The sequence below is a fragment of the Furipterus horrens genome, unplaced genomic scaffold (assembly GCF_987537825.1).
Source record: "Furipterus horrens unplaced genomic scaffold, mFurHor1.1.pri manual_scaffold_6, whole genome shotgun sequence".
Classification (NCBI taxonomy): domain Eukaryota; kingdom Metazoa; phylum Chordata; class Mammalia; order Chiroptera; family Furipteridae; genus Furipterus; species Furipterus horrens.
This window is the reverse complement of record NW_028327176.1, coordinates 155,040,602-155,162,497: the sequence shown is the minus strand read 5'-3', so window position 1 is coordinate 155,162,497 and position 121,896 is coordinate 155,040,602. Positions and strand designations below refer to the sequence as shown.

General features: G+C 35.8%; 1 protein-coding gene across 1 annotated transcript; it reads left to right on the top strand.

Moving 5' to 3' along the window:
* The first annotated feature begins 241 nt into the window (after positions 1 to 241).
* On the top strand, positions 242 to 100,910 carry FRK (fyn related Src family tyrosine kinase). Its single transcript, XM_090279774.1, has 8 exons — positions 242 to 1,069; positions 55,282 to 55,403; positions 82,473 to 82,636; positions 84,587 to 84,755; positions 89,530 to 89,688; positions 98,275 to 98,456; positions 99,523 to 99,688; positions 100,075 to 100,910. Exons 1-8 carry the CDS (start codon positions 723 to 725, stop codon positions 100,278 to 100,280), a joined length of 1,515 nt encoding a protein of 504 aa, XP_090135900.1. The 5' UTR covers positions 242 to 722; the 3' UTR covers positions 100,281 to 100,910.
* Positions 100,911 to 121,896: the final 20,986 nt, after the last annotated feature.

Below are 121,896 nucleotides of genomic sequence, written 5' to 3'. Positions count from 1 at the left end.
TGCCTGTTTGTCCAGGAGTAGGGATTTTGGCAGCTGCTTTGAGTCTGGCTCCCTGATGAGGGCGCTGGTCTCTCTAGGTTGTTGGAGAAGGGAGAGGTAAAGAGGGCGGGAATCTCATTTTAGATCACAGAGAAAAAGAAACCAGGAAGTAAGGAGAAATTATTAGAGTCTCTTCATAGCTCAGGATGTTAAAGGCAGTAGTCCGGCTGGTTGGTTACTCATTAGCAATAAGGAAAGAGCACTGGGGGTCAGGGCTGGTCAAACTACACAGACAGACCTGAAGCAGGAGAGAGCTCCTGGCAAAGGCAGAGGTGGAGATCTTACCTGGAGTTAACATCTGTCTTGTTAACTTTTTCTCTGGACAAAAGGCAAGGTGACTCTTTTCTGTTCGCAGATGTTTGTCTAAATAAAACCCTCTTAATTTTGTTTTCGTTATGGGATTCCTAAGCAAACAAGAAGAAGAGGCATCTCGCCACTGAGCAGCTGCCCAGCTCCCACTCCGCTTTGCTCTGGGACAGCACCCACAGCCACAGGAAGCAAGCCGGTGAGTCTCTCCAAGCAGCCAGTCTGCCCGCTGCTGGAGGACGGGGCTTTGCACACTCTCCGAAGCCTGGCGAATTGGTGCTGATTTCGAAGCTGCCTGGTGGAGGAAGAGAAAGTGAATCTGCAGAAACAAAGGGGAGAGGGAGAAGTCCCTCTCCCTTCCTCTCTACCAGGGCAGCATGGGCAACATCTGCCTGAGGCTCTGGGTGTACTTGAAGTCCTATCTCCCTTGCTTTGTCCAGGAGACAGACAAACAGGTGGTGAATGAGAACGCAGGGGGCCCCTGCTCCCCTGGTGCTCCCTGGTCACAGGGCCGCTACTTTGTGGCCCTGTTTGATTACCAGGCTCGGACTGCAGAGGACCTGAGCTTCCATGCAGGCGATAAGCTCCAAGTCCTGGACACTTCCCAGGAGGGCTGGTGGTTGGCCAGGCACTTGGAGAAAAGGGGAGACGGCTCCGGCCAGCAGCTTCAGGGATATATTCCTTCTAACTATGTGGCTGAGGACAAGAGCCTACAGGCAGAGCCGTGAGTAGTACAAACCCACACTTTATTTCTTGACTGTCTGAGGGTGGGTAATGAGTTTTCCTTCTTACTTATCTGCAGCTCCCTATGTTCCAAAAAGCTGTCTAGAAACTATGAGGAAGTACTGGCAAGAACCTTCTGTTTGAAACACGCCTACCCCTGCTAAGTGAGAGTGAACTGGGCAGGTTATTCTTGTGGATACGACTTCTATTTCACTATGGGTACTCACAGGCTCTGGGTGCATCCTCACCAACATCCACAGATGGTGCATTTCATATTCTGCCTTTTCTTTGGCTATAAGTCATGCCTCATTTTAGCAACAGAACTACATTTCACTTGCAGATATATCATAGATCTTCCTTAAGCCACACTTTCAAATTTAAAGTCTCTCTCTCTCTCTCTTAACATTTAAAGCATCTACTCCAGCCCTAACTTTAATCTTACTCCCTTTCCATTCTGATAGACACAGACAGGTCTAACTGACATAGAAAGTAACATTTAGAAGATGTTAATTTTTCACTATCTTTCCATGACGACATTTTTCTTTGAGTCTTGGATATAAAGTTAGATTACCCAAATTATGATATCTTTTTGGTTAAAAAATTTCCAGCTACACAAAATCTTTTTTAAAGATTGGTTTATTTATTTTTAGGGAGAGGGGAAGTGGGGAGAATGGGAGGGAGAGGAGCCTTACCAGGAATCAACCGGTGTCCTTTTGGTTTGCAGACTGGTACTCAATCCACTGAGCCACACCAACCAGGGCTATTCAATAAGTTTTAACAAGAAAATAATGACAATATTTCCCCAGAGGAGGAGATAAAGACTTTACCCTGATATTTGAATAAAAGTTACGAATTATAGTGTACCCAAAGAGAAAAATTTTATGTATTTATTCATTTATCCATCCTTCAGTCTGTCTGTCCATGCATCCATGCAAGCGCTAGACATAGTAGTGGCAAGGTGAGTGGGGAAAGGAAAAGTTATGGTAGTGGTGATTGAATATAAAGTAGATAAAACATGGTCTTGACAATGGAAACTTGGGGTCTGATGGGTTAAGAAGCAAGAGGGGTCTCTTATTGGCCCTAACCTCGTTTCTGCCTGGTTCCATTGAAACCCAAGACTGGAATGTCTCTCAGAACTCATTTATAGAATAGATCCTTAGTAGAGGAACCATTGGGGATTCATTCATTTTCTCATATTTTTCTTCTTATGTGAACTGTAGTATCCCTTATTGTCCCAGGGAAGAAAATGGTAGGGAAGAGCCATGAAGTGTTGTTGCTGCTTTCTGAACTCAAATCCAAGTACAAAAGGGCTTATGGTGATTTTTGAAATTCTCTGCAACACTAAGAGCCTGTAAATGTTGGGAAGGGTTTTATTTTAGGCCTAAATAGAGCTGAATTAAAATAGAGACTTCTGATGAGTAGAATTGATCAGTTCTCAAATGAGGATATCACCTACATGACCATTTATTTTCTGTGATAATCTATAGGAAATAGTGTTTATTGAGTGCTTACTTATGCATATTTATGTTTTCACTACTATGATATCCATGTAAGGAATGGTATTATGTATATTTTATCCTTAATGTAACATATATCATTAGAATAAACACTATTATATGAATACTAGTGCCTTGAATTCGTAATCTATGACTTTTAAATATATTCAATTCATTTAACTGCTTAGGGCCTCCACTTCCTCATCTGTAAAGTCTCTGGATTATCTGATGTTTCATATGTAGTAATTCAGCTACATTCATACTTGACAAACTTGAAGAAAGCATGTACTGAAACAAGACAAGCGATTCAAAAATGATAATATTCTGAGGTGCAAGTACAGTGTCTTTACTTATTTAGATTCTTCTTCGCAAACAGAAAAAAGCAAAAACATCGTGGCTATTTTTTAATTCTCAGGGGCTGTGTGTAGCCAAGAATACTTCCTCTCTCTACACGTAACTCCTGACGTTTCCTCTTGGAATTAGCTCTCAGCAGTGTTCCCACATGTCATTGCTGTCCTAGATCTCTGTACGGGGCTTCCCTTGGGATCTTCACATCCACTGGAATAAAAGCTTGATCCCCACAAGTTGCTGCTACTCTGTCTCCAGGTCAGAACAGGCCACTTGTTTCTTCTAAGTGTTCACTATGGCCTTTGCCTGTGAACCCAGGTTACTAATGAGGGTTCTTGCCATCAAGTGGCTAAACTGTTTCATTACTTTTAGTGCAGGTAGCTGTAGCCTCTAGAATTCCACTCCATTTCAAGTAGAAGTGATTTTAACTTAATAGTCTTCTGAGTGAGGGTGCCCAAGTAGCCCACAGAGTGCCTTAATACTTGGAAATTATACAAAAACGACTTCCTTTCATATGTCTTTAGTGAGTTTTTACAAACTTTTTCTTCATTTTTTTTCTTATGAATGCTGTAAAAGTTAATGTAGTTTATTTTACAATGAACTCAATATATAGCATTAAGTAATGATTATTGCTTATATTCACATGTATGTGATGAGAGGCAATGGGAAAATGATGAAAGTTGTCATCTAATTCCTAACTAGACTAGTTTAATGCAGTGCATAACAGTATTCATATGTTTGTGTCTTTCTTCTTGACTTGCATGAATAAGAAAACAGTGCAAATATGCCTGGAGTTATTGGAGCCAGGGCCAACAGTTGAAGGTGGTAGTGTTTGATGTGTTTGTTTGTTTTTAATACTAGGAAATAGAGGTGCCAAATAGGGAACTAGACTATTGCTGAAAGGTAAACCTATTTAATACTTGATTATTATTCCACCTATAAATGCTTTACCTTTTCTGAATATCTTGTATTAAGCAATTGAATAAACTTACTCTTCCCCACTTCTTTCTCTAAGCTCTATTCCCCAGGACCAGAAATGTTATCATTTATTTATTTTCCAGTTTTATTGAGAAATAATTGACATACATCTCTATATAAATATAAGGTATACTGCATGATGGTTTGATTTACATAGATTGTGAAATGCATAGCAGAAGAGGTTCAGTTAACATCCAACTTCTCATATAGATACAATATAAAGAAAATAAAGAAAAAAGAAAAAAAGGAAATAAAAACTTCTTCTTGTGATGAGTAGTCATAGTATTTACTCTCTTAATTACCTTCCTATATATCATATAGCAGTGTTAGCTTTAGTCATTATGTTGTACATTACTTTCTTAATACTTATTTATCTTATAATTGGAAGTTTTTACCTTTGACCACATTTCTCTATCTCTGGTTATTTTTTGTCTTTTTGGTGATGGCTGTTCTAGCAGGCATGAAGTGATATCTCATTGTGGATTCACCTTGCATTTCCCTAATTACTAGTCATGTTGAGCATCTTTTCATGAGCCTGGTGGTTTCTAATATATCTTAGGAGTCAGGTCCTTTGCCCACTTTTTAATTGTGTTATTATTATTATTATTTTTACTGAGTTGTATGAGTTCTTTATACAGCTTGGATATTAACCCCTTATCAGATATATGGTTTGCAAATATTTTTCATCATTCTGTGGGTTGTCTTTTCACTTTGTTGAAGATTTTTCTTTCTGTGCGAAAGCTTATTAGTTTGATGTAGTTCCCATTTGTTTATTTCTAATTTTGTTGCTTGTGCTTTAGGTGTCAAATCCAAAAAATCATTACCAAAACCCATGTCAAAAAGCTTTATTCCTATATTTTATTCCAGGAGTTTCATGGTTTCAAGTTTTACATTTAAGTCTTTAATTCATTTTGAATTAATTTTTGTGAGTGGAGTAATATATGGGTCCAGTTTCATTCTTTTTTTTACATGTGAATATCTAATTATTCCAATGTCATTTATTGAAAAGGCTGCCTTTTCTTCAGTGAGTATTCTTGGCTTCTTGTCATCTATTAGTTAACAATGTAGTCTTGGGTTTATTTCTGGGCTCTTGATTCTGTTCCATTGGTCTATTTTTCTGTTTGTATGCCAGTCCCATAGTATTTTGATGATTACAGCTTTATAGAATAGCTTGAAATCAAGACATGTGATGCCTTTTGCTTTGTTCTTCATTCTCAGGAATTCTTTGGCTATTTAATGTCTTTTCTGGTTCCATATACATTTCAGGAATGTTTTTCTACTTTGGTAAAAAACACCTTTGGATACAGAATAACTTTCCATTTATGTCTTTTTCGATTTCTTTCATCAATGTCTTGTGGTTGTCAGAATTGAGATCTTTCACCTTCTTAGTTAAATTTATTCTAGGTATTTTATTGTTTTTGATGCTATTTTACATAAGATCTATTGAGTAGTTATTTCTTTTTGAGAAATACCTTGTTATTGTATACTGATTTTTGTATGTTAATTTTTTTATTTTGCATTTTTATTGAATTCATTCATTTGATCTAACAGGTTTTTGGTTGCATCTTCAAGATTTTCTCTAAATGAGATAGTGTCACCTGCAAATAGATACAATTTTTATTTCTTTCTTTCTAATGCTGATACCTTTTATTTATTTATTTTTTGTAGCTTGATTGCTCTAACTATACTTCTAGTACTACGTTGAATAAGAGTAATGAGCGTGAGCACCCTTGCCTTGCTCTTGATCTTAGAGGAAAAGCTTTCAACCTTGCACCATTGAGAATGACCTCAGTAGTGAGCTTGTCATATATGGTCTTTAAGGTGTTGAGGTATGTTCCCTCTATGCCTAATTTGTTGAATTTTTATAATAAATGGATGTTGAATTTTGTCAAATGCTTTTCTGTATCTACTGAGATGATCATATAATTCTTTTCTTTCATTCTCTTAATGTGATGTGTCACATTGACTGATTTGCATATGTTGAACCATCCTTGCACCCCAAGAATAAATCCCACTTGATCATGTCTGACATATAATTCTTTTAGTGTATTGCTTATTTTGGTTTGCTAGAATTTTATTGAGAATTTTTACATCTGTATTCATCAGGGATATTGGCCTGATATATTAGTGTTTTTTCCCCTAGTAATGTCTTGTTCTGGTTTTGGTATGAGGATAATGCTGGCCTTGTGAAATGAGTTTGGGAGTGTTTCCTCCTCTTTAATTTTTTTGGGGGAGGAGGGTGAGGGAAAATTTTTGCTATGGTGTTATTTTTTCTTTAAATGCTTGGTAAGTAACTAGTGAAGCTATCTAGTCCTAGGCTTTTCTTTGTTGCAAGATTTTTGATACTGATTCAATCTCCTTACTAGTAATTGAATAAACCCATTCTTAATGACTTATTTTGTCTATACAATGCATGATTATATTTATCTTATCTTTAATTTGAATTCCAAGATTCTTTCACAGATGAGCATTCTTCTTCCACATCTTCAACATGGAATCCCTCAAAAATCTTACTCTTATGGTCTGATTACTCAGAACACTCTTTCCTTTAAAAAAAATTTTTTTTTATTCATATTGTTTTTAGAGATAATAGTTAAAGTTCCCCTAGAAAATAATGAGAAATAAATTACACATATCAATCAATGAGCCAAGAGCAATGGCTTTAAATTCCATTGCTTTTATTGTTCAAAGTTCAAGTAATGCAACATATTGATAAAAAGCAAAATAATCAACAATTGTATAATTTACTCCTAGCATCACTGATATACAAAGAGTCTATAAATTTGTTTGCCTAATTGTTTAAAAATGCTGTCCACACATATTTATGCTATGGTGGACTAAGATCAGAAGCATTCATTGGAAAGGTTTTTCTCCTCCTGTTGCCCTGTAAAGGTAGATTATTTCCAATTCCTTTCCTATTCACCATTTTATGGGCTGCCTTGAAAAAGAAAATGAGAATATATGTTTATAATTTGCAATTTTGTTTGGTAATTTACGCCTAAGGGATAAAAGTGTTACATTTTTATAATGTATAAAGTAATGGGATTTCTTTCCATCTTCTTTAGGGTATATTTTCCTAATGTCCTCCTCTTTAATGTGTCAGACCAGAGTTTTTTTTCAAGATTTTATCTGTTTTAACTTTGTTGCCATTGTTTAGCTTGACAAAAGCGGCATGGAGAAATAAAGTTCCACCATTATAAAGTGGAACTGCAGCTTCATTATTTGGTGATTTATATATTGCCGAATTTAATAGTTATTCAATACAAGTTGTATGCAGTGTTCCTGGTTATTTTCAACCTAGATGTCAGTAGATTTCTTTCTCAGCTGGGATATGAAGCCAGCTTTGAATCTTAAATTAAAGGTAGAGGAACAATGGTTTAAAAATGAATCAGAATATTCACAAACTATTCTGACATATCTACTTTGAGTAGTTTAAATCACTAGAAAATTGCCTATGGACAAGCAGTTCCAAAATTGTTCTTTATCCAGATCATTTCTTTCTTTTTCTTTGTGCTAGTTTTCAAGGAAGAGTAAATGTATATATGTGGAAAACAAAAATAATGCATTTTCAGTTTCTTCCCTCTAAAACAAAGTATACATAAACACCATAATTTTAGAAACCAAGTAAAAAATAGGCTTACATATGCAAGTAAAATACATTATATGAATACATATGATTGTTCATCAGATTAAATGTTTTGGATAAATCCATAAGACTTTTAGGACAAATAATTTAGCTCAACAAAAATATTTACTTGCCAAGAGATTAATTAGAAAACTTTATTACCTATAGAATTATGATGGATTCTTCTTGCCTTATCCTTTGATATAAAAATAACAATGATAAATATGTTGCTAAAATAATTAATTTATAATAAATTACATCTCAGGCATAATATTATATGATTTTATGTGTTCTTATAACTATACTATGTTTACATTAATATAATTGTGTTTATCTTACTTTTCTATGTAATGAATTTTTGTATAAATTTTACCATTTTAAAGAAAATGATAATAACTGCTAAATTAAAATAAATTTTATAATGATGATGACCAAGTCAAAGAAATGAGGAAAAAGAAACCAATTGAACTGCATGAAAATCACAGTTAAACTGTTAAGTGTAATTAATAGTAGTTTAAAATAGTTAATTAACAGCAGTAAAACTTGATTACATGGATCTCAAAATACCTTTGAGAAGCAATGAAGTGAAAAAGGTATTGTCAAAGTAGGCAAAAGTTCTAATTTTTATTAAGCAATTATTATGTCCTGTTCAGTAGGTCTTGAGGCTCCTAAAAAACAAACAAACAAACAAACAAACAAAAAAACCCACTTTCCCTCAAATCTGTCTGCTTATCAACTCAGGAAATTCTCTTCCGATTTTCTGACTGCCAATACCACAGTGAGAATCAATATGAGAACTAAAAATCAGAGTAATCTTTGGGTTTTTCTGGTGGATATTTTAACTAGTTTCAAATATTAGTAGCATAGAGTTTTACTTGAAATATAATGCAGGTTGCCCTTTATGAATCTGGCTTTGTCATGATTTAGCTGTGTGACTTTAAGTATATTATTAGACCTTTCTGCCTCAGTTTCTTATCTGTAAAATAGAAATAAAAATAACACCTATTTCATAGGATCATTATGTGACATAAATGAGATTATTGTACAGAGAGAGTACACCGTAGAAAAACTGACACATAGTGAGGGCTTAATAAATTTTATTTATTATTTAGTTGGGCAGCTCCTTATTTATTTCTGTCTACTTGGATCATACACTCCTACTCTAGCCTCCGCTCACACGTTGAGCATCTTTCAGCCTTTCTTCTGTTCTCTCCCTTACTTGTGGTCTTGGGCTTCACATGGGCTGGCATTCTCCTGCCTGCCTTTCTCTTCTTTTCCTGACCAGCTCTCATGCATCCATTAAGTCTCATCTTGTTTGTTCTTCTCTCCCTGCAGCCTTTCCTGACATTCTAGACTTCGTTAGGTGCTTCTGCTTAGGGCCTTTTACCTCCTTTGTCATTATTGCTAATTTATTTTCTGCAAGACTATAAGCTCAGAATGAGGTAGGTAGGAAGGGAAGCCACTCATTGCCTCAAGCCCCAAAGTGTAGTGTACTGCCTACACATAATCAGGACTCATAAATATTGATTGGGTAAATGAATAATTAAATTAATGATTGCTTATCTAAAAATCTCAGGTATTTTAAAGAGCAGCTGACAGAGCCATCTTTTTTCTTCAGCTGTTCCTCTCTGAGTTGCTTTTTTCCCTACCAGGAAGATCTACTGAGTTTCCTCATTAAAGGCGCAGGCTGTTTTGCATTCTTTTCTCAGTGAATTGTTCATGCCTCAATTTTTGGTTAAACTGATAATTATAATAGCATAACCCAGGATCCCAGAAATTAGTGACTCTACTCCACCCCAGAGGAAAAAAGTTAGGGGTCACAGGCAGATTGGAATATTCTTTGTTACATGGAATGAATATTAAGCCAAGAGCAGATTGTGAATCTCATTGCAGTGTTATCTAAAAATCACATTTATACTTATTAAACTATGTTTATATTTAGAGTAAAGAAATTATTGGCCTGAGGTTTTAAATGAACAGAAAACCAAAACCCTACTTACAAAATGATGCTGTGGGCCAGACTTGTAAATTCAGTTTTTGTGCTCAATATACATAATTTCACATTATTATGTATATAATATAATTTTCAGTTTGTGCATGCTGAAAATTTGACTATTTTACTAAATATGAATAGATTTTTTCACCATTACATTCTAAAATATTACCTAACAAAATAATTATTGTTCTTTATCCTACTTTTCTTACTAATTAGCTGCTAATTTTTCTGCAGTATCCTCTGACTCCCATGTTTAATGCGGTTTTATAGTACTTCTTAGCACCGGAATGGTTGGGCTGGTTTTACTGGGGAAAGTAGTTATGCAGATTAATAGCAGCTTGAATGACCTCCTTATGGCTATTTTCCCAAAGCCTGCAACTTTAGAATTAGTTTATGTGGATATTTCTCTGAAGATTGATGTAACAGAAGAATTTTGCTAAAATGCATAGATGCAAATGTAGGTCATGTGATCTGTATTTCCCGCCTTCTTGCCTATTTAGCTCATTTCAAATGCTATAATAGAGTATCTCTTGTGTAAGATTTTTTTTGTCATCATGTCATTGATTTTCTACAAAGGTTTTCAGTTAGATTTTCTCATATTTAAAAATTGAATTAATTTGGTTTTAGATTCTTCGATGTTTTTATTTCTTATTTTTTATTCATACAGCATATTTTATAATGCCTTTAAATTCAGGCTGGATTTTTCAATTAGGGATTTGTTTAATCAATACTGTGCCTTTTTAAAGTTAGAAGAATACAGTTCAAGAAGTATTATTATTAAGAACTTTTGCAATTCAAGAAATGAAATTACTAAGAACTCTTGAACTTTATATTAATGTTTGATTTGAAAGGCATTTAGAATCTTATAGCAAAATAAATATTTCCATTACACAAATGTTGCCTATCACATTGTCAGCATGGTTTGGTTGCTTCAGAAGAATTCCATATGGTTCCCATGAAAGACCAATATTGTTGATAGATTTAAAGTCACTCTAATGCTATTCTGAGCTCACTGTATCTTTTTGCCATTCTGAATATTACTAAGTATAACACAACAGGATCCCTATTACAGGAGGGACATAAATAATCCTGTAAACCCAAGAATTGTTTCACTTGCAAAGTCACTGCCAGGAACTCATCTCTGGAGGATGCCTGTGCCATTTCTGTGAAGTAAGACTCAGCCCATTTTCTCAAAATCTTTTCAGCATTTCTAGTCATTGAAGAAGATAGAATTTATATGATTTGCATATTCATTCAATAAACTTTTTGCATATATTTACTTTATTAAAAGCACTGGTTTTTGTATTGTGAGAGATACCAAAATGAATAAAACAATGCTTCTTCACTAGAGAATTTTACAACCTCTGGAGGTAAGACTAATACAAAGAATGTATGTCAATGACCTTCAGCCAAAGACCACCAGGAATCCACTGTTGTGGTTTATTATTCACTGCAGGGAAGGAGAACATGCCCCATGGACAACAGTGGACCATCTCAGTAAGACTGGGTTAGAAAGGTGCATTAAAATATTTGAGGTGTATGATTTTGGGGAGTTTAAGAACCAAGGCTTTACTCTAGATGGATTGTTGTGAGAAAGTCATAATAAATAAATGTATGACTTGATGTTTTCATTTCAGATTAAGCTGTAATTGGTAAAGAAACAGCACTTACTTGTATTAACCAAGCTAAGTGAATGTTTGGAAATTTTTGTGGTTGTTATTATGGGTTTTCAGACATGATTAAGAGCGATCTGATCCATCACAGTCACAAGGTGGCCTTGTCTGATGTTGATGTTCTGTGATATTGTTTATCTTCAACAGGAGAACAGCAAGGCCTAGTCATAAGTGGCAGGCCAATTCCTGGATGTCAGGTGCTGCTTTTCTCTTTTTCATCTAACATAAGACAGATGCTGATAAATGTTATAAGAGTGGTGCATGCAGTTGGAAAAAAATTGTTTAATGGGTAAAGGATAAAAAACAAAATATGGATGTATGTATGCAAAGGTAGAAGAGATCAGTCCTGGTTTGGGGAAATCACACCTTATTTTTAGGGTTCAGCTCACATAACCTGTTTTCACAAAGCTTTTCTAAACTTCATAATTTGTCCTTATGATTTTGTATTTCTTGTGAGTAGAGCACTAGTTAATAATAACTGATTTTTTTGAGGGCTCACCATGGTACTACTCACCACACAAATAACTCCACTTGCATTATCTTGTATATTACAACCTTATGAAAAAAATACCTTTATTACTTCCATTTACAGATGAGGAGACTGAAGCTAGAAGAGTTTAACTAAACTGCTCAAGGCTACACAGCTAATAAATGATGAGACTGAGAGTTGCTTGCTTCAAGCCTGCCTCCAGAACCCGTACTTTTATCATATAATGACTAGTTGTAAAATTTCTTTCTTCCATATAGGACTCTAAAGTTTTTGAGGGAAGGATACTTGTGTTTTCCGTATCATGCCTAGAAAACTATTTAAGATGTGTTTCTGCTCCAGAGAATTTATAATTTCAGGAGGTAAGACCATCAATTTCCTCGTGAGATAGTAAATTGCCTATTGTGGAAACAGTGTCTTACTCAGTTTTACTCGGTGCTTATTGACGGAACAATTCAGTACAAGTTGTTGAATATGGAGGAAAGAAAGTAAAAGTATGTTCAAGGACTGGTAAGTTGTATGGTTTAGTTGAAGCATTCATAGAGATAGCAAGGAGAAATAAATCTGAAAAGAGAGGTAGAAAAGACCTTGTGTTCCAGATTAAAGAATTTGGATTTTGTCTGATAGGAAAAAATGGAAATCAAGGCTTTGAAAAGGCTGTGGTAATGTAGGAATGAATTGGGGAAGTGAGAAACTAGGCAGAGATAGGGAGGTTGTTTCAAAGGTCCTTGGCATGAGGTTATAAGGGTTTAATTTCAACTTGTGGCACTGTTTTAAAAAAAGTAAAAAAAAGAAGTGTAGGGGTTGGAACAATGTCATGAATGAAAATCAGGAAGACTTAGGGGAAGGGAAAAATCAACATTTTTAAGTACCTTCAATGTGCTAAGCACATAAAAGTATATACATGACCTAATTTAATTTTTATAATAGCCCTGCAAAAAAAGTTTTCTTATTACTATTTTTAGGATAAAAAATCTAAACTCAAATTTAAATAAATCCAAGAGTATTTTTATCTGGTAAATAATAGAGGCAAAACTACAAATTAGATGTAGAAGAAGAGAAAGAAGAAGGATTAAAAAAATGTGACTTGGCCCTGGCTGCTGTGGCTCAGTGGATTGAACGTTGGCCTGCGAGCCAAATGTTGCTGGTTTGATTCCCAGTCAAGGCACGTGACTAGGTTGCACGTCAGGTCCCCAGTTGGGGGCACGAGTGAGAGGCAACCACACAGTGATGTTTCTCTCCCTCTCTTTCTCCTTTCCCTTCTCTCTAAAAATAAAATAAATAAGCAAACAAACAAACAAATAAATAATCTAAAAAAATGTGACTTGAGACATGTTAAAATATTAAGAGAAATATACGTTTTATAAAGTAACTTTTATTGGGGGCATATGGTTGACTAGAAAGAAAGACAATACATTTGCTTTTTGGCATGTTGAATTTGAAGCACCAGTGATGAAGATGTATGTCTAGGAGAAATTTAGAAATACAAAAAGTGAGGCAAAGAGACAAGTCTATTTTATAAAGATTATTTTTTGAATACATTTACATATAAGTGTTTATAGATGTTCTGGGAATGTAAGAACCACAGAGTAATATAATTTCACAAGGATTATAAGACAATAAAGCAAGAGTCTAAGAAACAGGAGAAGGGGCCAAAGATCAACTCCTTAGAAATGCCCATAGTTTAGATGATGAAGTGCATTGTGTAGATTGTATACAGTAATGGCCCTATTTGTTCACACCTCCCTCCATCCATGCTCTTTGGTAGTTTCCTCCATACAAACTCTCAGTCTGGCCAAATAACTTGCTTTGGCTAATGGGACAATAGCAAACGTGACAAAAACAGAGATTGAAAATCCTTGCATGTTGGGCCTAGCTTTCTTCTTGCTCTTGAAGTTATGCAACTACCATGTGAAAAACCAAGCAAATCTCTTGGAGGATAAAGACTATGTAAAACAGGGGAGGCCCTGTTTGTCCCGGCTGACTCACCAGCTGACCCACCAACTGACCAGAGACTCATAATCAAGCCCAGTTAAGATCAGCAGAGCCCATCCCAAATTGCTCACTTTTAGATTCATGAATTAGCAAAGGAGTTGTTATGAAGCAAAACCTAATTAATACCAGGAAGAAGAAGAGATACTGAAGAAACAGTGAGGAAGTCATAAAAGTAGAAAAAAAACAATATTTTTTTTCAAAATAAGAAGATAGAATGTCAAGAAACAGGTTTTGGGTCAAATGCTAAAGAAGGATCAGAGAATGAGGAAGAGGTAAAGACCATTAGATTTGCTGGAAGATTACTGGTGACACACAGAGAAGGAAAACTCTGATTCCAAAAAAACCTCCGCTGCCTTGCGGCATACCTCTTCAGGGGAAAGGCTAAGGGAGTAAACCCCGACAGAAAATCCGGAGCCGGAGTCCCTAAGGCGGTTTGACATTGTAGTCAACACCGGCAACTCCTGCGGCGCACCTGAAGCCAAGCTGTATTGACTCCGTCTTTCCCTTGGATCCTTCAGCTGCGAAGAGAGGGGGGGTCTGCTGCATGGGCAACAGCAGACCCTCCATATCACCCTGCCCAGGCTCTGTAGCTTCAGCTTCACTGGAGAGGACACTCCAGCGTCATCGCAAGATGTCGATTCAACACGGGAGGAAACAGATACCGTGTCACTCCCGAGTCGGACTGCACAACCATTCTCGGCGGTGCAGATAGACTCTTAAGAAGCTACACCATCGTTTCTCGAGACGGACGGCTGCCGACGACGACGACTGGTGACACAAAAAAACAGTGTCAAAGAGTGACTATGGATGATGGCATGCAGTAAAGAGAGAGAGTTACAATGGGGGACTTTGTATTCTGTTTAGGACTCTGTACTGGGAGTTTTAGGCTGAGGTGAGCCATAGAAAGAGTGTTGTATGATAGGGCTCTACACATGGAGCTTGTTCATCCTGAGAACAGAGCTGAGGGAAAACAAAATCAAAAGAGGCAGCGGAACCCAGCTGTCTCCATCTCCGAGCAGAGCATGAGGTCCAAAGGACTGTTTGTTTGGTTGGGGTTTATAGAAGGTTTCATCCTCTCCAGGGCATCAAGATGGGTAGTTTTTCAACATTCTCAGATGGGTTTGGTTATTTGCTATTTAGAAGTTGGGGCAGAGTGAGAATAGGCTGAAGGGTCATCTTTAGCACAGTCTGGCCTTCCCAAAATTGTTAGGAAAATATTTTTTTCTTGGGTACTATACTCCCAGATTTTGGGGTCATTCATGTGGGAAAATTGAGCTAGGTTCTAGATCTTAAAATAGAGGCAATAAATATATGTAACTTTTAAAGAAGTTTGTCTGTGGAATAGAGACATAGGGTAGTATATTAAGAAGTCACCATGGCCACAACTTACTTGGAAACACTGAATCATTTTAAAAACTCCTAAATATACTCAATGCTTAATTATATACATAGCACTTCCATTTTTAATACTTATTTTCTATGGTATAGTAGTACTATTTTACAAAATAAAAATAATGCATTTAAGTCCACTTATTCTAGTAATGTGTTATGTATATACATGCATTTCCCTAGAGGACAGATGGGGAGTGGGTTAAGTAAGCCCAGATTGCCTTCTATTGTATACTATAATTATAGGATATTTCTCTGTTTAGCTTCAGGCTATTTTAATACAGTGAATACAATGCCGCTGTTTCAGATAAAAACAGTACAAAATCGACTCACTATCTTGTATCTGTGTTATGCAGTAGTTCATAGGAAAACAGGCAGAAACTGGCTTTGATGCTGAATCAACTTGTACTCTCTGCTATCTCTTATCTAAAGCCTAACTTAAGGAAGTTTATAAAAATAGAAAGTCATGTTATTGATTTAGTAGGTCTTAATAAAATGGTAAAAAGCAAAACAGTTACATTATCATTATTGGAGATCAAAAAATCCCAACAGATTATTTTTTGCTTATTGTAATTCTGGTGCTTAATAAACCTCCTGATATCTTTTAAAGCACAATTATTCATTTTCCAAAAATTTTGATATTACAAAATATTCTAGTTTATCAATGGTTTTTTTAAACCTTATTATTTTAAAAATAAATATGTTTGATAAATATAAAAGAATATCTTCAACATTAAGGTAAGTTTTAAAGTATAATGGTTAAGGAATATCCATATAACCATGACCTAAAGTATTACTGATAATGGGCCTATAAATTCCTCCCTTGTCCAATCACCAGAGTAAAACCTTTTATCTAGAAAATGTTGATAGAAACTCAATTTCTAATAGCAAAAGACTGGAATTAATCCAAATGTCCAGCAATATGGGATGCGTAACTTGTGGTTTATTTATCTATAAAATATTATACAATAGTGAAAATGATTGAGATGCATGCACAGCACTGATAAATTTGGAAGCATAGTGTTGAGTGAAAAGAAAATTTTAAGAGATTGCATATAATATGATTCTATTTTATAATGTCTACAAATAAGGAAAACCAAATGGGCATGGATGTTAGTAAAGAATAAAATAAAATATGGGAATGATAAACAGAGCTATTTGATTTACCCATCTGAGTATCGTAGATTCAATATTTCTATAGAATATTTAAAGATATGAATATAAGTCACTTATATTATGAAAAATAAAGGATAGCAATTTTGCTGGCCAAAAGGTCAAACATATGAAGTTTATGACTCTACCTTCCTCACAAAAGTATGTTCACTGAATTATCCTTTAATATTATCCTTAACATAAATAAGAAAGGCATAAAAAGATATAGCCATTGCAATATCTGTTGTCATTATTCACTATGACTTTTAAGTTACCCTTCCCCCACATTCCAATGACAGGGATAGTTAACCTGTAGACCATGATTCATGTAGACCATGATCACCTCGTGATTCCAGAAATAGGCCCAAGACAGTCCATGAACCCTCTGAAATTGTATGTAAAATCTGTGTGATATATGTTTGTGCATTTCTTTAGGATAAGGGGTTAAAGGGTCTTATGACATTCTAAAGGAATAATATTTAAAAAGTGTAAGAACTTGTGTTATAAAATTAGCACAGGCAAAGTTTGTTTGTTCCTCTTGAAAAATTTATTTGCTTCCTTGTAGCAGTTAATAAGCTTTTATTGCTTATCATGTATGTATATTTAATTATTGGTTGCCAGAAATCTCAGAGTTCAGTTAAATGCTTGTTTACAATAAATATATTTGACTTTACCTGGCTTATTTTCTTCTTTCTCTCTCTCTCTCTTTTAATCCTCTTTTTTTATTACTATTCTATAGAACATATGTTAAGTTTTATTGGGGTCTATTATTACACAAACATACATAATAATTAGTATATATATGTTTTATGATTCAGAAATTTAAATTATAAAGAAAAAAGGTTTATATCTTAATCTGTGTACTAATTAAAAATCACTTTTTAAAATAGTCTTTCTGAGCTTGCTTGAGAGACTTAATTTTAAGCCAAACATGAAAGGTTAAATACAATTAATGACTATTGGCCAATAGTGACTATTGGCCAAAAACACCTACCTAGCCACTCCCTTACCTTGTTCCCACTTTGCTTTCCATTCTCTTAACATTGGTTGGAACATTCTTCCTTGCCTCTTACCTTGTTTGTTTTAGGTCTTTTCAATTTCAACCAGGCTTAAATTTTTGTCTGCTGGAGACTTAGATACAACCTCCTCCCCTTTCTCCTTGTTTCTGGGATTTCAGTCAATGTGTGTTTGTTCATTCTGAATATCTCATGATCTGCAGAGTAGGAAGGAAAGTGCCCCTAGTAGGGCCCAACTGTGTGTGAGACCCATGTGCATTAGAGGCGAAACAAATAGGAGATGAGAAAAGAACACACAAGGAAGGAGGGGACACAATGGTTGAAAATGTAGGTAAAAAATACAGATAAATTTTAGCAAACATAAAAATGACGTAAGAGACAAACAGAAGATTCCATAAGGAAAAATAAAGCTAATGTTTAAGGAAAACAAGGTTGGAGTGTCTGAGAAAGTAGAGGGATTAAGAAAGGGAACTGATGAGCAGACAGATAATAATACGGCTTGGTTTCTAGTCGAGGGAAGACTAGATATGGATAGTATGCTAAGAATGGAAATAAGTCAGACAAATTTGGGCACATAGGGAAGATCACGATTCTAGAGCTATATGATTGTAACTGTATTAAAAAAAATGTATCTGGAGCCTTTGGATTCGTGTTACATAAGGATTTATTCTAAAGAGACTATAACCGGATGCAACTTTTCAATTCAAGCTTCATAGTTAAGTCTATAGTGAAGAAAATAAAATGCTAATTTAATCCTTTTCTTTCTTCATTTTACCTTCATTATACCATACAAATGACATATTATGCTTTACAGTTGATTATCATTCATAATGTAAAAAGAAAACAATCTGCCAAAACACACACACCTGTTGTACCTAGGGGTGACTTCAAGGACCTAAAAATGAATTGACCTCCTACAAGGTGGGTAAATTGGGTTAAAGTAACTTAATAGTGATATAAGAAGTCTTTCACATTTGCCAATGGAAATTGGTTGTATAAGCAAGGTGATAAAACAAAGGACTTCTGTAGGGGATTAGAAGAACTTCATAGCCTTGCTTGGCTCCCAGTCATTTAGAAAGTGTCACACAGAAAGTAATGACACATTTGGGTATGCCTGACATTCTTCGCTAAGGCAGACCTGAGGACTTGTTACTCCCTGATTTAATTGTCAAAGAAATACTATGTTAATAATAGTGAAAACAATGTTTATTCTGATAGCATGTTCACATGTAGAATATGGATTGCTTTTGAGGAGTTAAAAGAATTAATAGCTGAATATATATCAAGGAAGGTTTACATAAGATTCTGCAGTTATTTTGTTGACTTTTCCTAGGACAGAGCTCACTTATTTCATTCAGCTTATGTGTATATTTACGTTTGCAGATAAGTAGCCTGATATTTATCTTGTAAAGCTATGCTTCTTATTTAATTGACAAAATACTAGCTTTTTTTCCTTTTCAAAGGAATATTTTTCAGATTATTTGACTTTGAAAGTAACTTCAAATGCAAAAAAAGAACATCTCCCAGGAATCTTTTTTTAACACTTCTGGGGAGATAAAATATTTCAAAAAAACATTTTAACTTTCTAACTGCATTATTGTAAGTCATAGAAATCACTGAACACACTTAGTGAATTAGTTTTGTACTGGGAGTTGTATGATAAAAATTAACCTAGCCTTCTTTTTAAAACCTATGTTTTTTAAAATCCATTTGACATAATTAGCAAGTGTTGGTTGCTATAAATTTGTGCTATTGTAAAGAAATAGGAGTATAAATAATGAATGGTTTAGTTTGATCCAGCGAAAGTCAGCATATTGGCTGAGGGCCATCCAAGTGAATTGGCAAAGTTCACTGCATTCCTGGAACTTACTTTGTGTAATGGATCTCAACACCTGCTGAAAGGGAGGCACAAACTCACCTTATTACTCAAGCATTTGTCTTGGAAAGAGCCTTAGAGCCTTTGTCCAAGCAAAGATGGAAACTTTGTCATTTCTTCTTCAATTGCTAGTCTATTCTCAGAAACAAAGTATTTGGTCAGACAAACTTACGAAAAAAGAACAGACAGATGGACTGAGTATTCCTTTTCTGTCCAGATACTTCATCTAGAATAGATTACTGAAATGAAATCATGTTCAGTGGAATTTAGAAGTAATGGTCTTTGAGACAAAGAGTCTGATGAAAAGAAAGGAAATAGGTGGAATGAGGACAAGACCAGGGAGAATATGACAGGAGTAAGGCAGGAAAGAGCAATACTTAAATTTCTATTACAAAGGAAAGAAACAGTCACTGTGAATGTTCTCTATTGTAAATAGAAACCATAGAAACAGATACTCACCTGCTCACTCTTTATTCCTGAGTAGTTGTTGCAACACAAAAACTTTGTACCTGTTAGCTTAGCCAATGATATTGGAGGGAAAAAATAGTACAGCAGAGAATTAAGGAAAACATTTCATAATAACTCTATTAAGAGGTCAATGATTGGAAAGTCTGATTTTAAGTAGTTAGCTACATGAATTACATGACAATTTTTTTTGCTTCAATTTTTTTTTTTTTTGATTCAGGCATGTTTGTTGATTATAACTTTGAAAGACAATTTTCAATCAATGTTATTAAGTGGAAGGTTTCTGAAAGCATGTTTTTAATAGATGTGGTCCCATTGGAAAATAATTAGCAAGTTTAAAATGGGCCTGATTCTTAAAAATTCTGTATGTTCAATGGAAATTGAGTACATGTGTAGATAGTGATTTCTTATAAAAATTTTGACTTCTCTTAAGTTCACAATCATGATTTAAACTCTAGTTGTAAAGAATTAAATTATTTTTCAGAACTATTTTCTTGGAAAGCTACTCATCAGAAAACAAATGAAATAGACATTCGTAAAAACAATTCTACTCTTCCCCTGGCACACTAATCTTCTCTCCTGTATAGCAAACCTTTATAAAAGTTGCCGGTTCTCAGCATCCTGACTGTTTCTTCTCTATCCCTCATTTATTTATTTTTACTATGGAAAATTTCTAACTTTTACAAAGGTATAGAAAACACTACCCTCATGTACTACTACTCAGCTTTAATAATTACTCACATGGTAATCTCATTTTATCCTTATTCTCCTTCTTCCTACCCCTGCCTTTACTCCACCACTGGGTTATTTTGAAGCAAATCCTAGACATCATATAATTCTATCTGTAAATTCTTCTGTAGGTATCTCTAAAAGACATGAAATATCTTAACAAATAAACAAGTAAAATATAATGATCACTCTTAAAAAAATAAAATAACCCTGATATTATCAAATATCCAGTCAGTGTGAAACTGCCCATAGTCTTATAAACCTTTTTTAATGCTTTGATTGTTTGAATCCAGCGTTTGTTTGTTTTGTGTGTGTGTGTGTGTGTGTGTGTGTGTGTGTGTGGTTTTACTTTGTGGTTTGTGAATCCAAATAAAATCTATATATTTCAATTTGTTGATTTCTCCCATAAGCATCTTTAACATGTTTCTCTGCTCTCTGTTTATTTCCTTTAAACTTATTTCCTTTGCCTGTAGAGTTTTCTGCAATTTGTATTTTGCTGACTGATTCTCTCCTGAACACACTGCAATTAGACTTTTACCACTCCAGGAAGCCACTCTTATCAAAGGTCACCAAGGAAACTCCACAGTACAAAATCCATTGGTCGGTTCTTAGTCCTTATTTTAGTTATCTTATCAATACTATTTAAGACACTTGATAATTCCACCATCCTAAATATACTTCCTTTAATTGATCTCCAAGACAGCTTACTAACCAGTTTTCCTCCTCTAATACCAACCGAGATAGTTTTTCTTGTTCCTTTCCTTCTCCTTGACCACTAAATGTTAAAGTGTCCAGTCCTCAATCTTGCTCCTCTTTTCAATCTGCTCCCACTTTACTGTTCATCTTGTTCAACTTAAGACATGTATATTCATGCATATTCACTGATCTATTTGATGTTGTTATATCCAAAATGAAGTTTCCAAATTCTAGACATTTCCAATACTTTTAAAACTGAGCTCCTGCATTTCTCTCACTCCTGTCCTGCAAAGTCTCCCCCAACTCTGTGAATAGCAACTAGGCCTTCAGTTGCTCACACCAAATATCTTGGAATCACCGTCACTCTCATTTTTCTTTTATACTCTCTTCTAGTTGATTATTTTGCCTCCATCTCCAACATATACGCACAATTCGACCATCTCTCACCAGCCCCTTCCACCATCTGGTCCTACCCATCTTGATCTCTCAATCTGGCTTAGTGTGATAGTTTCCTAACTGGTCTCTCTGATTTGACTGTTGCCATAAATATAGTTTATGCTCAACCCAGCAGGCAGAGTGACTCTCGAAATGCCAAAAAATTAAAATTACTTCTCTCTTCAAAATTCCCCATCAGCTTCTTCTCCCATTCAGCGTTAACTCCCAAGTGTCCTTGCTATGATCCCTGCTCTCCACCATTACCACTCTGACTTCATTCCTTATTTCTCTCTTTGGCTTCTTCTACATATGCCACAAAACTTTTTTGGGGGGTGGGGAGAAGTATAAGTTCAGCTAAAAATGATTTTGTAAAATTGTGCTTAGTGCCTGGAATCTGAATTATTATTGCTTAATGTGTAAGAAACAGGGAGAAAATGACTTGCTCAAATAGGATTAAAAAGCTGAACTTCGCGAGTTGGTATTAACCTTGCTCTACCCTGAACAGTGATCTACAAAGTGTGGCCAAATCAATCCTGAACTGTTTATTTTGATATTAAGGAGAAAATGTCTTTCTTGGCCTTCATGTATATATGTACATTCATTTGTCCTAAGAACATTGGAGAACATAGCCACTCTCAGGTCTACTCGTAGTGTGGGAAAATATTACTTTCACTTAAAATTTGGAACTGAAGAGTGGCCCTCTAATTAGCTTGTGCTGATGTTTCATCTGTGTTTGCCATTTGAAACTGATTCTCATTCCTAAGTGGCAAACCTGTGTTCCAATGTTGAGAACACGGTCTTTCTGGCTCAAGAATACTAAGTACGAGAAGGGAAATTTTGAGAGTAAGCAAAATAGTCTCCTGTATTTCTAATAACACCAACAAAAGGCTGTATTATTAGTAAACAGGTATCTATATTTCAGTCCTAGTTATTTCAAAATCCTTGACATTGAATCTGTTTTTCTCTTATTTATATCTTTAAATAAGAATTTTTCTTAATAAAGTCAATGTAACATGTGCATTTCTAAAAATATCTCTAAACACACAAAAATAATTTGAGTCAATTCGGTGTTGTCATCATATAAAATTACTCACCGTGTCTCAAATATGTTACTTCCTCCCTTAAAAAATTAAAAACAGACATGAAATATAAATTAATATGTGTTTTCTGTAACGCTACTTGACATTTTACTTGTAATGAGCAGCATTTCTAATGTTAACCAACATTAATTAGAAATGTGAAGTGCTTTAAATGTGAAGTGTAATAACAGTGCTGAGTAGATTGGGCACATTCATTAGATCTCATGCTTATTAAAGATTTCTTTTTGAATGATGCATTATTAAGCAAGTTTATAATGCCTACTACATGAGTCTTGAGTTTTCTGTTATATTTGTCCTGTAGATATTACTCCTTCCTTAGATATTGTGGTGTTGCTGATATGTTCCATGGTCTAGGTTGGCAGGGTAGAGAGAGGTACCACCTCAAGGTGAGAGGTGGATTTGGAAGTGTGATTCTAGGAGAAGCAAAGCTAGCTACATTTTTGGTTTTGGTTATGTTAGTATTTTATTTTTTTCAAAATGGTTCCTTTTTTTCTGATTATGAGAACTAATAAATACACACTACAAAATGTTTCAGACAACATTGAAAAATGTGAGAAAAATTTCCCCTCTGAACATGCAGAGGTAGTAACTGTCCATGTTTTTTATGTGTATCTTCTAGAAATTCTTTTCTTGTTCAATGTTCTTTTTCTCTCTCTTCTTCCTCTCTCCCTCTCTATATGAATTGCTTGTATATTATATAGGAATTATGTATATCATGTGATAATTACATATGTATATGTGTGTTTGTATAGATTTTTATTAAAGAAAAATGAAATTTATTATACTGTATGTATTATGTGAACCTTCACCTCTTCACTATATAACAGCGCCAAGATTTAATGTTATTTTTTCTTTCCTCCTTCACATTTCTATTATGTGAAAAATAATATCTTATACTAGTTTGCATTTAAGAACATTAGTAGAATTGAACATACTTATTTTACTAATTGATTTTTTAAAATTTTCATTTGGTAAACTGACATTCAAGATTTGCTTCTTTTTTTCTTGGGTTTTCTCTTTTTCACATATGAGAGGACATTATAAGGAAAACAACCCTTTTTCTCTCACGCATGTTGCCAATAATGTTTTTTAGTTTATAACTTACCTTTTGATGTTGACTATGTGTTTTTTGAGATATGAAGTTTATAATTTTTACATAATTATTATTAAAAGTTTAACTTTATGATTTTTACCTGTGTTGATTTTCTCACAAAGAAATTTATTCCCTGCAATGTGCTCAACATTGTGTGTAAGCCTGAGTAGTGAGACAGATGACAGAATTCAATAAAGGCTTTTTAAAGTTTCTCTCCCCAAATTCTTTTAATTCTCCTTTTCCTAAGGAAGAAATGTATTTTGGAAATTTATCTATTATTTTCCCTCATTTCTCAATTTAATTATAATTTCAGAACTATAGTGAGACTCTATTAGAATGGACCAATGATAAATTATCTGCAAATCTGGAAAGAGTGGAAAGATTGGTAGATTTTAGAGTGTTGAATTTATGAAATACTTTGTTAGACTGACATTGTGTACTAAACAGTCTATTGGAAGCCACAGTGAACATATTTCAGGAGTTTATATCTGGAATAGTGAGACATTTTTCATGTGAATGATCATGAATTTTCTTAAAACAAATTTTATTTCCAATCCATTGTGTCAGAATTTGTACATAATTGATTAAAGATAATCATGATGTACTTTTGTGACAGTTTTATCTTCCAAGGATCAAATTGAAAGAAAACTATACTGAATTTACTACTAGTTGATCTTTATGTCTTTTTGATGATGAAAATGGAGTTCACATGACTTTATGGAGCTCCATGGGCCCTAATTCTAATTGGCTTAGGTATTTATAGATCTACTGAGTAGATTCCTTCCTTTTTCAAATTTGGTTGATGTGGAGAATGGAACAGAAATTAAAAGAATTGTTCTGAATGTGCTTTTCTTGTTTCTCCAAATTCAAATTAAAGGCCAGTTAAAATTCACTTGCTATATTATATCTCCCCTCAACTACTACAGCTAGATGTAATTTTTAGCTTCTCTGAAATTCTCTTAGGTATTTGTGGTACTTTGTCATGTATTGTCTTGTGTTGATACTTTGAAGACTATTTAAAACAATTCCCAAGTGTTACACATACACAAAATATATACAAATATAAAAATGTCTTTTTGTCTTTTTAGTTTTCATAAGCATATTATTCTGCATGAAAATAATTAGTGTACATATTCTGCTTTTTTACTTCTATACATTTTATGATACTACACAGTCTTTACATTAATTTTTCTAATTTCCATAATATTCTTATCAGTAAATGTGTCATAATTTATTTAATCCTTTTCTTAATAGGCTTTTTCCATTTTTTATCTTTAAAGTGTTTTAATAGTGTAACAATGAATATATTTCTACATAAAGATTTTTCTATATTTCATATGATTTTTTTAGGGTACTTTCTCAGAATCTGAATTACTGAGTCAAAGGTAATGAATAGTTTTAAAGCTCTTAGTGCTTATTACCAAATTTCTTTCAAAAGAATTCCACTGATACTGTATAGAATTAGTTTATTCTCTCAAAACCATTGTCACTACTGAGTATCATCATGTTTCTAACCGGAAATTACAATTTTCTAAAACTTTCTATACTAACAAATTTGAACTTATTGCACTTGTTCTTTTACTAATTATATTTTCCTTTGTGTTTGTTAATCCTTTGACATTTAAAATATTGGATCTCATTTTAAAAATCTATGTGTATGGGTTTTATCAGAAGAAAACATTCGCTCAGTGAATTAGTTTGCTAGGGCTGCTATAACAAAGTATCACAAACTGGGTGCCTTCAACAACAGAAGCTTATTGTCTCACATCCTCAAGGCTGTAAGTCTGAGATCAAGATTTTGGTTCTTTCTGAGAGTTATGAGGGAATGTATCTTCTATGTCTCTCTTCTAGGTTTTGGTAGTTCTCTGGCAATCTTTGATTCAGCTTGCAGAAGCATCACCCGAATCTCTGCCATTGTGTCCACATGGCATTCTCCTCATGTGTGTGTGTGTGTGTGTGTGTGTGTGTGTGTGCCTCCAAATTTATGATTTTTTAAAAGACGTTAGTTATATTGGTTGAAGAGCTCATCTTGCTTTCGTATGATCTCTTAACTAATTATATCTGAATGACCCTGTTTGCAAATAAGGTCATGTTCTTGAGATACAGGTAGTTTGGACTTCAACATGAATTTTAGGGGGACATAATTCAACTGATTTAGTCATTCACTTATCAGTGTTTATTGATTATTTATGTAGGCAATGAACATTTATGTAGCGATTTCCACAATGGTAAGCAGGGATGAAAGAGACAGATCCTGCCCTCATGGAGCTAAAAGTTTAGCTGTTAACCTCTCGCTGCATGTTTCATTCATTCTGCTTCAGCTGTACTGGTCTCTTTCATGTTTGGGGGCACAGTAGGCACAATCTTTCCTCAGGTATTTTGTACTTTCTCTTTCCTCTGCCTGGAATATTCTTTCAGGAGATGTCTGTGAGTCCTGCTCCTTCCCTTCCTTCAATTCTCTGCTCAAATGTAGATAAGAAATCTTTGAAGTAGCAAATCTAAGGGTTGGAATGCAAATCCAGATATGTTAGTCACCCCTTTGCTCTCCGGGGGTTCTTTTGTTTGGCATTGTTCTTCTAGAAATAAAAATACTCTATTAGAGTCTAGTGTCCTTTTTAACATGATTTTTCTTAGTAAAAGTTATTTTCCAATTATTTTGTATTTTTTTTTACTTTTTTCTTTTAAATATTTTATTATTTATGCTATTACAGTTGTCCCAGTATTTTCCCTCTTTGCTTCTCCCTACCCAGTGCATCCCCTCATTCCCACAGTTAGTCCCAACACTGTTGCTCCTGTCCATGGGGCATGCATATATGTTCTCTGACTAGGCCCTTCACCTCTTTCAACCCGTCTCTACCTCCCCCTTCCTCTCTTCTAGCTGTTTCTCTGTTCCATGTTTCGATGCCTCCGATTCTATTTTGCTCATTAGTTTTTGTCATTAGATACCACTTGTAAGTGAGATGATATGGTATTTTTTTTCCATTGACTGGTTTATTTCACTTAGCATTATAGTCTCCAGTTCCATCCAGGCTGTCACAAAAGGTAAGAATTCCTTCTTTATTACTGCTGCATAGTGTTCCATTGTGTAAATGTACTGCAGATTTTTTGTCCACTCATCTCCTGATAGGCACTTAGGATGTTTCCAAATATTGGCTATTGTGATAAAGCTGCTGTGAACATAGAGGTGCATGGATTTTTGAATTGGTGTTTTAGAACTCGAAGGATATTCCCAGAAGCAGAATTGCTGGGTTAAAAGGCAGTTCCATTTTTAATTTTTTGAGGAAACTCCATACTGTTTTCCAGAGTGGTTGCATCAACCTGCGTTTCCATTAATAGTGCTCTAAGGTTCCCTTTTCTTCACATCTTTGCCAGCACTTGTTGTTTGTTGACTTATTAATGACAGCCATTTTGGTAGGTGTGAGGTGATATCTCATTGTGGTTTTAATTTGCATCTCTCTGATGGTTAGTGATGTTGAGCATTTTTTCCTGTGTCCATGGGCCATCTGTATGACCTTCTTGGAGAAGTGCCTATTCAGGTTCTTTGCTTACTTTTAAATTGGATTGTTTGTCTTCTTGGTGTTGAGTCATATGAGTTCCTTATATATTTTGAAGATTAAACCCTTGTCCAATTTACTATTGGCAAATTTATTCTCCCGCACAGTGGGTTCCCTTTTCATTTTGATGATAGTATCTTTGGCTGTGTGGAAGCTTTTTAATTTGATGTAGTACCATTTGTTTATTTTTTCCATTGTTTCTCTTGTCCTAGGAGATATATTGGCAAAAATATTGCTATGTGAGGTAGCTGAAATTTTACTGCCTCTGTTTTCCTCTATGATATTTATGGTATTATGACTTACATTTAAATCTTTTATCCATTTTCAGTTTATTCTGGTGTGTGGTGTAAGTTGGTGGTCTAGTTTCACTTTTTTGCAAGTACTAGTTCAGTTCTCCCAACACTGTCTTTTGAAGAGAGTGTCTTTACCCCATTGTATGCTCTTGTCTCCTTTGTCAAATATTAATTGACCATAAAGGTGTAGGTTTATTTCTAGGTTCTCTGTTCTGTTCCATTGATCTATGTGTCTGTTCTTATGTCAATACCTGACTGTTTTGATTACAATGGCCTTGTAGTATTGTTTAATATCAGGTATTATGATTCCTCCAACATTGTTCTTTCTCAAGATTGTTGAGGCTATTCAGGGTTATTATGGTTCCATATACATTTTTGGAATATTTGTTCTAGATCTGTGAAATATGCCATTGATATTTTAATAAAAATTGCATTGAATGTATAGATTGCTTTGGGCAGTATGGCTATTTTAATGATGTTAATTCTTGCAATCCATAAACAAGTTATATGCTTCCACTTATTTGTTTTTTCCTTAATTTCTTTCTTCAATGTCCTATAGTTATCTGAGTACAGGTCTTTTACCTCCTTGGTTAAATTTATTCCTAGGTACTATATATTTTTGTTGTTGTTGCAAAAGTAAATGTGATTGTTTTCTTAGTTTCTCTTTCTGATAGTTCATTATTGGTGTATACAAGTACCATTAATTTCTGAGTATTCATTTTATATCCCACTACTTTTCCAAACTTATTAGGTCTAGTAATTTTTTGGTGGTGCCTATAGGGTTTTCTATGTATAATATCATATAATCTGCAAATAATGATAGTTTTTCTTACTCCTCTCCAATTTGGATGTTTTTTATTTCTTCTTCTTGTCTGATCATTGTGGCTAGGATGTCCTGTGCTATATTGAATAAGTGGTGGAAACAGACATCCCTGTCTTGTTCTTCATCTTAAGGGAAACTCTTTTAGTTTTTGCCCATGATTCTGGCTGTAGGTCTTTTGCATATGGCTTTTATTATCTTGTGGTATGATTCCTCTGTTCCCACTTTGCTGAGAGTCTTTTTTCATAAATGGGTGCTGCATTTTATCAGATGCTTTTTCTGCATCCATTGATATGATCATGTGATTTTTATCTTTGATTTTGTTTATGTGATATATTACATTTATTAATTTGCATCTCTGGGTTAAATCCCACTTGATCGTGGTGTATGATCATTTTAATGTATTTCTGGATCCAGTTTGCTAATATTTTGTTGAAGATTTTAGTATCTATGTTCATCAGGGATATTGGCCTATAATTTTCTTTCTTCGTTGTGTCTTTACCTGGCCTCATAAAAAGAGCTTGGAAATTTTTCCACTTCTTGAATTTTTTGGAATAGTTTGAGAAGGATTGGTGTTAGTTCTTCTTTGAAGGGTAAAATTTGTCTGTGAAGGCATCTGGTCCAGGACTTTTGTTTAATGGTAGTTTTTTGATTACTGCTTCAATTTCATTAGTTGTTTTCAGTGCACTTAGGTTTCTTGCTTCTTTATGGTTCAATTTTGAGAGATTGTATGTTTCTAGAAATTTATCCATTTTTCCCAGGTTGTACAATTTCTTGACATGTAGTTCCTAGTATTTTCTTACAATGTTTTGTATTTCTGTGATATCAGTTGTTACTTCTCTTTCATTTCTGATTTTGTTAATTTGGGTCTCTCTTTTTTTTCTTAATGATTCTGGTTAAGCTAACTTTAGTTAATTCTAGGTCTTATTTTCTGGCCATCTCAAAAAACATTGTGTAAATTCTTACTCATAAATTTATTGAATTTCTTGGTAGCATATCATGATCAGCTTTTATTTATGAGTCACAGACCCCTCTTAAAAAGGTGTAATTTGTATCTGTGTGCTACATAGTTGGTTTCCCCTGCCATATTGTAGTACAGACAGACAGCAAGATGATAAATGAGCCCGCCACTCTACAGTTCAGCCCTAAGAATATCTCTTAAGTCCTAAGTTGGGGCAGTGAGAGGGAGAGAGAATGATCCTTCATGTACCCAAGAAAATGCTATTTCTTTTGGTGTGTTATGCCTGGCCATGCTATGGTATTGCTAACTTACTTACAATGAATCCAAGAACTCAGCCAAAAGCATTCTCTAGGTGGTGCTATTTGGGGAGTCTGTTCATTCATAATATCTGTATCACTAATTTTTATTCAAGCAACTTGTGACTAGAATGACTTTATGCCTTAGCCAACAATCTTCTTATGACATGACGTTGTACAGTCCCTGCCTTGGGTACTTTTTATGAATATCATAATGCTTTTCAGTTTTCCTTTTCTGTGGATATTGGCTGGTAATTCCCCTGAGCCTTGAACCTATCTCTGAACAATTCTTTAGCATTAAAAAACAAAAACAAACAAAAAAACCCTCAAAGTTGCGATTTCATTTTGAAGTTTTCAACCGATGTCTTTTATCTTAATCTTTTAAATCATATTCTTTTTTCTTTTTTAAGCCATTAAAATTTTTTGTTTATTGAATTGATTGTGGACCTATAATATTGAATTAAATATGCCCTGTTTTTCCTTTTAATGTCAAATAGTCCTTTCTGTATGTTATTTTGATTTATCCTATTATATGTATATAAACATATTTAAAATTTTCACTATGACTGCTATTAATTATAATAAACTTCCTTATTTTGATGCTTTAAAGAAAAACTCCAAACTCTACTTTTTCTAAATTAATGTTGTTTTTCTAAATAAAAAACATGAATACATATTCATTTAACATTTTACTTTTATTATTTCTGTTTCTTTTTACCTTTGATGCTCCCCAAATAAACATACAATTAGATTTTTTTTTAACCAATCTTAAATTCTATGACCTGTTGGACCATTTAGGCTGCTTTATAGGCATTATTCATTATATAATATTCATTTGCTTATTTAATATTAATTACTATAAGTATCATCTATCATCCTATTTGTACTTAAAAATTATGTCTCCTTGTCTTTTTTTTCTGCTGAGGGTCTTTATTTGGGACTGTTTTGTTTTGTCCTATTAGTATCTTTAAGAGTAGGAGTATTTAAACAATGTTAGATGATTTAAATATGTTCTTCCGTTAGTCCTTGCAATCACCATGTGAAGTAATAACAATTTACAACACATCTATCAGTTTAAGATGGTCCATGGTCAACTCCTATTCCTCTGGAAGCACATTATTCTGCATAATGCAAACATGATGTTCAGTAACCAATACTTTTTGAGATTTATTATGAACTTATCATCTCTTCTCTATTTTATAGCCTTAATTCTTATCCCATTTTGACATGTCTTACTCTATTTTTCCAGGTCCCAATTAATGACATCATTCATTTGCATGCTGCATTTTCTTTTTTCTGTTAAATCAGTTGTGAGGATTATCTCTTTAATAACTTACCTTTTGACCTCTCAGGATCTTTTCTTTCCTGATTACTCTTGCATGAAGAGCTGCCAGTTCTAACATGAATCCCAGAGAACTTGGCTCCTTGAAGGATGCCTTATCTACATTTCTGATAGTTTTCTATCAATAAAAACAAACCTAATAGTTTATCTATCTCTCTATCTATTATCTAACCATCTATCTATCTATCAATCAATCATCTATCTATCTTCTATTATCTATCATGTATGTATGTATGTATCATTGATGTTGGATCTACTCTGGCCCCTCTATTTGTCCCTATTATGTTTTGGCCATGGATGTGGGGACTATGTTAACAACAACAGCAAGATTGAATTTCTGGTCACTATACCTCTAGAATTACTCTAGGTTCATCTCTTTGTAAGTCACTTAGAATGTCCTTACTAACTAGTATGTCTTGTTCAGCATCTCACTGACTTCTAACATTTTACTGGAAAACTGATGCAGAGATTTGCATTTCCCTAATGGGTAATGATATTGAATATTTTTCATGTGTTTATTTGCCCTTCATATATCCTCTTCTATGACATGCCTCTATGTCTTTTTTCCATTTTCTTAATAAATTTTTTCTGCTGTTGAGTTTTGAGAATTCTTTATATGTTTGAGATAGTAGTCCTTTGTCAGCTATGTGGTTTGAAAATATATCTTTTCTCTTGGTATGCGATGATCTTTTTATCCTCTTAAAGTGGTCTTTCACAAAATAAAAGTTTTTAATTTTCTAGAGGTTCAATTTATTATGTTTTGCCATTATGAATCATTCTTTTGATGAAATGTTTAAGATTTCTTTGCCTAGACCCTGAAGATTTTCTCCTTGTTTTTTGTGCATCAGTGCATTTTAATTAGAGAATTACTTGCTATACTCTTTTCAACTGAAATCAGTAGTCTTGATTTCAAAGTTAAACCTGTGTAAATGAATACTTGAATGAATTAGCCATAGTCTATATGTAAAGAAACACAAAATGCCTCCCTCTTCTGTAGTGGAAAGACAGGACCATTGTTCTCTGTGCCTTAAAGGGTTACTGGTAGAATACTAGAATGAAGTGCTTCCAATAGAAATGTCAAGGAGGAAACTGAGGTCAGAGGTAATGCAACATGTGAAACATACTCATTTACAGTGCGTAAACAACGGACTTTGGAGTCAAGGATAAAGAGAACTGTAACTTGTTCTTCTGAGAGTGTTTACCATCCTGGATTATGGAACTGATGGTAGATGATTTATATTAACAAAGGATAACACACAAAAGCTTTGTCATATTAAGGACATTGTTGAAAACAGACCATCACAATGAAAGATACAATCACGTACCTCGGGTGTTTGGGTCTTCTAATAAGTCTGATCTGTTAAAAGGTCAAAATTATAAGGGTGCAGCTTCAAGCTTTATTATTTCTAGAAAGGTCTTCCTTGTTTCGAAAATATGTTTATGGTCGAGGCATAAGTTTATGATGACTTCAACAGTACCAACAGGCGTTTCCTTTTAGAACTGAAATTTAAAATAATTTTGTTGTTGTTAAATACAGCATAGATTATATGTATAAAGATGAAGTTTATAGTCATTTTTATAATAAAAGTGAAAGCAAAAATACATATATGTCTCTACCTTTACTAACAAAGAAACTGTGGCAACCTATGTGATATCATTTAACAGATGTTCTGGGGCCTCACTAATTCTAATTTCTCCTATTCATAGAGTCTGAAATTTTTGTTGTCTTTTGAGTTAAAGCCCTCTCTCCAAAAGATTTATTTTTAAAGATAGGGAAGCAGATATGAATATCCTCAAGAGAGTCACATTTCCATTCCCCCTCCTCAGCTGAGTATAGGACTCTAAGGGAGCAGGAGGGACAATTATATTCACACAGGGCTATCTGATATGAAGAGGAGATGGGGAGGGACATTCTCAGGTGCCACAGCACCTGAAAGGGAGATTTCTGGGGTCAAACTTACTAATTGAATCTTTTTCACAAATGCCAATCTAGGTATTCTCAAGTCTAACTAAGGAAATACTCAGATTCAAAAATAACATAGTCTAGTTTTTTAAAAATTAATTTGGTGAAATACAGTTTACGTAGAGTAAAATGCACAGATCTTACACTTACATTTTGATAAGTATGATAAATGTATGCACCCATATAAACAACAGAACAATTAAGATGTAGAACATTCCCACCACCTCAGAAAGTTCCCTTTTAATCCCTTCCAGACTCTTCCCTTTCCTCTGCCTTGGGCTTGCACCTGTTGTGATTTCTTTCACCAGAGCTCAGTTTCATTTATTCTGGTACTTTATATAAATACAATCACACAACATTTACTTTTTTTGTGTCTTGCTTCTTTTGCTCACCAAAATGATTTTGGGACTCAAACATGTGGTTGCATGTAGCAAGAGTTTGATTTTTAGTGCTGAATACTAGTTCATTGTATAATGTGCACTTGAGCTTTTTGTTCTCCTGTTGATGGACATTTGGGCTGTTTCCCATTATTGGCCATTGTAAGTAAAACTGCTATCAACATTTTTGTATAAGTCTACTTGAGGACATATGTTTTCATTTTTCTTAAGTAAATACCCAAGAGTAGAATCGCTGTGTCATAGAGTAAATTTATGTTTAACTTTATAAAATATTGCCAAATAGTTCTCTAAAGGGTTTACACTTTTTCCACTCTTATGACAACCTATAAGATCTGCTTTGTATCTTGCTAATGTTTGATATTCTCAATCTTTAAAAATTGAGCCATTCGACTGGGTATGAAATATCTCATTATGGTTTTAATTTGCTTTTCCTTAATGACTAATGGTGTTAGATACCTTTTCCTGTTCGTCAATCATATCTTCTTTTGTGAAATGTCTACTTAGGTTTTTGTCCATTTTGAAACCCCACATCTAGGCCTACCTGGAGTTAGTTTCCATTGACTACATTTTTTTTCTTGAGTATGAATCACACTTCCTTGTTTTTTGTAATATTGCCATTTTTTTGGTTGAATACAGGATATTGTTGTAGCTACTCTAGATTCTATCTCTATCACATTCTTTTGAGAATTACTGGTGTTCTGTTTTAGTCAGTAGTTATGGTGCCTGGAGTCTAACTGCAAACTTTGTGTCCTTCATGCTGTATTACCGCTTGTATCTCTGTTCTTTATTTCACCATTGAGTATGATGTTAGGTGAAGGATTTTTGTTATTACTGTTGCCCTTCTTAAGACTGAGGAAATTTTCTTCTATTTCAAATTTGCTAAGTATTTTTGCTTTTAATTTTAAATAGGTGCTGAATTTTTCAAAAGTTTTTTTTCTGCATTTATTGAGCTAATTATATAGTTTTTAATTTTAGCCCCTTAAAATGATAAATTAGATTGATTTTAAAATATAAGTCAACTTCCTACTCAGGATAAACTCCACCTAGTTAGTTATATGTTTTATTTTCTATATTCTTTTAAAAATTTTATTTATTTATTTTTAGATAAAGGGGAAGTGAAGGAGAAGGAGAGGGAGAGAAACATGGACTGTGAGAGGAACATAATCAGATGCCTCTTGCACACCCCCAGCTGGGGACCTGGCCCACAACCCAGGCACATGCCCTGATTGGGAATCGAACCATCAGTCTTTCGGTTTGTGGGACGATACTGAACCCACTGAGCCACACCAGTTAGGGCTATTTTTTATATTCTCGAATTTGATTTTACTAAAATATGTTAAGGATTTTTTGCATTTGTGCAAATGAGAGATATTTTCTGTAGTTTTCTTTCCTTGAAATGTCCATGGTTTTGATATAAGGGTATTTTGGCCTCATAAAATAAATTGGAAAATATTTTTTCTTCTTGTGTTTTCTGACAGAGTTTGTGTGTTAGATTGATATTGTTTCTTCCTTAAATTTTGGTGGAATTTACTTGTGAGGCCCTGGGGTTAAGCCCTCGGGATATGAAGATTTTGGTTTTTTATTTTGTGGCCGGTGGTTTGAATTATAAAGACAATTTCTTTAACAAATGTAAAGTTATTAAGATATTCTACTCTCCCTTATGTCAGTTTGGGTAAAATGTAGTTAAAGTGACATAATCACTGCTGTAAATTTAATTTCTATTAATTACATACAGTGGAGATGAGGATTGCAGGAAACACAGGGACCTATCATGAAGCATAAAGTCCTTGTTCTTTACTTGTGAAACTAAACTCCAAAAAATAGCACTTTAATTTGAAGGTGGAAGTATAGTTATATATTTCAGGCAATTGTACTGCATAACTCTTTTTTTCATGATCTCTGCCTTACATGTCAATTATGAATAATTTCTTTTTAAAACATATTTCTCTAATTATCTGACATCAAAATGATGTATGGTATGCTTAGGTAGCTTATATTTTTTGACATTTTTTTCCTTTTATACTGGTGTACATGTGTGTTTTTACAATTATAATGTAAACTTGTAAGCAAGTATCGTCTTGCCCTTTTAAAAAAATTTCTAGCTCATAGTTTGTCTCAATAAATATTTATTTCAATTTAAAAAATTTTAAAATGTCTCTCAGTATTTAAAACATTTAAAAGTCCATCCTTTTAGTTTCTAAAGAACAAGAATAATTTGATTGTAAAATTTAATTGATCATAAAATATCACCCTTAAAAATTATCATGAAACCATTGAAATTTTAGTAGCACTTTTTGTTCACTTCGATATTCCAAACAAATTTTGGAAATCATTTATATTCAGATTAATTAAGTATGTACTATAAGAAATAAGATTTAAAAAGATTAGTAATTACTAAATTTGGTTGTTGGAGAAAAGTGACTCATTATACTATTCTCTACACTAAGGAATATGTTTGAAAATTTCTACAATGCATAATTCAAAAATGTCTACTATGAGTGTATGTATGAGAACTAAAGGAGATGTGGAAATTGTGTCTTGTAATTGAGCATTCTTATCTCAGAAAATATTTCTGAACCAGGGTGGATCTATGTTTTGTGGCCTATAGCTAAGATAATTTGGAGGAGGAGATTCTCAACAATACTGTGTGGACAACATTTAGTAGAGAGGGGGATATTTATCTAAAACAGAAGAAGAGATCACTGCAAATTACTTAAGGAAGCTGGCAAATAAAAAACATTATAACAGTAGTAAAATATTAATGAACTACATTCTTTATAAATTTTCCTCTACATTTTTGATTTTATCTTCTTTGACTCTTTATGTAACAATGATTTTGTAATATCAGTTCTATAGAAAGAATAAATAATAACTTTGTTTTACTTTGAAATGTTTGGTTAATTTTTATTGATACTTTATAAAAGCTTTTTTAAGCTTCATAATTCATATTTGTAATATTAACTATAATTTTAGGATAGTTTTACTTATTTAAATATTTATTTGAATCTTATTTAGCTTTCCATTTTCAGAATTTGATTCTTATGCAACCAAGTCTACCTTTAAACAACAAACTGAAATTAGTATTTAACTTCATAAAAGTAAATCTGTGGGAATATTTTTAGAACCTGAAATTTGGCTGTTAATAAGTTATAACTACTGAAAGTGATTGATTCTTCATGTTGTACATAATGTTTTTTATTTTCCAAGCAAAATATCAAAGAATAATGGGTAAATCTCCTCTTGTGAGTTTTTTCTTTCTGGAAAATCAGTGAAGTTAAAGAGAAATTTAAAAATCAGAAATGAAAATATATGACTTGTTATACTAGTTCAATCCAATGATTTAGCCTATTTAACATTTCTCAGGGAAATATCATAGAAGGTAGCTTATCCACTCACAGAGAAAGGGATGTGCCCCTAAACACCCTCATTTTTATTAAGGCCTCATTGTGGGGCAATTTTATATGAATTTAGGTGAAACATTTTGATAACTCTTTATAATATTTTCAACCTGGGGTTCCTTTTTATGCAATGGTTTCTTTATATTTCTGACCTACTTTGTAGAATTAAATAATGAATTGAGAAGAAGTCCATGTTTCCCTCTCCATATTCCACACAATTTCAGAGAGGTCACATGTATCTGCTTTGCACATCTACCAACACACTGGAACTGCTTATTATATGCATATGCATGATGAACAAGTCATGCAATTTTTCTCAGCTCTAATCTCTTCCTTCATAAAATAGGGATATTTAAACACCTGCTCTAATGACTCCAAGATCTGTCACAAGAATAAGTGTCCTAATGTAGGTGATGACAGTGTGAATTATAAAGTGGAATCCAAATGTTATTATTATTGTGATTGTTATTACTCTCACCCTTCTTATAAGATTGTAGTCAACTGATTGGTTTTGAGGAAATGACTGATAAAAATATGACATTCTTTTGTTCTCTGTTCCAAACCTTCAGACAATTCTCTCTCTCTTCTTCTTTTAACTTTATTCACATTCCCAAATAATCATTTAATTCATTCATGTATTCATTTCAAGGTATTCGTTGAGGGTATATTTAAAACCAGATGCTGAGCAAACTTAGGGTTTTGTTCTCTTGGAGCTCATAAATATAGTATGGAAATAGGAATTAATCCAATAATACTGAAAAAAAAAAAAAAAAAAAAAGAAAAGGATACCAAGGAAACAGATGTGTAGGAAAGAAACATAGTGCTTCAACTCAACTGGTCTGGAACAAGGATTTCCAATCTCAAGACTCTTGAGTTACAATCCAAAGGATGAATAGTTGTTAAGTGGGAGGGAAGCTCTCATGTAATGAATCTACCACCACTCACACTTGCGAAAACCTGCTGCTCAGGCCTATTTGGGGTCCCAATTCCAAGACTTTAGGATGTTCCTGTCCTGTGTTCTCATTCCAACAGCAAGTCTTTTCAAATCTGTAAGATTTAAAAAACTTTTTTAGGTCCCAACTGGCAGGTCAGAATTTACCATAGTCTAGTTTATCTCAGTGAGTTCTTTCTTCAATTAATCTCAAGGAAAGAAATTTGTGTGCTGTCTTAGTACCTGGAAAAGTCATTATATCACAAAAGTATGAAATTTAATTGCAGTTTGCTAATAAGTAAGATGGCCACCCAGGCAGGGCTTATTTTAATTTTTTTAGAACTCATTCTTGTATACAAATAGTTCACATTCTATTTAATAACAAATACTACTTATGTTGTGAATCATCAGAGTTTATCCTCTTATGAAGAGGCTTTAAAAGAGCAAATATTCAAGAAATTTTCAATTTTATTAAAACTGCATTATCTGAAAGACAATTATAACTGGGAGGAACTCTATGCTTTCACCCTTATCCTTGATGTGGACTTATTCTTTTTTTTTTTTTTTAATAAAATTTTTTTATTATTATTGTTTTTCAATTACAGTTGTCCCATTTTCCCCCATTGCTCCTCATCACCCAGCCCACCCCTTCTCCCACAGTCATATCCCCCTCTCATTGTCCATGTCCTTGAGTCATCCATACATGTTCTTTGACTAAACCCTTCCCTTATTTATCCCCCCTCTCCCTCTCCCCCTCCCCCCTGATAACTATTATTCTGTTCCTTGTTCAATTTAGTTTATTTATTTGTGTTGTTCCTTAGTGTCCTTTATTAGGTGATATCATATGGTATTTTTCTTTCATTGCCTGGTTTATTTCACTAAGCATAATTCTCTCTAGTTCCATCCATGTTGTTGCAAATGCAGGAGTTCCTTCTTTCTCTCTGCTACATAGTATTCCACCGTGTAAATGTACCACAGTTTTTTGATCCACTCATCTACAGATGGGCACTTAGGCTGCTTCCAGCACTTAGCTATTGTAAACAGTGTTACTATGAACATAGGGGTGCATAAGTTCTTTTGAATTGGGGTTTCAGAATTTTTCAGTTATAATCCTAGTAGTGGAGTCGCTGGTTCAAAAAGTGGTTCCATTTTTAGTTTTTTGAGGAAATTCCATACTGTTTTCCCACAGTGGCTGCACCAGTCTGCATTCCCACCAAAAGTGCAGTAGGGTTCCTGTTTCTCCACATCCTCACCAGCACTTGTTGTTTGTTGTTTTGTTGATGATGCCCATTCTGACTGGTGTGAGGTGATATCTCATTGTGGTTTTTATTTGCATCTCCCTGATGGCTAGTGATGTTGAGCATTCTTTCATGCGGCTATGGACCCTCTGTGTATCCTCCCTGGAGAAGTGTTTGTTCATGTCTTTTGCCCATTTTTTAATTGGGCTGTCTGTCTTCTTGGTGTTGAGATGTGTAAGTTCTTCATATATTTTGGAGATCAATATCTTGTCTGAGGTATCATTGGCAAATATGTTTTCTCATATGGTTGGTTTCCTTTTCATCTTGCTAGTGTTTTCTTTTGCTGAGCAGAAACTCTTTAGTTTGATGTAGTCCCATTAGTTTATTCTTTCCTTTATTTCCCTTGCCTTAAGAGATGTATTGGTGAAAATATTGCTATGTGGGATATCTGAAAATTCCTGCCTATGTTTTCCTTTAGGACTTTTATGGTGTCACGGCTTATATTTAAGTCTTTGATCCATCTTGAGTTTATTCTGGTGTATGGTGTAAGTTGGTGGTCTAATTTCATTTTTTTGCAGGTCCCTGTCCAGTTCTCCCAGCACCATTTGTTGAAGAGGCTCTTCTCACTCCATTTTATGCTCCTTCCCCCTTTGTCAAATATTAGTTGACCATATAGTCCTGGGTTTATTTCTGGGCTCTCTATTCTGTTCCATTGATCTATATGTCTGTTCTTATGCCGGTACCAGGCTGTCTTGATCACAGTGGCTTTTTAGTATAGTTTGATGTCTGGTATGGTGATTCTTCCTGCTGTGTTCTTCTGCCTCAAAATTGCTTTTGCTATTTGGGGTCTTTTTTGGTTCCATATCAATTTTTGAAGTATTTGTTCTCGGTCTGTGAAATATGTCATTGGTATTTTAATAGGGATTGCGTCGAATCTGTAAATTGCTTTAGGTAGTATGGACATTTTAATGATGTTTATTCTTCCCATCCATGAACGTGGTATTTGCTTCCACTTATTTGTATCTTCCTTAATTTTTGTCTTCAATGTTATGTAATTTTCAGAGTATGGGTCTTTTAACTGTTTGGTTAAGTTTATTCCTAGGTACTTTATTTTCCTTGTTGCTATAGTAAATGGGATTTTTTTTTTTTTTTTTTTAGTTTCTATCTCTGATATTTTATTGTTGATGTACAGAAAAGTCTTAGATTTCTGTATATTTACTTTGTACCCTGCTATTTTACCAAATTTGCTTATTAGGTCGAGTAGTTTTTTAGTGGAGTCTATAGGGTTTTCTATGTATACTATCATGTCATCTGCAAATAATGACAATTTTACTTCCTCTTTCCCAATTTGGATGCCTTTTATTTCTTTTTCTTGTCTGATTGCTGTGGCTAGAACTTCCAACACTATGTTGAATAGGAGTGGAGAGAGTGGGCAGCCTTGTCTTGTTCCTATTATCAAGGGGAATGCTTTCAGTTTTTGTCCATTGAGTATGAAGTTGGCTTTGGATTTCTCATATATAGCCTTAATTATGTTGAGGTATGCTCCCTCTATTCCTGTTTTGCTCAGTGTTTTCGTCATAAATGGGTGTTGTATTTATCAAATGTTTTTTCTGCATCTATTGATATGATCATGTGATTTTTGTCTTTCATATTGTTTAGGTATTTATTGATTTGCAAATATTAAACCATCCTTGAATTCCTGGGATGAATCCCACTTGATCGTGTTGTATGATCTTTTTAATGTGTTGCTGGATGCTGTTTGCCAATATTTTGTTGAGGATTTTAGCACCCATGTTCATCAGTGCTATTGGCCTGTAGTTTTCTTTCTTTGTTGTGTCTTGACCTGGTTTTGGAATTAAGGTAATACTGGCTTCATAGGAAGAGTTTGGGATTTTTCCCTCTTCTTGGATTTTTTGGAATAGTTTGAGAAGGGTAGGAGTTAGTTCTTCCCTAAATGTTTTGTAAAATTAGCCCGTGAAGCCATATGGTCCAGGGCTTTTGTGTGCCGGGAGATTTTTGATTACTGTTTCAATTTCCTTCTTTGTTATTGGTCTGTTCAGGCTTTCTACTTCTTGATTCAGTTTTGGAAGACTACATTTCTAGAAATTTGTCTGTTTCATCTAGGTTGTTAAATTTCTTGCCATACAGTTGTCTGTAGTAATTTCTTACAATCCTTTGTATTTCTGTGATATCAGTCGTGATTTCTCCTCTTTCATTTCTGATTTTGTTTATTTGGGTCCTCTCCCTTTTTTTCTTGATGAGCCTGGCTAAAGGCTTGTCAATTTTGTTAGTCTTTCAAAGAACCAGCTCCTACTTTTTTTGATCTTTTGAATTGTTTGTTCAGTCTCTACGTCATTTAATTCCGTTCTGATCTTGATGATTTCCTTCCTTCTACTCGATCTGGGCATTGCTTGTTGTTCTTCCTCTAGTTCTTGTAGCTGTAGGGTTAAATTTTTTATTTGAGATTCTTCTATCCTTTTCAGGTAGGTCTGTATTGCTATGAACTTTCCTCTCAGGACTGCTTTTGTTCTGTCCCATAGGTTTTGGGCTGCTGTGTGTTCACTATCATTAGTTTCCAGAAACTTCTTGATTTCTTCCTTCATGTCATTGTTAACCCATTCATTATTTAATATCATGTTATTCATTCTCCATGAGTTTGGATGTCTTTGATTTTTTCCCTTGAGGTAGATTTCTAGTTTCAAGGCATTGTGGTCTAAAAAGATGCTTGATAGAATTTCAGTTTTCTTGAATTTGTTGAGGCTTGTTTTGTGTCCTATCATGTGGTCTATCTTTGAAAATGTCCCATGTGCATTTGAAAAGAATGTATATTTTGCTTCTTTGGGGTTAAAAGTTCTATATATATATCAGTTAAGTCCATTTGATTTAGTGTATTGTTCAATGCCTGTATATCCTTGGTGTTTCTTTGCTTCGAAGATCTGTCTATTGTTGATAATGGAGTGTTAAAGTCCCCTACTGTGAGTGTGTTGCTGTTGATATACTTCTTGTAGTCTTCTAGTATTTTCCTTATGTATTTGGGTTCTCCTATATTGGGTGCATAAATGTTTACCAGGATTACATCTTCTGGATGGATTGTTTCCTTAAGTATTATGAAATATCCTTCTTTGTCTCTTTTTATGGCCCTTGCTGTGGAATCCATTTTGTCTGATATAAGTATTGCAACCCCAGCTTTTTTTTCATGTCTGTTTGCTTGGAATACTGTTTTCCATCCCTTCTCTTTCAGTCTTTATAAATCCTTTGTTTTGAGGTGTGTTTCTTGTAGACAGCATATATGTGGGTCATGTTTTCATACCCATTCCATTACCCCTATGTCTTTTAATTGGAGAATTTAATCCATTTACATTTAAGGTTATTATTGACAGGTATTTATTCATTTCACTTTGTACCTGTGTTCCTTTCTCTCTCTCTTTTTTCTTCTTTTTCTTAAAACACTCCCAGCCCTGGCTGCTGTGGCTCAGTGGATTGAGCATTGGCCTGCAAGCCAAGTGTTGCTGGTTCGATTCCCAGTCAGGGCACATGACTAGGTTGCACGTCAGGTCCCCACTTGGGGGCATGAGTGAGAGGCAACCACACAGTGATGTTTCTCTCCCTCTCTTTCTCTTTTCCCCTCTCTCTAAAAATAAATAAATAAACAAATAAATAATTATAGAAAAGAAAGAAGTTAAAAAAAACAAAAAACAAAGAAAAACATTCCCTTTAGCATCTTTTGCAATGCTGGTTTGGTGGAGATGTATTCTGTTAGCCTTGCTTTGTCTGAGCAACTCCTTATTTCCCCTTCCATTTAGAATGAGAGCCTTGCTGGGTAGAGTAGTCTTGGTTGTAGGCCTTTGTTTTTCATTGCTTGAAATATTTTTAACCATTCCCTTCTGGCTTGTAGTGTTTCTGTTGAGAAATTGATTGATAGCCTTATCGGTGCTCCCTTGTATATTATTTGCTGTTTTTCTCTTGCAGCTTTTAGGATTCTCACTTTGTCTTTGAATGTTGCCATTTTAATTATGATGTGCCTTGGAGTGGGCCTTTTTGGGTTCACCTTCATTGGGACCCTCTGTGCTTCCTGGACTTGCATGACTTTTTCTCTCATCAGGTAAGGAAAATTTTCTGTCATTACTTTTCCTATCAGGTTTTCTATCCCTTGCTCCTCCTCTTCTCCTTGTATCCCTATGATTCTAATGGTGTTTAGTCTCATGTTGTCCTGCAGTTCTCTTAAACCCTCTTCATTCTTTTTAAATCTTTTTTCATTTCATTGTATTGTCTTGGAACTTTTTTCTGCATTGTCCTCTAACTCACTGATCTGATCCTCTGCTTCATTTAGCCTGCTTTTGATTGATTCTACTGTGTTCTTCAGTTCAGAAATTGCATTCTTCATTTCTTTCTGGTTCTTATTAATAGTTTCTATGTCCTTTTTTATGCTGGTATAATTCTCTGTAAGTTCCTGGTAGCTTCCCTGCAATTCTTTGTAATTTCCTTGGAGTTCCTTGTAATCTCCCTGGAGTTTGTTGTAGTTTTCTTTGAGATTGTCAAGTACATAGAGCTTCTTTATCACCATCCTTTTGAATTCCATGTCTGATAGTTGGCTTATGTCTATTCCATCTACCTCTCTTTCTGGGGATTCCTCTTTTCCTTTCATTGGGAGGTTGTTTCTGTGTCTTCCCATGTTGGATTCTTCTTGTTTGTTTTTGTTTATTAGATTTGTCTGCTTTGATTTCCTGCCTTTGTGGTATGAGATTCTTTATAGGAGACCTGGGGGATTCAGTGGTGCAGTCTCTTTGATATCCTGAGCCTGATGCTCTTGGGATGCCCTTTATGCCATTTGTTTATGCTGTCTGGTTGTATTTCAGTTACTCTTTGGTGGATCCTTCCTTCTGGCTAGTTGATTGAGGGTCACTCTGCCCATCTTGTCTTGAGTTCTTTTGTGGAGATGCTGTTAAAACATAAACACACAACCCAGGCAAGAAACCCACACCCTCAAAAATATCCCCCACCCCCAATCCTTCTATTGGCAGCAAATGAGCCAGTATTAATATAAATGTAGAGAGGTTGAGACTATTATACTATAGGAGAAACAGATAAGAGTTGTTTTAAATAAAAAAAGATGATTTTTGAGAGGAAAGATGATAGAATAATAATAGTAGCAAGTAGGGTCAAGGCTATGTGAGACAGTAAGTAATATTTGCATTGTATGTTAAAAAAGAGAGAGAAGAATGCAGAATAAAGTGAGAAAAAACAAGTGAATAGTATTATGTTTAAATGGCAGTTATATGCTATATGTTTATTGTGAAAGCGAGGATAAAGAAAACAGACAAAGAAACAAACAAAAATTAAAGAAGAAGGATAGGAGGGAGAGAAGGTAGGAAACAGATTAAAGAAAGAGTTTTAAAAAAAAGGAAGAAAAAAATAAAATAAAAAGGAAGAGAAAAAAAGGAAGAGAAAAAAAGGGGAAGAAAACAAAAGGGGAAGAAAAAAAAGAAAAACAAACAAACAAAAAGAAAGTTTTTACTCAGTTCAACCTTTGTGCGCAGTCTTCTTTTTCTGGATCCACACCTGGCCAAAATTCCATGAGTTTCAAATCTTTTCTGGCTGGCTGGCTGTGAGGAGATCTGGCTGGTTTCTGTGGCTGCTTTTCTCTCACTCATGGTCCAGCTGCAACTTTCTGCTGTGAGCTGCACTGAGTTGGATCTCTTCCCACTTGTCCTGCGGCACCCTCCAGCAATCTTCAGACTTCTCTAGCGATGTTGTTCTGCTGACATGTCAGTGCGCATGTCCCTAGTCCCCGCCCAGCCTTGGGTCCTGTCTTCGCTCCTCCTCCCAAGAAGTCTCTGTGCTCTAAGTCGAAGCACTGGGCTGTGTCTGTCCCTGGCTAGCAGCGTCTCACTGTTTGCCTGTGCTCACTGCTTGCCTTCCTGGGGTCCCCACTGAGTCCTCATTTCCACTGCAGCTCTCCTGTATGGGCCCCTCTCCTTGGCTTAGTTCTGCTCCTTTTTGTTTAGTGGTGCCGTGATGCACGCACCCGGGGCACAGGGTTGTCAGCCCAGATTTGTCAGCCCAGGGGGTCCCCATTTAGACTCAGTTCATACAGCTTCCCACAGTCCGGGCCTGTTTCAAGGAAAGTTTCCTATTGTCTCCCTCCAGGACTCCGCTGGTCCCAGTGCCTATGGCAAGCGGCAGTTTCCAAGCAGATCTTGGCCAACGAGCTGGTCTTCAGCTGCCCCTTTGGGGTGCGGTGCAGCAGTGGCGCTGGGCTGGGGGGCCCAGCGACTCCCCTTGAGAGCGTGGGTGAGCCTTCTGCCCTTTTCCACTCTGCTCTCACACTCCCTTCCCTGTTCACACTGTCTGAAATCCTCACTCATCTCCGTGTTTGTACTCCAAGCCTTTCCACGATGAGAGCAAGCAGGCAGCACTGCTACCTACTCCGCCGCCATCTTCGGACTCTCTCTGGACTTGTTCTTGATAGCAACAGTATGTATAATTCTGTTGCTTCTCTCTGGTATGGACAGTGGTGTGAGAGGTGGTTCACTTAAGGATTTGATATACTAAAGAAAATTCTGTTTTCAAAGCTCCAGTGTTGAGAATCAAGACATGGAGTGGATGGGCCTTTATTGAGCAGAACAATTTCACTTCCGTTGGAGGCCCAGAATCTAGTTTGGAGTAGGGGTGGGATAGAGAAGCTAATTGCTTTTGCAAACAAAAGCAGGGAGGATTTTGTTGTAAGAGCCTGGTTTGCTGGCAGGAACAAGAAAAGAGGAACCTGGGCATCCTGGCAGAGAGCCCTGGACCTGAGGGAAAAGATGGTTTGGGAAATTCCCTCTGTGGGGACAGGATATTAAATTTCTAGCAACAGAGATTTCTGATATGTGTTTGAACTTGTTTTCTAGTCTAGATCGTACTTAAATCTTTGCTCTTGACAAATTTTGCACAAAATTTGGACTGAATTTATATTGTTTTGAACGGGTTGACAATAAAAGAGTAGGATCCAGTGCGGGGCAATGTGGATTAGGAAGGACGGAGGTTTAGGGTGAAGGATAGCGGACAAGAGGGCATGTCCTTCTCACCAAACAGGGTTGTCCTTTTCAAAAGACCATGCCAGTTTCCCTGCCTAGGAATTCTGAACCTGCATCTTGCTGAACTCCACCTCTGACTTCGAGCATTTGCCTGGGACACACTCCTACTGGGCCTGTTCAGGCACCTGGAGGAGAGAACAGAGACCCCAGAGGAAGTTAGGTAGAGCTGATGCGCGTGTGTGGCAGGATGGTGGTGGAGGGCACTCTTTCTTTTCTGAGACAGCCTTTCCCCCCAGCAGTTCCTAGCAGTGAGGCTGTCATAAACTTGCACGAACTGTTTTTCACTCTAATCTAAGCAAAACATGCCAAAAACTAACTTTCAGGTTTCAGAAAAATCCAACAGGGCTGGCCAAGCCTCTTTTTTTTGTTTGTTTCCTGACAAATAGCTTGTCGGCACTGCAAACAAAAGGTGTATTTTCTGGCACCGCTTCTGACTTTCCTTTTGACAACAGCAGGCTGCTTTGTAGACGTGTTCAACTTTTACCGTTTCAAAGTCCAGTGCGTGACATTTCTGTGAGTTATAAACAACCTCCAGTTATTAATGCTGGAGTTGTTATTGGTAATTATTAATGATAGTATTGGTTAGTGGGTAGCTGCGTGCACAGGGCCAAATTATTTTTAAAAACTAGAAAAACAAAAGAGAATGGGTGTGTCCACTCTGACCTTTAACGGCCTCTGTCTCACCCCTTGTCTGCCTGGGGACATCTGCCTCACTCAAGCCCCTAAAAAGGCAGTGTAAACTCAGTGCTCATATGAGATGATGGCTTCACACACAGACACCCTCCCCACAGGGCATCCACACATCCACATCCTCGTGTGTATGTGTATCTCTGGGTTAAGATTAGACAATAGAGATTTTGTTCTTCATTGTGTTTGCCAAGTGTGGACAATTTCATTTAAACGTTTTGATTTTTATATGGATTTAAGAGATACTATGAAGGAAACCTACCTAAACCATCCTATTATAATTAGGAATGTTATTTTTTATTTTATAGTTATTTTTCATAAAACAGTATTCTTCCTGTTAAACAGATTGCTCACTTTTCTTTGGCTGAAGAGCCAGAGTCCCTCCCTTGGAGGATACTTGTCGCTTCTGGTGTTCTGCATTTCCATAAACATCAGTGATAAAAATGAGTGAAGTTGATGGACATTGTTTATTTCTTAATTGGAAAAAAATGCTAATAGATCTTGGCTAAGTTGCAGTTGAGAAGTTTGGATACTGGCTTCAGTCCTTGTGTGGATAATGATTCTCACTAGTATACTCTCTCAGAGCCTGTGTCTAATTTGTCTCCACAGCCCTATTTATTCTTCTGATTACTTTGACTTCAGGAACACACAGGAAAAATCCTTTGAATTCCACCTGCCACATATCACTGCCCACTAAAAATGATTAAAAAAATGCATTTCCCCTTCCTCATGTTGCTTATTTTTCCTAATTTGCACTTAATCATCTTCAAATACATGTGATTATTCATTTATTTTGCCTATTGTCTGTCTCTCCTCCTTATATGTGAGCTCCACAAAGGGAGCACATTTTGTCTGTTCCATTCACTGCTGCGTTTCTGCAAATGAGAATTGTGCCTAGCACACAGTAGGTGCTCAATAACTAATTGATGAATGAAAAATGAATGAGTGCATTAATTTTATGGTGGTTGGCTCTGGTTATAGCTTCATCACCAGCTGTTGTGTGGGCCTGGAGAAAACAGCCTTACTGAAGGAGATGACTATTTTCTGTCACAGGCATCATTGGGAATTTAATGAAACACAAGACTCTTTTCCTAGAAAAATGCATGTGCATTAAAACACGTTTACAACAAGTTTCAGAGATTTACTTGTGGACCCTCATAAAACTTTCTTACCAGCTCTAAAATTCTGTCTTTCTCCCACAAGAGAATTCTTTCTTGCTTTCATCCTCCACACTTTCACCTCTTAAATTTGTTCATTAAACAATTTTAAAAGAACAAGTTAAATTTTCCTGTTTCTTTCTTTTTTTTCCTGATAAGCCCAGAACTTAAAATTCTCTACTTTGCTGAAGATCTACTTCTCCCATGGAGTTAGTAGTTTCCACATGGAACTACCTGTAAACATCAAAGAACTATACTTTCTTACTTTTCTTCTTATTGGACCCTCCTGTCCCACCATTGCCCACTAAATCAATCTGCTTACATAGGCCTGTGGTCCTTCACTCTTGTCCTTCATTTCTTTGAATTTCTCATCTCCTCCAAATCCTTATTCGGAGTGTATTTTTTTTCAGAAGGCTCCCACCATTGCCACACTGTTGGTTGTTCATTTCTCTTACAATTAAATGCTCACCCTTGACAATTAAATGCTCTTTTTGTGTTTGTTTTATCACTTTCTTTTTGACATATTACCTACTTACAATGGTCTTTTATTCCTTCCCCAAGTCTCTAAGATTCTCAAAGGAAAGGAAATATATTTTTCCTCTTTCGCTTAATTTTTTCTCCATATAGTTAGTATGAAATAAATGTTACTGATGTATTTCAGCACAGAAAGCACATGCACAACTATATCAATATCATCCCAGTAGGGTAATATATAGATTAAGGTATGTTTAAGATATTTACTATCATATATTTGGGATAAAGACTTAATGAAGGTAAGTGATGACATAGGGCCTCATTTAGAATTAGAATGATTGGGACCTCGCTGAAACATAAACATAAGTCCCTGGTTTTTCTGGGGTCTATTCTGATGGTGGGTACCTTGCTATATAGTTGTAAAATATTTTGAATATCACCTGGCATAGGAAAAAATTAGAAAAGGACAGAACTCCCTTTTATTTTTGTAAGAGAAACCTGGATCTGGGAAATGCAGAATGGGCTGCCAAGTCCAAGTACGATATTATTAACCTGTCTTGAGCAGGATGCTGACACAGATTACCAGTTGACTGAAGTCACTGTTTGGCCTTGTTTATACCATGAAGGTAATTCCCAAAGAACAAGTTAGTTTGTACATTTTAAAAAGAGTTCTCAGTGCCTAAATACAGTAAGATGGGATATCACTCCTGACACTGGGAATTAAAATTCCTTAAAATTAAGTAAATTAAAAAATTTCTTTTATTTTTTCTTCTTGGGGCTAGCAAGAAAATGATTTATGAAAGGAGATAACTTTTTTTGGGGGGTATGAAACTAAGTAAGTGGTCTGTCATGTTTGAAAATAATGCCCCACATAACTATTAAAAATAAATACTACTACTCAAAAGCTCATTAAAAAAAAGAACCAATATGCACCTGGGTGGTGTTTTATGAAGTATTTTCCCACGTTATAATCATATTCTTTCATAAACATGTAGCACCGTACCTTCCACACTGAGGAAAGTACCAGTTAGTTTACCTTAGTTCCTTTCTAGGAAAATTCCTTCAAAATTCCCCTTTTATAGTGACTATATGGTGAACAACAGCAACAAAAAACACCTTTATCAAATGACATGAGCAGGGAGCTTCCTGGTTCCTACATGTCTGCAAACCCTAGCTCAGACTGGACGTGACAGCATCACTTTATTATACATTTCTTACACGCATGAAGCCCTGATATACTTGTATTTTAGAGGTCAGAAAAGTCAGTTTCATTTATGATCTTTACATTACAGCCAGGTGTTCTCTTTAAAAGAAGAGTGTGGTCAGATTGGAATCTATGGTCTGAAGCCAATTAACATTCGAATCTGAGCTGTCACTGGATAGGAGCAGATAAGGCTTCTCCCTTAAGCACTTTCAACGCCAAGTTGTGGTGGCAAGCATGTGAACACATAGGCATTATCTATCCTAACATTCAACATTTGGTAGAAACCAAAAGACGATGAAATGCCCACATCGAGGTACAATGTATTAAGTGTTTCATCAATGAGTATTTATTTAACTGCTCCCAAAGGTTATGTGGCCTGTAGCAGACTCAGTCTTTGTGCTGGGAGGGCTGCAGCTTCAAGCACACACACGGAATAGTTTAAAAATAAAAAAATATTTTTAAATGCAGCACTAGTTTTTGTACACTACATGCCAAAACAGAAGGGTGGTCACCCAGTAGTGTAAGCATTCTGGGTAGGCGAGTTTAAATAGTGTCACTGCAAATAGTGGTAAGAGTAGAGATTTTCCGCTGGAGCAGAATTGATGCAGGGAATATAATGTTGAAGAAATGGTTGATGTCAGATAGTAGAGGGCCTGAAATTATGTTGATTTCTCTAAATTTTGACCCATATCTGTATTTTTAAAATGTTGATACTAGGTAGCACTGTATAAATTCTACTGTTTTTAAAAAGACTTATTTTGTCTTTTTTGTAAAACAAAGTTAATCATGTTATAGCTTTAGTTAGCCTTTTTGGATTAATAAAATGGCCTACTGCCACCTGGTGGTAACATGTCCTAGTCAAGAACGGCAGGTCACTTGGGAGGAAAATGTCAATATAAACACAGGGAAGTGAGATCATGTGCATATCTATTCACTTGTGTTCCACCATGACCTCAAATACAACATGTTGAAAGCCAAATATATAATTTCTCCTTTAAATTAATTCTCTTCAAATAGGTGCTATTTATTAAGCATTAAGCACATTACATATTTTATTTTTTAACCTCAAAACATGCCTACAGGGTAATTATTATTCCTACTAACAAATGAGGACATACTGGCATTGGGAGGTTAAATATCTTCCCCAATAAGATGTCATAGGTAATTTGTAACCATTATTATACTCTTACTACTAATGTGTTGCTGGATATATTGCCATTCAGTCATTCAGATTCGACGCCCCGGTGTTGTGATTGACCTTTGAACTATTTCACTGCTCATCCATAATCATGTGTCTCATATCCTTTGAGATTGTCCTTGTATCTCTCAATCCTAACTGCTGAAGTTCTAGTACAGATCTTTAAAATGGAGATTTTTGTAACGTATTCCTGACTTCTTTAATTTTTTTATCTTTAAATGACTTGTAACATGTTTTAAAACTACATCTTATTGTAAATATATAAATTACAAAAAATGCAAAGTAAAAGTCCTTTGTCATCATTTCATCTTCTCTCACTAAGCTCCGGAGAAATAGAAATAAGCATATATAATTTTTAGTTTGTTGGTTTTTAAAATAGAAGTAAATGAAGATATTCCTACTACTCTGCAGTTTATCCTTTTCATTGAACAGTGTGTCTTGTAGATCTTTCTGTGTCGGTGCTACAGAATTTACATGCAAAAGATGATAGATGACTGTTTGCAAAATAAACCAAATCTTGGACTTCAGTCACATACTCCTTTCTCTGTTTTAATCTAATATAAGCATTTCTCTAAGGTTGTAAATTGTTATGGGTCTCCACTCCTTTTTGGTTCTTAACCAAAATCTCTTTCATGGGAGGTATGGCATAGCAATAATGATTATTTTTGTTAAATATCAATAATGTGTGTGTATGTGAGTGTGTATAGTATCATTTTACTGGATAATTTTTTACATGTAAGTGCCAAACTGTAACTTATTCTCAACGGCCTTGTGTAAATTTCTAACTTCTTGACTATTTCTGCACATCAGTAGTTCTCAAACCTTAATGTACAGTACATCAGATTCACCTGGGGATTTATGAAAACCAAGGTTGCAGGGCACCATCCTCAGAGCTCACAAGTCTCCATGTGATGTTGATGTGCCTGGTCTAGGAGTTAACACTTTAAACCTCCTAGGACATCCCGACCTCATCTCGGCACTCACTGTTTACTGCCCACAAGAACCAAGAGTGTTGGAAATGGCTGTGGTGGACAACCAGACCTGGGATGTGCACACCCTTCCAGGATGGGGACAAAGTGAAGAGAATGACAGTTCTGCCAGAAGCTCAAACCACAGATTAAGGAACAGTTTTCACTTGTACAGAGGGTAGAATGAGCTATTGTTTGCCTGTTAGTCCCTAGAACAGTACATGCTCTAGTGATTGCAACCCATGGCAATTGTGTCATCTTTGAATATGAAGGATGGCATTATACTACCACTACATCCAGATAGAAAACAAGTTTTTATTTATGTTCATTTTCTGATGGGAGCTCATCAGAAATTCTAGGTGTTGAGTGAGCTGATGCATCCAGCCAAATAGTTACATCCATTTTGTTGCCATATGGATTCAATACTGGTATGATTTGCCTTGTAATGTCATTGTGTCAATCTGTTATACAAGAATACAGAATTGGTGAGTCAGAAAGGATCTTAAAATATTATATAGTTCCACTTTGTCAAGAGTAAAATTACTATATCTTTAATCATTTGATTTACAAAAGTTGCTTGCTTACACATAAATTGGGTAGAGAAAATACATCATTTGTAGACTTGATTATCCAAAATACAAATGTAATATATGTACATAAAACTTATCTAATGCAGTATTTATTCTTGAGAATAATGAGCTATAGAAGATACAATCATACTTCTGCTAGATAAATTGTAATTCTTGTAAAGTTTTATATATTTACACTTTGAACAAACATCTTAATGTTTATGCATACTCAATGTACTTGGAATCAAGAAGATGCATGAAGTTGATCAATATATTTGATCCCTGTTGCTTCTTTGCTTGAAATATTTGCATAAAGAAATCTTGCCTTTTCTGGAAATGAAGTCTAAAAAATGCCTGACTATTTTAACTATTCACTTACCTCTCATCAAGCATGCATGCATCCACAAAAATATGTAGTATTTTTATGTTTGCATAAACTTGACATAAATGGCATTATATATACCATTCAACATCCTTTTGCCTTTCAATAATTTATTTTTTACTTCTGTATAGTATTCCATTTTATCTATATATAACTTTATCTGTTTTCCTATTATGGACATTTTGGTCATTTTCAATTTTTTAACTCTACAATTCTTCAGTGAATATTCTTGTAGCATATATCCTTTAACATACAGTCTAGAAATGAAATTGAATAGTATACAAATATTTACTTTTACTAGGAATTTACAAATTGCTCTCTGAATTACTTATACCTAATTAATATTGTCATTGCTATTGTATTAAGATTCTTCTTTCACATTTTTCCTAATAACAGATTGAGATTTTTGATTTTCAGAATATAAGTTTTTAATTTTGTCAGACTGAAGAGTGTAAAATTGTATTTCATTGCTTCTGTACTTAATATACCAGATACGCCTAACTATCAACACAGAGAGAAGCTGTGCTTTTTTTCTTTTTTAAAAAATTAATTATTGGGTCTTCCTTTCCTGTGAACTGTCCAATTATGTCCTATGCCGATTCTTACACTGTGTTGTCTGTTTCTTATTAATTATAGGTCTTTATATAATCTGAACACTAATCTTATTTTTGATTATATACTTTGAAAATATTTTCTCCAGGTCTGTAGCTTGTATTTTAATTTTATTTCATGATAATGTTGTTGCAGAAGTTTTTAATTGTGGTGTAATAAATATTATTAGTCTTTTCCCTTAAAATTTGTATGTCTTTTTCTTTTTGTCTTTTCTAAGAAAACTTTCTTAATCCAATATCCTCAGAGTTTTAAAGTTTGCATTTTCCATTAGGTCTTTAATCTATGTAGAATTATTGTGTATACTGTAGACAGCATGAATTTATGGATTATTAATAGTACCAACATCATTTATTGAAAAATTAATCCTTTCATAACTAATTTTTATGTTTGGGTCTGTTTGAGGTTTTTATATGTTCTAATATTTTGTTGACTTATTTAGCAGTGGTAGAAAACATGCATTTTAATTTTTCCATGAATTCCTTACACAATCATTCTTGGAATACTTCCAGGATTTTCATAATTCATTTGGACAAACAGTAGTCCATGAGCATAAATTTGGCCCCTGGTGTTAACTAATGTAGTAGTTATTAGTGTAGTCTACCAGCTGTTTCTAGTTATCTGACTTAGAAAATAGTGGGATTGCACTCTTGATTCCTTTGCATTTAAGCATGGCCATAGATAGGACTTACTTGTCAGTGAATTTATTCCTGAATGGAAGCTTTGAATAGAAGCTCCAGGAGCCAGCCTGTGATTTGCCACATTTTCCTACCCTGCATTGCATGGTGTACGGAAGTGGAAATTCTCTGTAAACATAGAGGTGGATATGGAGCCAAGCCCCACATGACCTTTAATGTAGTTGAGTGTAAAACAAATCTTGGTTGTCTTAAACCACTGAGATTTTCAGAGTTACTGCTCCAACATAACCAGGCATGTCCTCACTAATATATAGTTAATATGTAATTTGCAGTTTGATAATTGAGGAAATAGTAAACAAACACTGTGTATTTGTTAGATGGTGCTATTTATATTTAATGTTTCTTTTTTATTTTTAATTCCTTTTCCCTCCTTCCAACTATATCACTCATATTTCTCAATACTCATGACCTGTCAAACAAATTGGAACCATTTTTGATGGCCTATATTTCCTCTTCCAGCCTGCAATTTTTCACCTGGCTTGTATTTCTTCCTTCAAGTCAGCATTTCTTTTTTTGAAGTTTACATTTTTAAAGATGAAAGGTCAATGTTTTACCTAAAATCTTTACTGATAAAGATGAACTTCATGACCCTGTAGTGAGGGGTCATTAGTGAAAGGGGACTTTCCCAGCTTCCCTTTATTTATCACATTGATGCCTCCTGACATGAAACATTTTAGACTGGCTCTGACATTAAAATTCATAATCACTTGTTGGTATTGGTTAATCCCATTCTGAAACCTGCATGTTCAGTATCTGACTCACATTGCTGGAATGCTTACTTATTACCTGAAAGGATAGGAAGGTAAGGATAAGAAGTAGAGGTGGCGCTAAGAGATACTCCCTGGCTGAAGTAGCTTTTTCACATAATCTCTCCATGGATGAAAGTTTCCTTTATGTTAATAAGTTCTCCCTATATATGCAAAATCATCTCATATTATGATGGGGTGGAGAAATAAGGGAATTAATGTCCAGAGTACTACATTTTTAATTGTTCATACTTTAAAGTGAAATATGTGAATCCTTTGATTGGAATGCTTGCATCCTAATGCGTAGGAGGTGTTAGGCGAGGCAGAGGACAGTTGGATGGTGATGGTGAGTAATTTTAGAGTAATGAAATGCGGTAGGTTTATGTGGCAGACCCACCCAGAAACTTTTGATTTGCTAGAAGGGCATAGGATCTCTCAGAGGCAATGCAGGTGTGAGGAGAATGTGGGAGCCAGCAAGCAGCCAAATTCCTGGTCTGTAAGGTTTTTAAAGACTCCTCTGTGGGGGTTTCAAATATTCTGAAAAATCATCTTAAGTATCAAAAGCATTTATACCTAGAGTGGTTTCACTAAAGAATATAAAACATTTCTGATGTTATAGTTAATACTTTCTTGCCATGCTTCCTGCTTCTTAAAAAATGAGCGTCATTTGGTTAATTAGAGTTTACATCTCTCTCTTTTTAGGTGGTTCTTTGGAGCAATCAGGAGAGCAGATGCAGAAAAACAACTATTATATTCAGAAAATAAGACGGGAGCCTTTCTTATCAGAGAAAGTGAAAGCCAGAAAGGAGATTTCGCGCTTTCAGGTATGGGCACTGTTTTGTATGTTTTAATTATGGGTTTGATTTCTATAGTCATGAACCTACTGAGTGAATGTGGACATTTTAATTTTAAATTTGCCTTTTTTCTTATTTTTACAACAGTACCAAAATTATATCTGTTGAGCTACTCCAGAGTAATATAAATGAGCAAGAGATTTCTGTCTATGGCTAGAAATCTCTATAAACAATTTTAAATAACATGCACCTTAGATTTAAAATTAAAAAACATATGGATCTAGCTGTGTTTCCGCACTTGCATTATCAAGGATCCTATCCTTCAAGGGAAATAATAAGGAAGAAGCAAAAACTATACTGTTGTCAAAATTGATCTTGCAATAATACACTTTTTTTTTTTGCATTTCATTTGTCTTTGCTGGGTAAATAGAAAATGAATTGAAATGCTGAATGCAAATGCATTTAATTAACACCAAGACAGGCAACATTTTGTCAAATGTAGTTTTTCAGTGAAGAGTCAAGTACATGTTTAATTTACAGTGCTCTAGGAAAGAAGCACAGAAGACCTGATAATTTTCTTTAAGAGTGACAGGTACACGTGTGTCTCTGGTTTCAAGAATCTGTGCTTCCTGGTGTATGTTCCGATGCTGCAGAATGTCCTCCCTTAAAGACTCCTCCAGTCCACCTCTCATGTGAGACTTTCCTTACCTTTCTCTGAGCCCTGCATTCTCTAATCATTTGTGTTATTATCCCCTTTAAAGCAAGTATTTTGTTTCACCAACTAGATGTAAGCCTTTTGGAGAAGAGATTTTGCTTTCCTTTCTCCCTGTTGCCCTGCAACAAGTTTATTAAACACAATGGCCCTGCCCCTTGGTGTGTCTGCCTGGCTCCCTGAGCTGGAAGCCAGGACAGTGTGCACTCATAATAAGGAAGCTGGTCCTGAGCCCACATGTACTGGGAACTTTGATCTGATGTGAACCAAAGCCAGATGGTGTGTTTGGCACCCATCTTCTTACCATACCTGATGGTCCCAAATTAGAGCAGGTGGATTGGAGCTGAAGTGAATTAAGGGAAGTGGTATCGAGGTATTGTCCTTCAGTTTCTGCCTGTTCTGACACTGAGTCAATAGGTATTACAGAATCTTGTGGATTCAGCTCCATTCCTAGTTAGTTAAAAAATACTGTTGTAATTTTTATTCTTGAAACATTTCCAATTTTGATGTGACCTAATTTTGGTTATACACAGGGTGATAAAATTTTTAATGAGTGATATATGTGATGGGCATTAGGTACTCAGAACTGATGCCCAAACAAGCTGGGCCTTCACATCGGTCCACACCTGTATACACCCAGGTGATGTAAGTAAATATTTTATTATGTATAGTAGCTTTTTTCTTAACTATGAAAGTAGTATAAACCTTTTTATAGAAACATAAACCTCAAAGAAGAATAATTCACAATATAACCTTCTGAAAGTACATTTTTAATACTAAAATACCTTTCTGGCAAGCTTTTTTCTATCCTTAATCTTTAAGTATATTAATTTAAACACACATACACACCCAGAAAAACACACACAGAGAAAACAAAATTGAGATAATATTATAAACAAAAAAAATATAAATATATGTGTACATGAATACAAGTAAGGGGGGACCCCAAAAACATGAAATTTATTTATAAAAAGCCATGTATTTATTCTTATGTTGTAAAACTTTAGTCACCTTCAAAGTCCTCTCCATTTGATGCAATACACCCATTGAAACGTTTTCTACCCTTTTTTTGTTTTACCTCTTCCACATGGGCAAAATGTTTCTGTTTGAGGACCTTCTTTCATCCAGGAAACAAAAAAAGTTGCTCTGGGAGAGATCAAGTGAATAGGGAGGATGAGACATGGGGATCATGCCAGTTTTAGTCAAAAATTGTTGAACACTCAGTGTGGTGTGGGCAGGTGCACTTGTAAATCACCTGCATGAAACAGGCAAATGTGTTGAAGGAGTCTTAAAAAAAAAATTCACCGAAGCAGAACACAGTCTCTCACAACAACGCCAGCTGGTGCACTGATACAGAGGGGTTCCTAGAACACTCATCTAGTGGGGGAAGCCTCTACTACAAGGGCCCACCCTCCGGAAGATAATCCCCTTTTTTGGTTTGTGTATGTAATATGGATCTAGGCTTCATTTTTCTTGTATCTCAGTACCCTGTGAATATTTTTCACATTATTTAATATTTTTATATCATCATATTTAGAAGCCACATTACCTTCCATGGTATGCGTGTGTCATCATTTATTTAACTTGTTTTATATTTTATACATATTCAGTTATTTTGCTGTTATAAAATATGATGCAATGCACATCCTTGTAAATAAATGTTTGAAGAGGTAAAGATTTCCATTAGAACACTATATTTAGAGATACAAATACAAATTGTTTTGAAATTTCTATATCTAATGATAAGAAGACCTGTAAGAGAATTCCTTGTAGAGGTTAAATGCAACCATGTTTGTTTATTTGCCTTTGCCAATATTTACATGCCAAATTACGTAGTCATTATCTAGCCAAAAGCTAGATTACATGTTTTAGATTAACATTAAAGTGTAGAAGAGTAATAATATTTTCATGAGGAAAACAAACTAAAAGTAGAATTGGCTGAGTCATATCTTTGAGTAATACCCAAGCTACAGTTCACCATTCTGAAAACTCTCTAAGTAGAATGCTATGGGACAAAACAGCTTTGTAAGCTTTAGAGCAAAATTACAAGGATATTGGCTGTTATGTGCTGGGAATACTCCAGTGCTTGCTTATGGATTTAGTAGGCTTTGTAGGCCCTACTTGGAGATCAGCATATCATTATAGATTCTTTTTCAATAAGTCACACAATTTAGAGTCTTTCAAACAAATTATCTGATTGCTGTGTATTCACTGGGGGACAAAGTAAATGCAGAGTATTATGTTCTGCTGAAAGGAAAACCCTTATTAACCAGAAGGAGGGCTATACAGGAGAAAAATGGAAAGAAAATGGTCTGTAGTATATCTACATTAAAACAAACAAACAAACAACCCAGTTGCTGACTGTTGATTACCACTGAGGATCTTCAGATAGACCACTGATGGATTTACTTCTTCATGCCATTGTCTCCTTAATCAGTCAGAATTGATTGATGGTCTTTAGCTTTGCTGACTGCTGTGCTGCTCAAGAAAGGCAAACAATATCTCTTTTCCCTTTCTCTTTCCCACATGAGTTTCCTTAGAAGTACTGTCTTTGTTCCCTGGGTGGCCAAGGCTTGCAGCTGTCAGAAACAAGCTTATGATTTACTGGGGCTGGGAGGGGGCACTCCAGAAGCAGCAACCCAAAGCTGGGGTGGGTGCTAATTGGCTTGTTGTGGTCCTTGTGTGGCTGTGGGCTCTTGTGAGGTCTGAGTAGATCTCAGAAGAGAGTTAGGGCCACGACACCGCTCATAACGGCAAGACACTAATTAGCTGTGAATTACAGCAGTGCTTTTGGATATCACATATATTATATGTGGCAGCCAGAGAATCTGTCTTCATTAGATGCATGACAGGTAGTTTTAGTGGCTCTACTGTTATTTGTCATTGGTGGTGAATTGTTTTTCTGATGAAAAATATAAAATTTCACTGCATGTGAAATGATTTGTCTCTTTCTTGATTTCAGTCAATTAGTTTAAGGGAAATTATTACTGCTTTTATATTAATATTAATTTAATGCTTGGCATGCTATAAGCATTTGTATTACTGTTTAAAGTATACTTTAAGGAAAATGCACTTTGAGGACTAAAACTGAGCTGCAGGTGAGTTTTTTAGAAGAGATTCCACATTGCACATTATACGTTTACTTTAGGCAACTCTGCAGATTCATCGTCAGTGAAACCTTCTCAAAAGCAAATGATAATAGATTGACTATAGTTGAAAAATCACTACATTAAGGACATGAGGCAAAAAAACTCGTCAGCAGTATTCCGGGTAATGCATCTAGGAGTGAAGATCATTTATTTCTATATTTGTTTATTTCTTTGACAAACATCCAAGGTGCCTACTATGTGCCAGGCCTTTGCTAGGTGAAGGGCAGCAAAGATGACAATTCCCAGGCCCTGAACTCAGTCTGCAGGATGATTATATTATAACACAGCTGTCTTGCTGTAAGGTAAGAGAGTGCAGGGTCCAAGTCCACTAGAGGGAGTCAGGAAGGTTTCACGGAGGACAGAGCATTTGGATTCTGTACCAGTTTGTGTTACAAGATAGCAGTGTGGGAAGATAAGTTGTGGCAAGGCAAGTGCACAGCATTGTGATTGTTTCTGGTGTTTGGTGGAGCGAAGGGTGGAGGATAGTGTGTGTGTGTGTGTGTGTGTGTGTGTGTGTGTGTAAACTGTTCTGGGCCTTGCACATCATGCTGAGGAATTAGCCCTTAGCAGAGGGAAGTCTTAGGCTGAAAGTGACCTGGTCTGACCACTGCTAGCCTGGCGAGAGGTTTACAGATAACAGTCTGAGGAGGAGTGAGAGAGATGAAGGCAGTGGCATCACTTGCTGCTGTGTGAAATCACAAGTGTGAAAAGCGGAGTTGGTCAGCATTCTGCACAGAAGGGCAATAAAACCCAAGCTCCCCAGGCTGCCCTAGGGCTGGGCTCCCACACAGGATGTCCCCAGAAGTCACAGGCCCCTCTGTTGCTCTCCTTTTTTTATGAGGCAAGTGTGGGGATAGCCCTAGGACTAGGAATGAAAGTGTTTGCTTTGTTGCTAAGTAGCATGAGTTTGGATACCAGTTGATTGCAGGATTGTTTGGAAATCTCAGCACCAATGGGCTTTGGGCACTATGGGAACACTCAGCTCCTCCTTCGTGGGAGAGGAAACCATGGGACCTGCGGGAAGTTGACATCAGGTGCAGCCCGTCTTGTGGGGCATAGAAGGTGATGGTAGGACAGGCCCACTGGGCCCCAGAAAAGCTCCCAGGGTTCATTGTGAGACATTTCTGCTCATTTCCACAGATGATGGCCTGACCCAGGGAGGAGGGATGGCAAAGAGAGAGTAGAGAATGGAGGTTAGGAATACTTAGAAGGTATGAACTGACAGGAATTGGTGGCTTGTCATAAATGGGGCAAAATAAGGGGAATGCAGAATCTAGACTGACCCTCAGATCTCTGACTTGAGTGATTGGGGCAGAGTGGTGCCTTTAGCAAGACAAGTTATACAGGAAGAGATGATGCACAGGAAGAGGGGAGAGAGGAGCAGAGGAAATAAGCTCAGAGGTGTTTGAAACAATTGCAGGTGAGCATACAAGTAGCCGCTATCGTGTTTTTGACTTGTTTCTGCTGGTTTTGAGCAGAGTATTTACTATGATAAATTTCCATTACAATGAACATGAAGGTCTCATGGAATATGTAGGACTTTTATAATACTATGTGATTGCTATGAAGTTCCTTCTTGAGGATATGAAATATGCCTCTGTAGTGACATAATTTAATTTTTAGATAAGTATGCTGGAATTTTTAGAACCAAATACATGTTTTATTCTTCACAGTAATAGGTTGCCAGTGCTCTAAGTATGGTACACATGGTAGAAGTATCTTTATAGAAAAGATATCACTGTATTTAAAGGCCCTTAGCTGGGACAATTATGTGTTCATTAAGGATACTTGAAAATGGCTAGAATTATCTGTAGCAACTTTCTGAATAATCTGAATGATTAACCTGAGTGATACCATGTACTTTGTTACTTTGTAAGCATTTCTGCCTGTCTTATAAATTATTTCTGAAAGCAATTAAAGAAGTAATGAGAACAACAGTAGCTTCATCAGGGAGATGTATACCTTTTCATGTTGACCTTGTGTGCATCCTTCATGTTGAACTTACATATTCAAAGATTCATTTATATTTATGAGTAACTCAACATCGGCAAAAATTTACTTCTCAAACTAGGTTTTAACTTCTTGAGCAAAAAAAGATTATTTTCATTCCTTCTGTTTCATGCTTCTTCCCTATTTCCCTAGTTTCCAGTATAGCTTATAACGATAGCAGATGCTCAAACACACTCCTCTTTATCCTGTATCCTATTAGGAACAAAGGTAAGGCCATCATCACTTTCTTAAACTTCTGAAGTCCAGACCATATAATTCTCCTATTTGCTGTGTTTCAGACCTGTTTGAGAGAGACAGTTTCTCACCTTGAAAGGTTAGTTGTGTTCAGGTAATAAAACTTCTGTAGAGCAGGCAAAATTGGAATAGGATGTCACTTGTAGTGTAGCTATCTTCTCTCTGCCTGACATTGGGTTCAGACTCAAGGTCACTTCCCACCAACCACTGAGATAGCATTATTGCTCCCAGACTTTTAGATCTGTTGACGCATTCTAATCTGAGAGTGGCCCAATGGCAAAAGGCTGTTTGTTTTATTATAAGTGCTCTGGACAATTCATTCATCCTTTATTTAAAATTAACGTGGACATAGTGGCCAGAAGAGTGTGTCAATAACTCTATTACTATTCACCATGAATATGAATATGATTATATATTCCAAGTAGGCGTAAGTATTAAGTGGCTGGAAATAATTGCTTTATGAATTTATGCAGTGAAGCTTCTGTGGATTCTGGGAGCATTTTTATATTGGTTAAAAATGTTTTGCTTTATAAAAAGTGCACATGCTGCAAAGAACTTTTTATGTTAATAACCCTAATATCTAATATAAAATGTATTAAATTCTAAACATGTTGGTGCCATCTTACAAAAATGCCTTTTAATTAAAGTCATAATTTAGTTGTGTTCAGCTTAATTACGAATATCTTTCCCTATAATAGCAAGTGGCTATTTCATGAATTATGTTATATTCTGCCTTTTCTTAACAATACTATTGATAAATTATATTTCATATGTTTTAAATACTCTATAAAGTTAAATTAACATTTTATTATATAGTACATATATCTGTGTTTGTGTCTGCACACACAGATGCACAAACAAGAAACCTTTTTCTTTAGGGTGCTGCCTCATGGAGAAATCATCTCTCTTATTGAAAATCCATGACTAGCCTTTCTAGAGGCCATAGTATTTTTTAGGAGGTTTTCAGTCTGATTTTTTTTCTTCTTTGACTTGTTTATAAACACCACAAAGAGATTCATTTACGTTTTCTGTTTTGGCTTTGCTTACCTTATTTTACTTAAAAAAAATTTTTTTTTTGCATGAGTATGTTGGGCTATTTGCGGAAAGCACAGCAAAAATAAAAAAATATTGCCCTTTGAATGTAACTTTATAATAAGCAATTCTAGGTATAAAATAAATAAATGGGATGTTGATAAGTCATGTGGAGGTCAGTAAAAATTGCTACCTTTTTGTAATTCATGGAATATTGCATTGCTATTTTTTCCATTTTTATTAGCTGCCAAATTAAATTGATTCTTCATTTACATTTTCTCCCATGTTGTACTTCTAGATGAAGACAGTATTAGCTAATAATCATTTGAGTTAGCATCCCCCTACTTTCTATTCAAGAACATATGGAAGCAATATAGGAGCAGAGTAGCCTTCTAAACTATCAATCAATTTTTTTTTTTTTTTTAGACTGGGTAAATTTTCTCCTAACTTTAGGGCAAATGTAGGTGAACTGAATAAGTGGCCGAGCAGTCTTTGACGTTCACACCAGATCAGGGCTAGTCATGAAGAAGGTGGGAGGATGCTTGCACTGGCATGCCCCTGCCTTATGGAGGCAGGATGTGCAGCTACAGTACCAGGAAATCAGACAGCCGCAGCCCTCCTATGTGGAACCAACTCTGTGATTTGGGTCTTCCCTAGGCATCCCTGAGTAATCCTGTTCTTTTCTACATCCAGTGGGACAGCACCTTGAAGCACAGTAAATGTTATAAGGGTGGAAGGTGACAGGGCATGATAGTGTGTTGCAAACTGGTTGAAGTTAACCTTACAGACAGAAGAAAACAGGAACTCTGCTCTCTAGTGCTGTGTTTTCACACATTCTTCTGGTTAAACAATAATGGTGTTATTGTCTTTGTCAGTTTGGGATGCTATAACATAATACCATAGACTGGGTGGCTTAAAACAGCAAATATTTATTTCCCACCATTCTGGAGGCTGGGAAGTCCAAGATCAAGGTACCAAGGGAGGTGAGGACTCTGTTCCTGGTTTGCAGAAGGCTGATTTCTTGCTTTATCAGAGATGGACAGAGGGAGGGAGGGAAGGAGATAGATAGGTAGATATCCAGTCTTTTCTTCTTCTTATAAGAGCACTAATCATATTATGAGGATTTCACAGTGATGACCTCTCCTAAACCTAATTACTGCCCAAAGACCCACCTAATACCATCACATTGGGGATTAGGGCTTCAACAAATGCATTTGAAGGAAAAACAATAATTCAGTCCATAGCAATTACAAAGGACTAAATTCTGTCTGTTACTGTAAGCAGGCATACGAGCAGATTAGATGGTCCATCCTTCCTCCAGCAAAGCCATGAGCATTGATTGCAGCATGCTTAGAGATTTGGTGTGCTGAGAGGGAAGCATATACCCAACTAAGAGGTTGGAGAGGAGGACAGTACATGTTTCTTTCCTAAATGCTAAGCTTCACTTCTTTATTTTTCTCTCTCTTAAATGCAAGCTACCTGTTTGTTTGTTTTACTTGACATTGAATCAAATGTTTCTCTGGATTGCAAGTCAGTCCCACATTTAAAGTTTCTTTTCTTTTAATGATGAGTATAATTTAAAAAAAAGAAAAGAAAAGAAAAATCATGCAATTCTGAATATACAATAACAAAATTTCCCAACTTATATTCTAGAACAGTGGTTTTTCAACGTTTTTCATCTCATGGCACACATAAACTAACTACTAAAATTCTGCTGCACACCAAAACAGATACTGTTTGCCAATCTGACAAAAAATAGGTACAATTTTGATTCATTCACATTGAATGATTATTGTGTTGGCTGTTGTCATTTTTTCATTTAACAATCTAAGGGAAAAGCAGTCAGTGACCATGAATAAACAGTCAGATATTGCATGTTTTAGAAATTCTTGCAGCACATCAGTTGAAAATCACTATTCTATAGCATAAAGTCTTTGATAAGCCGGAGTATTTCATAGAACAGAAAGTTCAGAAATTAAATGCATTTGAAGGACACCTCATATTATAATCTCTTTATTCTGACTTGACAAAGCACATTGAAGTCTCACAAGTAAAAAAAAAAAAATTAACTTTTTAACCCAGAGTTTCCTAAATTACTTGATTAAAGAACTATTTTTTCCCCTATAAAACATTGTTTAGGAAAAAATAATAGTATAGAGAAATAGTATAAAGGATGATAAACAATAATCCGTAGATGCAGGGAAAATTCATACTTTTGAGTCGTCATCACTAAAAGGAACAGAAGAAAAAAATTGAAAGCATTTAATTTTAAATTATAAAATATAAGAAAACACAAATCTGAAATAAGGCATAAAAGCAACATGAAAGGCAGTATATGGGAGATAGCAAACAACAAAATTGTTATTGCAGGGATATAAGGAGCAAAGTTGAGATGCTCTTTGGGGAGTAAAGAAAAATAGATGAAGATTTGTGAGGGCTAATAATGCACAAACAGGGGACATTTCTTTGAAATTTATTAGAATAATTAAGTGCAATTTACAGTTATATATATAGTAGAAGAAAACTTTTCTGAGTTAGAAAAAGAAATCTGTGCTTGTAGATTAAAAGGATTCAAAGTTCTTTGATTTTTTTTTTTCTTGCCTCACCTTGTCTTTGTATAGAAAAGCAATTTTCAAAAATATTGGGAGGACTATTTTGACCTGTTTTTTTAACCATTAATTTTTACATTGATTCATTCAGTCACTCACTCATCATAGAACTTTTGGTTGTGTTTATCATGTGGCAAAATTATGTCAACAACTAAGTAGTTCACACTATATTAAACTTTGATTATTATGCATAAAAACACCAGATACGAAGTGCTTTAAGGACCCAGATAAGAGAACAATTATTTTCTTTAAGAGATTAATAAGGGAAGGTATCACAGGATAATGAGACCACCATCAACTCTATACCTAATAGTGGGTAAGAGTAAATGAAAAAGTGTGCATGAAATGTGCTTTTCTGCTCAGATAATGTCTATTCTTAAAAACCTTTTTTACTTTGAAAAGGAACATTATGCTCCACAGATTAAAAATGAGGGATTATTTCCTGATGCACTTTTGAACCCTTTAACAAATAAAATGGAGATCTGTAAATTGTCCATCCATTACCACTAATGCTTGAATAACTAATAGGGTAACATTGTAAATACTATAGATGTGATTATTACATTCAATATGGGTTATATTTCTGAATAGCAAGACAGTGACAGAGCTGTGATCTGTGCCCAGGTCTCTCAGGATCTTGAGCCCAGATAACTTATAATTTAATAATTTCAAACTGGAAAAAAAAGAAAGGTTTAAAAAAAGATGTGAGCAATGAAAGACAGATGGAGGCAAAGTGAAGAAGGAAGAACATTTGAGAAGGCATGGGGTTGAGTTTTTCATTGAACAGGATTTGCCCTGGAAATGAAAGTCGGTGACCCACAGGCCTTCCAATTCTTCTTCCTTTCCACTGGCTTGCACAATTTAGTCCAGTTTATACTTCAGGGAAATAATAAATACATGTTTTCACCTCAAGGCTGCCTCATTCTAAGCAATTTCTTTCTGTTACTCTAAGTGGCAAAATGTTTTATTGAAAAAAAATACTGTAAAATTAAGCCTATCTAGAGTATTTCATACGGTGTTTTGTACAAACAGGGACATTGTTTATAACGGTGAATGTTAGGTACGTGTACCTTTATTCTAAAACCAAAACACCTGCTGGCTTCCACTTTCTGCTTCCCACTCTACACCTTCTGGCCACTGGAGGGCTTTCAATCTCCTGTGGCACATCAGGAAATAACATGCCACCATGTAAACAATACAGGAGGTCTTTGTTTTGTTTTCAGTTTTCATGACCCATTCATTTATAGAAAGGGGAAGAATATCTGATTTTTAGTTGAAAACAAGTTTATAATTTTAAAGCATCACTAGCAACTTGTTCTACAAATGAAAACACAGTTGACTGGCAGTAATTTTACTTTATTAATGTCAAAAAATTGACCAAGTTTAAAATTTTCTTAATGATTTAGCTATATGTTTCTATGTGGTGATAGTTACACAAAATGTGTTCATTATGTAAAAAGTGAATGAAATGAATACAGTTTAATTTAATAAATTAGTAGCTCTAATTTAAAACTATGTATTTAAAATGATATATGCATATTAGCTACTTTATAACTATCAGTATCGTATCAATCATGAAGTCATTTCTAATGCACTTTAGAAACATGCTTTGCGTTAAGTTATTAGACACTTTGGCACAAGTACAATCTGAGAAAGTATTTTGTTGTCTGTTGTCTTAAAAGCCTATAGTGGCAGGGACTAAATTTATTTTCCTATTTGTTTCAGCAGGGTAGGGACTTCTTTAAATTCCCTCTGTGCAGAGATATCTCCTTATCACCTGAAGATGCTTTTAAAAGTGTTTTGCTAGAAGTAAAATATGAAGGAGGTAAAGATATAAAAGCAAAAAGAGAAAAACAAAAATTATATCCCTACTTTCATGTAATTTTAGTAAGCATAATTTTCTTTATATTTTTTATGTCTGACTTGAACGAAATAATGACCCAGACCTTAAATAACTTGTGATTTATTCATTCACTCATTTTTGTTCATTCATTCATTCATCAAATATTTATTTAATGCCTACAATGTATAGTTAGTATTGAGGAGGCTGGGGTACAATGGCAAACAAAACAGTCTCTGCCCTCCTGAAATGTACATTCGAGGTGACAGTGGAGGGCAGAATCCAACTAAATAAAAAAGATACACTCATATAGAAAAGATACCATTTTTTTTGGTGTGTGTTACTGTGGTGTTTAAAAAGTAAGCAAATAGTCGAAAGAAAGGAACACATTTTATTTTCCTGTACAGAATAATAATGGGTTGGAGTAGAAGTGAGGATTGCTTTCTTACATTGAAAATTTGAAAGAAATCTAGAAGCAGGACTTTATGCTAAGAGTATGTGGGTTGGAATTTGAGCTTCAGTTGGATTCTCCCATTAATGTTATTGCAGTTCACAATAGATAATAAATTGCAGCCTGGTTGCTTGAGTTAGTGTTCTTCCTCTTATTAGCTGTGTGGCTTTGGGTAAATCATTTGGCCACTTGCATTGCAGTGTTCTCTTCTGCAAAATAGAGATTAAAAATAGTATCTCCTTCTTGGTGGTATTGTTTAGATTAGATGAGTTAAGATGTAAAAAGTGGAAAAGAACTTAGAACACTGCCAACAAAGCAAGCAATATGAATATTTGCTGTTGTTATTAGTATTTAAGCTTGAGCAATAATGAACCTTCAGGGAGTTTGTTCCATGATCCTAGCTTGGTGACCTGGCATAACGAAGAGACCGTGAAACTATGATAATTGCTTTGTGTGATGGAAGGAAGAAGACAGTGGCTTTCTTCTTTTCTCTTTGAAATTTGTGGGGTAGCTTAAGCATTTTGTTTTGTTTGTTGTGGTAATTTAGGTTACAAAAATGAGGATTAGGCGCACTAATGGAACTTCTGTCAGTGTGTGAGGAATGGCCAATGAAGAGCAGAATTAGAAGGGTCAAGCACATTACTCCCTGTATGACCAGCCACATTTCCATGGATGAGCCTTTGTCACGATGATGAGTCCACAGAATTTCCAGCTTTTATCTAAATGTCTAAATTGCTGTTTCAGTTTTCTCTTTCATAAAGTAGAAGTCATAATTTTTCTCTGCGACATTTGAATATTATGGTGACTGGATTTATTTCTGTAAAGCTCCTTGCTAGAATAGTAGAGCTAGAGAATTTGAACTGGAAGAGACTTTCAGATCATCTAGTCAAAGAACTCATTTCATAATTGAAGGAACTGGAGTCCAGATAGGGTACGTTATGCAACCTAGGTAACACGACTAGGTATGGATATAGCTAACTTCAGAATTGGAGCTTTTGACATCTTTTAAATATTATTCAGAAGTAATTCTGTTTTCTTCAAAATGTCTTCTATTAGCCAGTTTTTGCCCGTGAATCTCTGTGGTTTATTCATGTCACCTGATGGCTGTTTGTTGGTTATGCTTAGCTGGGACCTGTCTGGGGTAGCAGGCCTCAGTTCATCTCATGAATCTTTCATTCTAGGACTCAGGTCATAAGAGCAGCTTCTGTCCCAGGTACGGCACTCTCATGCTAGAGAGCAGAAGATGGGGAGGGGGGTACTGGGAGAAGATCAAATTATTCAGACTATTTAAAGCTCTTCTAAGATGTGCCATATACTGTGTTTGCCCCCACTTCAAAGCAAGTCACATAGCCACATCTTAAGTCAGTAGGATGGGGAAGGATGTTCTACCTTTTGGAAGCCAGGGCCAGGGCCAAGAGAAAATGGTTTACTGACTTCATGTCTTGTATAAATAAATTCAAAGAAAGGCTAATCACCACTAGGAGAGATACAGTACGTGTTAATATATAGGAGCAATACTGTGGAATGAATTCAGTAGCAGAAGTTGGTGTAGAGTGGGATATGAAGGACCAAGTGAACTACTCTGTTTGCTTAAACCAGGGAACATTGAGGAGGAGGTGCCTGAGCTGGGTCTTGAAATTTGAATTTGCAAATATGTAATATGTATACAGAATGGCATTTCACTTGGAGCTAATGGTTTGTGCCAATTACAGAAATAGGAGTTGGCATGGTGCTGTCACGAAATTACAGATAAGTGTTTATACCTTGAGGATCGGTGCCACAGAGAACTCTGTCAAGGCATCTGAACTCTAGCCAATGGAAGAACTTTAAAAGGAATAATAAGTTCAGATTTATATCTTAAAAGCCTACTCTGATGACTGTGGAAGGTGGATGTGATGCTAGAGACAGGGAAAGCAGCATATGAGCTTACTGCTGTAGTCCAGGAGAGAGAAACTGAGGGGTCCCTCCACAAGAGGGTGGCAGTGGGAGTATATATGGTAGGACACATGCTTAGTCAGAAATGAGATGTCAGGAAGAGAGAGGAACTGAGGGGGAGCGCTGACTCTCTAGCTTTACTGTCTGGGTTTCAGGAGGGCAGTGACATTCATTGAGATAGAGTCTTTAAGCTGGGCAGAAACTTGGGGAATAAGATAATGTGGATTAACATTTTGACTTGGTCCCTTTGAGGTAGGTGCCTGCAGGGATGTAGAAGGCCGGAGTGAGGGCTGTGTTGCAGGGAAAGACCAGGGAGCCATCCCACATTCATGACAGTTGCTGGAAGGCAGCTAAATGTCTGCAATACAACCACTAACAGCTGTGAGAGATTATATGATTTCCCAGGTCAGAACCGATATGAAAGCAGCAGAGGAGGCAGAGAAGCCTGAGAAGTAGTAAGAAGAAAAGTAGAATCATGGTATTAGATGCCGCCAAAAGTTTCAGGAAGGGAATGTTCAACCTCTGTTTCCCTTTAAAAGGTGTTACTGGCAGAAACAGACTCGATCTGCTACTTATCATCATTTTATTATGGAAGAGTAGCAGTAAGTCGACTTGCTTCCAGAGCTGTGACCAGGGCCTGATGGGAGCTACCTACCCCTACTTGCTGTTTGGCAATAGAGGGAGCCATGGGGTAGAGGGATTTAGAATGTGGCATTCAGAGTCTCATTGCCCGGTTTTGAATCATAGCATTAATATTTACCTGCCTTGTAACGAGGGACAAATAACTTCTCTGCACATTTTAGTTTTTCCTCTGTAAAATAATGAAAATAATATCCATATCCCATAGGGTTGTTATGAGGATTAAGGAAAATATTACATAAAAAAAAAGCACTTAGCACAGTGCTTGCTTAAGGCAGGGGCTCAATAAAAATCCAATTGCTTTTATTATTATTGCATAAACAGCGCTTCCTTTTGCACAGAAAGTTAGAGGTGTTGGCTTATTTTGCATTGGAGCATGTGCTTTGAACTGTTTTTTTTCTGGGATTAGTGATGGATCATGCTGAGTATTCATAGTTGTTCACCTGGTTCACCCCTGAACTAATAATAAGTCATTAGGAAGATGGTTGACCAGCCTTCGAAGTACAGGCTGGCGTAAGAGATGGTTTGTCTTTATGTGAAGTGTTTACCTGAACATGACCTGAACTATGTTTGCCCTGAGTGATAGCAAATGAAATTAATTCTAAACAGAGACTGCCTTGCATAACCTTCATCTAAAACTTGTGTGAAATAAAAAACAGGAACATACCTTATATCATAGGTCCTCATTCAATATGAAGAAATTTCCAAGAATGAGAGCTCTCTGCTTTTGGAAATGCAAATGAATAATAAGCGAATTACCAACAGAAGTCATGAATGTATAAAAAAAATGGAAGAAAACAATATTCAGCTAGGAAAACAAATGACCTAACACACGAAAAGCCCCTTGTATTTTCATAGGACGATACAGATTGAGTCCAAGGTATTTTAATCACCATACAGTACACTTCACAATGACTTTCATGTTCCCTCTGTTTAACATGTTTGGGGAGAGAGGAATTCAGGGAAGCCTTCCTGAGAACTTGGAGAGAATTTTTAGAGGGAGGGGAAGGATGGCATTCAGAAAGCTTTGAGATCTACGACGCCTACCAAGAAATGAACAACTTATTACTTAAAAAAACAAACAAACCACAAAACAGGAAACAAGTGGTTAAAGGTTTCTGCTGTTCCTGCTCTCATTCATGTGACACCCTGGGTGGTGAGATGCGGGTTCCAGCCCTGCAAACAACCGGCACTTCATTTCTGACTGCTACGGCCTGTTTTTTTCTTATCAGTAAAAGATGGGTTTAGACTAAATATTTTAAAACTTTGTGGTCATTCCCATATCGTATTCTCTTTTCTATGTCTTTTTCTTGACAAAAGAGTAGAATTGGCAATGGCTGTTTGGTCTAATAGTGCTATTCGTGGGGATTTTAAAAAATCTGAAGCTCCTAAGAGGAGAGTCAAACCTCACATGAACAGAAACCTCAGAGCCTATTCCATTGTTGGATAGTTCATTTCACTGGAACTTCTTTCTTATATTTAGTAGATGTGTCATTTCACTTATTTATTATTTCATTTGTGCATGTGTTTATTTACTTCTACGAAAGGTTTTAAGCTGGCTTACATTGCTGAAAGAGTATAAAATAAACCTGAACATTAAAAAAAAAAAAAAAGACAAAACCGATGAAAAAGAACAGAGAAATAGATCTTGCTGAGCCTGTAAGGGGAGATAATTATCACAGTTTAGAAGCCAGGTTACCTGGGGGTTCTCTGGCAGATAAGGCAAAAAGGTAAACAGTGCTTCTCATGCCTTTTGTAAGAAGAGATGCATTTGATCTCAAGCATGAAGTTCAAAGAGATATTCATGTGGGGCCTTTATATAAAAACTAACAAGGATCATAATAGATAGTGTGGACATTATCTCAGGGGGTTAATAATTGTATATGTTCTTATTTTAAAGTCACTATACTTTCATCACAGTTGGTTTGGAAACAGAGAGTAAAATACTCACAAATCTGCCAGTCTAACACAACTATTTTCATGTTGGCAAATTTAATCATCTTTGCCTTTATGCAATTAGGGTTTTCATAAGGAACCTCACAGCTGGCTTCCTTTTGTGGTAAATGACCCCAGGTCATGTGAGCTGCCAGATGTATCCTCATATTTGCAATTACATTATTCTCTTCATTTTGTATCTCACTTATTTCACTTAACACAATTCATGTTTTTTTCTTGTCACTCCATAATTTTTATGATTATATTTTTAACTCTTAATGTTCAGATTTATTACAATTTAACAGTCACTTAATGCTATAAAAATGCTGCAGTAAACATCATTATGCACACAGCTTTTCCTCTTTTGGATGATGACCTTTGTTTAGTTTCCCATACAAATGCTTTTATTGCATTTTATGTTAGAAATGAGCCCCTGTTAATGGACATTATAAGGACCAGCCCTTTGAAGTGTGCTGGTGTGGTTATTATTAAGAATGTTGATGATGATATTGCTCATTGGATTTTCTGGTTTCTTCCTGAGGACCTATGTGAGAAATTTCTTTCTAATTTCAATACCAGGAATAATGTTTTTGTTTGTTTTGTTTTGTTTTGAGTAACAGTTTGTTAATATTTTTCTTCAGGGAATCAGGTAACTGAATGTGTTTCTCTCATGGCTGTGAACTCCAGAAATGTAGAGAGCCAGTTCTTTGGCCTCCACCTACCAAACATGAATTGAATCTAAAGAATATCTTACATAAAGCTCACCAGCCTTGTTCCTGGAGTCTTCGTCCTCTCCTTTCCTTTTTGTCCTATTTCTTTCATCCACTTATTTAAATTAAAAAAATGTTTCTGATAATTTATGCAAGTCTCTGGATCTTTCTGGAACCAATCAGGGACATAACTCAATAAATGCATGTAAATATTTGGCATATTTCCTTGGGGTAGGTTTTGAAAAGTAGAAGCACTGGCTCTCCTGTGTCAGTAAATCTTAACCTAGTGAAAGGTTTTCTGTAGAAAACTGAGCTAACATAATTCAAATATGTAAATTCCTGGTGATTTATTGCAGATCTAACACTGAGTGAGAAGTTAGAATACTGAGAGTGTTACAGAGCAGGTCCCCCAAATTCCCCAGAGCCAGCAGTTGGGGGATGGGGGAAGGGGGCAGCTTTCAAATTGCCTTTGCATATCTATAGCTGGTAGCTAGTGTCTTAGTTATGCAAATGGTTTGGTTCTTCCAAGGCCCCAAGGAGATGGGAGGGATTTTGACCATAGAATGGTGAGGAAAGAGCACATGGGGCCTGCACAAGGTTCTGTGAATGGTTAGAACCAGTTACCATGCCTACTGCATTACAGGCTACGGTCAGGGATTTAAAAATAAGGCGACAGCCATTTTTGCAAAGAGCAGAGGGAACTTCACGTGTTTTGCAAGGAGGTAGAAAGAGCACCATGCGGTTTTAGAGAGAGAGAGATCCATGTGACTTTGAAAGGGCAGAGAGAGAACTATGTGTGATCCAGTGCAACATGACACATGTTTTCCTGGACTGTTATATGGAGGCTGATGACATCGTACCCCAGATCCTGAAGGAGAGAGTTGACAGATAAAGGGTGGGGAACTTCTGGGCATGTTTTTGGCTTATAGCCTTTTGGGGAGCAAAGGAAGTGCTGGGTCGCATGGGAGAACAGGGCTCTGAGCTTAAGTGCTCACTGCCCTTCCCAGGTTGGAATATTGTAAATAAAGACTTGTTTTCCTCAACACTAGTTTTTGGGTTTTACACCAAAGCACCATGTGAAAGAACCCCCTTTTGATCTGTAACAAGAGGAATAAAGAGTCAAGTTGTTTCTCAGGGACTTTCTCTGCAATATCAGATGTTTCAATGACAACTTTCATGTGATACTGTGGTAGACACTTTTAAATTAAATTATCTGACAGAATACTGATGTACAGTTATGTACTGTTAATTAAAATGATACTCATCTTTAGATATCATATACAAACAATAAAGTTGAAATTATATTCTGAGAATTTAAAAGCCAGCTTTCATAGGGAATTGGTCTATTTTTATGATTTAGGCCATTGGGGGCTTGAGGATAAGATCAACATTTTTCTAAAAAATTATCATTACTTTTTGGACAGATATATGGTTAAGACTCATGATTTCTATGCTATATAATATATAAAAGAGGTAGTCTATTTTTGTGTGTAAGAGTGATTATGTCATCTTTGACTATAAAGGTAACTCAGCTGGTCTCCTAGATCAGTAACAATCCTGGAAGACCTCAGGACATGAGCGCTATCAGATGTTTCCTCAAAGAGCTTTTTTAGTAAGTTTTTTTGACTCACCTAACATAGACATTCCCTTAATAGGTCTTCACTTAACTCAGCCTACCAGTTTATTAGTTAAACTTACTGACTGATATCCACAGCATCCTGACTATGCCTGGTGGGGAGGCAGGAGGCCTAGGGGACCCACTATTTGAGTTGTAGGCATAAAAAGAGTTAGTTCTGTTTGTTCCCTTTGGTTTCAGTGGATTTTTTTTCCCAGAAAAGAGAGAACAACTCTTCTGCCTGATACACTTTAATATTTTAAGGCAGATGTACTTTCTTCTTTCCAAACTACTTATTGCATCCTGCTCTATTTGCTGTAGAACAAAATGCAATTTGAAATCTGTGTCTTGAATTTTGTTTTAATGGAGGATATAATGTAATAACTCAATTAAATGTTATTTATTTATTGATGTAGACCCACCTTAACATGATTTCTGAGGCAATGATAAGGGAGGAATTATTACAATTATTTTTGTAATAGTTTTAAAAAGTACAAGCAAACCTTCCACAGAGAAACCAAATATGCAGGAGTTTACAAGTGAAAGAATTCTCTCACACAGAATTAATAGCAACTTCTTCACTTCATATGTTTGGTTGTCACTATGTTATGTAGCCATTATTGTTCAAAGAGTGGAAAATTTTACTTTGGAAGTGGCTCTCTTTTGCTGATAATACTATTTGAAATACTGATATTCTAATATAGTACTCACACATTGGATATTTAGATATATCTATCATCCTTTGTGAATAATGACACTCAAACTATCCCTGTGGGGTGGGGTATAGAGATAAGATCATTCTCCTCATTTTCTAGATAAGGAAACTGAAATGAAATTCCTTGCCTAAGGTCAAAGAACAAATCACTGGCAGAATAAGATTAGGGCAGTGAGTTCTTGATTTTCAATCTTTTGCTCAATCATCTAAGTCTTATTGTTTTACACAGTATTGGGAACAGATTATTATCAGTCAGTAGAAATAAGCCTATACCCAAATGATGCCAGAGGAGCAGCTGAAAAATGAAAACTGGCTCAGTCAACCATTTGTTTATCTATAAAATATCAAACTCCTTGTTATACTGATATTTTTCACTGAGTGTTCTATGTTGCCTTTGTGTGCTCCAGACACATACTCTATCTTTATATATATTGTATTCAAATTTAATTTCTGGAAGTTCTGTCTTTAAAAAAAACAACTTTGGAATATCATGGATTTCATAATGATTTACTATGTTCTGAATGATATGTTAGTGGTGTGGCAGAGTGGGGACAGGGCTCTAAAATTGCTGTTTGACAAAATCTCACAGCACTGCTTTGTGAAGCAGAAGACACACCTGTTTCTGCTATGAGGGACTGTAAAATAAGATCTCGCCACTAGGAGAAAGCCAGGCTTCTATATCAGCCAATCACTATCTAAAAAAAGCATTTGGGCCTGCAAATAGCACTGAAATCACAAGGCTCCATTGTTGTCACATAAATTCCCCAGAATCAGTTATTCTGGATGTGAAGCTGACCAAATAATCAGATGACATGTATCAGGGTCTTTATAGAAGTTTCTGAGCAGAAATAGTTAAATTCTTTCAATATTCAACAAACCTTTATTGTACTCCTCATACATGCTTACCTACATCTCGATAATATATCCTAATTTTTGGACATGTTCTGGTAGATTAATCAGTTGATAGGTGAAACATTTTTCCCTAGCTCAAACAACATAAATGAGAATCAAAATGTAAACTCTGGATGCCTGACCTTTTAGTTCAGTTCATTCAATCATGATTCTACTGAGTTTTTTGATGGAGGATTTCATTATATTTTATAGTTAGCCTTATATATTTTTGCAGTTGAACTACTAAAATGCTTAACTAATATGAATTCACAGTAATTCTCAATAAGAATGACACGAGTATTATCATTCACGTCTGGTTTATAGAACTTGGAGTAGGTTTGGTTCAATATTAAAGATTACAGTGACCCAGAAAAAGAATACAAAATTTATTTCTTCCTGGTCTGAGACCCCCTGAATTCAGTCTTTATTCGGAATGTCAGTGCAAATGTGTGGACTCACTTCTAGAAAATTAAAACCACTTTTAAAAAACAATAATATGTTTTGGATTTGATTACTCAGAAATACAATATTAATATTGCCTTTATCCTGACTACAATGTATTGAATTTCCTTGATATAGCTTCTGTGATCTAATTTTTACATATATACATCTTTCAATCTTGTTTAGATTGAAAACTTGAATGAACCACATAAAAATACCCTTGATGTCAATAAGAGATGGAGCAGTTATTTCTGTGTTATGCTGCCAGAAAAATAAATAAATAAATAAATAATTAAAAATTGGGTATAAACATGAATAAATATCCTCTAACAGTATTTGCGTCCCTTTAAAAATAAAATTTCAGAGAAGTCTTGTCCTGAAATTATTTGTATAATTACCTATTTAATTTTGCAGCTGACATTCCAGTAGCTTATATTTTACTGAAAATCTGAGAGTTAGTGATATCATTCATTCATCTAGCAGATGTTTATGTTAGTTGTTTCTCTGTGCCAAGCTCTAGATAGGTACTGGATTAAAACAGCAGAGCATCTGCCCTTCAAGATGCAACTTCTACAGAGATTTATACCATCACAGGTATTATAAATATGCAAATACCATTAAACAGGAGTGGGGAGAAAGGCATATTGCATCAGGTGTGTAGGGAGGGCTTATTCTGAGGACTTAAATTGAGACTGGAAGGAAGGGACTGGTCACTAGAAGATTCATAGGAAAAGCTTTCTTGTGGTGTTCTAGACTCCAAGGTGTGAATTAAGTATTGTGAAAGGGCTTAAAAGAGAAATGGGAATTTACAGAGAGCAAGCAATGGTCATTAGAAATGTTGGAACACTGAGGAGGAAACATTTGGAAATGTGAAGATTTCCTACAGCCTGCTTTTTTATTTTAATGACAAAAACTGAGGCCCAGTGTGATTGACATGATTTGGTCATATAGTAGTTAAATTGTAACCTGGCACTCCCATCTCCTCATCTTTAGCCTTTTCAATTAAACACAATTACTTTTATTGTGCTTGACAGCTCTAGCTGTATTACGCAGTATTGGTTTTTACAATTGAGGGTTTAAGCTTTTATCTGCAAATGATTGGAAAATATTTATTTAGGCTTTCTTTATAATCAATATCAATCATTGTGACTTGCATCCCTTATTAAGAATATCACAAGGAGTACTTTAACCTTTCAGCCATCTACTGACTTTTGTCTCTAGCTTGGAAACCATTAGGTCTTTTGTGGTACACTTAAAAGGAATTCCTAAGTTTATGTTTAATTTCCATGTAGTCAATTTGGAACCAGATATTGTTCATCTTGCTTATATGTGGGAATTTTTTAAATTGCTTTTCATCATTTCCAATTATAGACCTATTGTCTAGCTAGACATCTCAGCTATAAATTGTGCACTTTTCTTTTGATAAATGGCAAAGATTGAATTTTCAGGACAATAATTTATATAAACTGCAGATATACTTTATGTTTAGCTACCTTTCTACTTCTGATGTTTTATTACTTTGTGGAGAAATGGACTGGGGCTAATATTGTTTACAGGTTTCTTTGATACTTCGCTAGCCTTTTAATCCATATAAAGGAATCTGTTATGAACTTAGCTCTGTATCTTAAGAAACACTTTTTTTTTGGTTATAATGATACAGGCCAATTGATATTGTCCCAAAGTCATAGTTAGTGGGGAGGCTAACTTGAAAAATCAGAGAGCACATGGATGTGTTCCAGGTACCTAAAAAATTATATTTTAAGAAACGTATATTGCTTCTGGAGGAGCTAAATATACTCTTGACTTCTGTGTTTTAATATAAAAAATTAAAAGTAAAATATTTTTCTATGTATGAATAAGTTTTTTTGTTTTATTGAGGTATAATTGACAAAATTATGAGAAATTTAAAGTGACAATATGATTTGATATATGTATACATTGTGAAAGGGTTCCCTCATTGAGTTAGTTAACACAGTCATTACATCACATATTTATCTTTTTTTTTGTGAGAGTATTTAAGTTCCACTCTCTTAGAAAATTTCAATTATACAATACAGTATTATCAAGTGTTGGCACCATTGTATACATCAGATCCTCAGACCTTATTCATCTTATAGCTGAAAGTTCGTGCTCTTTTACCAACCTCTCCTTATTAGCACTCTCCAGCCCCTAGTAACTATCTTTCTACTCACTGTTTCTGTAAGTTCATTTCTTTTTTAAAGATTACTCATGTAAGTGATACTATAAAAGTATTTATCTTTCTCTGTTTGGCTTATTTCACTTAGCAATACCCTTCAGTTTCATTCATGTTTTTGCAAATGACAGGATTTCCTTCTTTTTAAAGGCTGAATAATATTTCCTTACATTAATATGTAACATTTACCTTAATAACTGAAAACTGAAGTAATTCAACATGCACCATTATGTAATTCTTTGGGGACTTGATTTTCCATTTGTCCATGAACTGGAGTAAACAACAATTTTTTCTTTTTTTAAATTGTTATTTATTACAGTTGTCCCAATTTTACCCCCTTTACCCTCCTCTGTCCAGCCCACTCCCGCTCCCACAGTCAATACCCACACAGTTGTCCATGTCTGTGGGTCATTCATACATGTTCTTGGACTAGACTTTTCCCCTTCTATCTACCATTATCTCCCTCCCCCTCCTCCTCTGACTAATGTTAGTCTGTTTCATGTCTCCAGTTCTGTTTTGCTTGTTAGTTTATTTTGTTCATTAGATTCCTCTTATAAGTGAGATCATGTGGTATTTGTCTTTCACAGACTAGATTATTTCATTTAGCATAATATTCTCCAGTTCCATCTTTCCTGATGACAACCATATTTTCATAGCTTAAAAATTGATTTAGGACCCACATAATGAAAGTGTACAATTCACTTAAGTTTATACATTCACAAAGCGAATTTACTCATGTAACCTGCTCCCAGTCAAGAAATAGAATGTTACCAACATACCAGTCTGGCTCTTAATATCAATAGTTTTGCTTGTTTGTATGTCTTTAAATAATGGAACCATATTTTGTGTTTGTGAGATTCATTCATGTTATTGTATATATTTATAGTTTGTTTATTTACAAATATTTATAGTATTTCACTGGACAAATACAGAACAATTTATTAGTCCATTCTATAGTTGATGGACATTTTGATTGTTTTCAGGTTTAGGTCTTACAAAAAAAATGCTACTAAAAACATTCTCATATATGTGTTTTGGTGAATATATTGTGCATTCCTGTTTATTATATACTTTAGAGTGGAATCACCACATTTTAGGTCTAATTATGTTCAACTTTAGTAGATCATGATCCAATTTTCTGAAGTGGTTGTCAAAATTACAGTTTCATCAGCTCTGTAGAGAGAGAGAGAATTCTAGTTGTTCCACTTCCTTGTCAATACTTGATAATGCCTTTTTTATTATAGCTATTCTGGTGTGTGCCAATGATTTTACCAGGAGAATATCGTCCTAGCTGTTGGCATGCCCTTAGTAGACTTCTGTGCTGGAATTGAGGTGTCTTCTTAGTCTTCTTTCCTTTTGTGAGAGCATTGCTCCAACTTGACTGATTATTGAAGCATAAGTTTCTATATTTAGAAGGAATTCAGAGTATCTGCATTCCCGATAAATGCTACTCAGTACTTGTCAATACGTTTGTTAAGTGAAAGAGTAGGTAGGAAGAGCTTCAGTAAATATTTGAATGCAAGTGCAGAAAACTCCATTCAAACTAGTTTAAAGTGAAAAAGGTAATTAATTGACTTTCTCAGCTGTCATACCAGACCTGGCTGGCTCCTGGGGTTAAGCTTCCCTTTGCTATCAAGACTGTTTTTCCCCTGAGCAGCCTATCTTCTTGGGCAATCTTTCTCTTTCTTTTCCCAAAAGGCAAGAATTCTTCTAGTAGTTCCAAACTCCCAGCAGTTAGAAACAAAACCAAAACCTCAACAATAACAAATTTCTTTCTGTGTTTCTAGAACTTTCCAGTACAAGTCCTGGAGTTCAGTCTTTTTGGCCCTGACTGTTCCTTCCTTCGCTCAGGGTTGGTACCAGGTCCCTCTGAGCAATGATTCTTAGAGAAGCAATGATTCTTCAAGGAATATTGGGGTGTCATTATCAGAAGAGAGGAAGAAAGTGTTTAGTGGCAAGTAAAAGCAAACAAATATCCACTACAAGTCAGATGACTTAAAAAATGGGCAAGCAGCCTATTCCTCCAGGTGCTATAGGACCTACCCTTGGATTAAGCAAAACCGCTGGAGAATTATATACATAGATTTTATCATTTTAGGCCCTGTGGAACTGCTTTTATCGAAATATGCTAGAACATTCTGTTATTAGCTTGTATTGAGAGTGCATCTAATGAACGGCCCTACAGAATTTCTTATATTATTATAAGATAGTGCTGAGGACACTCTTAAGTCTATTTCACTGTCCATGTTATAAGATTTCATAGGAGAAAATTTTTCCTGGTCTTTGTATCAAGAAGAGTTGAACTGCTTCTTCTTCTCTCTCTCTCTCTCTCCTTTTTCTTTCCTTTTCTTTTTTCTTTTCGCTTCTTCTCTTCTTTCTTTTTCCTTTTTTTTTTCTTTCTTTTGCTTTTTTTTTTAGAATTAAATGACCATGTTTTATTTAGGGGTCTTAAGATAGCATTCTGAAGAAAAAAATTGAGAGTTTTTACAAGTAAAAGGTGCATTCTTGAGAAAAATCAGTCCTTCATTCTTAACTTCTGGATTGGTCTGAGATGGTGATCTTCCAGATGTCAGGCAGTCTGGGTACTTGAACATTCTTTCCTAAGTTCCTCAGAGGCTTATGCAGAGGATATGTTCTTCAGGCGCTGATGTACAAGCTGAAAGTTTCAAAAGTTTAAGTCCTTGGGCTTGTTAAAATGAAATAAGATCTGTTTCTTATGTTTCAGCTTATTCTGATTAAAGTAATTTTTTTAGCCTAACTATGATCACACCATTTTGTTCCTTTACTCTTTCCTCACCCCCCTTCCATATTATTTTTATTTTACTTTTCTTGATTATGCCATTACAGTTGTCCCAATTTTCTCCCCTTTGCCCCTCTCCACCTAACAACCCCCACTCCCTCCAGTGGTACCCCTCCTTTCTTCATGTCCATGGGCCATGCATATGTTATTTGGCTATTCCATTTCCTGTATTATACTTTATAGACATTGACTATTCTGTAAGTACCAATGTGTGCTTCTGAATCCCTTTTCCCTCTTCCTACCGGCCACCATCCCCATGTTCTCCATATCTATGACTCTGCTTCTGTCCTGCTTGTTTGCTTAGTTTGTTTTTAGATTAAATTATTGATAGTTGCATATTTATTGCCATTTTAATGTTTATAGTTTTGGTCTTCTTTTTCTTAAGTAAGTCCTTTTAACATTTCATATAATAATGGTTTGGTGAGGAGGAACTCTTTCAGCTTTACCTTGTCTGGGAAGCACTTTATCTGCCTTTTGATTCTAAATGATAGCTTTGCTGGACAGAGTAATCTAAGTTATAGGTCCTTGCTTTTTATCCCTTTTAAGTACTTCTTGCCAATCCCTTCCAGCCTGCAAAGTTTCTTATGAGAAATCAGATGAAAGTCTTATGAGAATTTCTTTGTAGGTAATTATCTGCTTTTCTCTTGCCGCTTATAAAATTCTCTTTCAAAATTTTTTTCTTTCTTTTAAAAATTTAGTCTTTATTGCATTTTTTTCCATTACGATTTAGTCCCCTTATTTTTAACCCTTGGCATTTTAATTATGATGTGTCTTGGTGTGGTCAAGAAGAGTTGAACTGTTTCTAAACACCTTTTGTGATTTTTATCTTATAAATGCTATGATTTCTGAAAGTGATAATGTTTTATCTTTGCATTGCTAGAATGATATATCAATTATACGGCTTGTTTTAGTCAAATACACTACCTCAACGCATAGATTTTTTAGTGCTAACCACGTTCCTTTATTTTTATCTTATAGTTTCTTTAAATTATGATTTCACAGCCTTTTTCTTTTTAGCCTGCTATATGTCCTTTGTAAATTTCCTGAAGTCTTTTATGAAGCAGTGTTGAGATATAAGTAGAATTTGTGAAAATTTTATTCCTTGCATTGAAACTGTCACCACAAAATAAGTAAATCTGCTGGGCTTTGGCAAGAAGATTATTAATAGGATTTATTTCATGTTCCAGTTTTAGATGGAAGGGTTGTGAAACACTACAGAATCAGAAGACTGGATGAAGGGGGCTTTTTCCTTACTCAGAGAAGAACCTTTTCAACACTGAATGAATTTGTGAGCTACTATACCAAGACAAGCGATGGCCTATGTGTCAAGCTGGGAAAACCATGCTTAAAGGTGAAATGTTTTCAAGCTGTGTTCATTTATTTTTGAAGTTAATGTTTTCCCTTCAGATATTGGATATTTTTCTTTCCTTTTTTTTTTTTTAGAAATATCTCTTTAAAGATTTTATTTATTTGTTTTTAGAGAAAGGGGAGGGGAAGGAGAAAGAGAGGGAAAGAAACATCAATATGTGGTTGCCTCTCATGCACCCCCAACTGGGGACCTGGCCCACAACCCAGGCATGTGCTCTGACTGGGAATTGAACCAACAACCTTTTGAATTGCAGGTTGGCACTCAATCCACTGAGCCACACCAGCCAGGGTGGATATTTTTCATGTGCTATGTCAGTTCAGAGAAAAAAAAAAAAAAAAAAAAGTCATTTGATTACCTAAAGCATGGATAGACTGACTATGGCCCATGTGCCAATACTGTTCCACATTTATTTTTGTAAATTTTGTTGGAACATAGACATGCTCATTTATTTACAAATTTTCTTTGCTTTTTTACTGTAATAGCAGAGCTTAGGAGTTGCAATAGAGCCTAATATTTACTATCTCATTCTTTCATGAAAAAGTTTGCTAACCCTTGACCTAAGGCAATCACTGGAGATGGAAAATATTCATCCTTTGCACTAAGAAATTAATAGGATATCCTACCATTGGAGCACTTAATGATATGGCGGGGGGGGGGGAGTGCCAGAATATAATTCTGACTTAGATCTGTATTCAAAAATATTACTATGAACTTACTAGATTAAACATCTTGTTGAGTTGTCTGCATATAGGTATCATTTAACTAATTGTTAACAGCAGTTTGATCTTTTGACCTACCTGTTTGGTGGGAGAAGATAACATTTATAAATTGTGTCTACATCCATCAATATTTAGTTGTTTGCATGTTTTACTTAAATGTAGTTAAAGTTACAGAGTGGTCATATACTGTAGTGGGGCAAGCCCTCAGCTCCTCCTCAGAGTCCAGGTCTCACACACTAACAGTGGGATAGCCAGCACTGTGGTTTACACCTGTGTGATTGAGGAAAGCTTCATGGTGGAGGAAAGCTTCATGGTGACACCTGATCAAAATTTTATGAACATACAGAAGCTGAAGAATTTTATCCAGTATGTATAGAATATATTGAGTTAAATTCTGCCAAGGGAATATCCAATTTTGTTATAAGAATGTACATGTTAGTGCAGAAATGACCCCACAAGAGTATTTAAGCTCATGCTAAGAAATAGCTTAAAAAGATATAGCTTATATACAAAACTTTTATACAAAGCTTACAAAATACTCAGTTTAACCAACATTGTTAAATCCAATGGAGAAAAGGGTTTACAAAGAAGCATAGGCAACTTTCTCTGTGCTCAAGATGCTGATGACTTGGTGGAGGAGATAAGATACATTTTCAACAGTTGATGGTAAACTAGACTTTGAACTCTAGGAGAGCAGTGGCCTTGCCTTTTTTATAACAGAATGAAAATTAGTTTGTGCTTAAAAATCTTTATTGATTAAATGAATGAGTAAATGAATTAATGAACAAATAATTAAATTTCAAAAAAAGAAAACAATTAATTATGCAAAAATATATGATACATAAAGTAAATGCTCTAGGCCAAAGAATTTGGGAAGTAATTGTGGATGAGATGGAAATGTCAATTTGGCCTTAAAATTGGGAGGATTTAGCTAGGCAAAGAGGCAGAGAGAAATCATGCCAGACCCATGTAAGGGAGGGACAGATGGATAGCAGGTGCCTGAGTTAGCAGGACATGGTGGGGGAGATCAAGAAGAAGTAATTATACAGATTCTTCCACAACTGCTTTTCATTTTAAAGTAAATAGAATAAAATTAACAATATTTTCTTTTAAAAAATGACATCTCGTTTTAGAAGTATATAGACTATTATTTTCATTCAAAAAATTGTTAAATTTTATTTCTTACCAGTATTCTTGTTATTCTGTGACACAGGTACAAGTCCCAGCTCCTTTTGACTTGTCATATAAGACTGTGGACCGGTGGGAGATAGACCGCAACTCTATACAGCTTCTGAAGCGATTAGGATTTGGCCAGTTTGGTGAAGTGTGGGAAGGCCTATGGAACAATACTACTCCTGTAGCAGTAAAAACATTAAAACCAGGTAAAAAGTAAGAGCGTCAAAAGTTCAATGGCATATGTTAATTTTTTAAATTTCAACTTGCTGCTGTACGTGTCCAAGAGGTTACAAGAGAGCCAATTCAGGCACCAAACCAGAGTTGTAATCGCTCTCTCTGCCTAGGCCTTACAGTCTAAGGCTCAGCTTTAGACTGTAAGGGCAAGAGCATGCTCCCTGGATAAGCTAAGTCTTAATATATCCCCAGTGTAAGATTTCAATAAGGCATCTCTTCTCTAGAGTTAGGATGCCACCCTCCAGTGTCCTTTTTTGTCCTTTCCCCCTAGATTTAGTTAAAAATACTCACTTACTGAAAATGCTTTAAAAAAATTAGTGGAACCTTGGAGTTAATTCAGGAAACAACTATTTTATTACATACTAATTGTGTATGGTCAAAGGCAAAGTGGTTTATCTAAAAGGCCTATTTGAAAATGTAAGAACTATTTTTTCCACCATCTTATTTTTTCCTATAGTAAAAATTTCAAGTACACTAAAATCAAGTTATTCAACCAGATGTTATTTCCTCCATTTTAAGTAACTTTCCTAAGATTTACTAGTCATATAATCTTGAGTAAATTTTAAACTATTCTCAGTTTTATCATTTGCAAAATAGAATTGATAAAGGTAAGACCAACCTCGCAGGGCTGTTATGAAGATTAAATTAGGTCATTAGTGAAAACATTTTACAGAATGTCTGGTACATAGTACATGACCAATCAAAACTGTTGTATAATAATAACAATTATTATTATTATTACAAAATCAGTAAAAGGTAGAGCTATACGTTGAGCTCTTATCTATTATTGCATCACACTCCAGTGAAGTGACATTTCATGAAAGTGCAATGTTATTGTAGTAGCCCCAGATACTAGAATATAATTCTGTGGGGACCTCCATTATTTACCTATCCAGAATTCTTAGACGTTCAGAAAGCCACCAGGTGGCAGCACTTGAGCACCTGTGCCGCTGGCTAGTAGTCTAGTATAACACTGTGGTTCCCAAACTGTGTGCCAAGGCACACTGAGGCAGCACACTGAATTCACAGGGTATCACAGGGTATTAAAAAGGTCTGAGGTAAACACCTTAAATACTGCACAAACTGCTGCATTGTAAAGTAAATTGTAGCTTTGGCATTAGATCATGTTATATTTTGTTGACATCTTATCTTTGTGAACCAGGTTTTTGGTGGTTGCTGTGATCAAACCACACAAAAATTAATGTGGAACAGGAAATGTAAGTAGCAGTGTTCTATCTACTTCCTAGACCTGAGAAATTATACAGGGTCCAGTAGATGCACATATCCCTTTAGGGATTAATTGTAGTTAAGAATAAAATGAATAAATTATGTTTGTTGGGGACACAAATACTTCTTAAGTTGTTTGCATTTAACCAAGTAATCAATAGCACTGTTAGATATTCATCTTGGCTAAAGGGCATCATGAAAAAAGTTGCTGAGACAGTGAGTGTGCCATGAACTGAGTAAATCTGGGGCCCTCTGGTAAAGAGATTGAGAGCAGAAAGTTTGGTGTAGGATAAACCTGAGTCCTAACCTGGCTCTGCCCTCTGTGGCTTTGGAAAGTTTATGAGCCTTTTTGAATCTCCTCATTTAGGAGTGGAAATTATATTAGTTCCTACTTTATAGGATTTTATTAGGACAAATTGAGTAAATTTACATCACATACGTGCAGTGAGTTCTTCATAAATGTTAGCTCCAATAGGCTGCTGACAGATGTCCACTGATGTTCAAATTACCTAGTGCAGGAGTCTAGTCTCAGCTCTGACACTCGCCAGGTGAAACAGTGGAGAAATACTTTTAAGTGGCCTGATGCCACGTGAGTATCCCAGGTGAGGATGATTTGTTGCAGCACCTGAGATTTCCACAATCACTCTGTGTTTATGATTTTGAATCCTAATCTTCTTGACAATTGAGACTAAACTTTAATGTTCAGTCTAATTCTTTTCCAAAAAAGCAAGCAGCTAGCTATCCATCCTAACAATGCTCTCCTAGGAAGGCCTCCTGGAGGTCAAAAAAGAACAACAACAAAAAAAATCAGATTTCTTATATTAAAAAATGTGCCATAATAGCTTTCTTTCCAACAGGAATAATTATTATTGATTTACAGTGTAATAGCAGCAAACAGCTTTGGTGACTGGTTAAATGTCTTCACTTCACTGGGGCCATTAATCAATTTTAGCAGCTATTTATTGCTTAGCAGACTACCATACAATAAAGACGAGCCTGAAATCAACTCCCACGGTAGCTTTGACAGGCAGAAATTAATATTTAATGTCGCATTACAAGTGGAGTTGAGGCTGAGTCTCCTGTGCTGTGCAGCTGAGCAGCTGTAACCAGGGTAGCCAGCCTTCACCTGCAGAGGCTCCTGACATACTGTGGTTTCAACTGTTGTGAATGGTCTGATTTGGCAATGATTTGAGTGTCCTGCATCCTGTGAATCTGATATCCACCCGAAGCATCACCAAAGAAACATATTGCATATGTAAATTGTCTGTATGGTGATCATAATTTCTGGAATCACTGGAAACTTCATGAATCAGATTTTTTTGGGAGGTGAGGAGGATCCCATTATATTCATATTTGACCACAGGCCAAACTAGTTGTAACAACCAAGAATAAAGTCCTTTATTATGGTTTGAGTGCCTGTTTTATATTCAGCTCCATTTTGCCACTATGATTCAAGATTTTAATACAATTTGATTATATGGAGCAAACCAATGGTAGGGATGAAATTGAGGAAGCTCAGCAAAATGTGATGGAAAAAGAATAGGCCATTTCCCCTAATCTTCCTTTTTAAAGTCCTTGCCCCTTCCCCTCTTCAGCGTGTGAAAAAATAAAATACCTTCAATTTGTTTGGTTTACCCCAGAGTATGCATATTAATAATAATACAGATAATGGTTAAGGCATTGTTATTGTCTTGATAATCATTTTATGATCCCAGCGAGATTATTAGTCCTTTTTTTAGAGATGGAGAAACTGAAGTTGAGAGGTGTTTGATAACTTGCAAAAAATCACACAGTGAGCCAGGATTTGTTCAGAATCTGGAGTTTTATTGAGCCTGGGTTCTGAAATTCTACTCTTAAAGGGCATATTAAAGGATAGGCTGCCAAAATCCTTTATGTGAGATGATCTGCAGGTCACATGTAACTCTTCTTAGTGTCATATTAGTAAACAAGTCGTCCCTGGCTGGTTTAGCTCAGTGGATTGAGCGTCGGCCTGCGAGCTAAGTGTCGCTGGTTCGATCTTCCAGTCAGGGCACATCAGAGAAGGAAAACTCTGACTCCAAAAACCTCCGCTGCCTTGCGGCATACCTCTTCAGGGGAAAGGCTAAGGGAGTAAACCCCGACAGAAAATCCGGAGCCGGAGTCCCTAAGGCGGTTTGACGTTGTAGTCAACACCGGCAACTCCTGCGGCGCACCTGAAGCCAAGCTGTATTGACTCCGTCTTTCCCTTGGACCCTTCAGCTGCGAAGAGAGGGGGGGTCTGCTGCATGGGCAACAGCAAACCCTCCATATTACCCTGCCCAGGCTCTGTAGCTTCAGCGTCATCGCAAGATGTCGATTCAACACGGGAGGAGACAGATACCATGTCACTCCCGAGTCGGACTGCACAGCCATTCTCGGCGGTGCAGATGGACTCTTAAGAAGCTACACCATCGTCTCTCGAGACGGACGGCTGCCGACGAGTAAACAAGTCAGAGTGTTGCCTTAGAATGTCAAAACTTATCCTCATGCCTAGGTTAAAATATGAGTTTTGAAGTCTTCAACGTGAGAGAATGATGACTGGAGGAGTCTTCCTGAGCAGCAGTGGAAATATTTGCATTATTTCTTCAATCACAGTAATACCTCTGAAACATCATATCCCACAAGAAGTTAAAGATTTAAAAATTACTGATGAAATGTAAACTCCAGTTATCCTTATGCCTCTCAGATTTATTTGATATTAACTAGTTTGCATTTTGCATGGTGAGTCAGAGTTGGGCCATTTATATGCAGTTGAATCATATTGTAGATGAGTCTTCAGAATAGGCCCCAATACTGTCTCCCTTATCATTTGATCAATCTATTAGGACCCTGACTATGGAAATATTAATATAGGAGAAAATGTTGAGTATTGGTTTCAAGTTAGACATAAAATTCTGGTGGAAAAACACTAAGTTTGGGGGGTGGCCTTTGAATATTTTCTACTTGGTCTGCACCATAAGTCCCTACAGAATTGATGGCATAAATGTGGCCGAATGTCATTGCTTCAGGATTGTTATACAGCTGTTCCCACTATGGGTGCCAAGGACAGGGCAGCCATCAGTCTTCCTGGATCCTGGACCAAAAATCTCTGGCTGCGTAATTAAACATTCAGTGTCCTCCAGCGTTCATGTTAATAGACTATCCTCTCTCTGTGTTCTTAAGATGCCCGCCTTGTTTTATCAATTATACTCTCAGCCTGTCCTTTTTTCTTTATTTTTCATATGGACCTGAGTCAACCTTTCTCTACCTACAGGTCATAATGTGTACACTGCACACCCGGATGAACCAACACATCAATTATTAGGTTGCCCTGGATGAACTGCAATTTTTAGGTTGCCCTGGATAAACTGCTTCTCTTCTTTGATAAATCTGAAGATTTGTGCCACCAATGTTCTTACTTTACTGAGAGGCAGGAAGCAGTCTGGGTGATTCCTCCCAAGCTGCTGTGAGGATAGGAATGCCTCAACAGGGTAAAGTGATTTCCTCCTTTTCTCGTTTCAGGTTCAATGAATCCAAATGACTTCCTGAGGGAGGCACAGATAATGAAGAACCTAAGACATCCAAAGCTTATCCAGCTTTATGCTGTTTGCACTTTAGAAGATCCAATTTATATTATTACAGAGTTGATGAGACATGGAAGTCTGCAAGAATATCTCCAAAGTAAGCTAAAGACTTAATAAAAGTGGGGGGAAAAAGAGTAACTTAGTTTTAGCAAGTCCTATAAATGTCAATTTAGCAACCCAAAGGATATTTACTATGTGTATATCTGTGAGAATGAATTACTCAGCTACTCTTAATAGGATATACACTGTGCTCAAAGGAAGGAAAAATATTTATGTAGTGGAAGAACAAATTGTTCACCATAGACACATTGAAGTACTTAAAAGTAATATGGAAAATTGAAGAATAGATGTTTTGCATGATGCTTTGTTTCCTACAATAACTAACTGAACATTATCAGTCATGGACCAATATTTTCTATGGCCTAGAATTATGAGACATAAAATGCTTTTGGAAAAAGAGAGGGAGAGGTACCCTCATTTTTTTCTTTGTCAGTGTTTGACTGCATTGTACTTGTTGGTGTTTAAAATACTTCCACTATTAGGCAACACTAGAATTTTTGGACTAAACAGCAGAAGTCTACTATTGCTTTATTTCTACATCTGCTTCCTGTAGTCAGAAAAGACTTAAGAAAATTGTAGAAGTTGGATGTTTATTAATGAATAATTTCATAAGCAACACTATGATAAGCCTTAAAATGAGATGTGCAAAGTAGTTGAGATCACGTACTGAGAGGATACAGTTGACTCTTGAACAATGTAGAGTTATTGGTGCTGACCTCCAATGTAGTTAAAAATTTGTGGATAACTTTTGACCCACCCAAAACTGAACTACTACAGTTGTCATTCAATATCTGCAGGAGATTGGTTCTAGGACTCCCCACAAATATCGAAGTCCTCAGATGCTGAAGTCCACCGTATGCAATGGCGTAGATCAATGCAGTCGACTGTCCCTCTGCATCTGTGGACTTCCACCTGTGGATCAAAAACAGCACAGGTATTTACTGAAAAAAAACCCTGTGAACCTGTGCAGTTCAAACTTGTGTTGTTCATGAGTTGACTGTAATTTGTGCTTAAAAAAGTAGATTTGTCTATACTTTTTCAGATGTCAGAGATGAGAATGGTGTATTGAAGATATCAAAAAGATACAAGTATTCTCTTATTTCATGGTGACTCGTGAAACTAGTAATATTACATTGCAAAAGTAGATTAGAAGAGCTAAGAACATAGGGCCTCTTAAATGCTGTTAGAACAAAAATATACCTAGCTGCCTCAACCACTGACCCCTTTGTCCTTATTCCCAGGGACAAAAGTACAGGAGTCATCTTGGGTCATCACTAACAAAAATGCTTTTCAAGGTCACTTTTTAACATTCACAGTGTTAAATCTAATAGTCAATTTTTAACCCTCAGACCAATCAGCAGTATTTTATTCAATGGACAATTGTTTCTTCTGGAAATACTTCTTTCATTTGGCTTCCAGGACATGTCACTCAATGGCCTTTCCCTCTATGCTTCTTGCTGGTCCTTCTCAATTTATGTAATTCCTCTCAGGTCCTAGACCTCTCAATATCTTGGAATTTTCCAGGACTCTTTTACAATATTAATAATTCCCTAGATAATCTCAACCAGTTGCATTGTTTAATAACGTTGATGTATTAACAGTTCCCCAATTTATATCCCTCCATTACTTTAGAATCACATATTCAACTGCTTTCTTAACTTCTCTACTTAAATGTTGTGTCAGTCTGGATAATGTAGGTATGATGCAGTAAGAAACAGCCTTCAAGTCCCAGGGACTTAACACAACAAGTGCTTATTTTGCTCATGATACATATGCAAAATGGATTGATTGGTGCCTCAGCTCTTTCGATCACCTTGGCAGGAGCAGGGCATGTGACTAATATTTTTATTTTTCATAGAAAAATGGTTTTATTTCACAAAATATGTCACATGGCATTATTTAAGCGGCCTTTTTTTAAAGTATACTTTATTGATTATGTTCTTACAATAGTTCCAATTTTTTCCCCTTTGCTCCCCTCTGCCCAGTATCCCCCTTCCCCCAGCAATCCCACCCACCTTAGTTCATGTCCATGGGCTGTGCATATAAAGTCCTTGATTTCACCCTTTCCTATATTATCATTAATTAATTAATTAATTAATTAATTAATTTTTAATAACAATAAAAAATAACAATTCCCCCCTTTCAGACTTAAGACCCTTTATAATCTTATAAAGGACAATGGGCAGAGGTCTCGTCCTCCTCTAGCTGCTTCAAAATGGACATGGTCATTGTCCTACCTACCCTTGGGTCCTGAAATCCTTAATAAGAGTTGGGGTGTGGAGGGGAGGGTGGCCTTCCCACATGGGGAAGGATCGTGCAGACTCCTGGTCAGTTGGCTGTCCCTGATCAACAGTGTGCTTGGTTTAACAGGCTGGCATCCTTGTTGTATTCTGGGGGCAACAGATTTGGCAACAGGGTTAAAAGGCATCATTCAACCCATAACCACTAGATGACAAAAGACAGGGATTAATTTTTCAACGTCCCACATTAGGGAAAAAAAAAAAGGCTTCTTTGGAAGAAGGTGTGCAAGGCACATCACACCTGTCCAAGACCCTTTTGCTCACTATACTTAGCTTGGGCTGAGGGGGATATTTTAAGTTTTCCTCTGGGCCCTTTCTGTCCAAGCCATTAGGATAGAAAAGAGAAACCAGTTTTAAAGTGAAGACCACCCCATGCTTCACCAACCCAGCCACTTAGTTCAGCCAAACCGTTGTGGCTCGGGAGGCAGTGATGCAGACAGGATTAAGTGAGGTCTATACATAGAGACGGTCACTCAGGTAATGAGATCATAGGCTTATGCCCTATGTAAACAGAACACACATGTTAATTTATGCAACATAACCCACAAACCAGTCTCTAAATCTGTAAGACTGTCTTATTGGAAAGACATCCAGTTGCAAGGCATTTGACATTCTTCTTGCCTGTAAATTAAGCATCTTTGATGATGGGCTTGTGACTAACCTTATTCTGGCTCTTAAAGCTTCTGACCTTGAGTGGTAGAGGTGACTTTTGTGCCCTCATCATTTGGCCTAATTAAGTCAAAGGGAGTAGGGGAGCACGATTCTCTAAAGTCCTTAAAAGGAGACAAAAATAAATGTATGTGAACACCCCTACTACTTATGTCTATTAGACATTTTAAAATATTTCCCAAACTGATCTCCTAGCATTATTCCCAGTAATCTGCTACTCTTGTGTTTTTTCTTTCTTTGATAATATCAACAGTCAGGCCTAACATATTGGAGTAATTTCTACCTCTCACATCCCATGTCTAACTAACCAGAAAATTCCACTGTCTTGCTTTCCAAATATAGGCAGAATATTACCACTTCTCAACACTCCCATCCTGGCCCAAGCCTTCCTTAACTTTCCTGGATTCTGTAATAGTTTCCTAATTGGTCTCCCTCTTTTGGTTCTTGTCCCCTTCATTCTCTGCTCAATATAGTTGCTGGGGAGATCCTGTTAAAATGTAAATCAGATCATGTCCCTCCTCAGCTCAAAATCCTTAATGACTTTCATTGGTTCTTCTCCCTATAAAACCCATGATCCTGCATGATCTGGCTCTCCATTTTCTCTCTGACCTTAACTTCCCCCTTGTTCACTCTGTGTCAGCTACACCACCTTCTCTTTGCTACTCTTTGTGTATTCCAGATGTGCTTTTCTTTAGGCACTTCACATTTGTTGTTTTTCAGATCTGAAATGGTTTCCCATTATTTATTCACATAGTGCATTTTTGCACTTCCTGAAAGTCTTCCTAAAATAGCCTCAGGCATTCCCATCATACTGAATCCTTTACTGATTACCCTCTAAATTCTGTTTAAAGTTTAATCTTCCTCTATTCACTCTTCATATTCCTCTTTCCTGCTTTTTGTTTTTCCTTTTAGCTCTTACTTATATTGAATGACATTTATGCAGCTAAGTTTTAGTATCTTCTAAAGTACAACTCCATGAGGGCAGAGCTTTTCTTTTGTTTAGTACTAGAACAATGTCTGGCACACAGACAGTGTACACTAATTATGTATTGACTGACTGAATGAATACATTAATGGATAAATTAAGGTGGGGCTATTCTGAACCAATTAAGATTGACCCAGGGCCAAGCTTGTTTTGAGGCTCTTGTGATCAGCTTGAAAAGACCCACTTATTACCCTGCAAACTCCTTTGGCGTTGAGGATTTCTGTGGCTTGTTGATGTGTTTTACTCAGGGCTAAGCATGAACCCTGACATCTTCTGGGTTGGGACATGAGGGTCAAGCTTATCAAGGCTCTTATTTGCCAGACTACTTAGCAGCAAGGAGGAATAGTGAAGATATGCTTATTATGGACATTCCTTTCCTAATCAAGATGGTTTAAATTCAACAAAGTGGTCTTATAACAAATTTGCCACTTGTAAACAGCCTATCATGGTAAATATTAAGCTGAAAGACTCTTGAGTAATGAAACATAATTGAGAATATTTTTCTTGCTGCAGATCTACATTGTCACAGGTCTGTGAACCTTTATATCAGTTTTGACATCTGGCCATTTTATTTGAAGTGCCTGCTGAAGTTCCTAGGCCACTGTACTCTTTCGGGGTAGGAAATTTGTTATTACTCATTTTTTTTCTCTTTTTTTGACTGTCAGGAAAACCTTTTTATGTCCACTGTAATAGAATTAGATGTTGTACTTGATAGTTACAATACATATTTTTCTATAGAACCATGTTTATCACCCCTAAGCTTGGCCGACTATTTTTTTGCAATACATTTTTTCCAAAATGGGAGAGTCTTGTCAAAAAACTTTAGCATTGAGGATAATTGATGCAGGTATTTCTTACTGAAATTTTAAAGTGGATAAATATCTGCATTTTTTTTTCAGTTTAATTGGGCTTGTTTTCTATCCAATAAATACTCATAGATCTGACATAATTTGGATATTTTATTTTTTGAAAATATAAATCAAATCCTAGCAGAATTCTCATTGACAGTTCACTTAAGTGGACTGAAGGTGATAGGAATGTTTTCACTGAGAGACCCCATAACTGAATGCAGCTATACAACTTGTTGCTGTCTACATAAATGGAAATTTCTCTGTAGCCCCTCACCTGAGAGTGCTCAGGAGTGAGGTGTAAGGTTTTAGGGAGGCAGTATGGAATAGTTCTTGAGAGCACCTGATTTCAGCCTTAAACCTACCTGGATTTGAATCTCTACTTTACAACATGTTATTTGTTCCTCTGGTAGCAGGACCCCTATGAATGGGACAAATAATAACAGTACTTACTTCATATAATTGTTCTGAGTATTAAATGAGGTAATTTCCTGGAAATCAATCATATGGTATAGTGGTGAGAGAGGAGCACATACATTTAATTATTTTTTCCTTAGAAAATACTATGTACCAGCATTTTTGTAAGCCCTGTACAATATTAATTTAGTTCATTTTTCTAACAATCTCATGAAGTAAGTATTATTATCACCCCCATTTTACAGTTGAAGGAACTGAGGGATAGAGAGGTTAAGAAACTTATTCAAGGTGGTTGAGCCAGAATTCAAACCCAGGAAATTTGGCTTCATAGTCCATGCTTTTAATCATATGCATAGCACCAATGCTATTTTCTAACATTAACCTGTATTCATTATCTATTGCTGTATAACAAATTACCCCAAAACTTGGTGACTTGAAGTAGCAAACATTTATCTCACAGTTTTTATAGTCAAGGATCTAGAGGTAGCTGAACTGGGCCTTCTAGCTTAGGGTTTCTCACAGGCTGCAATTAAGGTGTCTGCAGGTGCTCCAGTGCTCCGGAGGCTCTAGGGGAAGTTGATTTACTTCCAAGCTTACTCATGTGATTGTTGGCAGGAGTTGGTTTCTCTGGGCTGTTGGACTGAGGAAGTCAGTTCCCTGCTGGTTGTTGGCTAGAAGCTGCTTTAAGTTCCACGTTACATGGATCTCTCATAAAACATGGCAGTTGGCTTCATCAGAAAGAGCAAGTTCCAGCAAGATGAAGTCACATCCTTTATAATTTATCTTGGAACTGATACTCATCACTTATGCCATATTTTATTTGTTAAAAGTGAGTTAGTAGGTTCAGACCACACTTAATAGAAGGAATTTCATAATGGCATAATTACCAGAAGGCAGGGAATATTGGGAGCCATTTCAGAGGCTGCCCACCTCATAGGCTAGGACTAGATATCAGTTTATCTTAAACATTTTTACATTTATTTTCTTGGAGCAAATTTGATATCAATAGACATAGCTATTTTGGCCATAAGAGCAGCAAAACTTTACTATTATGCTGTATAGTAAGTTATATTTTGTCTTTTTTCTTACATCTCATTTTAGACTGACTAATTAATGTTAGCTTCTATAACATACAATTCAAAAATCTCAGTGACATGACCAAAAATATGCAGTTTTGATATGCATCAGTCATCTCTTCTTCAAATGGTAACAGAGATTTATATTTCTTCCATCATGTGGCTCTGTCATTTAGAAATTCATCTCTTCCACCTACAAAGATGTGGGAGATTTTAAGGATCAGGCCTATAAGTAACGAGCATCTTCTCTGCAAACATTGTAGTGCACAGAGCTAGTGACATGGCCTAATTTAACTGCAAGGGAAGATGAGGAAGTGTTTGTTTGGAAAGAAAAAGGCCAAATGGATCAGTGAGCCATTAGTTTGTTTCAGCTCATATCCTATTTAAATATGCTTCTTGCATCAATAAAATATATATAAATATACACACATAATGTTCTTAGGTATTTGCCATTTAAAAAATGCCTGTGACACTGTTTATTTTATTTTCTATTGAAAAAGATAGCATTCATGTAGAAAGTGCGCATATAATATAGTAGAATTTATCATTGATTATAAGCCACTGCACAAGTCAAGAATGAGAACATGGCATGCACTCTGAGACCCCCTGAGTACTTTGTTAATGACAATACCTCACTATCATGAATTGAAGGATGCTTGCTTCCCTTGACTTATACTTTCCTCTACCAGCCCCTTGTTGTCTTCGTTTCTTGACTAAAGTTTTGGAAATTCACATCTCCTCTTGCTGCCTCTGTGTCCTCAGCTCCCACCCAGTCCTAACCCTCTTATACTCCCTCTTCAATGAAACAGCTTTTCCTTCCCCCAAAGTCCCCAGTGACTGGCTCCCTAAAGGCCATTTAACAAATGGTTTTTAGGCCTTATCTTGCTGGACCTGCTTTTGGAATTTGAAAATAGTGGTGACTTTATTTTTCTCACCCTAAGTTTTGGTGTTTCTCATGCTTCTGTTGCCTTCTAGCAGGCTCATCCACTAATGTTTAAGTCCCACTCAGAAACTCTGACTGTTAAATCTATGTCCCTAGCTGCGTGCATTTCCTGGAACTCTAGACTGATATGCTTTTTTCTTTTAGGCATTTCCATTTGGGTAATCCATATGCATCTCTAGCTTAACAAATCCCAAACTGTTTAATTCTGATTAGGCAGCACCGACAATGATAGTAATAACAGGTAGGATTTACTGAGTTCTTTCTAAGGTGCCAGGCACTGTTTTAAGGACTTTACATGTGTTAACTCATTTTAATTCTCACTTTAACAACTAATACCATCAGGTAAGTACAGTTATCACTATGTAGATGGGGAAACTGTGGCATATGATTGTTAAGCAGCTTGTCTGTGGTCAGGAAAGAAATGTGAAGCAGAGCCCTATCTAAATTCTGCCACTCCAGCTTCACATCAGTTCTAATGCCTGTAATGTAGTTGCCTCTCAAGTCAGGAGTTGTGCCTAAGACCCTGGACCATGAGTCAGCTTATTCAGTCAAGGATAAAGATAGTTTAGATTTACATGAGACTTTTTAAATTATTCAGAAAGCTGAACACATCTCCTAAGAGCATGACAGCTAAACGCTATCAAGGGATGGCTGGTCCCATTTCACAAAGTCATCACAAAGTTATACTAATCTCTCTACTAATGATCAAACTGACCCTACAACATGAATTTTCTATACTTAGCTGTATAGACGTTGAGGAGTAGGAGAAACTAGGCCTATTTACATCCATGCTTGTAAAAATGAACAAGCTATTCAAAGAATGACAGGCTAAAAAAGGGAAATAAAAATGCATCAAGCTGGAGTACAAATGTAATATACACATTTTATAACTACTGATAGACCCTTCATTTCTGTTAGTGAACTAGTTTTAAAGAATAGTTTGATAGAAGAATTATAACTTTTTATCAGCTCAGCCATGCAAATTAGCATTGTTTTATAGGTTCAAAATCTAGGCAACCAAGCAACAATTTCTATGAAGAGGTGAAACAGTGATATGAGGTATGGAAAAATGGCACTACCTAGACTCTTTCAGATATTTACAGCTGTTTGGATCATGTGATACTATTGTTTCTTTCTCTGTGTAACACTCATTCAGGGAAGAGCAGACTGCAGCCTTAGAGTGTGTTTGGACTCTGAAAATTGTTCCCTTATTAATTCTTTATGGGAATAAAAACTTTTGTGTGGTTATATATATATATTTTCCTCAACAGATCAGTGCTATGGAATTAATTGCTCTGCTAGCTCATTCATTAAGATGCCCAGAATTCACTTCAATAATTTAAATGTTACCCAAAGTAAATCTTTTATTTTCGCTTATCACCTAGATGATGCTGGATCAGAAATCCATCTGACTCAGCAGGTAGACATGGCAGCACAGGTTGCCTCTGGAATGGCCTATCTGGAGTCCCGGAACTACATCCATAGAGATCTGGCTGCCAGAAATGTCCTTGTTGGTGAACATAATATCTATAAAGTGGCGGATTTTGGACTTGCAAGAGTTTTTAAGGTGGGTTTGCTTTTGTTTTAATTAGTTTTTGTAATGGTTAAAACCTAACAGACCGGTATAGTAATAGATTTACTGCTATTTTTTTAAAGCAATGTTTCTCCAAATTCTGTGGTCCATAGAACACTTCGGTAGCCCCAGGCCTTACAGACAAACTACCTCCTGTTTCTAATTCTTCACTAAGGAGAAAGAAAGAGGGAAAATGATGATCAACCAGGTGGTAGAGTATGTAATTAAGTCTATAGTTCAATTAATGATCTATTTTCAGTACCAGTAGCCTCCGTTTGTCTGTCTCTATTTCCCTTATTAAGAGCGGCACACTTTGTACAGTTACCTGACCCACCTTTCTTCACTTTATGCCAGACTAATATTCATACTGCCAGAATTTTCCAGCAATTATGGGCTTTTAGATTCCTGCCACCCCTTTTCCATTTCATGACATTAGACCAAAATACATTGATTTAGGAGATATAATATTAGGTGCTTTTCTCTAAATTTGATTTTTAATTTCTACAGTACAACCCAAAATTATGGGTGTGGAGCATGACATAATGAATAAATGATTCTCTTGTGATCTTCATGAATTCATCACTTCTTTTTGTAAATTAATTAGTTCCCCAGTGAGTTGATATATTAATTTAAATTGTTTGGATTCTATTTTTCAGTGTTAGAAAGTGGTTACATAGTAATTATCAAAGTCAATTGCTGTTCAAAACCGGCAGTAAATCAGAAAACAGGCTTTGCTTTCATTTTTTAAAAAAATTTCTAAAGACTAGATATAAAGCCAGTATCATCATACATGAATTCTCCCATATGTAGTAGAATGCTCCTTTTAGTGCTATACTTAGCATACAGTAGGCTCTGAAGTAATGTTTTATTAATAACGTCTCATGGATTTTTCAGTCTTGTATGGCAGTTTTGAAATTTGGTACTGTACTTATCAATATAACTATGCTCATTTTAAATCTTTTCCTTCTAAATTTTAATGTGTAGCAGGCTACAGATGAATGAGGGTGACTAATATATTTATCACTTTAACTTGGCTTGATTTTTTAAAATGCATTAACAGGTAGATAATGAAGACATTTATGAATCTAAACAAGAAATAAAGCTGCCAGTGAAGTGGACTGCACCTGAAGCCATTCGTACTAATAAATTTAGCATTAAGTCTGATGTGTGGTCATTTGGAATCCTTCTTTATGAAATCATTACTTATGGCAAAATGCCTTATAGTGGTGAGTAATTAATTCTGAAGTGGGTCTTTCTGTTACCGGTCACTTAGTTAGGTGTGATTTTAACTGCTTCACCCAGACTTAGTGGGCCGCATTATGAGGATGACCATACCAGGTGCCTTTGGGAGCATAAGAGATAAAATTTGATGACAATGATTTGCATTAATGAGGTGGTTTATTGCCTCCTTCTCCTTTGCTCTTGAATTGCAATCTTATAGACATTACTTGCTACAGGAATTAATTTAATCTCTGCAACATGGGAAGGAGATGGTAGACACAGCTTCACCAAGGAAATCAGTTTGCTTTGTAATCTAGAATGTAAGTTTCTATGAATTTAATAATCTTATCTTTAACTTGTTTTTTAAATTGATTTCATTCTATATTTTTAGGTATGGCAGGTGCTCAGGTAATCCAGATGTTGAGTCAAAACTATAGACTCCCTCAACCACCTAACTGTCCACTGCAATTCTACAACATCATGTTGGAGTGCTGGAATGCAGAGCCTAAGGAACGGCCAACATTTGAGAAACTGCAATGGATCCTTGAGGACTATTTTGAAACAGGTTCTTCATATGCAAATCATTTTATAAGATGAACAGTGAAGAAAAGTATCAAATAATGAAATAAAAATGAAGTTCAATAATCAGTCCAGAAACACAGCCTTATCAACCAACTGCAAAATGAGTTTATCTTGACATATTCAAGTGATAGGGTCAATTTGGCCATGCATTATAAAAAATTATGTGCGCATTTTATTGACTGGGCAATACTGCAGGACAGTCTAAGATGGTCTATCATCCTCTCACTGTTTGATGAAAGCAAACATACTAAGCAAAGTTATTTTTCTTTTTAAAAGATGCTTACATTTCTATTTATTGTTTAAAATGCTGATCAAGAGGATCAACAAATGAGTGTCAATTTTTACTCAGTGACTGTTGTAGCATTTTCCTGTTTACTGATTAAAATGGTTATTCATTATTCCTGAGATTACTGAATCCCATCAGACTGTTATTATGAAGGCATTTGATTGCTTTGCTGCACAGCAGGACCTGTGCTTTAAGATTTTTTTCTCTTTTAAAATACCCTGCAACTACAATGATGGTAAATCCATGTTAAATGACTAGATTGTACTTGTAGTAATCACACATATTTTTTCCTATGCATAAAAAAAAAAAAAAATGAAGCAGCTGTTGAGAAAAAGAATTAAAATTTCTCTCATTTTATAGAAGGAAATGATGGAATTTTTCTATACCTCAGTATGTGTCATCTGAGAATCATCTACATTAGTTTTAATCTCTTAATGTTAAGAATTAAATTGCAAAGCTGATGAGTTATTATCTGTGGGAACATGCAAGAAACATCTAATAGCTTGCAAAATCTGAGAAGTAAGTATTAAAATCATTTAGGAAAACAAGAGGAGAGCAGTAGGATTGCTATGGCCTACAGTTCCTGAATAATTTAAAAAATGTAACTTTGGCATTTACGCTGGAGTTTAAAATTGACTACAAAGCAAACCAAGCTCTGTTTTAGATCTTGAGGCTAGTAATAGTGTCTGGCCTTGGTTATGAAACTATGTTTTTTGTCTGGTAGGAAAAGAGGGTTCTTTCTCATCTTAAATGTGCATTAACCTTTGTAAGAATATTACTATCTTTTTATGCAATGGGTGTATCAAATTTTGTGCTTCATTAGATGGTTAAGGAGAGTTCTCAAAGGTAGCTACAAAATCAAATACATATTCAAAGATCTTTTGATGTAAAGCAATATGAAGAAAACAAGCCATGAGAAAACAGAAGTATATTCTGTCATCTTTTTTTAAAGGGGAAGAAGAACATGTATAAACAGTCAGAATAACCCCAATTCAAAGTGGATTAAACAATATGTAAATTTGTAAACTTTCTAACTGGAAAACAGGCTGTAGGAAGGACTCTAGACAGAATGCCATGAGTAGTTCAGTAATGTCAACTAAGACCCAAGACCTTTTTGACTCTTCCCTCTGCCGCCAGCATTGTCCTCATTCTCTTGGTCACTGATGGATTCCAGTAGCAATTGGGGCCCCTGGATCTCCTCTTATTTGGCAAGAGAAAATGGGAAAACATTCTGCATTTTCATTTTGCATAAAAATTATTTGTTTTCTGTCCAAATTGGGGTCATATGCCCAGCCCTGGACCAGTAATAGACTTGTTGATAAGTGCCAATTGGCTTAGAATAAGTTTTACCACTGAAATTGGAAATCTGCTCATCTTTCCTGGAGACAAGATGGGAGGTTGGCTTATATGAATAAAGTTAGAGAAGATTAGATGCTGGAGGGGTATTGATTACAAAGAAAATCCCCTGAGGTGAAGTAGCTGTACTACATATATACAGTGTGTACAAAAACTAAAATGGGTCATGTGGAGCTAAAATCATAGAGCCTCTTGATTCTTTTATGAACAGAAAATATTTGTAAAATAAGGTAAATACTGATCTTTTTAATCAGTTGACAATTTACAGTCATTGAGTCTGATTGTGAAAATTCAAATATTATATAATTTGTCTTTTTGTAGCAGTTAAGAATAAGAATAATTTTTTTTTGTAAGATCTGAGTTTTGGAATGTATAAAGATGGTCCTTTCTTGTTTTAATACCACCTGAAACCCATTTAACTTTCTACATTTGATTCTTGGAGTTGTTTATGTTCAAGGTTCTGTCAAAGCAATCTATTATTCTTGTTTTGACCTGATTGATCATGGAGAAAAAGAATGGATTCAGTTATGAGAAGCAGTAATAGATTTTTAAAAAACTGACATGTTTCTTTTTCTGTATAGAATAAAAGGATTTGGAAAAGATAAGTTGAATTTTCCTACAATGAGGCAGTTCTTGTTAAATTTACCACCCATAAATTGCAGCAAAGCACTTTCTATATAATGTTTTATTTAAGTAGTGCAGTTATTTGGAGGTGGTGGTGAAGGATGTGAGTACATGATTTCATATGGTATTTCAAATCTCTGTTGACAAAAACCTAAGAATTTTTGTGATGGAAAAAATTCAAAATTCCATTCAGCCTCTTTAAGAAGGTTATAAAGGAAATCGGTTTACCTTACTTAAGGTCAAAAGAGGCACAGAGTGGACTCCTAATAGTTTTGAAACTTGAATATTTTGCCATTAAAAACAAAGGTAAAATCAAAGTGACCAGCAATCTGCAAACTGGGTTGTGGCAATGGGAATACTTACAGGATACCAAAGAGCATGCTGTCGGGTAATATGAGGCTGGGCCCATTTACAGTCTACTTACAACATGTGTCTGCTCGGCGAGTCCATGAACCGACTGAACCACAAGGGGCCCAAACTCTTTTATTCTCTGATGGCCCAGAGGGGACCATTGCTCTTGGAAAGATGCCATTCTGTCACCCAGCTGGAGCTTCCTGGAAGAAGCAGGACCCAGATGGTGATCCATGGCCTTGCCAAGCATATGTCCTACCTGCAATAATGTTTTTCATGGTCCAGTTGAACATACGGTTTCTAGGCCAAACAGCCTGGTGGGTAATACGCCTGTGGGGATTTTTCAGAAGTCTTTGAAAAGATACTTTGTGTTAACCAGAATGGTGGTAGTTTGGGCACTTATTTAAATTGTGTCATTGTGTTCTTCCATTGAGGAAAGCCACTGTTAAAAGAAAAGTGAACAAAGTTTGTATACTTGGGCATTGGAATTGCCTGTGAGCTCATCTGAAAATGTTGGGTTCTATTTCCTAGCATTATTACAGAGAAGTTTTGGTCTATAATTTCCAACATGATTAAAAAATTCACTGTTGTAAGATAATTAAATAAAAGCTAGGAAGTTTGCTGGAGAATACTTAGAAATCTTTTAAATCCATGACCCCAACAATATTTTAATTTTCACAGTCTCATTCTTTCACTACCTATATTGCCCATTAAACACCTTCATATTTTTCCTTTTTTATATTAAGGAAGTGATAGTAAATCTATTAACTTATTTAATACATTTAGAAATAAACTGGAGAATAAAAATAGTACACAAACCTTGAATTCCAGAGTCTTTAACAAGTTTAGCTTCAACCTCTACTCAGATGGCACTATTTACATAGGGGATTAAATTAAAAGGACAGAGACACCAAATATTTCCATTTACTCTCCTTGTCTGTGTTTATTCATTGATCATCTAAAGAAACAGACTTCAATGTAACATCTTTTTATCCGTATAAAAAATAATCCACTCTTTCTGAAAAGGATAGCAAACATTGAACATGCCTTTAGAAGCCAGTATGTGTATTGCTGTGCAGGGGACTGAAGTCATATAACATAACAACATAATAAAAACAGTTAGAAACAACTAAAATTGATTAGTTCGGAAGAAGCTAAACATTTTCTAGTAATAATTTCCTAAAATTTTAGAACAGAGGCTTTGATTATATTATTTGTGAGAGATAAAGTAGCTTGTTATTATCCAAATTACGTTTAATTTTTAAGATCCATACATTTTCAGGGTTAAAGATATGTTTTTAATCACTTTTCAAAGTCCACATTTAATTATAAATTCAGAAATGAGAAACAAAAGCAATTAGCCAGATTAGTATACTTTGAAGTTACCACAGTGAAATTTTTGTCTCTAAAATGTGTATTTCTATACTGTACCCTTTAATAATATTTATTGTATTATTTATGTAATTGTATAATTATAACTGAGTATATATTATATATGATTAATTATATACAGTAAATATATATAGCAAAAAGGATTTTAAAAACCTTATTTAACTATACCACTTCTTTTAATGCTATTACTTGCTTAGTTGAAAGGCAACTACTTAATTTTCAAAAATATTTCTATTTCTGGGTTCTTTAAAATATTCAGAAAAAAGGCTTTTCTTGATAATATATTTTATCCTAAGTATTCTATCTTTATTCACATGGGATTTTTTTCATTATCCCAGTTATCTCTCTTTTTTAAAAAATTGATTTTTTCAGTATTTTTACTGTATTTTTTTCCATTACCATTTAAGCCCCTTATACCTGCCTCCCCCTGCAATTACCACACTGTTGTCCATGTACATTTTCCTTTTTGCTGGATCCCTTCACTCCCTAACCTCCCCCCACCCCCAATAGTTGTCATCCTGCTCTCTATCTATGAGTCTGTCTCTATTTTTGTTGTCACTTCAGTTGTTCATTGGAGTCCACATATAAGTGTGGACTTGTCTTTCTCTGACTGGCTCATTTCACTTAGCATAGTGTTCTCCAGGGCCATCCATACTGTTGCAAAGGGTAAAATTTTCTTCTTCTTTTTCTTCTTCTTTTTTTTTTTATAGCTGAGTAGTATTCATTGTGTAAATATGCCATAGTTGTTTTACCCACTAATCTACTGATGGACACTTGGGCTGCTTCCATATCTTGGTGATTGTAAATATTGCTGCAATGAACATAGGGTTGCATATATTCTTTTAACTTCGTGTTTTGGGTTTCCTTCAGATATATTCCCAGAAGTGAGGTCACTGGGTCAAAAGCCAGATCTGTTTTTAATTTTTAAAAATGTATTCATACTACTTTCTACAGTGATTGCACCTGTCTGCATTCCCACCAACAGTGCAAAAGGGTTCCCTTTTCTCCACATGCTTGCCAGCAATTGTTTGTTAATTTATTGATGACAGCCATTCTAACAGGTGTGAGGTGTTATCTCATTGTGATTTTAATTTGCTTTTCTCTGATGATTAGTGACATTGAGCATCTTTTCATATGTCTATTAGCCATCCGTATTTCCTCTTTGGATAAGTGTCTATTCAGATCGGTTGCCTACTTTTTAATTAAATCGTTTGCTTTTTTGGTGTTGAGTTTTGTATGTTCTTTATAAATTTTGGCTACTAATCCTTTATCAGATGTATTGGTGAATATATATGTTCTATTCTGTGGGTTGTCTTTTTATTTTGTTGATGTTTTCTTCTGCTGTGCAAAAACTTTTTAATTTGATGTAGTCCCATTTGTTTATTTTTCTTTTGTTGCCCTTGCCTGGGGAGACATATCCAATAAAATATTGCTACAACCAATGTCTGAGATTTTACTGCCTATGAAAAACATTTGATAAAATCTAGCATCCATTTATTATAAAAACTCTCAGCTAAGTGGAAATAGAAGGAACACTACCTAAACATAATAAAGGCCATATATGACAAACCCACTGCCAACATCATACTCACTGGGCAAAAACTAAAAGTGTTCCCCTTAAGTTCAGGAACAAGACAGGGATTTCCTCTTTCACCCTTCTCATTCAACATACTGAAAGTCCTAACAACATCAATCAGATAAGAAGAAGAAATAAAAGCATCCAAATTGGAAAGGAAGAAGTAAAGCTGCCTTTATTTGCAGATGACACAATACTGTACATAGGGAACCCCAAGGATTCCACCAAGAAACTGTCAGAACTGATAAATGAATTAAGCAATGTAGAGGATAGAAAACTAATATCCAGAAAATCAGTTCCATTTTTATATGCCAATAATGAACTAACAGAAACGGAAATTAAGAAAACAATACCATTCACAACTGCTTCAAAAAGAATAAAATACCTAGGAGTAAATCTAAACAATGATGTAAAAGACCTGTACTCAGAAAATTATAAGACACTGAAAGAAGAAATTGAAGAAGATACAAATAAGTGGAAGCACACGTTGTGTTCATGGATAGGAAAAATTAACACCATTAAAATGTCCATGCTACCCAAAGCAATCTATAGATTCAACACAATTCCTATCAAGATTCCAATGTCACATTTCACAGAACTAAAACAAATATTTCAAAAATTTATGTGGGACTACAGAAGGCTCCACATAGCAACAGCAATCCTGAGAAAGAAGAACAAAGTTGAAGGAATCATGCTATCTAATATCAAACTATACTATGTGGCCATAGTAATCAAAACAGGGGTACTGGCATAAAAACAGACACATAGATCAATGGAACGGAATAGAGAATCCAGAAATAAACCCACACCTTTAGAGTCAATTAATATTCAACAGAGGAAGCAAGCACATACTGTGAGCTAAAGATAGTTTTTACTCAGTAAATGGTGTTCAGAAAATTGGACAGATACAGACAGACCAATGAAACTAGACCACCATCTTACATCACACACAAGAGTAAATTCAAAATGGATTAAACACTTAAATAGTAGACCCCAAAAATTATGCTAGTTATCTCAAACTTATTATTTTTAACTTGACTTTTAAAAGTTGACCTCACTGTTTCTGAGGTGAAGTTGGTTGTAGACTCATGACTTAAATTCTTGTATTTCATAGCAAGTAAAATGTCTCCTCGGTTGACGATATTGAAAGAGTTTGCATTTGGATGATAAGGAAGGTAAGTCTGTGAATCCAGAGATTATGGTCTTGCCTCTGCCATATACTCACTGCATGTCAGCTGCCTAATGTCACTTTCTCAGGGACCCAATCTGATGGAAAAACAATCAGCTATTATATTGCAAGTTGCTCTGGCAGTGAGAATGATAGTTTTGGTGAACACATGTTGGCAACTAAGTGCTTAGGCCTGGAAGATTCATTTGTTGCTTCCACTTACAACTTATTGTCTACAATCACATGACTTCACCCAGACACAAGAAGTGCTGGATATGCCTTCCTACCATGTAACCAGAGGTAAGGTACCAGAAATACTCAGTAAGAAGCACCAGTACTATTCTACCACATCAAAACACCAAGTAAACTTTGAGTGGTCTAAGTAGGGAAAAGTCATATATACTCATTTATGCATTCCTTTTTCCTAATTATTTCATTCAATCATTCAGTACATATATATTAATTTCTTGTGAGTAACAGACATTGGGTTAGATGCTTGGATAAAATTGTGAACAGAGAGAAATAGACCATGCCTTCTTTAAATTTACAATCTTCCAAAGGAGGCAGATTGGGGTATGTGAATCTTAGCTCATAAGCCTATAAGCAAAATTTACCTTCTTGTTTTCTCTCTAAGAATTAACTTATTGTTTGCAAGCTGCTATTCAAGATCCATTCTCTCCTTGATTTTTAATAGCAGAATCTATTTTACTGAAGCCCAGATAAAATATTACATTTCTTAGGGTTTTTTCCCCCTAGGGGTTACCAAAGAGCTGTGAGAGAAAGTTGTTTGGCAGGACTTCCAAGAAGACTCCATGAATGGTAGACAGAGCACTGACATGGGCCCTTGCTTGTCTTTTCCCCTTTTGTTCTGTTTTATGCCTGGGACTCAGTGGCCATCTTAGATTATAAAGAAATGCTATCGATTGAAGTCACTTCTCAATAGAGTTGGGTCCTTGATGAAGGGAAGATGCCATGCCTGCCGTAAACTTCTGACCTCAGAAATCCTACTATAGGGGAGAAAGAAACATTGTGCTATTTAAGCAACTGTTATTTTCAATCTCTTATTTCTAGAGATTGGAAGATCTAATTTCTGAATAATTCATTGTCTATTTCAAACCTCCATTCCACCAAGTATTGAAAAATATGTCTCATTTATTTCTGGGATTTCTTTCCTAACTGATATATGAAGGCTTTGGGGAGGGGAAATTGTCTGGTGCTAGTATCAGATTCATATGGCTGATCACTGATATATCATCTCTTCCATATGAAGTGATCTCTTGGTCTCAGCTCTTTCTTACTTATTTCCATGCTCTTCTTGGGTCCAAAAGAAGGATTGACCGCTCTGCCTAGATGCTTTCTTAGCCAGGGGTTGCTCTGCCCTGCAACATGCTATGTATCAGGAAGTTCTCTAAAGCTTTTTCTTTTCCATGCTCTACTTGCCAGTACTGCTCTTGATTCCCCAAACCATATAGAAGTCCTCCCATTCTCTCTCCTCACATCTCAGAATAGGGCCCTACCAATATCCAGTGCATCCCATTGGCTCCGTACTTGCCCTGTCCTTGCAGATGTTGGTAGGGTTGGGTGTGATGAACCAGAAGACTGGTGGTTGCATGTCAAAAGCTTTGGATTTTAAAAGCCTAAAAACAATAATTTGGCTCTTGTTTTTCTAATTTCTACTATAATAATCCCCCAACTCCTGCTTTAGATACTAAATGCCTCTTGGGGTCTGGTAGCCTGATGTGGGAAGACCAAAGCATAACAGAATCTATCTAATAAAAACATCAATTAATATTTTAACATCTCCTGCCACACATGGAAGTTAAACAACAATTACACAAACAATTACTTAACTATCATGCTGAGTATTATGAAGGAGAAATGTGGGATGCTATGGGAATGTATAACAAGTTCTCATAACCAGGTCCCATGAGTTGGGAGAATTGGAGAAAGTGCTGTTTAACTGTGGTCTGAAAGATAAAAAAGGGTTCACTCACTCCTGGGAGAAGGCAGGCACAGCAAAGACGAAGACTCTGCATAGAAAAAGCATGGCAACATTGAAGAAGTGAAAGAACTTCAATTTGCCTGCAGTGTATGGAAAGAGGAGGAAAGGCACAAGTTAGCTGGCCAGCCCTGTCCTGATCATGTAGGTTGTATAGCTCGGATTTGTAATCTTCTTAATCCTAAAGGGCAGATGTTGAAAGCTTTTAAATTGGTAGCATGACCTAGAGAGGATGGTGGACCAGAAGAGTAGATGGCGGAGATGGAGAAAACAAGTAAACACATGTGAGACTTTGGGAGATGGAATGAGCAGCACCTGCTAACTGTTTGGCAATGCAAATGAGGAATAATTAGATATCAAGGATGACCTTATGTGTCCTCTAAGAGAAACTAAATATGGAAAAATTGGGAAAAGGTGGGTAAAGGGGATGTTGATCACAGGAGCTAATTGGCTGGTTTGATATTATGAAGCATCCGACTTGAAATGTTAATTAAGGAGTTGAATATTTGTAACTGGAGCTCAGAAATGAAGCATGAAGCCAACTGTGAATAAAGAAGGAGTTGGCATAAGGAAAACCATGTATGAAAGGGGACCACTGAGGGAGCATGGAGAATGAAAGTCTAGTCTCTGAAGAGATGGGTCATTTAAAGTTGGGTGGAGAAGAAACCAGAGAAGCAGGTAAAGTTTTCCATTAGCTCTAAGCAACACAGTGGTGTGTATTTTCACTGGAGAAGTGGGAACAAAAGTGAAACTGAGGTGGACTGAGGCACAAGCAACAGATGAGTGAGGACAACATCTATGGTCCTGGCAGCTTTCCCCTATGTGGTTGTGAATGTAAGAGAGACAGACAGCAGCTAACAGTGAATGTGGGATTCAGAGGCAGGGAGGGGCGGGGTGTGTTCCTAAAAATCAGAGAGACTAAATCTTGTTTGAATGCTGTTAGTATGACTTCTGGAAGTTATTTCAGCAGGAGAAGAATATATCGTCTAGGAACATTTTGTGACTAAAATAAATCTGTAATAATAACTGCTGTCTTGCTCATTGAATTTGTATGGATTTTATAATATAGATATTTAGTTGTTTTAGGGGAGCTAAGGCCAGTCCAGAAACTTATTTTGAACTGATGCATCTCTTATGCCAGGACCATTTACTTTGTTTATGGTTTACTTTCTTACCTGTTTTCCCAAGACTGATCTAGTTCGCTAATATTCTGTGAGTATAGGTAAATTTTCTTTAGAAATGTAAGCCTTATTTGAATTATAGAAATAGGAATAAAAAGAAAAAATTCAAGTAATTCCAAGTAAAATATCTATTCATTTTCCTTGAATATGGATGTCAGGTCTAATTGTTCAAAATGAAACATTATGGTTCATTGCAGATGAATGATGAAATCCATTTGAAGAGCATGCTAAAATAGTGTCAAGGAGGTGATAAGAAGCTGCAGTTTTAATATTTCAGGGGGAAGAAATTTGAATCACCCTAAAGAATAAAATTATAAGAAAAAAATGAAAAGGAAAAAAGAAAGTAAAACAAAGGAAGGCAAGTCTTTTTAAAGAAAACAGTTTCTTCAAAGTCCTAGAAGAAATGTCTTTACCTGGTTAGTCAACTTATGCATAATGCAGAAACATTCTATTTGGCTTTAAAATACTTTTTAGCTCAAATCCCAAGTTTTAAGACCTGTTTCAGATGGAAGTGATTTTGCAATAAACTCTTTCTTTCTTAGCCATTATCTTCATTAATCTATTTTCATAGAACCACTGAATTTTAGAGCTGGAAGGAACCTTAGAAATCATATAGTCAGGCTCTCAGGACTTCCTCTCTTTCTTTTGGAACAAAAGTCAGAAACAAAAATAATAAACAAACAAAGAATATTCAGTCATTTGAGAGATTTTCTTTTCAAATGAAACTGCTTCATAGACTCTATAAATCCTTGTGGAATTATTTTTAAATCTTCAAGAAAAGACTCAACATAAATAAGTTTGTTTTGAGTTAATTGTCTTTTCTTTGTGTTTTAGAGAAACTTATGCCACTTAATTTAAAGTATAGCAAAGATAAAATGCAAGAATTGACTTTTGTGACTGCACATTAAAAATATTTTAAAGCATGCAAGATGTGCAATATTGTGCAAATGGAAATAGGTGCCAACATCAAGTCCAGTAGTCCTTCCTTATCCATGGGGCATATGTTCCAAGACTCCCAGGGGCCACCTGAAAACTTGAAGAGCACTGAACCATATATACTATGCTTTTTCCCATATATACATACCTATCCATCCATCATACCTATGATAAAGTTTAATTTTTTAATTAGGCACAAAAAGAGATTAATAACAGTAATAATAAAATGGAAGGTATAAAAGTCATGTGAATATATTATAGTACTATTAAGTGAAATAAGCGTGACTTGAACACAAGCATTGTGATACTGTGATGGTTGATTTGATAACTCAGAAGGCTAAGTGATAATGAGCAAGGAGTGTATACATTGTGGATATGCTGGACAAAGGGATGATTCAGAAATGAGGCACAGTGTGACAAGATGGCTTAGGATTTCATCATGCTTCTCAGAATGACACGCAATTTAAAACTTATGAATTATTTATTTTTGGAATTTTTCATTTAATATATTAGGACCAAGGTCGACTGTGGGTTAACTGAAACAGCAGAAAATGAAACCATGGATAATGGGGCTACTGTAATAACAAAAATCAAAGCAATAAAATAAATTAATTTTGTGAGTTCTCAAGCTGACCAGAAGATGGGGGCCTAGATGCAGCCAAAGAACTTCTGATTAGAAAGAGAAAAGAAAAGAACCTTGAAAATAATCTAAAACTCTTCTGTATTCATTTGTGTGAAAAAAAAATACTGGAAGTAAGCTTCCTTGTTCCTAAGTACCCATGCTCAGACCTGCAATGAAGACATTAATTGTAGATTATAATATAGTCCTCCAGTTTTAGAGAAATACAGAATTACATAGTTCATTTCTCACTGAACCCTAATTATCTAAGTAATTTTGAGAGCTCCTTACCAAAGTACAGGTGAGGGCACATAGTTTTCATGAATGTTCCTTTTTTAATATATGGATTCTAATATTTTAATATTAGCTCTTATTTTTATATGTATTTTTATAATGCACACTGAATATCTTCCCATATACCCAGTTATATTCCAGAAGCATTAAAATGCTTTTTATATATCTTTGCTTTCTTTGGTTATTCATTCTTTTAACAAAGAAGCATGAATTAGATTTCTGTATAATTAATTTTTAAAAAAATTATAGGCATTTAGATTGTTATTAATGGAAAAAGTAAAACATTTTCAGCACTAACTCACAAAACTGACAACTAATCATAGTTCATGTTTTCAATCATAGGAGAGTTAACTTATTATTATACCAGTGAAAAGTTGTGCAATTTTTTTCCACTGTGTCTTAGAATTTTTCATTCAGAAAACAGTGAAACCAATATATTGTTTGTGGCATTAACTCTACTCAATTTGGAACCTTAGAGTGATTTTATTTTCTCTAATTAAATCTTTAATAAATTTCAAAATGAAATTGAAATATATGTAAAATAATGATTTTTTTTTTTTGTTAACATTTTAAGGCTATCTAAATCACACTGATACTTTTTGGTGGATCTGAAAACCAGTTGACCTGTACTTCATTATCTATTCAATATTGTGATTTTAAGTTAATTTGTTGACTAAAGAAGAATGATGTCCTTCAGGGTTATTCTATTATAATAATTTGGTTTCTCATACTGTGGAAAAGATTTAGAAAGGTTCATGAAATGATACAATTATATGTATATATATTCCATTTTTGACATTACTTGGTTGTATTCTGGCAGTCTCTTACATAGTGAGGTTTTAATAAAGGAAGGCAGTGCTTGGTTAATACTGGAAAAATGCCAGTGGAAGGTTAGCTTTACATCTTGTTGGTCTTACTCTTTCTGGGGTGAGATGGATGAGAAAATATAGAATGTTAGAATCCTGATATGGTTCTGACAGACTGCTGTGCTAAGAAAATATTGCCTTTGGGCCCATTTAAGAGAACATTTGATTTACCTACAAAGTAAGCTTTTAAGTAACATGGTTATAACTACTAAGTAGTTTCAGGAAAAGACAAGGGTAGTAGAAAGGGAAAGGGTAAATGGTCTCTGAGGGATTTAGGAATTTTCTTCTTTATGCATCCTATAGGGGTTGTCCTATTTTTCTTATTTTGTACTCCCTATGTTTCACAGAGGGTGGAAATGAGATCACAGGAAAAATATGAAAAGGGAACCAGGAAGAAGAAAAATATAGTTAAGCAGCAAGATGGTGAGCTAGTGGGAGAAAACGAGTTTTTCCCTCATGAGACTACAGATTTATAATCTCTATTTCAGTCTCAGCCAGAGATTTATTGACAGATCTTTGCCAAGTCAAATCACTTAATTCTATAAGCCTTTCTTTTTTTGCTCTTGGTAAAATATTATTGTTAGTATTTATGAATTGCAATGAGGGTTTCATAAACATAAAGCCATGAATATTTCATGAAGATCTTGAGATATTTGGATCTAAGTATGTGTTAGCAAAGACAGCTGATTTTCAAATACTACTCAGTGGGCTATGTGTGGAGAACTTGGTTCTGGACAGCCATCCCCTTGCTATGCCATATATTTCTGAGCTGTCTCCCTTTACAAGTTAGTCAGGGTATAGTTAAGGAAAGCAATCTAATTTAATTTTAGTCTCGGCAGTAAATCTCCTGCTATGAAGGTTGAGATATAAGGTGGTGGGGGAGTGGTAGAGGAGGAACTGCTTTGAGCTTTCAGTCAATCATCAGTCCAACACTTATTTAACACCTCCTTGTAGAGACTGGGTTAGGGTTTGGGAATAAGAATAATGAATAATAGAGGAAGCCCTGTATGGTTACATGTTCAGGCTTTGGAGCTGGACCTATTGGATTTGAATTCTAGATTTGGGTTACTAGTTGTCAGCTTTGAGCATGTTACTAAATCTCTTGCTTGTTACCTGTTTTCTTATCTGAAAATGGGGATATTACCTAGGTCAGAGACTTGGTTTTAGAATTAAGTGAGAAAAGCAATTTGACCTGTATCTGGCACATGGTTATGTGCACTCAATACATATTAGATGTGAGAATCTAGTTCTTCATCCTCTAAGACAGTCAGTCATCTATGGGGAATATAGTTAAGTAACCAACAACTATAACATACCGTAGTAGAAAGTACTGTTACTCAGACATGCATGGGCTATTATGATGGCTCAGGAGACACACTGAAATCAGGAAGAAGATGTCAACACCAGGTTTTGAAGGGAATTACATGCTAAACTGAGGACCCTATATTCTAGTCTGAAAAATAGTTGTATGCAATGTATAGGGCTCTAGTCTGAGTTTCAGACTCAAGAGATCTTTGTGCCGGGCATCCTAATTAGGGTTTTCAACCTGTGACTCCTTTCTTAAGACATGAAAGAACTTAGTTTTCAATATTTAGCTTTTAACCTTCTTAGTCTATCAAAGATTTGGTTTAATTCATAGGGATCCCTTCACCTCATAAAAAATATAAAAGTTATATAAAAGTTAGTTTTATATTTAATCTATTTTTATCTACCTTCATTAGCAATATTTCTCAAATTGTTACAGGGAGGTTTGGTCTTTGGCCGCCTGCCATTGTACACAACCATAAAACAGAGATTTGTGGGGAAGAAAAAATATTTTTATTAACAGTGTACTCATTTTGGGGAAGCTGAGATCTCCCTTGCTCCAAGCCATTCCCTTGTGCAAAACACAGAGATCCCTTGTTCCCTCAAAGACTGAAATCCAAACCCATGCCCAGAGGTCCCCCTGTATGCTTCTCTGTCCTTTTGGAGCCCAAGGCTGCTGCAAAGATGGGTCTCCATTTCTCCAGCTCCAAGGCTCCGGCCCCTTGGTGTGTAATGTGAGGCCAGCATCTCCATTGTCCTGCAGCAGCTCTCTCCCTCTCCCGGGGCTGGGCGCACTGTCAGATTTCTGCAGCTGGTCGTGCTAGACTAGAGGATCCCTCCTCGGGTCCTGGTGCCCAAGGCTGCTCGAGCCCCTGGAGCCAAGGACTTCCCTGGCCCGTGCGTCCGTGTGCTATCTCAGGGCAAGGGAACGGAAGTGGTCCAGGACCGCCACGCAGCGCAGGGTTGTAGCGTCCCAGCAGGCCGCTGCTGGTGAAGTGCCCACCTCATAGCCAACCTTCTCCAGACAGTGTGAGCAGGACAAATGTTTTGAGCAAGGGCTGGCATTCCGAGGGTCCAGCCTAGCTCTGCGCACCACCCTGACGGGTGGGGATGGGGTGCATTAGTCAAAGAAGAGAGACGGAGCTTCTGCATGCCCTCCATCTTAAATCTTTTCCCTCAAATTCCACTCACTGTGGGAGTGTCCAAATCCCAACCAATTCCAGCCAACGTACATCATGTCAGCCCAGAAAGTGTCTTTTTCCCTCCTCTGGCCATCATGATTTGGAAGAGGGTAGGAGTTTCCTAGCTGGTGCCAGCCTCTCGATCAGGGTGGGGTGTCCAGCCCCCACAGACTGCGCAGGCTCTGTGCAAGCGGTGTCATGAGCTGCCTTAGTTGTTTGCTTTTCCCACGGGACATGGAAGCACACTCCAGCTCCAGTTTTGATCCGGGGCTGTCTCTGGCACTTTCCAATCCATCTCAGAGGCCGCTCTGGGGAGTGCAGGCTCTTGCTTGCTAGGGCAAGCACACTGGCACAGCTTGGCTGGTTGGTTAAATGTCGCCTTGGGCAACCTTCCTTCTTCAGAAGCCCCTCCCTTCTCCGGAAGAGCAGGCTCTCAGTGCTGCCTAGGGGTTCCCCCCCCACTCCACCTCCCTCTTCCAGGTGGGGCAGCCTCTGGTGTCAGATCGATTGGGGTGCCCTCAGATTGGGGTTTCCTCTGCTCCCCAGCAATCTGTCCAGAACTCCCCTTTACAAAATTACTATACTTATTTTATGAATTATATTCCTATTTTAAAATTTAATCTATTTCTTTAGAGAATTTTGGAATTTATTTGCCCTTAGGAGATAGATATGCTTTTGCTTCACATTTTCATACAAGTCTTGCATAAAACGTGGGAGAGAAAGTGCTAATTTAGGGGAGCCAGTTCTAGGGCCGCAAATGCAGCAGAATGGGGTTTTGTAGAGAGAGCACAGCATGTGGAGGAGGAGGCCTGTTTCCTAACTCTGTTATCTTGAGCTGATCAGTCCCATTATGAAATTTTTTCTAAAATAGGAGTGTCACATGGAATAGTAAATGTGGACATGGCCAGCACACAGTGGGTTCTGAGCAGTTTAAGTTGAATCTTGTTCATGCTCAGGAAAGAGCCCCCTCGTAGCTGCGATGGTTTCCTTGTCCCAGAGAGAGCTAGTTTCACACCATAGATGATCAACTTGGAGCGTAGTGTGGGCACATAGTAGGCGACCAATACATATTATCTGCATAAATAAATGAAAGAGTGACACAGCTCAAACCTCCACAACCGAAATTATAGCTTCTGGCCTCTCAGGAGATGGAAAGATAAAGATTTTTTAAGGGAATATTACAGATGAAGTAATTTGCTTATACCCAGATCAGCTGGTGCTGTTGGACAAGTGACATAACCTTCTGCCTCTAGTTAAGACATCATGTAGTTGGTACCAGAGTAAATGTGAAGAATGTGGCCTCAAAGTCAAATCAAAAGATGAGCTCCACTAGCAGTATACTCACAACTCTATTTCTATAAAAAAAATCAGGTAGTGCTCAATTTTTCCTTGAAAGCGTCCTACTGGGAGGGGCAGGATAGAGTTCCTGACTCATTTATTAGAATACCCACTTCCAGGATAAGTATAAAAAATAGATTAAAGTCATTTTCCTCCAGGGCTGAATATTTCAAGAAATCTTCATCTTCGTTCCCTTCTGTCAATGTGAAATCAAAGAAATTACCTGTGGGTGGAATCAATAGAGACAGCAGAATTTAGTGCGAAGATGGATCATTTCACTTTCATAAGCTAGATAAAAAGAACTTCTGTTGTCTCAAATTTCATCCATGCTAAGAACAAAAATTAAGTATACATGAACCTTGCTATTGTTGATATCTGATGGTCAGGCTTGTGATTCAATAATTTAAGGAGATGAATATCAGAAGAGGAAATGGTTTGTCAAATGATAGACTGAAAAGTTTCCATGCTATGGGCTGTTCTTTAAGCAGAGCTTTCTGAACCATAAAGGAATTCGCAGGTCAAACACATTTATTATTATAACCTAATTCAGCTACCCTCAGGCTAAGTTTTCACTCAAGGTCTCAGGATGATTCACTATTAGTGCTTCCCCATTTTGGAGATGGATGCTTTAGAGCTAGTTAAGTGATCATTCATTCAGTCATTTTTCAATCAGGAACTATTTATTGAGTGCTTATTATGTGCCAGGTATTTTCTAGGCCCTGAGGATAATGGGGCAAACATAACAAACCAAGTCTTTGCCCCGTATTCTAAAGGTGATTTATCCCTTAACCTTATTCTGACCCAGTATTCCTGCCTGAATCCTGCATTTTCTATCCAGAAGGGTAATATCATGGGTATATAAAGGTGAAATGAAGCTAAAATGTTTCTAATTATGTGGTTAATCTTCTAAGTTCTTAAAGACTAATTGGCTACTTACACTGACATATGATTGAGCTTTTTCTCAAACCAAATTCCAAGGGCTTGATGATTGTTTAAAGTCAGTCTCAACATGCCTAGAAAACAGAGACTTGACAATCCCATATTTTGGTTAAATAAAGATGACCAGATTTGTTTCTCATCCTAGAAAATTTCTAGAGAAAATTATGAAATGATCTTAGTGCCTATGTTTAGTACTTTTCCAGAAAATGGAATGTGTCAAAGCTTAGGTTGTCATAGTTTATATTAAGGGAGCTAATACAAGGGCACTGCTGGCAGTTATAGGTTTATAAAAGAGAAGCTGAAAATGCCAACTCTGTTGATGTCTCTGGACAAGCATTTCAGTCTGCTCTACGGTGAGGATCTGAGTTTTTTCAATTGCAGTGTTTCTGTGGTTCTAACAACAAAAACAAAAACAAAAACAAACCCCCTTTGTGGTCTTTTAAACATCTGATCAGTAGACCAAAGCTGAGAAGTGCCTTATGAGACCTCCTGCTGCCAAAAAATGTAGAGTCTGTCTTGGATGGTGACTTTTCAACACTGTGCAGACATTCTAATGAACTCTGTATAGGGATTGTGCTCTAGATACAGTTGTGCTATGTAGGTATGAATCTGCTAGAATTACTCAGAGGATAGCCTGCTCCATCTCCAAGTAGGGAGATAACTCTTTAAAACCTTCAGGTTTCAAATTGACCTCCTTCTTTTGTCTGTTGCAGTTTTCATGATTTTTTGCTCCTCTCCTCCTCTGACTTCTCCATTAAAGCAGGATATTTTGATAATTGTTTACTTCACCTTTTCCAAGTTTGCCTTTAAAAGTAGTGAAGGTAATTTGCTTAACCATATAGTAATTGAAATCAAATGGTCTTCCCTCTTTTTATTATATTTATCACTTAAATTTTTTTTTATTTATTGATTTGAGAGAGGGAGAGAGAGAGAGAGAGAGAGTCATCAATTTTTGTTGATTTCCGTATTTATGTATTCATTGGTTGATTCTTGTATGTGCCCTAACCAAGTTTGAACCTGCAACTTAGCATTTGGAATGATGCTCCAATCAACTGAGCTACTCAGCCAGGGCCTTATCCTTTTTTTTTTTTTTTTAAACCAGTGGACTCAAAGGCAGACCTTTACCTCCTAATGAAGTCAAATTAACAGCATAAGCCTCAAAATGAATGTGACATTTGTCTCAATTGAAATGTGGGATAGGAAAATTGGTTATTGAAAATATTCACTAATAAAATTATAGAATCAGCACATAAAAAATAACAGTGAAAAACATGGAGCAGCCCTCAGCATATGTCATGTTCCTTCTTTTAAACTTGTTTGTTTGTTTCTTTCTTTTTGTTCTGTAAAAGCAGACATTTCTTAAGTTTTGCTCCTGGATTTTCTGTTTATCTCTAAATACGTGTCTGCTAAAGTTCTGGTCCACAATTTTGGCCTGAGATAGCATCTCTACGTGGATTTAACAACCAGGAGTGTTCGCTGAATGCTTTACAGGTTATTCCCTACTTGCCATCAGTTCTCTCTGCCCTGCTTTGTGCTGTGGGAGGCTGTGTCCCCTGGCTCCTTCCTTTGGCCTCTGGTTGGAGTTAATCAATGGAAGGATGGGAGGAAAGTGAGTTGGAGTAGTTATTTCACTTCCCTCCTCAATGCTGAACCCAGATTCTGGATTCAGCTCTTGCTGGCCTCCCCCTTCTCTACCACCACAGCTTTCAATGGGCTCAGGTAACGTCACTTCCTCCTCTTGCTCCTCTGTATCTGAAGCTTCCTTCTTTTGATTGTGTGACTCTATCCCTTTTGAGGCCCTTAATCCTGCCTGCACTTTGGGTCCTAAGAGAGGCAACTTCTCATTGCGTACCAGATATCATGTTAAGTGTTAGATTCAGTGGTGAACAATACAGATTATGTTTTAGTCCTAGTGTGGGCATAGTCAATAACTAGTAAAGTAAAAGTAAACACAACAGTTACCATTGTGGTGAGATTTATTATAGCAGTAGGGGGTTATAAAGAACAAGCATATGTGGGGATTGGAGGTTGACCTAGTTTAGACATGCTGTATATTCCTGTGTGGGTAACAAATGAGGTAAGATATTAATGATTATAAATAAGCTAACCATTTGAAGGACAGGTGAAAAAAGTAGCAAATACAAAGGGCCTGAGGCAGGAAAGAGGTTGGTGATACTTTAATCTGAGAAGATTGACCTCAGATTTAAAATCTCTTCTTACAGCTGAAACTTTTTATAGATAAATATCTATATATTGAATGAAGAATTAATCATACTTTCAAGTACCAGACACTGATGTAAATGCTTTACATGATCTCATTTAATTTTCATTAGTATCTTAAAACAGATGCTATTTTCTCTATAGAGGAGAAAACTGGCACAGTGAAGCCATATCCTTTTTGCAGCAATTTTCTACCTTTTTCATCTCATGGGACACAAAAACTAATTACTAAAATCCTGCAACACACCAAAAATATATTTGTTGCTGATCTGACAAAAAATAGGTATAATTTTGATTGATTTACAAAATAATAATTGTAATTACCTACATTTTTTGTTCTGAAGTGTCTTTTTAAAAAATCAGGTGTGACTTGTATATAAGAATATCTGGTACTAGGAATTACCAATCAGATGCAACCTTATTATACATCATGATCAATAAAATGCCACTCTAGTATATGACCTATATATTGATATTTATAGTTCAAGACAGAGCATTCAAACTGGATGGCTATTGTTATGTTGGGTGTTGTCATTTTTTTATTTGACAATATAAGGAAAAAGAGGTCAGTGTCCCTGACTAAATAGTCAGGCACTGAATGTTTTAGAAATTCTGTGGTACGCTCTCTCCACCCTGGGTCACCGCACCCTCTGCTGCTTTCAGGCCCAGCAGCCTGAAGAAAAAAAGAAAAAGAAAAAAAAAAAAATTCTGTGGTACACTGGTTGAAAATTGCTGTTTTATTGTCATCTCAGACTTGGCAGATCCAGGACCAATTTTATCATTTCTAATTCTATCAGTCTTATTATACCAATAGAATTCTCATAATCTCAGTCACATAGGGTAGACACTTTGCTACTGCACTTGGTATTTCTTAATCACCTCCCCTTTATCAGGCATGTATTCTTGTCAATTTTCCCTTCAAAACATCTCATATATGTTACTGTTTTTTAAAAATTTTTATTGTTACCAGCATTATGCTAATGCAACCCCACTTTTTCTCTCCTGGATCACTGGATTACTGTCTTCCCTGCCTTTGATGGTAAAAGTCTGAAGACACTGCCAGATTATTTTTTCCTAAAAAACCAAGTCATCATGTTAGTTTCTTTTTAAAGAGTGCTTTGCAATCTAGCTCTGTTCTCTTTAACCGGAATATCCTGTGTTTTTTCTTTTTCTTTTTCTTTTTTTCCCAGCTTGGGTCTTCTGTACCTAATTTTCTGATTTCTCTAGTATTTTATGCACATGGAGGAATCAGAAATTCCATGTGTATTATTGCCATCAAGTATAAATTAGGTGAATGTGTTGGTTGTGGGGGAAACCTTGTTAATTTAAGAATCTGTTAATATTTGAAAAATTTCATTAATATATATTACAAAGGGATTATGCACATGTGACTGAGAACACATTTATAAATATGAGAATTGTCTTCCTCTTCCTGCATCCATGATGTTGATTAAATAACAGCAAGGAAGGGTGTTTTAGCTGTGTGTGTGTGTGTGTGTGTGTGGATGATTATCTTTCACAATTTTATTTTTTCTAGTCAACATCCCTTTTGCTAACTTGAATGCTATATTCAACTATGAAGGCTATATGTAAGAGAATTAAACTCATTCATTTAATATATATTTATTGAGCAATTTACATGAAAATACATTTTTAAGAGCTAAGGGGAATAGAAGAATATGATATGCTTTTCCCCCTAAAGAAACTTAAGAGTCCACCGAAGTTCAAAATGAAGCTTACTGGAGTTCATCTGGAGGTTTACTCGTGAACGATGGGAGAAGGTGTTAAAGAAACCCAGGCACCCAGGTAGGTAGAAACCACTGAATAAGTGATTCAGTACTTGGGTTCAGCACTTTCAAATGGAGTTTGAATTTATTTTCCTTTAGCCCAAAGTTGCTCTCTGGTTCAGTGCTTATCTTTATGTATGCCTCTTAGCATTAAGAAACACCTGATACTTATCTGAACTTAAGGATTGAGAAATAAATATATAAAAAGTGTAT

Coding starts and splice junctions, on each gene's coding strand:
- FRK (XM_090279774.1), top strand. CDS start 723: ATGGGCAACATCTGCCTGAGGCTCTGGGTGTACTTGAAGTCCTATCTC. Junction 82,637..84,586: donor TGGGAAAACCATGCTTAAAG/GTGAAATGTTTT, acceptor TCTGTGACACAG/GTACAAGTCCCAGCTCCTTT. Junction 89,689..98,274: donor TCTGCAAGAATATCTCCAAA/GTAAGCTAAAGA, acceptor CTTATCACCTAG/ATGATGCTGGATCAGAAATC.